Genomic DNA, 144,179 nt, shown 5'->3' on the forward strand with positions numbered 1-144,179 from the left:
TCTAAGCACGACTTCACAGCAACCAGCTCTCTAATTCCATTGTTTATAAGTCTCATATTGCTCATATGAACATGGAAGACCAGAACTAATGGGAAGAAAAGAAACCGGCGTTTTCTTTCAGTAAGATTAATGATCGGCGTAAGAGGAGAGCAGAAAATCTTGCAAAAGTTACGAATGCTGGATGCACCGTCGGCCTTCAACGAAATATGATGTCTCCACTGATCGTTTGTCTTCATACGACGCAGAGGCTTGAAGCGCTACTGCATTGCTTCGTCCGAAAGTCATTGTCGCATTGCACTGAAGTTCGAATAATATATTCGAGTTAGTACGCTGGAACAAACTAAGCATTCAAAAGATAAAATTTACGCAGCCTATCTATCTCATTTAAATGAGCTCTTTTTCCATCTACTGTCCTCTTGCTGCGACTTTCCTAAATTGAGCTCTTCCTGCAGTGAAGTCTTGTGACGTGGTAACGTAAGAGCGGAATCGATCGCTGCAAGCAGGACTGTTACCATCACATGAAAAGCCTTGGCGTCATATAGCAGCCAAACCTCATAAAGAAAAAGAGTTTGTACACTGCAATGGCTCAATGGCTTAACAGTATGAAAATATTTAAGCCAGGAAATTCACCGTAGGCGAAATGTGTCTAATTACACTTCTCTCTCAACATGAATCTTTTGAAAACCTACATGAAACAAAAGTAACGCAATTCTGTTTTTGCATAGTTCACACGTGTTTGCTCATTTGTTCTCTTTTTAAACTCTAACTCAGTGTAATTGTCAAAATGTGTTTTTGGCATGTCTTGCCCTTTCGCAACTTTCTTATTTCATTTAGGAATTACTTCTCCAAAAGTCAGTTTAACAAATATTTCTAAATAACAAACTAATATAGGTTCCCAGCTGTTTTTCTATGCTATCTATGCTAGAATGTTTCTGTTGCACCAACTTGATGTCCGGATGTAGGCTCATTTTCTAGGCCCATTCAACGAAGTCTTGCACTCTACAGCACTGGTGTAGCAGATAGGTACCACTCCCAATTAGCTCACACATCGGCGGTGGTGAAACGACGTCGCTTGAGCATGCAGCACCGCCGAGGCAAAATAGCCGTGCGGGAGACGCAGACATGTGCGCTTCAGTACCTGTGCAGAGTTAACAGATAAAATTATTCCCAATGCTTCTTGTGAATAGGAAGAACTGCGCGATGAAGAAGATGTTGTGCCTGAAGCGGGTTCAAATTCCGCTTCACTTATTATAATAATTTGACATTCCACAACCATAAATACTATATATGAAGCCGAGGCTGAAGGACATATTAACGAGTTGGATAAATTCGTGACACAGCAACGAGCTTCACCAGAGGCTTTCAGGTTCCTTATATTGATCAAATCGCATGATTACCTACCCTACTTAAAAGGGCTCTGCGTAAATCTAAGTCCTCGTTTTGTTTGCTAGGCACAAGAATTTTCAGAACCAACAGACAATATTATCAGAGAAAGTATAGAGGATGTTATTATAAGCAATTGGAATGTAAGTTAGAAGAAACAAAGTGAACGAAAAGATAACTTGCCACTGGCGGGATCCAAACCTACGACCTTCGAATAACGCGTTCAATGCTCTACCGCTGAATACGCTGAATACGGTGGCGGTTATGTCTCTGTCCACTTTATATATATATATATATATATATATATATATATATATATATACATATATATATATATATATATATATATATATATATATATATATATATATATATATATATATATATATATATATATATATATATATATATATATATATATATATATATATATATATATATATATATATATATATATATATATATATATATATATATATATATATATATATATATAAGCCTTCAAACGTGCGAGAATCAGTTAGTGCTACAAGTTTCCATAGCGGCAATTGTGGAATACTCTCGCCTTTGTGTTCTACACTCGCCGAACGTTGAACAAAGGGCACATGAAACTCTTTTACAAGTAGCCATGGAATGATCACTCGGAAGTATGGGGCTCTGAGCAAGATCGATCTATCGTGTTACTTCGATATGCCGTGACACATCAACAGGCAATATGAAACACGTTTACACAGCATCTGAATAAACGCCGCATATGCCGATTACTTTAGAAACAGAACTGGACGGTCAGACTAACCATTGTGTGCAATGTAACGTCCTAGAAGATAATAATCTCGTCCTGTGTGAACGCATGCTACACACCAGAAAGATGACTTCTCAAGGCCGTCTCAAATCTCCAATGAGAAGTTGGAGTTGGCCAATATTCTAGCCCCGTGGCAGAACAGCTCCAGTGCGTTGCGCCACAAAAGCGCTACCGACTTTCTTGCGGACCACAATCTTGAATGAAACTTCGTAAATAGATCGGTTGACGTGTTTGGCTGTATGTCTCATGCGTTTAACACTGTATATCTCATAATCAGCACCCAGCACCTGCAGCAGCATGTCATGCAAAAAGCAAGGCAAGTATATCCACATCTTTATAGAATCTCTCTCTCTCTTTCTCTCAAGTATTTGTCACACGTTGTGATCGCCTTCGAATTTCTCTCGTCCGTAGAAAGCGCCGGAAGCTCAGCAGGGAGGAACAGACGAAGAAAACGGTACGCCTCACACGCTTTTTGATTTTGAAAAGAAGTGTTTAAGATGGGGCGAGTTGGCTCGTCGTACATGAACTGATATAGGGCCTCGATGTAATAGAGAAACAGCCAAGATAACCGACACAAGAAGACACAGCGCTAATTTCTGCTCGGTCATTTCTTTTTTACCCTAATGCGCTATAGCACTTCAAGTTACCCTAACGTACAGCTTTCCATTGTGGTCACACGGGCTGGTGTGCCAGGTCGCGATCACCCGCGTCGACACCGGAGTTTTCCGTGTGCGTTATGCTCAAGTCAGCCAGTTGCGTGACAATGACCTGTTCGCAGCAACTTATTAGTCCTTAGCGTCATTTTTGGAGATAAGCAAAAGTGATTCTTAGCTAAATGATGATTTATATTAAATTCTACACCACGTGCTACACTATAATGGTTGGCTCGCGTGTTCTTGAGAGCTTCAACTACCAGTCGGCAGCGTTTTTCAACCATGCACAGAAATTGCTGCTGGGCCCTTTACACATGGTCTGGCTTCCTTCGACACTCGCTATGCAAGAATAACCAGCTTCTTTTAAACGCGTCGGACACACCTAGATTTGTGCGCGTGAAATGGCCTGCAAATATTTTAAAAAACGCTGACTGTAAATACTCTTTTCCTGGGTGGCACATTTCCATATAGCACATTTTAATAAAAACAAAGTTTAGGAGATGGAATGGCAGTTCCTTACAACGAATGCGGTTTGTGATTGATGGTGCTGTCTGAATAAGTATATCAGCCTTTCACTCCCACTGAATTGGCGTTAAGCAACTCCAGAACCTCCACGCCGCGTTAAAGCTGAGAAGCACTCACTTTTTAGTCAGCCATCTTCTCTCGGAATTATTAACTGGGTGACTTTTTTTTTCTTTCAGTATCAAGGGTAACGTAGGCTAAAAAAATGAAGAAAGCTTTGCAGTGGTAGTGTGATGCCTCAGGGCGGAGATGGGTTGGGTTTCTCTATAGTGTACGCTTTCTATCTTCATCTCTGCATTTTGTTTTTCTCTTCTCGCTACTTTGGGTTTTTTTTCTTTCTCCATCTATCGTATTTGTTTTCTTTTTGCTGTATATGGTGTTTTTTGTTATTTATATTCTTCTTTCTTATCTTCGTTGCACTTCTTGCTCTTTCCCAATTTCTCTTTGTTTCTCGCTTGCTTTTCTCTAGATCATTTTCTGTTTATCTTCACAATATGCTTTAACCTCTCCTCTCTGTATTGCCCCTCTCCCACTCATGTCTTTCATCCTCAGCGTCGGTAATTTTTCCACGCCCTTACTATGCTATATAATACAAGGATATGCTACGCTGTTTCAACGTTCCTCAGTAGCCGAATGCTTACGACGCTCTGTCATTCGCATCACAGGTACGCGGGTTCAAGTCCTCCATTGTCCTGGGGCATTTACGGCAAGATATTTTTATTATCATTTTTCTCTGTCTGTACTCGTTCGCTGGACAAGTTGTCATGCTGGACAAGTTGGTTCACGTGTTCTGAAAACAATGGCGAAGATGACGGAAAGAAACAGCAGGCTATGAAATTGCGCGTCGGTTCATAATCACGATTGCTTCAGTTTGCCCGTCACGCACTAATGCTTGGCCAGAGAAAAAAAATCAATGTAGGGTCTGTATATCTGCAATCACTATAAAACATACAATCACACGAACACTCACGCGAAATCGCTCGTGCTGCAACGCGGCAGCACGCGAATACGCATCGCGTAGGAGATCCAACTCGTTCACTGCCCATGCCACACAACGCTAAACCACACCTAACGCTTGCCTTCTCCAGCAAATTGATCGCAAAACACGAGGGTGGGGAGCGTGGTTCTGTTTTTCTGTTTGTTTATGATCTGCTTTCGAGCAGCCAACTGTCCGGCCTTCGGAATTATTCTGCGACTATCTGTGCTACGTTTCATAAGGGCGATTGAAGCAAAGAAGCATTGAACCCGTAACAAGCCTATTCGGGTGGGTCATCAATCAAATATGTTACGTTAGATTACTTTGGCTAAGACTACGCAGACAACATAGCTCTACGTTAAACGCAGGAACTAAACCAATCGCATCAGACACGCGTCAGGAGACCATCTAATTCTTATCTCTGCACAGTGCAGATATGTTTTAAAGAGATCACTGGATCGATCCGCTTGTACACCACCACGCCCTGCCTCCCAAGAGTGGGAAGCAGATAAATCTATAATAATTGCAGAACAAAGGGGTGGTATAAACTGCTTGCGCCTGCAGTACCAACCACGTCATGTTACTCAGTCACATCCAGCCTATTTCACGATTAACAGAAGAGAAAAATCTGAATGTTTTTTTTTGTTTATGAAGCACACAAGTGTAGACTTGTGTCCAACGAACAGGCGCTGGAATACCTTAAAAACTCATATGCCGAGTGAAAACATTCATGGAGTCTGTAGGAGGATGTAGCATACGTGGATATATATCAGTATACATAAACCGCCGACCCACACTGTCCTTGGTGTGCACATGAGTTGCTAAATTACCTCACGCTGCTGTCCACGAAAATGACGTGGCCGCCGAGCAATACCAGGTTTCTTTTCGCGTTTCTATTTAAGTTCCTCGAAGTCTTCATGATATTTTAGGGGCGAAGCACCTCTTTCTTGGGGCCAGTTCCTCGTCGCGCCATGTCCGCTAGTTTGTGAGGCGAGCGCTAGCGCGAACACTTTGGTACGCGTTCTTTCTCATCACTGAGAATTTAGTGAGCGCACCTCTCCACGCCGCCACATACTTTGAACACATTTTAAGCGAAGGGGGCGGCGCGCAAAGTAGCTTGAACATGGCTGCGATGCGGGCCCACCGCAAAGACCCCGCGGTGAGAGCTTGCGAGACGGAAGAAACCCGCCAGCGTCGGCAGCACTCGCAAACCATCATCTGCATCAATCGGGGGGTGGCTGCTGCAGCGAAGGCTGGCGTACCCAAAGGCTCGTCGACAAGCGGATCCTGAAGTGAGAGAGCCCGCGAAGCAGAGGCGGCACGGAATAGGCGGGAAGAGGACCTCGGTTTGGAGATATGGTCAAGCGCCGGAAGCACTAACTACGTGAGGTTGGAGGCACCAACATCCTCGATCGCTAGTTCGGTCGCAGTTGTAGGTATGGTATACACGACCGCCACCAGCAGAGCGACCTGTATTTTATTATGAACTTGAACTTTATTATGAATAAACAACATACAGTAAAGAAAAACATGTTAGCAACATCTGGATCCTTTGCAGAATGCTAGTATGGATCCATGCAATTATAACATACATTATTTGAGGCAGGAGAAAGAGTTGTATAATGAACGACATTTTAGTTTGAGATGCAGATTGTTTTGATAAACATATCACTTATACACAGATACCGAACACATTGAAGAGGAAAAATACAACTTATACACTACACTTTGAACACGTTTTTGGTTTGCATACTTAACGTAATACATCTAATATTTCTGTACATCAGGTAATAGCATTCCTGGTCAGCATACAAAACATTAGTTTAAAATCATGTCACTTTTCATCATTTCACAAAACTTATCAGTAGTCTAATAGAGCTCTTTGTAATGACGTTTGAGCATTAATGTGAAAGCATTATGTTGTTTCACTTCCACTGGTAGGTTATTCCACAATGACGTTCCAACACTATAAAGTCGTCTTTTGCCATAAACATTTTTAACCAGTGGTTTCAGAAAGTTACCACAATGACGGGCCCTTGTTTGCAATTGTGAGGGAATAAAAAGGGAGCGGTGAAGAGGGATATTGCATGTTAGAGATTTGTACACCATTATTGTTGTTTTTAATTTATTACTAGTTGTAGAGGCATTACCTGGTACTGTAGAGTGGTTTAGATGAGGCCATATAGTTTGCGTTTGATATAAATCGGATAGCACGTTTTGCAGGACTATAAGTGGCTTTAGGTATGAATCGTATGTATGGCCCCAAGACTCAATACAGTATGAGAGTTGGCTGTGAAATAGGGCAAAATATATTGTTCTTAAAATATATTGTTCTTAATATAATGTTCTTAATATATTGTTCTTAATATATTGTTCTTAAATATATTGTTCTTAATATATTGTTCTTGTATATATTGTATCGATATTGCCTTTTCCACATTTCACCTACGAACTCTCATCCAAGATCCCCTCTCTGCGTACTTTGGCGACCATAAAATTGTAATCTTTAATATAAAATGAGTCCCTAAGCTTTGTAATCAGTAATAAAATCCATGTATATAATTTTATCGACGTGTTAGTGATTACATCGTGTGTGTATATAAGTGCATATAGTTCAAACAATATGTAAAATATTAACATCGTGCATAGACGCGTCTATACACTGCTCTTTATAAGAACGTGTCTAGCCTTTATATGATGTGTGGGCGAACGTATCATGGTTTTACCGATAAGCATTGCAGCTTCGCCCCACTCACACTCATTCTCTCCGTAGAGATGAAGATTTTTTTTATTTTCCTATCCTCTTTTCTCTTTCTGTCCTCCTATCTTCTTTTCATTTATCTGATTTTACCTCCTGAAAGAGTAAGAAGCCAATCTGCCTTTCTATGTGAGAAATGCCTGCCTCCTGTCTTCCTATTTATTCTTCGTCCTGGTGTACGTTCTGTATTTTTCTGTATATATATAAAATAACAGTAACAAGCTCAGCTAAGGCAGCGTAGTTCCATCTTATTTCAAAAAAGCTTTCTCATGCGAAACAGACGCTGTCTTTTGTTCGTAAATGTTGACAAACTGTTCACGACGCAAATAAGCTCTCCGTCTCTCGGCAACTGATGAATTAAATTGCCTAAATCTCACTGGAGTGATCAACGAGAAACCATCGTGTCATCGCGTCGCCAACGATGAGCATCACCCTGAAACGTCTAGATCAGTACGATATTAAATAGAAGGATGAGGCAGTGACGCCAAGTAATCTATAGGGGATGTTATTAGCAGTAGTTGTAATGCAAATGTGAAGAAAGAAAAGTAGATGAAAAGGTAACTTGTCGTTGGCAGGGAAAAATAACCAGTCCAATGGCGAGTTTTTTGTTTTTTTTTTGTCGACAAGCTCTTAAAAATACAACTTTTTTATATGAATATAGTTACATAGCAGAAAAACATTTGTGGCAAGAGCTGGTGACACCTACCTTAGCCAAAATTCTTTATAATGATTAGTATCAGAATTTCTTTTGACATAAAAAGTACCCATATAATGCCATACCTCCATATTAAATCTTGTAAATTTACTTAGAATCTTGATGATAGCAAAGAACGCGATGAGATACGTGCACGCGGGCTGTGTGCTACGTGTTTAGAAAGGCTGTGTGCACTGTATAGGAGCATAAGTGAATATCGATATTTTAGTTTGCTCCAAACTAATATTCTAAAAAAACCTTTCGTGACATGCCACGTCAAATATTTCCTGACAAGCTGTATTAGCTTGTAAGTTTTTCACTCGCAAAAAATATTTTGTAAATGAACGCATCTATCGTTAAAAAAAGTGCAGTTCAGCTCAAATTGTCTTATAGACCGTTGATTTATCACAAGACGAGCGCGTATTAAACTTTTAATACAAAGTAGACCATCGACCCCCTTATCTGAATTGCTCGAAGAGGTGAAAGAGCATGCCAGATTTTTAACAGCTAGTGGTGTCAGATTAATCATCCATTTTTACCCACCTTGATAGCACTCTGCATATTTTTCATATTGTCATAAAATAAAGCGCGCAAGATCTAGTGTAAAAAATTAAACACGTACAGAAGAAGTTTTGCGAAAGGAAACTCGGTTTAGAGTTATCTAATTTTATAATTCAGCTTCACTGAGTTGGAACGCATTTTTCATTCGTGTCTGCATGTTTGCTTAGCTCTCAGCTAAAAGTTATGCAGCCTTTTTAAAGTGCATTTTGCTTGAGCGCAAGCACCTTTTTTTACTTTCACTTTGTTCCTTTTAATTGACTATTTCACCTTGTCCGCTGCCCGCTCTCGAGCGCACTGTCTTTCGAAGCTCTCAGCAGATGGCGGCAGCCACCGGAGCCAGATTTTGTTCCGCTTCCGATTGGCGGCTCAGCCGCGCCGGCGGTCATCAGTTCGGCCTGAAAGCTCAAGCAACTGCTGCCCTCCTCCTCCACCCCTTACCAAGATACCACCGCGCGACCCCCGTTGCCTACTTCCTTTCCCTTTTTGCCTTCAGCGGCGTTCCCTTACGCACCCTTTCCCGCCATCCATCGTTTTCATTCCTCTCGCCATCCCTAACCTCTCCCGCGCATCTTTCGGGCGCCGGCCTCGTTGGCGAGATGCTGGGGAGCTCGCCAGTCGGTCGCCGTCGCGCCTGCCTCCAGGATCTGCGGACTTTGCACTCTTCGCTTGTGTACAAGATCGGGAGCTTGTCAGTGCATACTGGACATTTGGAGACCGGCATCACGTTTTGACAGCCTGCGGTGTCCTTTCTACAAACTACGTCAAAATTAGCGAGCAGACTGTGAAAGGTAAGGGAATGAAGCTTGGTGTGGCATCGGAACTATAGGGGCCAATTCATCATGCCTTAATTATGTGCACTGGACACTTAAGGAACAGCCTTCTTGTTTCGTTTTGATGGTTCCTAATTAGATTTAGGAAGGTGGGGATGTCTTCGTCTGGTATGCATGTTAATTACTCGTAGGAGCTAATGGGCACAGTTTTGTTTGACTACGGCTGTTGCTTGGATCTCACTAATGCTTCAACCACTTTCAAACTATGTTTACGAGAAGACCTGGGAAAATAAAGCTAGCAAAAAGTCGCACGCACACAAATACTTATTACAGTTCTCTATGCAGTGACAACAAGCAATGAAATTTCAATGACAGCCACATTAACGTTCAATTAAGAGTCTGCGTTAGGACACTTAGAACTGCACTCTAAAATATAGCTCGTGAAATGTTTTCAAAAGTTGCTTGTAATAATTACCATCACCAACATTAAAAAATGTTTAACATTCGCATTCAGTCATTGCATGTGTACTTGTGACGTTGGGTATTCAATTTGTTATCGTTTTTTATGGCATTCACTTTACTGGAAACCATCTGAAAGGAGTATTTTTGTTTGAGCTTTATTTTCATGTTGTATTCAGCTGCCTGCAAAAAGAAAATAATGAATAACATGAGAAATATCTTTTAATGTTGCACCAAATAATTCTAATGATTTGAGTGGAAACTTAAGCACGTAGTTGTGAGTCATTAGCCTTCTCCGCTATTTAGGCGCATATGTGAAAGATTCCTGGAAATATTAATGCTCCTTAGCTACAATAATTGCTGTGGCCGGTGGGGGAATCGGTCCTAATTATCCTCGCTGTGGAACGTGGTACAAGCAATTATTTTGCTTTGGCGTACTGATTTTGCCTCGCCATAGGCAGCACCTTAGTAGGCTTGTATTTCATTGGACTAAGCCCAAGATGAAGAAGCACAGGCACATGCTAGTGTAATTGCGGGCACTTTTTCTGGCAAATGTGGCAGTGCCATTAGCTAATGAATATTGCGATGTCGAAGAAGTGCATTTTTTTGTTTGTTCTTGTTGTTGTTGCCGCGAGTTGCGATATCTACTATTAGGAGCTTCAAGAGTTCCGCGCGATATCTTTTATTAGCTGGCCTTCTCTGATTAACAAGCACAACGGTTAAGAGAATTGCGGGAGCACAGTTGCAGGGCTTAGTCCTTCTGGGCAGTCAGCTTTTTTTCGCTATATTTACTCGCTGTCTCTTTTCACTATTTCGTAAAAATTTTTATATATCTAAGGCCACAATGTGAGCCTGTACATTTTTACGTTGCCTTTAGAGCGGATCAGTTGGTAAGTCAAACCACAGAATAATTGTAGTCATTTCGAAAAGTAGAGACGCATTTCTAAGATACAACTATAATTTTTATTTTGCATACGTCGAGACAAACATCACACTGTTATGAACGTGTAAGTTTGTTTTTTTGAAGTAGTAGCACACCTGTAGTAAATCTGTGTTTCGCACAAAATGCATTATTCCGTATGCATAGAACATTCAAATTTATTATGCTCTGTTCGTACTTGAGAAGTCTTGCACTTTGGCAAATGCCAAGTAAAAACGACCTCGTATTTTATTGTTTAAGATATTTTTCAGAAAAAACTAACGCACACAAATTTTTCTTTGATTCAAATATTTTAACTATTCCAACAATGCCTACAGTGTTATTTCTACGACGTCATCTTTTAGGTGTACCTATTTTTTCATTACAAAAAAGAAAGAAAAGCACAGGGAAGTTTCAAGAGGATTGACATTTCTTTAAACGAATGTAATATAGCTATTCTTTGAACAATCATTCTACCTGAATACGGCCGAAGGTCAAGAGATTTGGAAAGTTCCTATACAAAAGTAGTTCACTCTCAGCCATTTAGTTGTGTTTTATAGAATACTTTCTCCTGATATGATCTGTCCATGTTTTTTCTTCACCGCCTACTTCTGCGAATTTTCTTGGGTTATAACTACTACGTTCACGTGAAAGTGTGGGTGGCAGGTTACTACAAAAACCTCACCAAACAGGCACGTATTGTTACCTTGAATCTAACAAAATTGTAACTGTGTGACTTACCTCAAAATCACTACTTCCTTCAAGCACCAATTAAATATATCCCCTAATTTTGGATGAAAATACAGTATCGTTCAGTGTTTTAATTTATAAGCACTGCGAATATTTGTTGTTAAGAGGTATTTTACAAGTGTATGCAATTTAAGGAGCGATTCTTCGTAATGTTGGTTATTCTGCAGGATCATGGCCTTACTCTCAACAAAATGTACACGGCAGCAAAATGCCAGGAGTTGAAAAGAAAGTCAAAGCGTGAGAAATAGAAACGTACATTCGAGCGTCTATTCGTGACATGCACGAAAGTGTAAAAGTACCGAGTGTGTGCGCGGAAAAAAAAGAAAAAAAAGTTGGAGTAATGGCATTTCAGAAAGGAAAGTTAGTGAGAAGGCAACGAATCAACGCAGCACGTTTTATATGAAGTGCCTACGTAGGAGCACTCCACATTCTTTTCGTTCCATGGCTTCACGTTGTTAATGATAGTGTTATGACGTTGTTTCTATTTCATTCGTTTGTCTACATTACGTCGAAAAAATTTGTCCATGAAGGCAAAAAGTTAAAAGAAATGACTGGCTGCAAGACTGCGTTGATAGTGTATACGTGTGCGACGCTGTGGCCACGTTTCGTGATGGAAAAAGGAGGAAGAAGAAATAGAATACAAGAAACAAAAAGTGATTCAGAAAGGCCACTGATGGATGGCTGTTTGGGCGGTTTGTGGTGAGTCGGGCCTCCCATACCGCCAAGACCTCAGACCCTGATTCCCCGTTGTAGGGAACGCATCAAGGCGCCAAAGAATAAAAAGGAATAACGAAGCCCGATGGAAGAGTGATGGCCGTGTTTGTGGCAAACAGACAGCGACTTTGGGGAACAGCCAAAGCCACGTTTGGATGCAGCCCAATCTGAGCGCTACGAGAGTTGCGGCTTTCGCTCTTTCTAGGGAGCACGAAGAAGCGGCCTGTCTGGGAATGCGGCGCAAATGGGGCTGCGTTCTTGCGCCTCGTGTCTCGGAACGAAACGCCAATGCTAGGCAAAACGTCACTTTCCGTTACCCGTAGATTCACGAGCTTATCTGTGAACACTACCAAGAAACAAAACCATTTTCGGAGGGTAGTCGATGCAAGCGTGGCGATGCATTTGCTGTTTTTACTGGCCGCGAAAAATGAATACTATTTCTAGTTGCTCCAGAATGCTTGTGTGAGAAGCCATTGCTGCATGAAAAAGAAACAACTCCATTGCTTCAAGCGTACACTTATGCTTCAACTATAATAAATGGAGCTCTGCAAGGTTTCTTCATTAAAGTTAGAAAATGCTGTCATTCACCACTGGAGTTTTCCAAAAACAGAGGTGCCGTACATTAATTGCAGCACACGACCTTGAATTTGCGAGTAATACTTAAAATCAACTTGAATTCGCCCTTTCTTCTCTGGAAAGAATCTCTGAAAAGAATGCCATAAAGCCAAGTTGAACCCACCATACATTGCTAACTGTACAATCATTAACATTGATTTGAGCAAATGGAGCTACTTGATTTTTGCGGCCGCCGCGGAGCGCCGCCACGTGCTCAAGCGCTCACTCATGATCCCGATACAGGGAGGCCACGTATTCAAAGGAAAGCGCTCAAGGTCCTGGCGCACCCTGTCGAGGGGCGTCCCCACTTGCTCCTTTGTTGTTCCCTCCCTGCCTAACTTTCAACGTGCTCACTGGTAGAAAAGGAGGGACAAAGTGCTCGAAGCGTGTAGAATATCTCTGAACTCTATTCACATTATATAGACGGGTTCTGAAAAATTCTGTGGCAGTCGAGTAGGCAATAAGCTCTTTAAATGAAGCCATTTGACGACTACTTAGAAAAAAGTTGTAAGGTTCCTTTAAAGTCTTGTGCCTCTATAGAGCAAAAGGGTAGGGCTTTCTGCGAACAAAAACAAGCAAAAATACAACAGTGAATGCGCTCTTTTTATTTCTCGCTAAAATGACCACAAATATAGAGAGTGGTCACCTGCATAACGAAACAGGGGAGTCCATAGCAACAATGTTGCTGAAACAGCCGCTTCACGCGCTGGCAGTACAGACGTCAATGATGATGCAAGCGCCACCTTGCATCTTTTATATGTGTAATGAAGAGCAATGGGTGCAGTAAGAACGAAAATAAACGTATCGCTTGCGTCCAATGCTATTTGTTTCCATTACGGCCTGCATAATGTGGAGGCCCGACGGAAAGGCCTCGTCGTGAAAGGCCTCGTGCCTCAAAAACGCATGAATGCAAGTGGAAGGAAAGCATTCAAAAGAAAATGCTCTTTGCAAAGTTACACGATCGGGTGTTGTGGTCGAGTACACACTCGCTTCAAAGTATACACAAACATTAAAGTGTGTTGCATTTTCTGATGCTGCAGCTACCAATATATACAAAGCAACATCAACACGTCTTTCTAAGAATAATTACCGGCTACAAAAAATATGTCTATTTAGTTGGCACTTATTCGGAAAACAACGTCCCTGTCAACAAAACAATTAGCGTGCGCTAACTGGTTGCGCCGAAAGGGCTGTTCGCTTGCCTCGCATTTCCCAAATGCAATTTGACGCCGTAGTTTAAAAGAAACATATTAATATGCTCCAGTATACTGAACAGTTGTAGAAATACAAAACACTTGTGCTATCATCCTAGTTAGGCATGATACAAAACAATTAGGGCACCTTTAAGCTTCGCGTTTCAGATTTGAACGCTATACCAATATTCTGTCCCAATTGCGTGCTTCGAACACTTAGTGAATGAAATGTTTTAGAACTTGCTATGAACCCATTACGGGGCCTTATGCCCAGTAAGGTGTGTGCCTCATGTTGTGGATGACTAGTTTAAATAATGAAGTCATTATGGTAATCGCATGTTTTTTCGCCCGATGGCGATGCACGCTTGCATCACGCATGATTACTCCAATAATTCATGTTGTATTGCGAATCATGAATACAGGACACGCATGTTTCTAAGGCATCAAGGTTGCTTTCACTGCATTTCCAAGCAGAGCAAGCAGAGGAAGCAGAACAGAGCACTGTGTTTATCAGCAGACGTGTGTGTGACCATGTCGTGAAACACACGCTTGCAAAACAAACTACCCGGATTTGATCCCCAGTGAGACCCGTAATTTTTATTAAGTATATTATTCGGACATTCTTGATTATTAGGTCACGCACAAGAGGATGATTTCCAACTCACAATCAATGATGCCAACAGCGATATTTCTGCGAAACGAGCTTCTTAAGTCTATCAGGTTAAGTTGTAATGGGGCATAAACGAACAAAGTACATGCATAATTATAACTCTACCTATGACGAGCAACGTTATCGCTTGGTTGTTTTGGCAAGAGGTTGTGATGATTATTTTTATCACTCGGTTGTATGCTTATGCGCAAGTTGACGTATATATTTGTAGAAAATAGACATAGGTAAATCATTTCTCACCTTACAGATTGCTTTAGCTTATTCTCGTTTTCTTGCCAAATTTACGATACACAGCATAACAGTTGCAAGAAAATCTTGCTATTGAGGGATGGCCCGTTGATAATTAGAAGTTTCAGCAGTTTGTTATATGACAAGTTACACTGATAACTACACTTAGTTACAATGTGCAGCAGACGGAACGTAGCCTAGATGATCCGCTGCTTCTGTTGAACTTGAAGGGCCGAAGATTACTGTATTAGCACCCCACAATACTCAACCCGTGTAGGAAGCTTAATCGTTCAGTTTCTTGCAGCTTACGAAGACAACTGCTATACTTATGGCTATGGCTGTATGTGGTAACTAACTAGCATTGATACATATTTACGTCAAGAGAAAAAATAAACAAGAATATGTGGAAGTTCTAAGGCGACTTACTATATATGAGGCTGTTTTAGCAAAAAAGCAAGAACGAAGCCTTCATAAAGTGGGCTGTGCCCCACTTAACAACTGTTTCTAATAGCGTTAATCTTAAAAACGAACTCGTTTATTTCTTTTAGCTTTTACAGTGAAGAAAAATGTAGGTATCCACGCTTGGCAACAAGGTATATGGGTTCAAGAAAGTTTTATTATTTTTTGTGCCTACTGTGTAGAGATGTGTTGACACACTCTCTCGAATGCACAGATCGGCACAGTTAAAATACCAGAATCTTACGTACGAGTGACATTTTACTTGTGAGATATATTCGATAAAATCCATAGAGAACATATTTAGTGACATCGGATGTCCCAGTGCGAGATCTAAGCGCTCCAGGCAAGAATCGACCCCAAAGAAATGAAAGACCGGAATAGTATTTCTGTTTGCCACCGTCGACGATCAAGGAAAATAAAAGAAGAACTTTCTAGTTTAGACACACCATTCGGCGTGGCAACAGCTCAGCGCGGCATGAGTCGCCTTTTACGAAGGGAAAGCCGAACAAAGAACCCTGCATCTGTGCCCGTAGTACCATCATCAGCGTTAAGGCGGAAAGATATGAACGACAACGCCTACTCTTGGGAACTGCCCCGGCTGCCAACGGGGGTGCAGGCGGGTATCATGTGGACGACATGTCTGTGAGGGGAAACTCATCTGTCAACATAAGTAACCCTGAAAGAGAGCACGTTCCCGCAGCACGAACAGAATAGAGAGAGTCGGTTTACGCAGTGCCCGGTCTACGCACCGAAGCCCTAAGCCATTCCTCGGGCGCTAGCATCGCGCACACCCGTACGTCAAAAAACATGTCGCGGTAATCGTCGGAGGGAAAAGGCGGGTCCGCTGTAGGGCAGCTATTCGTGACATAATAGACTGAGAGCGAGATAACACCGCGCACTATCACGATCTCTATCGTGCCGCTTCCTGCGATCGTACACGTATACTTTCCTTTCTGCGTGTACCATTAAATGGGACGGCCTTCTTACTGGTCCCGCAGTGTGTGACGCTTCTCCTTTCTCGATGGCTTTGTGTTCCGCTTCGGCTTTTACACTGTGCCCCGAGGCTGTGACCGAAAATCCTGAACTGGGTTTTCTATGCTCGACTTGCATTTATTTTACATTCCCTTTGTGCGGACTGTAACGAGGCGAATTCGTTCGTATTGCTGTATTTATTAGATTTCTATTTATTCTATGCCTATGTTTTTAATTACGCGATGTCCTATCAGATTTTTTTAGGTTCTTCGTTTGCTTTTCTATAATACATTGCTCACCTTGGTTAATGTCACGTTTGAAAGCCTGATGACAAACCTTCGATACGACCGGCCCACCCGCCAGCTTGACAATTATAGGTGTGCTCGCCATTAAAATTTAATTTATCAGCGTTTGATCTCGTAAATGTCGCACAGTTTAGAACTCTTGATTATAATACCAAAAGATTCCGCCCCGTGGCGCTTGTTCCAATTCCCTTTTGAAGTTTTCAACGTAATATTCACACGAAGACTGTTCTAATTTCGCCGTCATGCATTTGTAATATCATCGCTGCAGTGAGACTCATGAAAGTTTTGCGTAGCAATGGTCTCATTTATTATTCAGTGAGTAGGCGGAACAAATACGCTCCCCTATGCAAATTCAACGGGAAGGGTTTGTTCTGAAAAAGAATGTGACATACCAGAAAAATTTGGCAAACGCTCTCGTCTTCTTTTTTTATTCCTATGACACATTAAAATATGAGTATGCAACAAAGAATAAAAAATATACCAGCTGGTTTGACGAATATTTCTGCAAAGACAAAGCGTTCGGCAAAAACTAGTTTAAAATCGGTTCAAAAATCATTTTGAGACGCCACTGGGCGATAAATCTGCGCCTAATTTCTTCCCAAATGCTCCAGCTTCTACAATGAACAAAAACTATTTTCCAAACCTATTGCCATAATCCAAAGGTTGTTCCCCAGAGTGCATTGATGCCTACGCAAGATTTTAACGCCTAGGGAGAATCGTTCTCAGAAACTGCGTATAAGGAGTGACTTTAAAAAATCGTTTACAAGTGCACCTAATTTTCGCGCTCAGGAGGGTAGATATTAAATTATCCGAAAATAGACCGCATGATCATACCTGCAAAGTTTTGCTTGTAAGTTCGTGGTATGTTAGTGAAAAGCTTGTTTTTAGGGGCAAAAGTTTAAAGGCAATTTAGCCTGAGTATATATTCTCTAACTTTTATGAGTTTATCAGTGTACACTAATAATGAGAGCAGGCTTCAGGAAGCTGTATACCTCCTTTGGGAACAGTAACGTATGGGTGTTACTCTGCACCATAGAAAATCTTAAAATTTCTCTTCTTTTTAAGTAAAAGAAAGGTAAAAGAGCAGAAGCTTGGGATGCTTCAGCTTTGTATTACAGAGAGAAAAATCTACATTGTGAGCTTGTAACTAAAGTTCCTGCCTAGTGCTGGGTAAAATCAGAATTTTGTCTTCTAAGTGAGAGAAGTGTGTTACAACAACGTTGTTTTCGTATTATACAACACATATAAAAAATGAAATTGTTATAGAGCCAGCGAAAACCAGAACACGTGCTGGACAATATACCTGACGAGCTGGTATTAGGAAATACCATTCATTTATTGGTACATTTGCGCTGACGATTTATAATATCAATGAAAATTTTGTTTTCCAACTAGAGACAAATCACTTTTTCAACACTTTCTTGCTCTCGGTAGTCAGAATGTTTTAGGAAAGTACGTTTCCCTAAATAAACTATGGCATTTAGCGATTACCACAAATTGAGACGTAGTCTACTGGCGTAAAAAGGGGTTTCTGTTTCTTCATTACGATATATTAAAGGAGTGAGCTTTATTGTTTCACATTGTACGTTCTTTTTCTAAAAAGTCACAGCATATCCATAGAGTGAATGATGATGAGTGGGTCGAAGCGTCCGTCAGCCTGTCCGTGCTTCCGTTTGTTCTTACTTCCGTCCATCCACGCGGCCATCCGTGCATCCAATCATGCGTCCGTTCTTCTGTCCATGCGTCCGTCCGTGAGTCCGCTCATCCATCTGTCTGTCTGTCTGTTCATGCGTCCATCCGTCCCTACGTCCGCGAGTCTAGCCGTTCCTCAGTCCGTCTGCTAGCCTGTCTGTCTGTCCGTCCGTGCGTCCATCTCGTGAACACTTCAAGTACCGCCATCTCCCATCTCGCATTCCCTGTGGCACATGCCTGCTCTAGAGCGGTTATGAGCCACCGGTGGCTACGTACTAGTACATACATACATAGAAGGGATAGACAGACCCACGCTTAAGAAGCTTCGCCCCCCAAAATCTGGTATCATTTGAATGTGCTCTTACGATGTCTGGGGTCGGGAAGTAACGAATCAAGGGAAAGCGGAGAATTATCGGTCATATAGAAAAAGGAAGTGTGTACACAACATATTTCAATACTAGCTGTAAACGTCCAATAAAAAATAGATTACATTATACATTTACTGAGGCTGCTAATAGCTTTCACCACGGAATCCTAACAGTAGTTGTAATGGAGGCTGCATTCAAGGTAACGAGTGATATGTGTTCACCCCCGTATACAGAATATATTTCTCGCCGTGTTTTAGCGCCCTAATCGAAGACGCAGAATTTTTTCCTCCTTCAGACTTAATTCCTAGGAATAGCTACACCTGGAGCAATGTTTGAGAATCAAGCGGATAAAAATTGAAAAATACGATGCAATATCCGGGGTCAAAGTTCCAGTTGACACCACACGCATTTCTTTCTCCGCCCGAGAGTTCATCGCTCGCGTTTTTACAAGCTGGAATAGCTCTGTCGAGAAAAGCGCTTGCCTCAGCGAGAAAATGAAGAAATCACACCCATTGAATATGTCAAATGTAAGGCTATTCTTTGATTCACTTTAATTGTCTTATGTAACGAGGAACTGAAGTTACTAGATGACAAGCTTCTTAGTGTAGAGCTCAATCCGGTATGTGGCGTGACCACCCTTCCCTGGCATACGCGCCCTCCCTCAGACCGTCCTCTCCCACGCTTAAAAGGGAGTTTCAGTGCTGGGTACACAAGCAGCTTGCGTACCCAGGACGTTGGGGCGGCGGTATTGCGCATGCGCGAAACCCCAAACAGATGCGTCGCAAGATCGCTGGGGCGATGGGGTCATGCGTCCGCGCGGCCATAAACAATGCTGCCACCGCTGGCCTCCTAGCGGAGATAAGCTGCCCTGGCGCACATGCTGGCGCATCATGTTACATTCACAGCGAGCAAAGCCGTGGCTGGCCAGAGCCACCACTTTAACTTTTAAGTTTTCAGCGCAAATATTATAGTGGCTAGCCACTATACAAATATCATGGCACAAAGGTTCGAAATCTCGGACAGCATGGATCGGCTACCTTGTAAGGTCCACCTTCGCAAGAACTCACGGTATCCGCACTGCGGATACTCTAGCCGTCGAGTTAAAATAAGCCAAAGTGCGAGCACTTATAGCGATTACACGGTTTCAGCCAGATTTCCAAAGCTAGAATGGCCTGGAACATAGAAACTAAAAGGCATATGCCAGCCCCCGACCAGCTGAATAGGTGGCGCCATCTAGCGCGGCCATAGTGAAACAGACAACCACAACTATGTGTTTGCAGAAACATTGTGCATTGTACATCTGGTGCAAAAACTGCGCAGCGACAATATTACAAATGAGTAACCTTTTTTATTCATTTTCACCTCAAAAACATTACGCGTAAGCTAACATGTTCATGACTGTGGTTGCACGAAGTGTCACAAGATGTCAACACTGTCGTTACAGTAACCTTGTATTTTTCATTTTTTTGCGTATACCAGGTTACTGTACACAATAAAAAGTGTCCTGATCACTATGTATGTTTAATTTAACATTTTAAATAATAAAGATACTTCAATAATACTTACGCGACAAGGGGCTATGGCGCTGCGAGCGCGTGTGAACTTCGTGCGGCTTGCGTTTGCGTGCGTGTCACCGTGGCGCCAACTAAAAGGCATTCCGGTTGGGTATGTGTTGGGCACGCAACGCCGCGCGCTCCCAAGCCCGCAACGCCCCAAGAGAATGCGTACCCAGCACTAAAACTCCCTAAACTCTCTCTTCTCTATGCATCCCTCCCAGCGAAGTGTACATCACCATTTCGCTGAGCATCCTGTCTCCCTCTCTCCTCTTCTAAGCTCTTCCCTCTCTCGCCATGCAACGCCGACGCCGGCAGCGTCTGCCATCCTACGCTCACTCTCCCCAATCTCCCATCCAGTCATGCCTCCAAGTGGCGCTCACACACCCATTGCGCATGCGCGCTCCATCCCCCCTCTCTCTTTTTAGGTATTCCTCCAAGCGGTGTTTACACCTTCATTGCGCGTTCGCGTTCTCTTCCCGCTCTCTCGTTTCCTACGCTCCATCTTCTCTCTCCTCGCAACGCCGACGCAGGCACCGTCTGCTAGCAAGTTCTTTTGATTTAAAAAAAACCGACGGCTCACGCTGCATAACCGTTCACTGGCCATTCCGTATATATAAGTACTGCCTCTTGACCTCTAAGGTATTGCTGGTAGGAGATTTCGGCCATGCGTTGTTGAACAATAAAAATTCGCAGTGTGCGATATACCTAAAAGCGGACTCCGGGTTTCTGTGTCCACTCGGAGTCTTCTCTTATTGCCAATTAGCGGTGGCGGCATGTTTCAGCAGGACATACAAGCAAGTCTTTGCGTGCTTTGCACCTGCACTGGGGTTTCTCTCCTGCGCAACACCGCGGTGAGCTTCAACGCCACCGCCAGTGTAAGTGTTAGGGCCCGCTGCTTCGCATCTACACATGACTCTCTTTAGCGGGAGAGGTTGTAATTTTTTTTTCACATTTCAATGGTAACTTTAAAGCGGAAATTTACTTTTCTGCGGACCTTCTGTGACACCTGTGGCCGGGTTTCAAGTTTCACTTCCCTTACAAGAAAATGCGTTTGACTGTTGGAAAGTCTCCGGATATGTAATTTTGTTCTGCTCATGAAAAAAATAACGACGAGTAAGAAAGATGACGATGTAGAAGAACCTTCGTCCATACTTTTACGTTAGAATGGTGAAAATCAGCCAATGACCGCATACGAGGTCAATGCAAAAAGTTGCCTTCTCGGACGACTCAAAAGAAACAATGGAAGATAAAGACAGCCATGAACGTGCCACTAAGTCCTCCCGAGGTCAGTGGAAAACTATTCGGTGTAGGATATTAAGTGTGGCTTCCCCCTGTATTGCATTTTTTTTTCGGAGTATGCACTTTCAAACTATATTCGAACGCTGTCGGAAGTGCTAAAGTGAACAGAATAAGAAGTTGTAGACAATTTTTCGCTCTAAAAACACTGTTCACCTTAGTACCCCGTCACGCTCTAAGAAACTTCCTCAGATGTAAGGTCCGGCCAAAGGCCCATGTGTAAGTATATTCCGACCCAAAAATTTTCATTTTGCTTCACATTACGGCACTTCTGACATTGCCCAATTTGGTCGGCAGATAAACCATGTTTTTATCTAATCTAGCAATATTATATACAATAGATACTTTATAGGCGTTTAACAGTTGATAGTGAAAAGTCCCATAGCATATGCCACAGCAATAGAGAAGGTAACGTACAGGGCAAAACAGTGTACTTTTTGGAAAACACGGAGCAGCATTCAAGCTTAATGCAACTGACTATGCACTCTACATATCACCGATTGTTTTTTCAACTATTATTTGAATTAAGTAATATAAACGTAATCAAACATGCCATCACCGTATAAGTACTGAAGATATAATACATAGTTCTGTCACACCTTTACGTAACCCCTCTCTTCACACCCAAAGCCAATAATCAATATGCCGTAAATGCTGCGCTGCTGTATGCATGCGAACAAGTAGGCATAAATGTTTTACAAACCACCAGTGTATAGGAATCATACACAACGGCATTTCCCATGGTGACAGCTCCCTATACACATATCTCAAAGAGGCTTTGCTTGAGTAGTTACCGGTGTCATCGCTGCGTTGACAAGCATGCATCGCTGATGACACGCTCGGCAAGGAAACGTTGACGGACACACTTGAGACGATGCAAGGTGACAATCTTCAATACGCGATACTAAGTAGAAGCTACTTGCTTGACGGCACTATAAGGTGAAAACGATAGATCGGGGAAGGCACCATTTTTGCACGGATAATACCTCATATAGAACACGTCAGGACGTGTCCTAGAAGGAGATAACGGCCTCACTTCGTTCAGTGTCCGTGCTGACAGCATTGACGGTGGGGTGAAAAAAAAAACAGCGCACTGAGATGGCGCACTGACAGGGTCCTATAGCTACTGCTTTTCTTTATGTTTTGATATAATAGACTGTGCGTCGTCCTCACGATCATAGATGTCTTAACATAAATAGCACTGATATCAAGACCACGTTTAGAACAAAAAAGAAGACGCCTGATGCAGCACGTATCATCCCTGCCGTTGCGACGTGCCCGGGGCGAGCGAATCGAGAACGAACATGAAGCAGGTCAGCTTTGGCATTCGGGTCGCCGGCTGGCGCCATAGGGCAGGGCGTCTCTTCATCAGAGAAGACACCGTGGCTCCAGACAGAAGGCAGCGCTGCGCACCACGAAGGCCCCCGCTGACGGCAGCGCCCCTGCTTCTACATCCTTTTCTTGTTCTCTGACTCGGCCTTTAAAAAGAGCAGACCTTTTATAAAGCCATAGTTTGAGGATCGTCTTCGTTCGCGGCTTGGCGCCTTTGTGCCATCGTTTCGCTTTTGTCCACTTTCCGCCGCACCCGCGGGCCAGCCAAAGAGTTCCCTCCTTCCTCCTCCTCCTTTTATTTGGAATCTATTTCTTTGCTCTTTTCCTTCAATTCTTTTCCCGCAAGATTCTTTCTTCAGCGAGCCAAACTATGTATTCGTTCTTTTGTGCTCATCTTTTTTTTGTTCATACAATAAACCCGCATGAATGTTCTGTTAGCATTTTTTTTTTGCCCCCGGGGTATTTACTATGACATCGCCAGCGTTGTCGGTGGCCATTAGGCTACCGACAATGGAGCGCTTTTTGAGACTTCAGATAACGAAATCGCCTATTTCTTCGAAGCCTTCCCAAATGCATTATAACCCTAATCATGTGTTTTAACTATGGTTAATAAAATAGAAAATCTCTCCTAATGAGAGACATTATCACGCCTTCTAATGAAGAGTGAAATCTGTTTTATGGTTAACTTATATATGTAGCCTCTAACTAGGAATGTGGAATGTTTTCGTATCTTAGCATTATTATCACAGCATTTTTTAGCAAGTTTTGCCTCTTGCCTGCCAGTACACATTGCATCAAGATAAACTTTTCTCTTCAGTCATTCGCGCGGATGCATGACATACATAATACATGCTAATGGCTTCAATACTTAATAAAATATTTGAGAATTCATTGCTTGATATCTTGAAATCTATAGCTACTATTGACCCGCTAACAAATATAAAAAATTTAGTTTGTTCCTTAACGTCTGTGCGTTACTGCAACACCAGCTTGCATGAGCTGTAAACGTGAGAGGTCGGGTGGGCGGCACTATCTGATAAACCAGCTAAGCGCAGAGTTGTGTTTGAAGAAACAAGGTGGATTGTACTTTTCGGCTAGTGTAAATTCTCAGCAGCAGCAAAGTTTTGCATGTGTGACTTTTTTATTAATTTTTATACAGTGACACTCGCAGAGAACCGCCAAATTTATCTTGTCCCATTATTTGTACAAACTACTACCATATGCATGCACCAATGATCCATTGCGCGACATTCTTCAGACACCTCTGTGTATACGAAAATATCGTAAAGTCGAAGAGAGAGAGAGAGTCAAACATAAGATGTGGAAAGACAGGGATGTTAACCACGAAATCCTCGAATATTCTTAGAGCTACCTGAACGAAAACTGCGCGTCAGAAGGTGGATTGATAAACCTCTCGACAATGGAGTAAGTCAGAGGCGTAACCATACAGACAATGATTTTACACATCGTATAACAGTCGGGCATATTGTATTAATAAAGATGCAGCGGTTACAAAAAACACTCACAACTAGAGCTAGAAATGGGCCTTCTTGTTCTTTCAAAGTGCTATCCTAGAAACAAAGTACATGCAATAAAGGCTTCCAATAAAACAGTATAGAGCATACTCCTGACATTTCTCTCTCAAGGTTACATAATAAATATAGGATGAAGCGAAAATAGGAAAAAAAGAGGTCACCTCATATATAAAAAAAAGTTTCTCACTGCAATTTTCTCAGCAATCTCTCGCCCTCCATGCCAAGGAAGGCGATGTCAACTCATCGAGGGGCCTGTGACGTGCTGTCAGCGCTCCGCTGTCACCGAAGAGGGCACGCCTGACTGCTCATTCATTGGGCAATTAGCCGTGCTTTGATGCTTCGCGTGGTGCCTTACGCCATGAACCACGCATCATCTCGCGCGCTGTACGATTGTAGGTCCTACCCCGCACCTACTTATTTAAGTACTGATGGCGAGAAAGCGTATCGCATGGGTGTTATTAAACTTTTGAAAAACTCGAGCTGCAAGATACGGCAGTCTGATAACCGACCGCTCATTTTCGTTTTAAAAGCGTCCGCTTCTCCTCACAGCAATTCAATATGGTTTTAGCTGTGCCAGCAATTCTTATTTATATCTCATTTCTTTCACTTTTCACTCGGCTGCTCCTAGTATGCTCGACAGTCTGAAAGATTGCGGAGCAGGCTGCGGTGCATAAGAAGATTGTGGCATGAGAGGAAATGATTAAATAAATCGATGCATTCTGGAAACTCTGAGAAAAGACCATTAAGCCATTTACATAAATAAAAAAATGTTTGAAATTGCTAGTGTGTGGTCTGGTCACTTCATTATTTATTTCTCGGCAAGGGTTTGCTACAGTTATAATTTGATGGACGCATTGCCAGAAGCCTCGGCCCATGCTCTAATTCTGCCTCTAAAGTGCGCTTCTTAATCCGCACAGGAAAATAAATGACATTCTCACTTGTAAATAATGACCACATTTCTAGAACGAGTGGATGGTGTATCTTGAAAAAAAAAACTCAGAAGGTGCCCTTGATATCAAAATTAACACCACTCGCTTCTTCAAATTTGTACTTTGGCCTATGAAAATAATGTGTTCAGGAATAAAAGGAGTTTGCCACATTTTCTGTGCCACTTCTATCTGCATCATTCAGAGTGCCTATGCGCAAATAACTTCTTGCAGTAAGACAATGTACGCATAATGACGTTGTAAATATAAAATACGCAACAAGGGCTGATGTGCGCAGTCAGGTTGCGTCCTACCGTGACCATCTGCGCTAGTATGCAATCAGACATAATATGGTAAAGACAATGTTTTCTCCATCAGCTTTCTAGGTTTTTCTCTGCTATCACAGGCTGGCTGACCAATAGATACACAGAACCTCTTTCTAGGCTTTCATATCAATATCATGGTTGACAGGCTCGTGCAACATGCGATCAAGAAGTATAAATAAATGAATAAATAAGTAAGTAAATAAATAAATACATAAATTATTAAATGAATTCAGCAGATCTCACGTACTATGGAAATCAACGTTATGCAAAGAATGCATGTGGAGGGATAGGGACCACGTTGCAATTTTTTAATTGAGCGACACGTCATGAAATACCGCTAAATATATGTATAAGTGTTGCACGCACAATTATGTGTTGAAGAGTTTGCAGATGTTTATATAACCAGTTCTTTGTACTTGCGCAACGATGCAAACTGAAACATACGTATTAGCAACACCAGAAGCTGATGTGAAGCGCTGATGCTCGCGAGGATACTGGCCCCAACACTGCTACATAAATCAACTTCAGCGCATGGCAACTAACCAGAATTGACGTTAACACGACGTGACGGCTGTATCAAAGATGTATATATGTAATGTTTGTAAAATTGGGCAGGCAGCACTGCAACCGCTATTGGCCTTTCACGAAGATCAGCGTCTATTTGAGAAATACATCGGAGTCCTGACATAGCTCTGTGGTACAATGCTTCATTGCCACGCAGAGTGTTTTGGTGCGATTCCAGCTAGAACCCTGACATTTATTCTTTGTATTAGTTCGGTCGATTCTACCGATGTCGGCTATTTCTTAACGCTCGCGCATTAAAATTTCCCATGTGTGTTGTCACCGTTCCTGAGTAGATACTAAGTGTCAATCACTTGTGGCACGCACCTGCATACAAGCAGCACACCTGCCCGTGGGGATGTGCCACTGTGTGGCGGAAAGTGTTTGACGACGTATGTGACGGGATTGTGATGTTATTCATGTGTTGACCAGCGTGCCTTATTCGTCAAACCGTACCCTCCCATGTTAATTTTGGTTCACGTCAAGTTAAGGGGGTGACCGAAAGAGCACCCAAACGTAAGCGGATAGATAGATAGATAGATAGATAGATAGATAGATAGATAGATAGATAGATAGATAGATAGATAGATAGATAGATAGATAGATAGATAGATAGATAGATATGGTCAAACTCACCCAATTCACTAAGAAATGCTTCGCAATAAATAAATAAATAAAGAGTAACTTTCAGAACTGTTTGAGATTTCGCCCTCAATAATACTGAGAGATATGACCATATATATGCTCAAGGTTTGAGCATCTACGATTAGCCGAATGCTATGTCGCACCCCTTTAGGTTTTACTGAAGGGTACGTCCTGAGCAAACATAACTAGTGAATTCATCACATGGCAATTTTATTGCTACAGAAGAGGGACATATGTTTGTCTTTTGTATGGTTAACGTCACCATTCTAAGTAATCGTCAACTTTCCCAACCACAAGTCTTTTATAAATCGCCAGTGATACGTTTTTAGGCTCTCCGAATCTGCAAAAACAAACGCTAAAGTTTGGCTGCCTCTGCGATACAACATTGAGCCACTCAGCCACACATACATGCACACACGGACACAAACAAAGAAACTGACATACGCACGCACACACATACGCATATACACACGAATATTCACAAACACGCACGCTCCGAAACAATTAAGCGCAAAAAGACAAATGCACTCACACGCAAATACACAAGCACACACACTCCCAGAGTAAACAAGCACGTGCATGAGGCCCAACATGCCCCATGGCAAACTTTTTGGTCATGCAAGTACTCTTGACGAAAAAATGTGTCATGATTACAAAAACAAGTACCATGGAAAACTTCCAAAACTGCAATATCATTGAAAAGAGTTTTAGCGTAAAATGGGAGGAAAGAAAATGAATTGTTTTTCTCAAATACAGCCTTGATAAGTTAACCTAGTGCAAGGATGTTTTAGAGTGCGAGTCTCAGCTGTTTGAGTTTATTCGTTTTTTCTTTTGTGTATACGATTCGCTCTGAAAAAAGCCTATGCTTCTCTATTGGCGTATGCTTCTCTGCTGAGCACATGCTCAAAACTTTACGCTACCAACGACTCATATTCATCGCAGAAAAGCAACCTCACCACTCTTTTATGCTACCCTTAAGTGCTTTTTCAATCCTGGGCCCTAATCTTGTAACTATAAAAATGCCACAGCTTTGCCGCGAACGCGATAGCAAGAAATCAAAAGGCCATGCGCAGTATGGCAAGCAGATTGAAACGAGCCCTGCGTTTCTCACGCACAAATGAAGCACAAAACGTTCTCACAGGTACAGATGAACGCAACTAAGCGTTTCAGTTGTTACTTCACTGTGTCTAGAAAGCGTGCCCTTCTCGCGACGATTGCCCTTCTCGCGAAACTGTGCAACGATTGCAAATCGCAGTGGCCTTCGTCCACCCGGTAACTACCACAGAATCGTTCCGGTAAAAACTTAAGGCCAGCCAAGAGGTACGATCCTCCCCACCGCGAGATAAAGGCGCGTGAGTGAGCGCCCACCCCCTTCTCTCCGCGGGGCAAAGTACGCGTTAGAGATAAGAGCGCGCTCATCCGCGTCGTGATGATGTAGCGACACGCTCATTGCGCCATCTTGCTGGTAATGCTTAAAACATTATAGTTCCCTCGAAATGCCCGTCACCAGCGGTAAGTGGTAGATATAAATAGCTTGTCGTTTCAACGTTGGAGGAGGTGCTCCTCCGTAGATCACTGGTCAATGCCTCACACTCACACCTCAGAGGCCTCTCGTTCGATTCCACGTGCTGGAGCTTTTTCCTGGATTTTTTTTCTTTCTTGTGTTTTGATATAAATATATATAGATACGTATACATATACGGCTAGTGACGCCGATGTCGACGCTGACACTGGTGCAAGATCTAGCCGAGAGCGTCCATATAATAGCTGTCGCAATAGTACTGCAGCGCTTCTTGACCCTTATCATGAAGAAGTCATCAACAAGTGAACACACGACGGATACACGCGCGTTGTGTGACATGCCAGAATGACAGTAACGAAAGCCATTAAGGTACAGCATAGCTCGGCATACTCACTCATGAGTACACTCACTCACACTCATTCATACTCATTTGAACGTGGTGAGTGTGAGTATGAGTGAGTACTGATGAGTATGAGTAGAAGTGAGTAGAACGTGAGTGAGTACTAACGAGTATAAGTAAGAGTGAGTATGGACGTGAATGAGTACTTTCAGTGTGAGTAGAAGTGAGTATGAACGTGAGCGGGTGCTCATGAGTGTGAGTAGGAGTGAGTATGAACGTGAATGAGTATTCTGAGTGTGAATAGGAGTGAGTATGAACGTGAGTGACTACTCTGAGTGTCAGTAGATGTGAATTTGAACGTGAGTGAGTACTTATCAGTGTGAGTATCCGTAAGTATGAACGTGAGTGAGTATTCATCAGTGTGAGTAGGAATGAGTGAGAGCTTGTGAGTGTGAGTAGGAGTGAGTATGAACGTGAGTGAGTACTCTGAGTGTGAGAAGGAGAGTGTATGAACGTGAGCGAGTACTCATGAGTGTGAGTAGGAGTTTGAACATGAGTAGGTACTGATGAGAGTGAGTATTCGTTAGTATGAACGTGAGTGAGTATTCATGAGTGTGATTAGGAGTGAGAGCTCATGAATGTGAGTAGTAGTAAGTACGAACGTGGGTGAGTATTCATGAGTGTGAGTAGACTTGACTGCGAAGGTGAGTGAGTTGCTGTGAGTTTGAGTAGCTACGAGTAGCAACATGAGTGAGTTACTATGAGTGTGATAATTATTTGTAACCATCGCAACGGCGTCCTCAATACGTTGGAAATAACGGGCACTATGGCATGCAAGCTTCCTGTACGTAAAAGCCTTCAGTTAATTTGGAAACGGGGGGAACCATCCTACATCAGATGGGGGGGGGGGGGCAAGGTGATTACGCAAAACTCGAATTGAGGCTAGCCGTCCATTTTATTGTAATTTGAATCATCTGGGCTGAATAACTTTGAACTGCCTGTCCCTATAGCTACCGTTCTTGCTGCACTTACCTCTTGCGCTTCAGTCTACGCAACGCGCTGATTATACATGTGAAACAACAAGGTCTTGAGAAGCCCTTTAACGAAAATCGCCGCGCGAGCCGGTTCAGAAAAAAGAGATGCACTGCGTAAGCGACAAAAAAAAAGCGCTGAAATGGCCCGAGAGAGAAAGCACATTGTGTGCGCTACGCACATTGTGCGCAACGATTTTGCAGTTTCTATCTCTGCGTTGCCCCTCAAGTGAAGGTTGCCTTGAACCAAATTCCAAGTGATCTCATGACCTCTCAAGCGCGAAGCTGTGTGCAAACTTCGCCTTCTCAGTGCCCCATTAAGAAAAAAAAGGAAAGCTTGGAGGACGGTTGAGCTTCGCCGTCAATAGTATAGTATGCGATAGCGTAATCGGACCCTGTTCGCATCGCCGTTTCAATCTCTACCCTCGCTTCACTTTTCGGTGGCTTATTATGCCTTCAACAGTGCAGACACAATGTACAATAAGCGCCTAATCACCCTTGGTATTTTATCCTATCATTCACATAACGCGGGCTAGTACAAAAACACACATATCGCAACTCGTTAATTACCGTTTCATTCGGCTGTCCACGATAACCCTGCGTACGCACACTGCCAATGAACGTCAACCGCGTCCGCAGATCCATAAATAAGGCCCCCTGCAATCGTCAGTGCCGGCACGGAGCCAACGAAGTCTCCGCGTGAGCGCGACCCACAGAGGAAGGAAAACATCTCCGAAGATGCGCACAATTTCTCGAATGCAAAACTGCCGTACGCAAGGCATTCCATCTGAAGGCGAGGCAGAGAGGCGAGGCGCCGTCTCGACGGTCGCGCCGGGCCACAGAACACCTACCAGTGGCCGGGCGGCCGGGCGGCCGGGCTGGCCGTGGCGGTGCCGACGTGGCGGCGAGGCCCCGGCGCCCGCCTGTCCCGCTAGTGCAGTCAGAAGGGGCTAGGGGCACTGGAACGAACGAAGCGGCAGAGCAGGCTGGCATGGCAACGTCTTGGGTTCTGGCGGGTAATCATAGCGGCTGCCGTGTAGTATACTGAAGCTGTCGAGAGCGTCTCTATTTCACGCGCGTGCGTCGTAGCCTACGAAAGCACGTTTTGAGTGCTTGTAACACATTACTGAGATTCTAAACGATGTCTCAGCGTCTCCTACGCGTCATGGCACACAAATGAATGTGCAGGTGCTTCGTAATTGCGCTGAGTCATTGCCTGTTTGTGGAGCCTACCGACCCTAAAAGAGAGCGACAGTTGTTAAGCTCGATTGTTTCTTGAGTAACTTGAGTAGACGTAATGCAACCTCAATGTTAATATTCATCATCGGCCTGACAACGTCCACTGCAGGACAAAGGCCTCTCCCATGATCCGCAACTCAACTCGGTCCTATGCTTGCTGCTGCCATTACGTACCCGCGAACTTCCTAATCTCATCTGCCCACCTGACTTACTGTCTCCCCCTAACCCGTTTGCTGTCTCTGGAAATCCGGTCAGTTATGCTTAATGACCAGCTGTTATCCTGCCTACGCGCTACATGCCCGGCTCATGTCCATTTCTTCTTCTTGGTTTCAACTATGATAGCCTTAACCCCGGTTTGTTCCCTGATCCACTCTGCTCTCTTCTTGACTCTTAAGGTTACAACTACTGTTTTCCTTACCATCGCTCTTTGCGTCGCCCTCAATTTAAGCTGAACCCTTTTTGTAAGCCTCCATGTTTCTGCTCAGTAGGTAAGTACCGGCAAGATGCAGCTGTTATATACCTCCGTCTTGAAGAGATAGTGACAATCTACCAGCCATGAGCTGAGAATGCTTGCCGAATCTTCTCCACCCCACTCTTATTCTTCTAGTTATTTCAGTTTCGTGGCTCGGCTCCGCAGGTACTACCTGTCCTAAATAGGCATATATACCTTCTACAACTTAAAGTGCACTGCCACCTATCTCGAAGCGCTGTTTTCTTTCGAGGTTGTTGTTTATTACTTTCGTTTTCTGCCGGTTATTTTGTAGATTCCAAGAGAACGAAAGCGGGAAAAGGGGAGACAAAGTTTGGTGGGCAGATGAGATTAGGAAGTTTGCGGGTATGAAGTGGCAACAGCAAGCAAAGGACCGAGTTGACTGGCGGAACAGGGGAGAGGCCTTTGTCCTGCTGTGATGATGATGAGTATGTGAATGTAAAAGTACGTGGGTGAGTGCGCCTGAGCATGGGTAGGCGTATGTATGAAGGTGAATTCTTATGTGAGTGTGGAGGTGAGTGAGGGCTTATGATCTTGAGCAGGTGTGAGTATGAAGGTGAGTGAGTAACTATGAGTCTTAATTGAGGTGCACGAAAAATTGAAGTACAAAAAGGAGACACCTGGACACGGCGCGCTGTCTCGAGGTGTCTTCCTTTTGTGCTTCAATTTTTCGCGCACCTCAGTTAATATGAATTACCAACTCGCCCAGCAGTCCGTGTTTCTCTAAGAGTGTGAGTAGTCGTGAGTATGAACGTGAGCCATGAACAATGAGTGTGAGTAGGTGTAAGTATGAACGTGAGTGACTGTGAGTAGGCGTGAGTATGAACATGAGTGAGTACTCATCAGTGTGAGTAGTCGTGAGTATGAACGTGAGTGAGGACGTATGAGTGCTAGCTGGCGTGAGTGTGAACGTGAGTGAGTACTCACAAGTGTGAGTAGTCGTGAGTATGAAATGATTGAGTACTCATCAGTGTGAGTAGTCATGAGTATGAACGTGAGTGAGGGCCTAGAGTGTGAGTTGGCGTAAGTTTGAACGTGAGTGAGTACTCATGAGTATGAGTAAGAGTGAGTATGAACGTGAATGAGTACTTTCAGTGTGAGTAGAAGTGAGTCTGAACGTGAGTGAGTACTGATGAGTGTGAGTAGGAGTGAGTATGAACGTGAGTGAGTACTCTGAGTGTGACAAGGAGTGAGTATGAACGTGAGTGAGTACTTTGAGTGTGAGAAGGAGTTAGTATGAACGTGAGTGAGTAGGAGTGAGTGTGAGTAGGCGTGAGTATGAACGTGAGTAAGTTCTTTGAGTGTGAGAAGGAGTGAGTATGAACGTTAGTGAGTACTCATGAGTGCGAGTAGGCGTAAGTATGAACGTGAGTGAGGGCCCATGAATGGGAGTAGACGTGAGTATGAACGTGAGTGAGGGTGAAGGCTGAAAAAATTGTGGTGAGTGAGTATGAGTGAGTAGTCCCTCAAAGTGCCGACCTATGAGGTACAGTGCCGCGGCTGTAGTTCTGTCAAGAGGGTAGCAATAACGTGAGAGTGCAAGCGACGCCTAATCACCATTTACGGCCATTTGGATACAGTACCAAATAAAGAAAAAGGGGTAATGGGCTAGTGGCGACTTAGAATACGGCTTCTAGGGGGATGCACCTAACCTTGTCGACAGTAGAGAAGGGCGGTAAAGAATTGGGTAGAAAAGGAGAGCATTGATTTATGCAACAAGGAGCAGCATCGAGTGGCACAGTCTTGATATATAAGATAGGTTAGTGAAAGGCAGTGACGGATGCTCCTTTTTCTAAAGAATAATGCGGCGATCACCTCTATACGTTCCCGTTAGGTTCAGAAGTAAATAAAGGGAGTAGTACAATAGTCTACACATTGATTTTCGGCTATAGGAAGAGAAATCGAGCACGCGAGAGAAGAAGCAAAGTAAGAAGGAGCGGTGGTTAGTCCCTCGAAGGATTAATATAAAAAGAAACAACCGAGAAAGAGCGAAGGACTAAAGATTGATCGTGGCCTGAGATGACGGCTGAGGATAAGGTTCATTCTGCATGCTGCAGTCAGACAGTAAGTGACGCCTGCTGTGCCCGCGCTTCCAAGGGGTTTGGTCGGCTCGCGGAATAGCGTAGCACGGTACGACGACAGACAGGTGAGCAGAGAAAGAAGGCAAATAGAGCTGTGGCATTTCATTGAGCCAGTTCAGCTGACGTACTGGGATATGGTAGAGCCAATGGCATTCTTCGTAAGTTGGCAGTTTCACGACCAAGATGCACTGCTTGCCTGTAGGCGTTTATACGCACATGCGCGCATGAAGATAACCAGACAGTCTGTCTTTTTTTTCACAATGCAACGCATTTTCACTAATTGATGTCACAATTCTGCACACAGCCCTGAGGTGTTCTTTCATTTTATTCATTATTTCATTTATTTACAACATACTGCAGGCCCACATGGACCCGGTCAGTAGTCGCAAAATTACAGACTAAAACACAAGATTCGAAGAGTTGAAATATAAACTCATAAACACCTATATTCCCACTTGAGTGTTAGGTCATCAGAAACCAATCAGGTCAAACGACTCAACTGAATCAGTGATGTTGAAGAGAACAGCGTGTTTTCCGCTTCACAGTAGCTATCACACTCCCAAGATGTCGGCAATCTTCAGCAGGTCTTGCAAACGTTTTGGCTGCCCGTTACAAAATAGTAATGCATATTTCCAAAATGAAATACTTAGAGACAATCCTAGTCTTTGAAGGGCCGTAAACCGCGTGGAGGTCGAAATATAGTTAGAGAATTACAGTTGTTCGCGAGTATATAACGAGCAGGTAGCAGCGAGAATTTTTTGAAACGACCACCTAATAGAGAAGTTACACGCCTTTCATGATACAAAAAAAAATAATTTTGTTCTTTTCGTTCTTTCCTTCGTTCCGCGCTGCTAAACGGCTCATTTTTTTGTATACGAGTGTTCCTCGTCACCTTGCGATGAGAAAGAGCCGCAATTACACGTATTTGCAAACAGACAAACAGGTGTTTTAGATGGCTAGAGATGAAATGCTGACGTCCCAGCCGTCAGTAAGAATGATATCTGCTGAAGGCCCAGAGAGGAGGAGGTACTGTTTCCTGGAATTTGTGAAGCAACCGCGGCTCGGAACACTGTCGCTTATGGCAATGTATATAATGACGGCATTTTAAACTCGATGCGCACGTTTTGTTTTGTTTTTGGCATGACATTGTTTTACGCTGTGGTCAACCAAGACTTTAGTGACGTATTTCTGTCACGGAAATGATTTTGAAAGTATACGCACGTCCAGAAAACTTAAAAAAGAAATCACAGCATATCGACGAAATGATGATGAGTGTAGCGAAGCATCCGTCCGTCTGTCCGTGCATCCATCCATCCATCCATCCATGTGCCAGTCCATGCTCTTGTACGTCCGTACGTCTGTCCGTCCATTCGTCTGTATGTTTGCCTGCCTGTCTGTCTGTTCATTTGTCTGTCTGTGTTTCTGTTTGTTTCTGGCGACGAGCACAAGTTTCCACGGCCTTCCGCGCCCACCGCTCTAGTTCGTTCATGCCCCACCGACGATCCGACACGTAAGGCGCCGATCCAGGAGACTGAGAGGCGCTTGTTCCCCGCGCACGCAGGCACTGCCCGCGCAGCAGCTCATTGGATGGATGGATGGATGGATGCTATGAGCGTCCCCTTTATAACGGGGTGGTGACAAGTATGCCACCAGGCTCGACAAAAAAACAAAAAAAAAACCTTTTTTCTTTTTTTTTTATGTTGGCCTAATGCCTCTACTTCGATAAATTCTATCTTAATGGAAAAAAGGTAAATTTTCAGCTTAAGTTCTCTGCCATTTACGGCACACTGTCCATATTTTATTTTTCCAATATTTATTTTTGTCCTTTCTCTCTAATTTTCTGCCACCAATACTCTAACCGTCTCTTACTTATTTCAATCGCGGGTGTGTTCAGCTTTCCATTGTTGTCCCTAAAACCCAAGGCTTCCTGTAGGCTCGTGCCCAAACGTACACCGGGGTGGATATCTCCACATTCAATCAGAACATGCTCCGCCGTTTCCTTATCTTTCCCGCAGCATGTGCATTGTTCTTCTTCTTTACTGAATCTTGCTTTATAACTACGCGTTCTAAGGCAACCCGATCTCGCTTCAAACAGTAAAGCGCTTCCCCTTGAATTATCGTAAAATGCCTCCCTCCTTATTTCATTTTTGCCCTTTCGGTAGTTACTCAAAGCCGGTTTTTTCTCCATAGCTGCCATCCAGTAAATCCTCTCCGCCTCCCTGACTTTTCCCTTAACGCTCTTTGCTGACAAATGGCTTACAATACCAGCCGTATATTTACTAGTGAGTCTTCTAGTTCTTTTTCTCCACTGTGTGTCCACGCTCTTCCTATACAAATAACGGAACACCTTCTCTGCCCATCTACTCTCCTTCATATTTCTTAGCCTTTCTTCGAACCTTATTTTGCTCTGCGCTTCCCTCGCCTCAAAACCTGCCCACCCCATATCGCCCTTTACAGCCTCGTTTGTCGTCTTCCCGTGAGCACCCAACGCGAGGCGTCCCACAGTCCTTTGATTTACATCCATTCCCGATTGCACCTCTGCCCTCATGCACACCACTGAGTTCCCAAAAGTAAGCCCTGGAACCATTACACCCTTCCACAGACCTCGAAGCACCTCATACCTATTGTATCCCCACAACGCTCTGTGCTTCATTATTGCCGCATTCCTCTTTCCTTTTGCTGCCGAGGCTTTTTCCTGTACCTCCATGTATCTATCACTCTCATTTACCCATACTCCAAGGTACTTGTATTCACTTACCCTCGGTATTTCTTGGCCTTGTATGGACACCGTCTGATCACAGGGATCATTGAATACCATCAATCCACACTTCGTTACACTGAATCCTAGTCCAAGAGCTTCACCTTCCCTTCCGCATATATTCGCCAGCTGCTGTATATCATCTCGACTGTCCGCAAATAAGACGATATCGTCCGCATAAAATAAACCTGGAAGCTTCTGCTCAATCATCATGCCGCCCTGTTTGTGTGACAGATTAAAACCAATGTTGCTACCTTCTAGCGCTTTTTCCATGCTCACCATGTACAGCATGAATAACAGCGGGGACAAAGGACATCCCTGTCTCAGACCCCTGCTAACCTCAACGTTCTCTTTGCTACGCATTCCTTCCCACTCTATACAAACTGTATTTTCTCGGTATATCTCCCTCAAAAGCTGTATACAGTCGTCGCCCATGCCCATTCCTGTCAATATATCCCACAAAATTTCCTGATTAACGTTGTCGTATGCCCCAGTGATGTCTAGAAAAGCCACGTACAAGGGCCTATTCTCTATTTTAGATATTTCTATACACTGAGTGAGAAGAAACAGGTTATCGTCTAACCGCCTGTCGACTCGAAATCCGTTCTGAAGTTCTCCCAAAATATCGTTATGTTCGGCCCATGTTTCTATTTTCATTTTTACTGCTTGCGGTACAACGCAAGTGGCGGTACAGCGCCATCTATAGTACACTCACTCAACTGCAGTTTGTATGTACTTCTATGAGACAGCGATATCTAATATACTGTTCGGGAAATACTGCCGGTCACGCCTGACGTGGGACAAGGTTCGACTAAGAGTGGTTTCACTCCCAAAAGTTCTATCAACGGGAGCCGAACCCAACAACTCTGAGCGCGCGACAACATGTGCCGTTAATGCATAGGCTTTAAGTGTACGCCTTTTAAGTCTACCACTGTCCTCTCGCAGCGTTCCTGGTAACAGCCTGCATCGCATCGTGACCGTGACAGCCGGGATTAGTTCCTTCAACGTGTCGTTTTAAGCGTCCGAGCAATTCAGCGCGTTTTCAATAAGAGAATTGCAATTTTGTCGACGTCTGAACCATAGGTAACTATATTCTAAGCATACCACCCAGCGTCGTCGTCGCAGCGTCGGCGTCGCACTCTGACTTGTGAGTGCCCTCACAAGCCAGAGTGCGCTCCTCCTTTCCACTACCTTTCCGCTACTCCACCCGCGGGCGAGGATAAGAGTGAGCACCCACAGCTGTTGCAATGGGAGAGATAGTGAGAGCAAAGAAATAACACCTGCCAGCGCGCGGACGCTGCCGGACGCCTGACATAGCCCGACTAAGAAATGTATTCGCATGTAAAATAGCTTTACGATGCCCGCCAGCTTCAACCATTAAAGCCGCGTTCACCACTCAGGCTTACCCCACGAAAAATTGTGACCGGCTAAAGGGAAGTGAAGACACGACGTGCGTTGCATTTTCCTCTGGTCGGGCAAGGTTGTTCAATAACTATGCGACCTTAGCGCAAGCTCGGCTTCAAATGAGTCACGCTCTCTAGGCTGTCACATCCTCTTTCCAGGTTCCGCTTTCTTAGGAACTACATTATCTACCATAATCATCTAAGACTACAATGATTTGTTCAGTCCATAATGATGGATCTAGATCTCCTGCATGGATTCACAACGTGGAGGTCCCACTTTCCATTCTATGCGCCGGAGTATTTTTTTTTTCTTTCTTGTGTTTTCATATTTATAGATACGTGTACTTATACGGTGCACGACATCGACGCCAGTGGCGAAAGCCAGCCGACAGTGTCCATATAAGGTAAAAAGATAACTTGAGGTGCACCGCGAGGGCCTTCTAGCTTGCTTACATGGTATTGCGACTCGCTCGACAGCACTCATGCGCTGAATTTTTTCCGTCGGGTGTATGTTATTTCATGAGCGGGCGAAGTGGATCTTCGGAGCCTCGAAGAAAGAAGCCCGTGGATGAGGTCCGCTCTCTCAGGTGTCGTAACAGTGTCAGCTGTTCACAAGGCTCTTGCGACAAACGAATGGACTTTTGAGAAGTATCATGTCCACCACCGTGGTATAGTGTTTACGGTGCTTGGCTGCTGACCGAAAATTCGCGGGTTCAATCCCGGCTGCCGAAGTTGAACTTTGATAAAGGCATAATGTCAGATACCTGTGTGCTAAGCAATGCCAAGGTACGTTAAAGAACACCAGATGGTCCAAATTGCCAGAGTCCTCCCAATAGTATTACTTTAGTTTTCTGCAATCGACCCACAAGAAATAGCTTGCTGAACGATTTTGCTTTTAATAAGCGAAGCTTGCAAGCAAGCGCCTTAACCTGGCTGACGTATATCGCATTTATTCTCCCTCTGCCCAGAATCATTTGTTTGCACCGTAATATCCGGAGCGTAACGAATATCAAGATAAGTGGAATACTTCAACCAGAATGAGTCGCCTTATGCCGTGTTTCTGGTTGTTGTTCACTGCATGCTTAGTTGGTACTGCTCTTTATCGGCAGTTAGGTATAGATTGATTGATATGTGGAGTTCAACGTCCCCAAAACAACATATGATTATGAGAGACGCCATAGTGGAGGGTTCTGGAGATTTCGACCACCTGGGGTTCTTTAATGTGCACCCAAATCTGAGCACACAGGCCTACAATATTTCCGCCTCCATCAAAAATGCAGCCGCCGCAGCCGGGATTTGATCCCGCGACCTGCAGGTCAGCAGCCGAGTACATTAGCCACTAGACCACCGCGGCGGGGCCGGCAGTTAGGTATCGAACAACCAACCAAGAGTGACCCACAAGTGCGGCCACTTCTGGCGTTATTCTCAGAGACAGGCCCCAAAACTTATATTGTAGCTGCTTTTTAAATACCCTTCCTATAAGTAAGCAGTGATAACGGATCACGAATTGCTATTCGAGGCTTGAGATGCGAAAGAGAATAAAAAAATTTAGTCGATCTAACACGAACAAGTATAAGAAAAATTGCACAGTACCTGTCAAATGTACAGGAGAAGAAAAATGCTTCAAGATCAAAGAAAGAAAACAAGTAAGATGCTGCGATGCTGTGGAGTAGCGTGCTACTTTAGATCCGCATCAGAAAACATCTGAGTGGCTGCTCATATGGTGATAAACTTTGAATATTCTTTAGAGTCGGTAAGCTATTCTACGTTTTCGCAAAAAGCGAACGTGAGAACACAGTCTGCGGCGCGTACTTTCCAACGAAGAATTATTACGTAAACTGTGAAAGATAAGGAGGGACGTAAGTCTCTTTAGAAATAAAAGAAATGTGATGCCACTCGAGGTATGATACATCATAAAAGCTGGTTGAGAACACGAGCTCCGTTCGCCTCTTTAAAAAAAAATCGAGTACAAAACAGGGCGAGTGATCTGCTCATGCTTTCTGAGCACGTACGCCACCGATGTTGCTAAGCTGCTCATATCAGCCGTTCTTTTTTTCCCGCAAGCCTGGGTGCAGCAGCATCGCTTTTTATATTTTGCCTTTTTTCTTCCGAAGTGCCTTAACTTGAGATGACGTACACGATGTGGCTGCGTTCTCGTTTAGTGCTCTTGTGAGAGTCGGCAGCGAAGCATCGACCGTGTGTGCAGTGTAGGAATTAGAGTCATGCATTTTGGCAAGGGAAGAGAAAAAATAACATCAGCTTTCCAAGGAAAATTGAGAAAGGAAGAAGCAAAAAAGTTTGGAACTTTTCATACTTGAGGTGGAAAACACGCCACTGATGCAGATCTCTCGTCTTGCTCGAGCGTCTAAATCCAAGAAAATAAACAATAAAAATTCAGTTCTGTTGCAGTATAGAGAGCGTCACGGGATAACTTTTATTCATGGTTTAATTATAGTCATATGACTTGTTCACATGGAACTGATGTAGTAGTTCCCAGGAAAAGATTAGGACGCGTTGGTTCATAAAGAATCTGTAAGTTTATTTTTTCTTTCTTTGATCTATGCTTTCGTAACGGATGTAGGCAGAGGGCAAGTGAGAACCACAAAGGAATATTTTTAATACTTAAATATCAAACAATAAACTTCTTTTGCATCTAAGGCTACTATTGCAGATCATCCGTGCTCAAATTTTCTGAATAGCCCACAGAAATAGAATATCGCTGTGATGCTTCAGTCACCAGATGCGTTGTCCTAGTCGTAGGAGGCATAGCACTGCTTGACTCAAGAACAAGACTTAGACAACCAATCGAAAAACGCAGAAAACTGCCTGTGTGTTTGGATTTATGTAAACATCAGCGGTATAAATGTGTGCACCAAATTAAATTCTCAAGTATACCACAACAGCATACAACATATTCAAGTGATAGTATAACAACAATAATTCACTAGGATCGGCTCCCTTAGCAACTAGATTATACATCTGCTGGCAGAGAACTATATTGGTTACGATATTACCTGGCAAAATGAAATATGGTATCTGAAAGCTCTATGTGCAAAAAACGTTAGTCAGTAAGACTAAAGTTTTCTTCAAGTACAAGCCTCAATATACTTTATTTGCTTTTGGGGTGAGTGGGTCTGCACGCCTGTCTATTCACCATGTCACTGCTGGTTGGTAGGTAAGTGCAATGCATCTACGGCCCACTGAAAACAGTCAGCTCACTCAGCTCACCCATCATTATGAGGATCGGCCCACTGTAAACAGCCAGATCACTTATCTTTGCTATGATCGGCCTTCCTGACATGGCGTCGCTTTGACGTGAGACGGTTGCGGGACAGCGCTCCCAGAGATGAACCACAAGCGGCCACGACACGCAAGCCGTACTTGGAATTTTGCGGTGCAGCCATCACTCCTCGTAGAACCCTTTTGAACTTGCGCGACTGACCGGTGATCTATGAAAGGCTGTTTACACTCAAAATGGCTTGAAAAGGTGGTAATGACTATACGTCTCTGTTCGTCTGAGTGCCGCGGACAATAAGCCAAGCGACAGAGAACCGTCTACGGATGCCTTTTCTACATTCTCCATGGCACCTTGATGCCACTGTTTCTTCAATTTGTGGTCGGCCTGGCGCCGCAAACCCATCACTGCAGCAGGCTACGAAATTGATTTCCACGTAAGACTCGACGTCTTCGTGCTGTGCTGTGTCGTACGCGGCGTGCAATGTTTTCTCCCTCGCCATGGGCTGAACTGGGCGTGCCTATTCCCGCTTTCGTGGGTTAGAAAGGAGGGGGTGTTTCACCTTCCCCTTTCGGGGGCGGAGGTGAAGATGACAAACCTTATTGGACTCCCCTGGCTGCCATTGTTTTTTTTCTGCAGATAATCCTGGGAAGGCCACGACATAAAATGCTAACGCCGAGGCGCTCCCGACGAGCTCTCACAAGCTCCGAGAAGCTCACAGCAGCTCGAGGGCTTCCATGATGCTAACCCCATCATGTGGAAACATTCTACCTGTAAATAGTGTAAATAAAAGTTACTCTTAGCAGCTCCCGGCTCCTCTCCTCGAGATCTCCCCGAGACTCTGGCTGGCTCCGGTCCTCTGGGCACACCCCCGGTTACGTCATCGTGTGGACAGTTTCACAAGGAAGAAGTCCCATGCTGAAGAAAGCATAAATGGCATCAATTGGGTCGCGTGCTCCACATCAGCGCATTTTCAGTCATCTTTCTTAGCATGCAGACATGTATTTCGACTCTGCAATACATCTTCTAGAATATGCACGATACGAACTATCATTCAATAAAACAGTGAATAGTTCTCCTTTGATGACTGCTCTAGGAAGCTATATGTATCGAAAGCGGGACAATTGAACAGTTTGACACGCATTACGCAAGGATTTGTACCATATTCTACAAATGTTGTGGCCACTCTCGTGATCTTCAGTGTTGTGCGCTGAAGCGCACATTCGCCAGCCACCTTCTGAACAGAAGACTAATTAATGAAGATGCGCTCGTGAATTCTCACTGGGTTTCATTTACTAAATTTATCCATTTGTTACACGGCCAGCAGTCAGCTGATCATAGAAGTAGTTCAAGGATGAAAGCAACACCACTTCATTTGAAATCGTTGGTTACGTGCATCAAATACTAAAAAAAACATATTGCTCCGATTACTGGTCAGGTTGATTAGGTCGGAAACCTCACAAGCCCCACCAAAGACGACAACTGATTGTCGGCTTTGACGTGGTTAGCTTTAAAAAGAAGGACACGAAAAGAAAAATCATTTTTGTGTCGTGATTGTCCTTATGGCATTTTAGCTCGGTCCGTGGTGAGCGGCTGACGTAACCAGCGGAAGCCTGTTCTGGTTCACAAGGCTTGCGGTGCATCCACTCCTGGCGGCAATGCAAAGTTGCGTTACGTGCATAATGAATTCGGAAAGGAGGGGAGGGGGTGCGGTGATTGATACAACCAGTCGTAAAGGAAAAGCGTTTTTGTCTTTGAATCGTTTTATCGAAAATGTTCATGCTATAATGCACCCATCGTGCGCAACACCTTCCGTGATTGTGCTACAGCACTGAATCGGTCTTTTTTCAATTTTGTTCATGTGGTAGCTGCTCCGTCGTGAACCTCAATGCGTCGTTGTTGTTTCAAATTAGAATTAGGATAACGAGCATGATAAGCAATTGATTATTATCCAAGTGCATATCATAAGCAGGCTGCCTAGCACTCTCACGAGGGAGTCATACCCTAGTGGAAGAATAAATGTGTGGATACTAAGGACATGAAGAACGGCTGCTTTTCACCACACACACACACACACACACACACACACACACACACACACACACACACACACACACACACACACACACACACAACGTATACACATGTTTATACCACGACTCTCGTCTATAATGGTGTTTTCATGCGTATGAAATATTGCAATGAATGTAGCAGCCTCACAACAAGGATGTCTCTTTACACCGTTTATTAAGGGGCGAACTTGTGCGTAAAGTGAACGACGTACAACAATCAAGAAGATCCGAAGGTCGGTTGTCTTCGTGAACCTCTGCCCAGACACCCTCGTTCTCTTCTTCTTTTCGAGCGTTGGCTGTTCGGTGGAGTCCCGTGCGCATAGCGGCTGGCTTCATCGCTCGTAGTTGTGCCATTAGCGGCTGAAATACGTGACGCAAGGCTGACAAAGAGAAAAAAAAAGACTATTTTTTTCCTCTTTCTTTCTCTTTTTTTTTCTCTTTGTCAACCTTGCGCCTCGTATTTCAGCCTAATATGTACCAACTAGCCCAACATAACGTACTGTGCCATTAGCGTTTCTCTTCGTTAGCGTTGTGTGGAGCAATGGAAATTTTCTGTGGTAATGTAACCTGAATTTGGAACCACTTGTAGTGACGCGGATATAAGGTGGGTTTTAGCGCGGAAAATTTCGACAAAGGATGTAATTTTCTTGTTTAGGAAAGCGAAACAAGAATTAAAAAAAACGGCAGCATATCCACGGGGTGAATGATGGAGAGTGGGGCGAAGCATCCGTCCGTCCATTCGTTCTTGCTTCCATCCATGCGTCCGTCCATGTGATTATAGGTGCATCCATCCGCCCGTCCGTGCGTGCGTATGTTTGTGCGTCCGCACGTCCATCCGTGCGTTCATCCCTGCGTCCGTCCCTGCGTTCGTACATGCATCCGCCCCAGCGTCCGTCCATGCGCCTATCCGTCCGTGAAGCCATCCATGCATCCTTCCTTGCGCCTGTCTGTCTCTCCGTTCGTCCACCTAGTCAACAGTGCAAGTACCACCATCTCGCATCTTTTCATCATATATTCCGCATATAGAAGCACCCCAATCCAGCGGATATTCCATGGACTAAACGAGAGGTGGCACATGCACACTTTCTTACGGCTTGCGCTTCGTGTCTACTTCCCACCTTTAACCATCTCGAGTTCATGGTATACACTAGTTTACTGTATTCATGGCACTGCGGCTCGACACTCGCTAAACCTTTCTAAAACCAAGAAGGTTACGTCCAGTGAGTATAACGTAGCAACCCTTTCTTGTCAAGTAGTGCTCACTGTGCATACCAATTGCTGCTAATTGGGAAAAGAGATCGGAAAATTCGGCTTTTAGTGAACGCGCACGGTGCAAATTTTTTATTGTTCAACCACGCACAGGAGAAATCTCCCACCGGCACCACCTTGCAGGGCAAAGCGTAAGACGTGTTACGCACTATTACGAGGGACGAACGGGTGCCGCTTTAAGGAGCTTCACCCCTAGAAAAAAAAAAACGTTATTTGCGTCTGCCATAATAGTAACATATTTCGCTCGCCTTACGAAAGGGCGCTTTATTGAGCGCATGAATATCGTGCTCAAAAGATCTCATATAATGCTTTAAACCGCGTCATTTTTGTATGATTATTTACACTCATTCACAACAATTTAGTTCACAAATGAGCAATGAAATGCACTTGCTTTGAATAAGCTTATCAAAACACGCTTTTTCTCATTAGGCCTATGTCAACTCCTTATGTATACCTTCGCAGGTACGACCAAGCGGTTGGAAACACTGACGGAGGTCCCTCGCAGAGGAATGACGTCGACAGACGGCTGTGCTGCGGTGGCGGGCGGATCTTGAGTAGCGGCTGGCTCATGGTGTAGCATGTCCTTGCTGCGAGGCGCGCATCGACCTTATAGCCATTTGGACGACGAGGACGACCTCGTCCGGTACACGGACACACAGCAGGACACACGCAACTCGCCAACTTCGAGCGCCGCTCCCGCGTCTCGGCTTGTAGACCACGCCCAGCGTTCGCGTCGCCACTACTGGTCTACCACAGGAGGAGCAGGGTCTCATCAAGGCACGTGCAGCCCCAAGATGTGCGTGCTCGCAGCGGTCACCGCGCTCGTTACGCTCACGGTGCTGGTAACGGTGGCAGCGGCGGTGATTTCCACGACTGCCAGTCCGTCTAGCACCACTGCAAGTACCGCGTCAACTGGTGGCGCGCCCGGGACAACGTCTCTGTTGTTGTCAGCCGGCATCGGCAGGTCGCTGGAGGATGTGGTGCGTGCGCGGACGCCCGGCTGCGGAGAGATTACAGGAGTCATCGAGGACGGCGCCTTTGTTTTTAAGGTAAGCACGCAGCGATTTGTTGAGGTTTCAGTATGTACGTACAGGTCTCTCAACCATGCGGCCTGCGAACGTTTGACTTGTGGCCTTCCACTTAACAAAGATTGAAGTCTTTGGGACAACATGAAATTGTGCTAGCGTTACTTACTCGTCTCTTGCTATTAATAGCACTTTGTTCTAGTTAGGTACAAAGAGAGGACTGGTCTCACGCATTTTTTTTTCAAGCTACTGTATGTTGTCGCTATTTTCTTCAAACAGCCGTGAAAGAAAATCTATATGTTTCAGAATCGGCATCCACATTTGAGTAGTAATAGATAGAGGAGATGCTATATTAGACAGCATACTTGATATATGTCTGCAATAATGATGCCAAATTCCCTTCTGAAATTATCTATCAATGCACATTTGCAAATGCCAGCATTGGGTGTCATTTTGGTGAAATATGAGTCCTCTAGCCCATATCTTTATCCACATCTAGTGTTGAATTCCAACGGCAGATCCAGGTCAGGTTTTTCTGCTCTGAGCGGAGAAATCACATTCCCATGGCGCATCGGGAGCGTGAATTGTGTTTTCCAATGGCAGGTTGAGAGCCACCGCAAATCACGGATGTCTCCGCGGAGCAAGAATTCTCGCTCCTGCGAAGTCAGCGGATTTGACCGGAAATTCAAGTGACGTATTCTGTGCACCCGCCTTTCATGCAATCACTTATGGCTACACCTCCTAGGGCGTTGCTTATGGATGTCCAAAAAACGCCCTCGCTAGATTTCCGCTCACAAACAGCTCTCGTCGAGACACGTGCGTTCAAATTGCAGGTTTGGCGAGAGCAATCCCCGCTCGGTTCTGCGCGCCATTCGCAATCCAGCCCAGCACTCGCGATCGGCCATTGGAATTCCACATAGATTGAAGTTTTACTCCCGGACACCACGGCTTTCTTGCTAACGAAAAATTCCCCCCCTTCCCTGAAGCGAATAGTGAGGAAATTTGAATGCATCTCTTGGGCCAAGAATGCATGACGTAGTAAATTTAATGGCGTAAATTATTGACGAGACGAGCATTTGTACCATAATCATTTATTTACACATTCATCAGCACCTGTTTGTGCTGTCAATGTACCTGACGGCAATATCTGTACAGTTTAAGAGTACAATAAAAGTGTCTGTGAGAAGCATGCGCACGTCACAGTTTCGGGTAAAGACGAGATTATTGCAACTTTTGTAACTGGTAGTCGAGAACTTGAGGGACTCGGTGCAGGCACAATGCATAGAATATTTTGTCCGCATCTGCTCCACCAACCACTCGCCACTTTTCTTTCTCACGTCCACGTTAAGGTCAACAACCAAGACGATGGGGTCAGATACTTTGAAGCGCACACAAGCACTTTCCCTAGCCGCTCCTAGTTGCGTGGCAAATGAGCGAGGTTGGGCGCGAGGTACACGGTCACCACAACGACTCCGTCTGCGGTCTAGGCAAGAGTGTACAGGTGTTTGTACAGAGACGTGTCTTAAACGGGCGAGGCGGCAACGGCACCAGCGTCACTCCATCGAACGAAAGAGTGGGGCGCATGGAGGAGAGAGAGCGAATTGTGAGAAAAGGAGCGGCGAAGCACTGCACTTGTCATTGTACCTGATGGCCATAATGTCAGCGTCTTATCAACATAAACCCTACAAACTTGCAGCACAAACACTAAAAATGTGTTTCAAACGCAGTGCATTGAGGCGGTGGCAAGTCACGTTCAAGCCAAGAAGGTGGGAGCTTCGGTTGCTAGGGGCGAGGATAAATGCGTGCGCACGCAACTGTTGCTGATAGCTGCCGACGCTGAAGCATGAAAGGGCGAAGGCTCCGGTTGAATACGCGCCCGCAGCTGTTGCTATGGGAGAGGGTAGTGGACGGATATCGATGGACACCGGGCATAGCCCGACTAAGAAATGTATTCGCATTTAAAACACGCCGCCGATGAACCCGATACCGGAATTTCTACAATGCTATCATGCAAAAAAGAAACAGCTTTGGCAGCGAACAGCAGGAAGCAGAAAGCATGGCTTGTTTCGATGAAATGGTTCATGATTTGGGGGAGAAATACTCAGTCTTGATCATATTGCTACGTGCCAGTGCATAGAGATGAAGATGACAAAGCATATAGACTGGCACGAGCTATTCTGTGTGGCTGCAGCTGCTCGCTTAACCGGCTGATAATATATGTGTCTACTATTCCGAGTCGGTCTCCTTCTCGTAACATATTTGGTGGACTGGTGTGATCCCCGACCTCACCACGGAACTCCGAAGCAGACGCTCGCTCCCGGCTTTCAACATGACCACTCTAGGTTCACCTAGATCTCCTTAGGTCGCCCGGTCTCCTGTCCAGCCTGCCAACCCATCAAACGCAACAATTTTCGTGACGCTTCCCGCCCTCAAAGACCATGGCGTATTCTCGGGCCACGAGGGTTCGGACGTCGATTAATGGCTACGCCTCTACGAACGAGTCAGTGTCAATACGTACAGGTGGGATGCCACGCTCATCATCGCAAACGTGATTTTTTACCTCAATGGAACCCCTCGTATCTGGTTCGATACCATGAACATGACATTACAAACTAGGACAGCTTCAAAGAACAGATCCGTGTGCTTATTGGAAACCCGTGTGGTCGTTAACAAGCCGCGAAGAATAAGTTATCAACTCGCGCACAAACTTACACCGAGCCCTATAAAATGTTATATTCAAGATGTCCTCGTCCTAGATCGCACGACCGACGAGAACATTTCTGAGCCTGACAAAGTTGCGCATATACTCAAAGGTATCGCCGACGATGCGTTCAACTTGCTCTTATTCAACAATGTATCATCTGTTAATGCCATTATTCGAGAGTGCCGCCGGCTCCAACAAGCTGAAAGCAGGCGCATCTCTCATCAGTTCCAGCGCCTTCCAAATACCGCCAGACGTTCTCGTGTCTCGACACATACCATTTACCAGAGACCTGTGACAACTTGGTGCGACTCGTGAGGCGGGAACTTAAAGCGGCCGCTTAAAATAACATGAAACTAACATCCCCGGACCCCTCTCCTTCAATTACGTTGCCCCTCATTCAAGCAGTCATCCGGCAGGAAATTGCCAGCTTGGGAATTCGCTCTATTTACCCTCTTCCCCGCACCGACTTCCAGCCCCAACACGCGCCTGCACGTCCCTTACCGACCGGTTCTCCCTCAACGTTCCATAATCCGTCCACATGACGAACATACAATGACAAGGCGATCTGCTTCTTGTGTCACTGAACTGGGCACATTTCTCGCCATTGCAGAAGACACTGGGGTCCTCCTGCACAAGCTTCCTCTCGTACCTTCCATGCACGTCCCCCCTATCGCCATGAGACCAGCCGCGACCATTTTGCCTAGGAACCTGTTTACTAAACACCACTACTCCCGCTCTCCATCCACCCAACGTCGCCAGTCTTGTCCTCAACTGCCCCACCGACCATCTCCCCCCGCCTTCCAACGAGGTTCCCCGAGGAAAAACTAAGTGTTGCAGCCCCCGGAGGTGGCACTGCATCGCCCTAACTGACAGAAAATCCTCTCTTCACAATACAAACGAAACGGAACCTTATAGACGTTCAAGTAGACGGAGTGCATGTGACTGCTCTTGTCGACACCGGAGCTCGACTTTCCGTGATGACGAGTGATTTTCGCCGAAAGCTCAAGAAAGTTCTGACACCTGCGATCACTCTGTTCGTCTCTGTTGCGAATGGTGGAATAGCATCTATCGTTGGAATATGCTCCGCTCATGTAAGCGTCGTGGATCGACACACAGTTGTTCTCTTCACCGTCCTTGATGAAATATCCCTACGACGTAATCCTAGGTCTCGACTTCTTTTCCGTGCACTCTGTCCTCATAGTCTGTTCGACCAGTACACTCAGTCTACACTTGCCCGCAACAGAACCTCTTGCACAACGGCCGAGTCGTCTCTGCACAACGGAACATGCGCGCCTCCCTCCATAGACAATGACCTACGTAGAACTTGTTTCAATACCACCAGTTCTCTATGGTGACTGTGTTCTGATCCCTATCACTGATGTCGCCATCAACCACGGCATTACGTTACCGCACATCATTTTGTCCATCGCAGGGAATTCCATGTGCCTTCAGTTGTCAACTTTAGTTGAACACCTCAAGTGCTGCCACAAGGGGTCTTTTTGGAGTTGCTCTGCACCTGAGAAGACAACATGGTAGACCTCTTCATGATGGCCGACCCTTCTGACCCCCACGCTCAACGACACTTGCTCCGACAGCGCTATTAGGTCGGTGATCACATCCAACTTAACGCCACAGCAGACTGACAAGCTCCACCGGGTTCTGCAGTTCTACATCGAAATTTTTGACCTCAGTAGCCGTCCATTGGGGAAAGCTACTGGTATGACCCACCGCATTAACACTGGTAATAAGCATCCTATTCATAGGCGTCCGTATCGGTTGTTGGCGGCCGAGCGTCACATTATTCAAAGGGAGGTCGACAAAATTCTCGCCCAAGAAATCATTGAGCCATACTGCAGTCCTTGAGCTTTTCCTGTCCTGTAAGTCCGCAAAAAGACGGCGCATGGCGTTTTTGCATCGATTATCGACACCTAAACAAAAATTACCAAAAAAGACGTGTACCCTCTGCCACGAATAGTTGATGCCCTTGATTACCTCTATGGGTCCCACTATTTTTCCTCTACAGACCTTCCTTCCGGCAACTGGTAGGTTAAAGTAGATGAAATCAACCGTAAAAAACGGCTCCATCTCCCTCGATGGCCTTTATTAGCTCAAAGTCATGCCTCTTGGCTTCTGTAATGCACCAGCTACCTTCGAACGAATGATGGACTCCCTGCTCAGAAGATTCGAATGATCCACTCGTTTGTCCTACTTGGACAACGTCGTCATTTTTTCACCAACATGTGAAACTCATATAGAGCACGTCTCAGTCATCTTTGGCATTTCCCGTCACGTTGCCCTGAAGCTCAACTCATACAAATGTTACTTTGAACGCCACCAAATCACAGCACTTTGCCATTTAGTAGACGCCAACGGTGTACAACCAGACACGGCAAATCAGCGCCGCCAAAACTTTTCTGTACTATGATCTGCGAAGGATGTACGCAGCTTTATAGGACTATGTTCCTACTTCCAACGCTTTGTGACAAACTTTGCGCACATAGCGAGGCTGCTTATGCAGCTTCTGAAGAAAGACGTCCCGCTATTATGGGGCTCTAAAGAGGCTTCTGCATTCTCGACTCTCATCGCTCTTCTCACTACTCCTCCGATTCTCGCACACACCAACCCTGCTTCCCCTACGGGAATACGTACAGATGCATGTGGACATGGCATTGGCGCAGTGCTGGCTCAGAAACAACGTGGCCATGATTGCGTTAATGCTTACGCCAGCCACCTCCTGTCTGCTTCTGAACCCTTTCGTATGGACAGTGGCAAGATTTCGACCTTATTTATACGGACGCCCATTTTCAGTAGCTTCCGACCACCACGCGCTCTGCTGGCTGAACTGTCTGAAATATGCATCAGGCCGCCTTGGTCACTGGGCTTTGTGCCTGCTAGAGTCTCGGTGGTCCACAAATCTGGCCTCCTACACAATCTGGCCTCCTACACCATGATGATTGCCTCTCCCGGTATCCTCTCGACGATCCTGAGGACACTGACGCGCCCACGGAGCACTCTATCTTCTCAGTGTCCGACTTCCTTAACATTGGGAAAGAACATAAACGTGATCTAGTGCAGCTGGACATCATTAGCCGTACAGAATCGCGTCAAAAGGGTGAGCCATATCACCGCAATTTGCGACTTGACGGGCCTGACCTTCTCTTTGTTGTGCCTAAGCGTTTGCGGTGCTGCGTTCTCATTAAATTTCACGACGCTCCCATGGCTGCACACCTTGGCGTATCTCGCACGTACGAGCACGTACGACACCGTTTCTTCTGGCCAGGCTTTTCTTGATCAGCAAGCCGATACGTTACCACGTGTGAGTTATGCCAACGTCGTAAAACACCGTCGCTCCAACCCGCTGGCCATCTTCAACAAATTGATATAACCACGGAACCATTTTACCAAGATGGGTTAAACCTGATTGGTCCTTTTCCCACATCAACATTGAGAAACAAATGGATAGCCGTGATTACAGATTACACTACACGCTACCCTATTACGCGAGCTATTACGGACAAGCTGTGCAACCAACGTCGCTGACTTATTGTTACGGGATATAGGTTGGTTAACAGTGCTCCGAAACAACTCTTCAGAAACCGTGGCCGTACATTTCTATCCTAAATCATCGCCGACATTCTGCGGTCTTGTTGCGCACAACACACACTGAACACCGCTTACCGCCCTCGAAAGAACGGCCTGACGAAACTATTTATTCGCACTCTCACAAATACGCTGGCTAGGTACGTGCCACCCGACCACCGAGACTGGGACCTTGCCTTACCTTACGCAACTTTCGCGTATAATTCATCCCGTCATGACACAGCGGGCTTTTCGCCGTTCTACTTATTGTACGGAAAACAGCCGACTTTACCAATGGACACAGTCATCTCAGCTCATACCTCGTTCACCAGTGAGTATGCCCGTGACGCGATTGCGCGAGCCGATTATACCCCTCAGCTCACCCGCGCTCGGCTAATGGCGTCGCAGACCGACCCATGCCGTCGGTACGATGCGGAACATCGAGAAGTACATTTCATTCCCGGTGCCATGGTTTTACTCTGGTCCCCTGAACGTCGGCTGGGCCTATCAGAAAAATGTTTGTCTCTTTACACGGGACCTTACTGTGTATTGTGTCAAGTAACACCTGTCACCTCGCCCCATCTATCCATTATCATTTGCTGTGCTGTCCAGTGATATTGTGCACGTCTCGCGGATCAAGCCCTACGAGAGTGCGTCAGATAACGACCTTTAGAGCACCGGGATGATGCCTCCGCCGCCGGGGGTCATGCCACGTGCCAGTGCATGGAGATGAAGAGGACAAAGCATATAAACTGGCGCGGGCTACTCTATGTGGCTGGAGCTGCTCGCGTAACCGGCTGAAAATATATCTGTGTCTACTATTCCGAGTCAGTCTCCTTGTCGTAACAATATATTTGCTTAATCGGTTGTGTCTATATATTTGCTTAATCGGGCCAATAGTGTCAACCTTTCATTTCTGCAGGCAAATCATCGAAACGGGAGTATATTTGCAATGTAAAATTTCTGAGATGGAATACATGTATAAGGTTTGGCGTTGAGGACACAACCAAATATCAATAATTCTAGCATCTGTGCCAATTCGCTGGGTGTAGAACAGCGGGGTCTATAGGCTGAGCTTATTTTCATTCTCAGGTTGTAAATGACCACACTACAAACCACACAGAACGAAACATGACAAATGCTTAAGTGTACCTCAACTTTGATCAAGAATATTCATATTGACCGAGAGAAACCATATACATATATATATTTGATTGTGCTTACGATCATGCCAAGTTACTGGCAAATTCGTAAAAAAAGTATCCCCATCTATTTTCAACGCCCTCCTCCAAAAGGGTGCTGATCGACGTGTGACACGCACCGTGTATCTCAAACGCCTGTGCTATCTCGGATTCTCTCTCTCTCTTTTTCTTTGTTGCTCTTGCAAGTGCACGCACAGCCTCTAAAAGGGACAGTTTGCGTGTGCCCGCGCTGAATGAGTTGTCGGTGCAGTGAGGCGACACGGAATAATAATTCACTCTATGGTAATGCTGTGAATTTCTTATTATAACAGTGCCATATATTCTTTTTAATAGCCAGAGAGAGAGAGAATAAAACATTTACTTGCGACAGAGGAAGGAGTGTCCATGAGTGGGCTCCTTAGTCGGGGATCCCATTGGCCCGAGCCGCTGTCCTCACTCGTCACACAAGGTTCTCTTGGGTCTTCGGATCCGAGCTGGACAGAGCTGCCTCCCCCCCCTACAGCGTTGTGCTGTGCTGTGGGTTGTAGAAGTGGATTGTGTGGGCATTCCCATACTATGTGGTACAGGGTAGCTATTTTAGTGACGCAGAACCTGCACTGTGGTGCGTATGTGTCGGGATCTATCTTGGACAATATGTATGGATTGGGGTAAGACAAGGTCTGAAGGCGACGCCGTGCTACCTGAGATTCTTTACTGAGCTTTGGCCCCGGAGGCGGAAGTTTCCATCTTTCGAGTCCTTGATGTTCCAGAATATCTGTGTATGTTAGGACCAGGTCCATACGCATAGCCGAGGGTAGGTGCGATATGCCGGGGTTGGAGGTCCGGAAGAGTAATTCTCGGGCCGAGGCATGGGCGAGCTTATTGTCTCTAAACCCGCAGTCAACCAAGAAAAATCCACTAACGCCATCTAGTGATATTATTTTCAAGGACATACACAAACAGCAACATCTAGTGAGAAATTTATAAACTAGAGGCACCTACAAACATAAAATATACAAACGGGGGAGGGAACGACCCTCACCTTTGGAAAATTCGCCCCTAAAGTAGTAGCTATGGCTGGGCACCTTGCTATTTGACCCAACTCCCTGTTGCTTGTAGGAACATGGTCCTCGCACATTTCTTTTCCTGAACTATTTATACTATTTTTGGTTGAAGGCAGGTCAATTTACATCGCGTTCTGCAAGCAAGGCGATCAGAGAAATGTGGTATGCATTACATCGTCTCGTCACAATTGCAGGATTTTCTTCGAAACTGGTGTGGCCTTCCAATGCGAAATGTATACGGTTTTCTAAAAGTGACTCCAGGCTATCGATGTTTGTGTAAATAACGAAGGAGCTTCACTAAGAGCATATCACAATACACGTGTTGGCTACATATGTGCGTGCACCGGTGGCTCAGCATGCTGTCACAAGAAAGGGAGCTACGATAATCCAGCACAAATGACAGGCCGGAAAGCTACTGTGTGCAGCCGTGAAGAGGAAAAAAGTAACAGCCATAGAAAAGAAACTACGCGAAATGATAAAAAACAAAAATAGAAGCCCACACCAGTGGGATGTCTGGGGTGACAGCTCCAGAGTGGGCCGTGGAATCGGCGGCCAAAGCAAACAACACCGCGGGACAGGGATCCCACCCCGAGGGGATAACGCCACGCGTATAAGCTGCTATGTGGCAAGCAACCCTGACAGCGTCATCTCCACCGCCTTTTCCTGCGCCACCGGGAGCCGCTGCTACAGTCGCCAGTTCGCTACCCCTTAAGAGACAACGCCTTCCACCGTCGCTTCCTCCCTCTTTCCAATTTGTTCAAGGTCCGCGACAAGGAGGGTCCCCGCGTGGAAACGGGCTGAAGGAGGAACCGCGTTCTTCCTACTAGCTTATAGTAGCGTTCCGACTATCGATCGCCCACACCACAAGGATCCAGCGGCAACCTAAAACTTGGCAGCTAGCTCCCCCTTCCCCCCCCTCGTCTTGCGACGAGGCGAGGGGACTGTTGTTCCACGCTTGAGGATATATAAGAGTGAAACTCTCGCCAAAACAAATAGGAATAGAGGGACAAATCTCGGTGTCCGAGTCCCCCTCCCCTCCCCCTCTGCACGTCTCTGCGCCCTCACCAACGAGAAAAAGAAGAAAGGTAAACGGAGACACAACGTCACGGGTCTTCTTATTTGTGCTCTGTTTGCGAAGCAGATGAGAAGGAGCCCGGGAGTGTCGTCTCAAATTCGGGGTAGTGGTTTGCGAAGTACAGATGCGCGTGAAAAGAGAAAACAAAACGAAATATGGAGGTAATATTTTTTTGTTTGGGAAGAAGCCGCTATCCCCCGCGGATGTCTCTATGAGTACGATAACGAAGATCCTAAGAGGAAAGACAAACTCTAGAATAGGCTGTATATGCTTGTAAGCGTGTGTATTTTGGTTTCACGAACGGGATAGAACGGACTTGGCTCTCTTTGCTAACGGAGATATATTTTGCTTGGAAACGGAGTGCAGAAGAGGAAAAAAGACGAAGAAGGGAGGTTGGTGTTTTCGAAAGCGGTGCTTCCGTAAAGGCGCCGGAAGAAGTGAGTAATAACATTTTATTACTCGCTCAGTGACAACACTTGGCTATTGCGCTACTGTACACGAGGCTTTATTGTACGTACCGTTTTGAATCATGTATTTTCCAAATAATAATAAGCAAAATGGGAAAATAATAAACATCAAAAGTTCTTCTTGTGAACAGTGCGAGTAACTCACTGAAATGAGCTATCCATGAGTAAAGTACTTCTTTTGACGTGGCTGTCGCCCACAAAAGCAAACTAATTTTTTTTCCTGCAGCGCTCGCACGCATTCTTCTTGAAGAATTTTCTCACAACACAATTGTATGACAAGGCAGGCGATGATTTCCGACATATATGCCGTCCTTGATTGCAATATTTGTCTGGATATTTTACGAGTACCTATCTCGGATAAGTACTTTGATATATATATGTAAGTATGAGTGTCACAGACTTTCCTTCATTTGAATATGGAGAAATGAAAGTGAAGTTGCAAACACCCAATGACTGCTGTTGAGGATAAAATCATATAGGAAAGTGTGCGAAAGACTCTGAGCTACTCAATTGCATTGGTAAAATAATGACATCAACCCCTTATCTCAACAGCCGCAGTTTTGTCAACAGTTTTACATGTATGGGTTTAATTTTGCATTTTCTGCAAACTGCACTAAAAAAATAATATACACTTTGATGGCAGTATACTTCATCACCAATTTATATAGATAACTCCAACGTAAAACCAAGACAATTATAACTGTGGTTTGGCAATGACAAAAGGAGATAGTCTCATAGGTTGTGTCTACTCGTAAATTGGCGCGAGAAACCTAGTTGTTTTGTGCAACCTCTTCTTCATTTAAAATAAATTAAATTTTATTTAAGAATAAATAATTATATTTCATACTTTACATTGTGTCGGCTTCGCAATGCTTAATAAATACTTTAGAAATGCACTTCAAAAAATGAGGAACACTTCAGGTCAGCGAAGGTGTTGTGTGCAACAAAATTCTCACGAAGAATATCTAATTTTTTAGCCCGATGCATATTAGTACTGAGAAGGGCCAATGCTAGAATCCTTCTACATAATAATATCTCCCCAATGTTACCATTCTTAGGCCTGCTGTATTATTCATGTGGAGTCAGTAATTGGATGTTTGTGTCTTGGACACACCAAAAGCAGCCGAGTCGTGTGGTGGCTGTAGGATGTTTACGAAGAGGAGATATATACTCGAGCCAGTTCTTGTGTAATAATATTATATAGAGTGGTTTAAAAAACCCTTTGAGAAAATAGGGCTCAGGGTATAAATAGCATTAACTTGGGAAGGAATACACAATTACCCATCCTCAAAGAAGACTCAGCACGGGAGGGAAATACAAATCCCAATGTCAGTTCGATACCTGATGATCGGCGTAGATATGGAAGGTTTTTATGGGTTTAACTTTCCTAAATGTATATAGAGAGAATATATTGGGTGTATACATTATTTTCAGGTGCAGTACTTTACAGAGTGCTTACATATCTATAGCCCACCCAGGCATTGAGCACCTACCCTAAATATTGCCAGAGGTGCACCTACCATTTAGACACACGTGCATGTAAAACACAGGTCATCTATTTACTAGACAACATCCAGAAGAGAGTCGGTAACTTTAGATCAAGCAATTACAGTAATCAGTCAAATATAACACAAACAATGACGTCTCATTACGAATGTAATTACTTGCCCCGGGAATGTATTTATTTATTAAATTAGGGTTCCTTCACCCGGTGTATACTAGTCTAAGCTGAAAAGGTACAATATAGTCTTAATATAGAATGTAAAATAATTCAGCCACCCCCTATTTTATGGAGGTATCGTCGCGTCAAATAAATCTGCTTTGCCTCATGCTAACCGGTGAAGAAAGACTTTTATCGCGTACTTAATTTCCAGTCAAAGCAGCGTCCATTTCGTAATATTTACCCACAAATTGTGCCTTTTCAGCAGCTTACACTCTTTAACCCATATTAAAAAAAAGCTTTTCAGCATAACTCATCATCATTATTATAGTGTAATATAGAGTTGTTGAAATGACTATTGTCCAACTTTTGCGCATTCCATGTATTCTCAACATAATTATCAAGATCTGATGGGCGGCGATATGGTGGCTCCCTTGTATCGCGTCGTGCGAGTAATAACTTTATGACACTGATGTACATGCTGCTTTTATGAATGATTTGCATTGGTTGTATGACTACTTTCTTTTTCTTAAATGCCTTCTTCACACCTAAAGTTATCGGTAAGTAAACACAAGTGTATAGAAAAAGTGCTGAAACACCGGTTCAGAATGTTATGTGAAATCCTAAGACTCTGACCATAAATTGAGCAGTCACTTGAGCATTAAATCTCTTCCCTTTTCTGAAAAAAAAACAACTAGTATCTGTAACACTTTTAGAAAAAAAATTAGTACAGCATCACGTAAACAGTATCCTTCTTGTTTCGTTGTGTGGTTTTGACGTAGCACTGTGCGTCTTCATGAACATTGAAAATAGCTCCAGCGACGGCCATACTAAAGTTACGTATTCGCGAAGGAGCGTTGAAATACGCGTATATAAATAGCTACAATGTAAGCAAAAATCCTAAATATGAAGATGTACATTATGGAAGCAGAACCACGCGCAAGCATACCCAGGTGCTAGTAATAAATAGTACGGCCAATATATACGTACTAACCTGAGAGCGAAGTAGAATGACATGTTAAAACGCGTGCATCGCCAACAACGAACGTTGCGATGCATCTTGGAGGATAACTTAGACCAAAGCTAACAGGTACAAGATGAACGAATTTTCCAATTACTTTCTATAGTTGTCAGCCTCACACGCGCTTTTTTTACTTGTCTCTGCAAGGAGCAGCTTGCCTCTCTCATCAAGTTCAGAGGTTCCGCAACTAGTGTGTTGTGTCTGGAAATTTTCAAAGACGATTCTTTTTTAGGGATCTTTGACGCAAACATTTTGGTCTGTCTCTTTGTCTGTTTGTCCACTCTTAATGGTACCGGGCACTTTAAACGGCACCAGCGGATATCCCAAACGGCCGACCATATCCGCAGCGCCCACTGATGTTGCTCAAGGTTCAGCGTTTATACTTGTGCGATTGGCAATTAAAAAGCAATTTTCGCACATATCTGAAACACCATAACAACACTTATGTATTCTGTATGTGCGTCTTTTATTACAAAATGAATACATAAGTAATTCTAAGGACCGCAGCGTTTATCACGCGGCGCTGACCATGCTACGCTTGCACGAAAAGGGAAGTGTTTCCAACGCTTTGCTAAGACGGCACGGTGGTGGCACCTACCCACAGCTCTGAGACAGGCGCGCACGCCTGTCTCAGAGCCATGCGTTTTGTTTTCCAAGATAACTGCCAGATAGCGCTCGTGTCTTACGTGTGACGTGACTTTATGCGCTCGTTTGCCTCCACTGCACGCTCTCACTCTAACGCAGCGCCTCCAGAATATCATTTACCGATTTTCTTGCGCAGATTATCAAATAAACGTTTTGTTCAATCTCGCCAGACGCAAGGCTATCGTCTTTCAACAACATATGCAGATCACATTGAACTGACAGTTATAACATGCAGATACGGGGCCATTTTTTTCTTTTTTACTCCAGGCCACATTTCTGTAACCGGAGTGTCACTTGTGGCTGGAGGCATATTCTCAGAAAGAAAATTGCTGTTACACACTCGAAAATTTTGTGAGCACACTTGCACCCCGTTCAAATCTGGCATAACTCCGCCTAGATATTCGCATGCAGGAAACAATTTGTGAGAGTTGGCTGCGGAACAAGGGTACCTATTAAAAACAGTGTCTGTCATTATGCGTATGCGCTGCTGATAAGTAAGAGCTGTAGAAACGGGTTCAAATATAGGAAACGGGCAGATGAGCGCGAGCGTGCGCGAAATATCGTGCATAATATTTTGGGACCCTTTTTGAGTTCACATATTGAAGACGGCAACGCAGTCTAACCTTTCAAGGCAGCTTTTTGGGTCTTCCAGCGGCGGTCAGCAGAAAGGTGGCGGCTTTTTGGTTTGACGGGCGCCCCGCCACGGTGGTCTAGTGGCTAAGGTACTCGGCTGCTGACCCGCAGGTCGCGTGTTCAAATCCCGGCTGTGGCGGCTGCCTTTCCGATGGAGGCGGAAATGTTGTAGGCCCGTGTACTCAGATTTTGGTGCACGTTAAAGAACCCCAGGTGGTCAAAATTTCCGGAGCCCTACACTACGGCGTCTCTCATAATCAAATAGTGGTTTTGAGACGTTAAACTCCACAAATCAATCAATCAATCATTGGCTTGACGGAGCAGGAGTGGTGCAGGTGGCACAGGCGCTTTCATTGTCACCGTGGTCGACCTCAATGTCTTGGTCTTCCGATTATTGTCGGGTAAAAGGCCATACTCCGGGTGCAGACCTTGTAGCCTTCGGCTAACTTGCTGCTCGTAGCTGGCGTCGGTGTCTTCTTCACGGTTTGGGCTGGGTTCACGACTTGACGAGGGCGTCCGGTACATGGAAGAAGCAGCACCTCCACCATATGTCATGGGGTCGTCACGTGGACGAAGGAAGCAGACTGCAAATAGAATAATAAACCCTTTACTTGGGCCGCACTTTTGGCCACGTAAACGGAAAGCCAGATAACAACAATGCACTGGCACTGATAGCGGCGAAACGTATCGGCTTTCTACGTGTGGCGTTGACTATTCTAGCGTTATCGCTAGCAGCACGTAGGTTTCAGAATAATTTCTAATGTTCGCGAAGTGGGCGTAATCTTAACAAAACGATCTACTACAGCCTCGAAGGTTCTCGAACACCGAAGGCGTGGTTTCCGTTGAACAGGGTGTAACGGGGCGATAACAAAACTTGAGGAAAGGAACATGGCAATATTGAACCTACCGGGAAATATGTTGGGTTACGTATGCGAGTGTTCAGCTGTTAGCGTATTTGTATAGTTTTGTGCTTAAAAACCATCCTGTCCTTTCTTCTTTTTTCCTCCTGCGCCTATCTGCTTGATCACTAGATCTCGATAGTTACATATATGTGAAGGAATGGTAGTAGCCGGTGGAGACACTGGCAGCCCAACCTCTGCGCATACATGTTTATAGAAGAACTTCAGGCAGCCACAGAAGAAAGAAAAAGACGTAAAACATTTAGGAATGCTGCGTTTGTATTTTATGTCTTTTTGTATTTATCTTTGTATTGCAAATAAATAAATTTCTGACGTAAATACCAGTGTAGCAGTTATAAGCATGTGTTTTAGACATCATAGACACGTCATGTGAAAATCTTTGCCAATGTTTCACATGCATTGTATATGGGAAAATTATTTTTTTTGCAAAGGTACTTGTGAAAATGGGTTTGCTTATTCACCTAGGAAGACAATGATTTGATGAATATGTAGAGGGTTAGTGTCCCAAGACCAGCATACAATTATGCAAGACGTCGTAAGGGAGGTTTCCGGAAATTTCAACCACCTGGGGTTCAATAACGTGCACCTAAATATGAGCACATGGGTATACAGCATTTTCACCTCCATTGAACATGCAGCCGCCGCAACCGGGATTCGCTTCCGCGACCTCCGGGTGTGCAGCCGAGTATCTTAACCACTAGACCAATGCGGTGGGAACTAAAAATGCAATGAATTTATTTGCCGGATTTTACGTGCCGAAAGAGAGAGAGAATTAAATTAAGGAAGGGCAGAGAGGATAACGAGAAATTGGGGCATCCGGTTTGCTACTCTGTGCTAAGAAAAACGGGAATGGGGAAGAAATATGAAAAGAAAGCGAAGAGAAAAATAGACACACGAAAAAGGGAAAAAATTGCGGGGGTGCTTTGCCTATTCGATAGGCCACTACCACGCAATAAGTTCAATATGGTCTTGACTTATTTTCTATGCGAAGACAGATCATCTCGGCTTTCGAGCACTTACCGTTCTGACAAAGGTCTGTCGTCAAGGCGGGCTAACGCAGCAGCTAGCGGCCGTTTTTGCATGCTGTAGCGAGGGCAGTGACAGAGAACGAGCTCTATCGTTCCATCGCTGCCGCTATGATCACAAGTAGCACTGTTTTCCATGCCGATTCGGAAGGAGAAAACTAATGGAAGTGACACTAAGCCACACTCAACAGCACACCGTTGCGTCAAGTCGAGAGAGTACGGGCGAAGGTCAAAGTCGACGAGACGGGTCTAGCCTACGCAGTCGTGTGTGACGTAAGCACTCTGTGTTCCACAGGAATTTCACACCTTCATTAGCAATTTTTCGCATTTTCATTGAACCATTGGCACTTAGGAATGAAATAGATTCTTCTACACCATCTTCGTGGGCTGATTGAGCAGCTGCATTGGCAAGTTCGTTGCCCGATATGCCGTAGGGACTTCGAAGCCACTGAAACCTTATTTCTTGTCCTTCGTCGAAGAGGTGATGGATCAACTGTCTAATCTCCAGTACAAATTGTTCATGAGGTCCCCGGCGTAAGGCAAATGCCACACTGTAGTGGTGCCTTGGAGTCAGTGAACATGCTCCAATTCTTGGCTTGTTGATGTTGTATGACTTTAACTGCGCTATGTAGAGAAGAATGCTCCGCAGCTGTCGATGTCGTCTGGTGGGAGAACCGAATCTTCGTCGTTGTCGCTGTTGCAGGAAAAATCACTGACCCTGCAGTCCCATACACTGTAGTTGAAGCGTTCGTATACATAGATGATTATGCTCACTGTACTTCTCATACAACAAGAGGGAAGAAAGCTGCTTTAGCGCTGGAGACAAGAGCCGGGATTTTGCTCGTATGCCTTGAACCAAGAATTGTACCTGTGAATGAGTCATACACCATGGAGGAGTTGCAATTATGGATGGAGCTGTACATCCAGTGCACTCTGAATAAAATATTTCAGTTCACTGAAGACTTTGGTGCTAAATCGGTGCCGGGGGATTTCTCTAATGAAAAAAAAAAAAGAACGGGCTCCATTTCACGATACCTTTTAAATTAATTTTTCTTTCTGGCACACACAGCCCGCTTCAGTTATTACGCGCACGTCATCTGTCTATTCCTAAACATGGCAACTACGTTGCCCTAGCACAGCGTGACTCTGTAACTCGGAATACAGCATTTTCGTTATTTGAAAAACCAAAAACAGGAGTTTTCTTAGAATGGGCTACCCGTAAATTCTTCCCTTATTGAATGAAACCACAGGCTTTCAATGCTCCTGTTACCTTAAAGAAAGAATTTGAACACAATACGAAGTACAGGAAGAGAACAATATGACGCTCTTTTCCAGGGTTTCCTGCTACTTAAGCGGCTAAATTTTTCTTTAAGTGTTGTGGCAACTATTTCAGCAACAAGGTCTTTGAGGTACTCCTGTCAGATTTCCCATTTCTTTATACATTTTTTTTGTCGTGACTCAGAGTGGAAGACAGGTGTTTCCGTTGAATGGGCTTACATGTGCTTGACTGTGCTGTTTTGTTTTTTTCCTTATTTTGAAGGAAAGGTTACTGTTCCACAGACCACAAGGGGTACTTAGTTTTGGAGGTAACCTATTTCGCAAAAGTAAACGAATGCTTTTGTTCAATTGTGGGTAGGTTAGGAACACCTGTGCTGTTTAAGATGAATTTGTTAATCGGAATGCACTGAAAGTGATTCAGAATTTATATCAACAAACGAACAATGTAAACAGACATTGGTATTGTTTCGAGAACGTTCAGCAAAATCAGTCCATCTCCACCAAGTGAATGACGAAAGTTTGGTGAAGCTACAGGTACTAAGGTCCATAATGTATACGGTGACGTCGCCAACTTATATCAAGGACGAAAAGATGAATAGAGCAATGAATGGACGGGTGGGCGGACAGGTAAACTTATGCATGGATGGTAGGACGCACGGACATATGAATGAACGGATGGGCAGTGTTCGGCGCGTGTGGTTGTGTATTGAGCTGTCTTATATTCAAATACAAAGAAAGTTCGGCTGCTTACACATATGATTTCTTTCTTTTTATGTGGATGTGTTCCATTTCAGTTTTTGTTTTGTGGGGCTTGATGGGTGCCAACTAGGTGAGCCCTAAGGAGATTCGCCTTTAAAATCTGGCGCCGGCAGCAGGAATCTAACCACAGCGCTTCCTTGGCTATCAAGTATTCTACCACAGAGCCACGCCAGGTCTCAAAACTCCTTGTCAAGTAAACCGTAATGTTCGTGATATGTCAATTGTGGTTACAGCGCTGGCAATTCAATCCTAAAGACAGTACATACGTGCTTCTATCTCACAGCCGTCACGTCGAGACAACGGCAACTGTAGTGAAGTGCCATCCGCACAATCTCATTTGTCTAGCATTTTTTAGGGCTGCCGTTGACGCTAGCACAAGCGCTACATATTAGCTTACCGCTACTTATCGCTGGTAGTGGCTTTAACGTGGATGTTCTAATACGCAAACAGACATGGTACGCGCAATAGCTGGAACACGTATTCTGTGTAGACAGAGCATCCCAAGATATCGTGCCCTCGGTGAGTAATGGAGGTGTTTTTGACCACTTCTTTAAATAAATTTGATAGATTTGTGGGGTTTAACGTCCCCAAACCACCTTATGATTATAAGAGACGTCGTAGTGGAGGGCTCCGGAAACTTCGACTTCCTGGCGTTCTTTAACGTGCCCCAAATCTGAGCACACGGGCGTACAAAGTTTCTGCCTGCATCGGAAATGCAGCCGCCGCAGCCGGGATTTGATCCCGCAACCGGCGCGTCAGCAGCCGAGTACCTTAGCCACTAGACCACCGTGGCGGGGCACTTCTTTATAAGAAACACCAACACTTTCAAGTAACTTAACCGTTCGTCATACTTCAGTGTACATAGGCCCCTCATCAGCGCATTCACGTACGATAATAGGAAGAACTATACTTCTGCTGATGATACTGACATTTTGCGGGAATTTGGCCCAAGTTAAGGAGGTGTCGACAGCCCGCTGGACGAGTATTTATGACCCATATATATATGAACGTTACAGATACATCACATATGCACGCGTATTCGCGTTGTGTGCACACGTCAAAACCACCACAAGTTAATGAAACGTTTTAGCCTACCGCAGTTCATGCTAGTAGTGCGTATAGCGCGTGTAACTAGCATCCTTCCATCCGACTGCTTTGCATAACGTCTATTCTCAAGGTGCATGGGATTTTGCAATTCTCGTAATCAGTTGCGCCGAAACACAATTAACATTGCGAAGTAATCATTTGTCAATATTTACGCGATAGTATGAAAGAAAGACGGAGGAGTAGTTTTTGTCAACTACAAAACTTTGCTATAGAAATATCTGGAGATTTTTTTTATTTTAACTTTGTGGTTCAAAACGCATGAATGATAACTTTTTCCACTTTTGCTGTTGCAAGAGAAATAAACACAGGCTTGCAGATGTCATTTATGGCGACTGAAATCTGAGGAGGGCACATTGGTACCCTTTGTTTCCGGTTCGTTTCAGGCGCTGCGCTACGCCGAGGCGCCCGTGGGTGAACGTCGTTGGCGCAAACCACAGCCGAGCAGCGCCCAGTCGTGCGTGGCCGGCCGACGAGCCGAGCACTTCGGCTCGGCGTGCCTGCAGGCCAACCCAGTCACCAAGAAGTTCGAAGGGTCCGAGGACTGCCTCTTCCTCAACGTGTGGACGCCACGCATCGACCCGACGGTGAGTTGTGGAGAGACGCACAATGTAGGGCGTTCTAGATGTTCCTGGCGTTCTCGCCGCTCGATCACCTTTAGCGGGGCTGACCCTTTGTTCGCCTATTATTAGGGCGTATAAAAGCAGCGCACTTGTCCACGTCCAACTGCGGATGACGTAAACGAATTGCTTCCGCTCGTTTGTGCAGCACAACGAAGTAGCCCATTATTGGCACCTTGCCTGTCATTGGCAGTTCTAGCGGACACCCAGAAGTGTTACTGAAGAAATTCTACTGCCACAGCAGTCTTAAATAACCACTGTTACATTCAATCACAGATGTTGAATGGCCACTTCCCGTTAGAGTGCAGATGATTGATTTATACGTATAATGGGTTAGTAAACTTAGATTGGCAAGATTTCCAGTCAAAACGTGTATACAGTCGTGAAAATTCTCATTGTAAATTGCAAACACGAATTCCTCTCCACATACGCCTTTACATATGCAGAGACGAGAGATATCAGCACTTGGAAGGCCCTCTTCGTTACTATTTTTCATCTTAACCTTTTTTTGTGGTTAGAACGGTCCTTTATTAACCGATAACATGCGTGAACTGGAGGAAATTTCACAGTTCTCACCCTTCTAACGGAATCCTAATCGTTGTAGTTGACGCGTGTTTCTGCTAAACATACCTCGAGCGCACGACACTGCCTGTTCCTCTCAACATTGCATAAGTGAACACCGTATCTGATTCTGCACTATTCTCAATCTGATTCTGCACAGATGGTGATTCTGCGCCATGACAGTTGGGGGGAGGGCAGAATGAGAACTAGTGTGGCGATTCTATGGCAGTTTTGGGCCTTTTGAATTGCCAAACTATATAGGGGCCCTCTATTTGTGGCTAGAACGAAGTGTTTTGTTTCCACAATAATGGTGTTAAGTTATCCATAGGATCGACCAAAAGTCTTGCAGAAAGACGCTTCACTTGCAACACATTTAAAATAACTCTTCAAAAAACCATGAAATGTAGAGCCCACGACATTTATCGAGCAGTTAGTGAGGCTGATCAAGATGGTGCCTTATATCTTTACTCCACTTCTAATGCAGTTGCGTAGGGGCACGCTTAGAGTGAAATAGCAAGTACCGACACCTGGATTATGTGCATTTTGCCTATTGTTGTCGTACCTTGTACCCGCATCATTTTAATTACCACGCACACTGCTTGATTGCTTGATATACAGAATAGATATGAAGTGAATAATAATTTACTACATTAAAACTAAACGATGGCCAATTCTTGCCGAGAATCCTTTTTTCTCCTGTAGTATACAAGCCGATATTTTTTTATATGCACTTACCGCAAATTGATGGATTTTTCCTCCTCGTAGTGAGGTTTTACATACTGTTTACTTCTAAATGACATTAGGAGAACTTGAAAAAACTGAAAACCTGGCATGACAGCTCTTACGCTGAGCAAATTATGCCTTCTCTTTTACATCTGTGTGCATTTTAATATACTTGCACCAAAAAAAATTGCATATGAATATAAAACAGATATTTCGAAGCAGCCACGGTTTTAAAAGGAGGATTCACCATGGGCAGAACAAAAAATACTTTCCTCTTTATGAGTGTTCTTAAGCCACAAATCAGGCTGTTCTTGCCTACAATCTTAAGGGGCGATAAAAAAAAACTTGTATAAATGCCGAATTACTGAGCTTTCGATAACATTGCCTCCGCGTAAAGGTGGAGAAACAAGGACACGATACTAAGAAACGCAAAGAACAGTTTAACACGAATATGCAACCTCTACACTCTGCAAAAAGTAATAATGAACGCTCGTACAATTGCTGCGTAAACTACTTTGTTCGACTCGAAATCAAAGGAATTCGTCCAGAAGAATCACGTTCCAGAGAAAACGACTCTCACGACTGCGAAATTTTTTTTAAACTGTGATCTCCGTAGGGAGAAAGGTCATCTCGGCGACGAGACGCGCATTACACACGGGTCGATTTAGAAAATGGTCTAGTAAGAAAGGGGGACAGCTTGCGCAACGCCATCTTCGAAGACATCTGCGCTCAGAGCATTGGGTTTCAGCGCGCCATCGGTCGGTTGTCTCGTGGGAGATCAGCCCCATCGGTGTAGTGGTGCCGAGAAACTCGTCTGCAAATGCCCGCTTTATCTCCGTCGCCGACGGGGCGCATTAAAGAATGGCGGCCGCACGAGTCATTTGCAGCGGCTTTGCAGACAATGGTCGCCTTCGCTGCTCTTTTTCTTTCGAACCTACGGTGAACAGAGAATCGCAGATGCGCTCGTTCTTGCATTACGCAAACATTACTTTCAGGTGGGTAGGAGTGTACCCGTGCTGTGGTTTATTTTGTTCAATACTGAATCATTGACGATATCTCTTTGAAGATCCATTACTTAAAGTGCTAGCACTTTAACAGCGAGCGATCACCTTTCAGTGTGAGGCAGGTATCAAAATGCCGCTTAACAGCAATAAAGCAGACAAGACGGATATTTTTTTCTTTATTGCGAATAATGAAAAAGGAAGAGTCGAGAAAAAACAAAACAATAATAATTATTGACAATATTTGGCGTTGTTCTCAATCTTTTCTCAATTTTTTTTGTGTTTGATCATGCTCTGTTTTATACATTACGATCAATTTTAACGTACCGGTCATCATTATATCTTTGGTAGCCACGAAATGGAAGAAAGAGTGAAAAACATACGGGCCACTTAGCGGACGGGATGTACATATCTTTTTCGTGCGCACGTCTTTCTCTTTGCAGTTGGCCTTCATTGTGATGTTTGCGAAAATAAAATTGTTTAAGTTTTGTTCCAGCTGAGCGAGGGAACTTGAAAGATTACAGCCGAGGAAGCAATAATGTTAGCTCACGCTATGGTATTAGAATAAGTGTTTTGGTTCTCAGAAAGGAAGCAGGCGAGAGGCTTTGTTCGTGTGCCCTGCAATGCTGTGTCTTTACATTTTCTAGCTTGTGGTGGGTGCATCGTGCGCTGGTTATGTTTTTCTTGAAGTATAAATATAGCTTTACAGTCTATACGCTGCATAAGTGTTTCTAAAGTACCTCTTAAAAATTGTTTTTTTATTTTCCGCATTTGCGTTTGTCATGTAAAATAATCGATTGCGCACTCAATACACCCCCTCCAACATAACTGAAATAAAATGATTCATTAGAATAGTTTTCAAATGATTATTCAGCCTAATCCCTTTTTGTGTTTACGCTTGGGCAGCACCATCTATATAACACGTTCAAGCACTAGAAAACTTTCATTTCATGTTCTTATATAGTACGCTTACGTTTAGGGCAGTCTTGATGGCAGTCTAAACAGTCTTGCTCCGTCAAAATACTGCTCTACAGGGAATAATCAAGTTAGGTAGTAAACAGGTTACGAAGTGGACATGCTTGGCGGCATGATAATCGTTTCCACTTCGCAAGGTGAGCCCTACCTAACTTCTGTCTCTACAACTGTTTCGCTGTATTGAAATTGTGCGACGACAATTAGTCCAATACCTTACTTTGCCCTTGCTCCGTTTATCAGATTCATTGAATGCTACATTAGAAGTAGCCTCTATTGTGTGAACAATATTCAATGCCGTTTACATTTCTGAACATGACTACAGTTCAGCCTACTTGTCTCACTAAGTAATCTTATCTGATTGTTAAGATATTCTAATATCTTGAGTTCACAATCAAATGGTTTTCATTTTGTGGCCAGAATAGTTATCCTTTTTTGTTAGATGTTTCACGATGCTTATGATAAAAAAACTGCAACTTTGCAACACGCGTTACGTAGGTACACGTACCGTCCTAGTATTGTGAGAAAATATAATAGTGCAAGAGAATTCGACATCCTACCAGTAACGACCGGGGAAAGTAAGGAAAGCCCTAGAAAGAATGCTAAGAGGCAAAGCCGCTGGTGAGGATAAAGTAACAACGAACCTCCTGAAATAGGGTGGTGAAATTTCGCTAGAAAATTTCGCCACCTTATATACAAAGTGTCTTTTGACGGGAAGGGTACCAGAATTTGGGAAGGACGCCAAGAGCAGAGTAACCTATAGAAGGATTGTCTAAAGTGCCGCAGACCCTGTTTGAAACCTTTTCACTCCTGCTTGATCAAAGGCGTGCATACGCAAAGGGCTTCGGGACACCAAACCTTTAGAGCCCCTAAAGGACACCTCTCTAAGATATTATTCTAGAGCGTTTCGTTAATTTTAACCTTTATTTGAGCTTCGCTGGGCTTTTTACGGCCTTTATACAGTCATTTACTGTGAGCATGATTCCTTCGTAAGATATGAATTAGACCGACACAACATGCTTCAGATTATGCCTCCGCGCCTTTTTGATGAAAATATCGTTCCAAATGAACGTCATTATTATTCATTACAGCTTGAACCACATGTTAATCTTTCAAGTGCATTGTGACGCGTGATAAAACATTGTAGGCTTGTGAACTAGGAAACAAAAATGAAGTTATTACAACTGGAACACACTTGCCGTGTCCTTACTTTTCCTTAGTGCCAGTATTTGTACACCTACCTCCTCTTGTTATGAATTCCGACTAGCCATTCCCGCCTTTTCTGATCTGAGTGATGCTTACTTCCACAAGATTTTTTTCCCTTTACATGAATTCTGAATAATTCTAAGTGCTTGGATGTAGGAACAATAAGCGAAAAGTAGCTGCGCTGCATCTGCAATGTGCATGGAACATGCCAAACTGCGCACCTCATGACTTTGAAGTAAAGTCATGACCGATACAGTCGTGCTAGATGCGCTAGTCCACAATGATTCTGCCGCGTTTTTCTGTCCAAGTCCACTGACAGATACAAAGTGTCATGCGAGACCTGCTATCTCCAGGGAAGTAGCCTTCGGGCAAATCGGCAAATAGTCGACGTAAGTCACCTCGCCGGTTCTCGTTTGCGTCATTTTCTCCCGATCATGAGCCCGAGGAATGTGAAGAAGGTACACAAATGCTGATACGTCCTTGCGACACACGGGACAAGAAACCATGAAAAAAAACGGCTCTAACGCTAAACATCGCCTTTAAACAAACAAACTAAAAAGGAAACGAGCATCTAATTCAGCGAAAAGAACTCCCACGGAGTGTCGTTAAAGGTTGTGCTGCCACCACTGCGAAGATCGATGAGGCTGCTAGGCCACCGTGAACGGCCGGAGGGCTTTTCCTTCGGGGGTCAGCGACAGTGGACAGGACTCTGAGGGAAAGATGTGGCCGTGGACTTAGGTCGAGTTCCGTTTGCGTTGGGACAACGCAGCCGGCGGTCGATTTAAAGGAAGGGTCCCAGGAGCTATGTATAGAAAAGAACGCGAAAGGCGTCTTTGGTGCAGTGTAATGGTGAGCTCCTTTTCGGCGTGTATCTTCACCACAAAACTCTCTCTGGCCCAATTTGCTTCATAGTTTTTTTCTTGCTCGCACATTTTTTTACTGTGGCATTTATTTTCCTTAGTTTTTTTCCCTGATAGCTGTTTTTCTTCGGGGATTGGTGCGTTCGGTTTCGCCACGGGTGGCCAGCTCCGTTCGGCACTGTTGAACTGGAAATGGAGCGTCAATCTATTAGAGTTCGAGCGTAATTGGAATCTGGAAGTGCTACCTCTTCACTTGTGCAATGAGTGAGCTCGATTGACACTGCCGTCTACGCACACTCTCATGTGACCGGAATATGAGGGAGGGTGTCTTGTTGTGGGTGGACTCTGTTTTTTCTGCTTTGCTGCTTCACTGAAATCTTCATGACAGAAAAAGAAGCCTGGGTCAAGGGATTGTGCAGTTTCCAGTAGAATGGAAACGTACTTGACTAATGCCTATTGACGTAACATTGTTATCATAAACGTTTCTAAGACATCGCAATTCCTACAATATTTTTTGCTGAAACTGAGCCACGTGTCTGTAATTTTTTTCTAAAATAAATGAGTTTTTTGAAGTTTGGTGATGAAGAAATTATGGCAGCATATGCACGGAGTGAATGATGAAGAGTGGGGCGACGCATCCGTTCGTCCATTCGTTCTTGCTTCCGTCCGTCCATACGTCCGTCTGTGTGACCGTCCGTGCGTCCATCCGCCCATCCATGCGTGCGTCTGTTCGTGAGTCCGTACGTCCATATGTGCGTCCGTCTCTGCGTTCGTCCATGCGATCATCCGTCCGTGAAGCCATCCGTGCATCCGTCCATGCTTCTGTCTGTTTGTCCGTTCGTCCATCTATTTAACACTCCAAGTACCACCATCTCGCATCTTTTCATCATATATTCTCCATATAGAAGCACCACCATCCAGCGGACATTCCAAGAACTAAGCGAGCAGTGGCACGCGCACACTTTCTTTCGGCTTGCACTTCGTGTCTACTTCCCGCCTTTAACCACCTAGAGTTCATTGTATATACTAGTTCACTGTATTCATGGCACTACGGCCCAACGCTCGCTAAACCTTTCTGAAACCAAGGGTGTTACGCCCTGCGAGTATAACGTAGCAACCCTTTCTTGTCAGATAGTGCTCAATGTACATGCCAATGGCTGCTAATGGGGAATCAGATACATGAGAATTCGGCTTTTAGTTAACGCGCACGCTGCGAATTTTTCATTGTTCAATAGTGCGCAGGAGAAATATCCCAACGGCACCATCTTGCAGGTCAAAACGTAAGACTGGTTACACACTATGACTACTACTACTACGAAGGACGAACGGGTGCCGCTTTAAGGGGCTTCGCCCCTAAAATGCTAGCGTACGGGTACTTTTCACCTCCACTTGAGGTTTCTAGAAACTGTGCGAAGGCTGTTATGGTGAAAGAGCAATAGCGGTACTCGAGTAAAGACTCTTCTCGAAGATCATTTTTACATTATTTCACTTGACACCATCAAAACCTGTTTAGGCAAACATGGTCACGTTCACGTAGCCTAGCGGTCACCAAGCAAATAGAGCATTCTACTTTTTCACAAAGTTTTCATTTCCGATAAAGCAGAATTTTATTTACTAATAGCGGGCCGCCATTCTTGACGTGGGTTGCTGATACAGTTGAATGGACGATCACGACAATGCCCGGCATGTCTTTAGACAGAATTAGGTGCACGTCTGAATGGCTGGCAGGCTGCGTCCGTGCGGCTGCTGTGGACGCGCAAATAATTGTGTCTTTATTTATTTATTTATTTATACAATACTGCAGACCAATTTAATGGTCCAAGCAGGACGGGCAGAAAAAAAGAATGTTCACGCACATTAAATGCAATGCAATGTAACAAAAACAATGAAGCAACAAAACGCAGAATTCACTTGGAACTACAAAATAAACAAGCCACGGTAAAACCGACTTTTCGCACAAACATAGCAGGGTTTCCAATCCAAATAAAACTAGAAAATTACGCACAACTTCAAGAAACATTGCTAAAAACCCGAACGTCAGTAATTAAAAGTTATTTATTTATACAATACTGCAGACCAATGCAAGTTGTGGCTCGGCTTCAGTTAATGACGAAACGAACCTCGCAGCCCCTAGCCGACTGATTTTAATTGGGTAAAGATTATGTACGCTTGCTCAAAACATGGGTTGCGAGAGTATCACTAGTGTGGTGTATAGGGGATTTCGCGAAAGGCCAATGGTCGCAGCCACCAAAGGTTGCTGAATGAATGTTTTCTTTTAATCTTTATCGTCACGTGAATGAACGTGATACGATACAAAACGGCAAAGGTACAGCTATATATGGCTGCGCCACAACCCAATAATAAAAGACTATAGATTATTATAAGGGAGAAAACAGTTCGTTGCTGTTAATGCGTTCAGGAAGTCTAACAGTAATCGATGTACCCGGTTATAAATCAGCCGATGGTAGTTTCGGGGAGATTTGGCTGTAGCCCGGCTGTGGCGAGTTGCTTGAACTCACAAAAGGGTTTTTTTTTCCTCTCTAACGCCTCGTTCAGTGAAATGTTCGGCAAAAATAAGGCATGCGCTCGTACAGAAACTCTTGATCGAATATTGCATTTCATAAAAGTACAAGAAACAGTAGCAAAAAAAAACCTAACTGTGGTCTAGAGCATGAAGAGAGTGAGAATGAATTGAGAGAAAGGCAGGGAGGTTAACTGGAATTGTATTATCTGATTTGCTACCCTGTACAAAGGGAAGGAGGAATGGGGAAATATGGTGAGGAGGCACGAAAAAAGAAAAGTAGACGCGCAAAAAAAAACTAAAGCAGGGGAAGGAGGCTATAGCCTATAAAATGGGCCACTACAACGCAAGAAGTTCAGTAAGGCCTTTTCTGGTTTTTTGGATGAATGCAGACCAAATGGGTCACAAGAAAATCGGTAATATTGTAGAGCGAAGCCTGGTGGTTGTGTATGCGGCAGGAAAGATCGCAGCAGGACACTGCTACCTTTCATATCGAACAAACTCTCTTAGCAGCCGTCACAAGGCCTGTTCAATTGTTTTTTATGACATATTTTTAAACAAATCGTAATAGTCGCGACAAAATCAAGCACGTGCCGCGCCGTCAGTATGCATGTCAGAAAGGCATTTTGCAATTTTTGGTATTTATTCTGTGGCCTGTTTTGCATTCCCTATTTATAGCGTGCCCCTCTGTCATATTCCTCCTTCTTTTTATCTTCATAATGCGTTGATCACTGCCCTTCAGGTATCAGTCACTCAAGATTGATAGTTGCATGTCGCTAACCAGTTAATAGCTCCCTGTTCCTTACGTTCTGTATACTACATATTTGCGCAAATGCACAACCCCTTTCTACAGATGGTTTTACTAGTATACACAACTGCCACTGTTCACTAATGTCTGCGTATTCCTTTATTTCTTTTTATATATTTTAGGCCAGTATGGATGTTCTAGTCTGGATTCATGGCGGGTTCCTGCAGCTGGGTTCCGGGCACCAGCCGGGACTGAGTCCTTCGGGGCGGCTGGCTAAACTTACCAACGCCGTACTCGTCAGCTTCAATTACCGCCTCGGGCCATTGGGCTTCCTCGCTCTGACAGCGCTGGGAAACGAAGTCAACCACGGCCTGTGGGACGCAGCGCTGGCTCTCACGTGGGTTCGCGACAACATTCGTTCCCTCGGAGGGGACCCTGAGAAGGTGAACCGTTCTGTCGCCTAATTAACACACGTCCCGGCTAAGCTTGTTTGCCGAAGTGTGGATGTATGCGGTGGGCGAAAAGTTCGGATGCTGTTTAACACTGTTGTAGTGAATATATAAATGTAAAAACGCTTCTGCACATAATTCGCAATTTACAACTCGTTATCCAACCCTTAAATCTTCATTCTTCTGAAAGAAAAAGAAAAGCCACAGAGAGCTCCTACTCAGCGTAGCTTGGTGAAATGGTTACCACCATGAAATGAGAGAAATGTACACTTAGCAGGAAATAAGTGCAATTAATGATTTACTAATGTCCTGTGTTGTTTAGACGTGAGAACACGTACTAATAAATGCAAAGCTGCGCAAAGCGAGCGACATATGTAGCCGTTTTTTTTTCTGAAGGTTAGAGAGGGATGATGGAATGTGATCTTTTTGGTCAATAAAAGTGCGCAAAAGACTAAGTGCAAGACGTAGCGAAGGTATGTTTATTTACTACATCGTGACAAAATTTGGATATTGTGTTATAGGTGATCCTTTTTTGAACCAGCACTTACACAAGTATTTTTTGTCTGTTTTCACACCAAGGTGTTTATTTACCGTATAGACTTCGCTTCGGCGCATTAAACATGCCTAGAAAGCCTGTATATATATATGCATAACTATACACATTTTGTCAGAAAAAAAAAAGTTGTGAGTTTGAATTCAGTATGCTCATTTGTTAACTAGATTCACCACTTCCACGCTTCATTGCACTGTACACTAGTGTATTTGCAATACTTACGCATTAACTGGTACATTTATATACAATATGAATTGAAGTAAGAGACAAACTGGTGCAGTTTCCATGAGGCTCTGGAGAGTTTAAAACAAATGCTCAAGGTGGCAGCCAAAGTTACAATAAGTGGGATGCTTGTGACATTTTCCTAAACAACTCAACGTTGCATAATAACACGTTAAAAAATATTGAAACGTAAAATCCCTCACAATAACATGACACTATGCCCAAAAGATATTCGTAAGTTTTAGTTAAGTGGCAGTCTTCTGACTGCAGGGTTGGTCCGTTTGCATTGTGGGGGCTCTTCGATGTTTACACTTACACAATCGGTCAAACATTGTCACATCGCACGCGACTGGAAAGTCTAAAAGCTTATTTGCATACTTCAGGTGACCGTGGTGGGCGCCGATGCTGGTGCCTCACTGGCGTTAGCGATTTTGGCAGCGGGACCCCAAGCTGGCTGGGAGCACCTCTTCAGGGCAGCCTGGCTTGATGGTCCATCGTCAGTACTCAACAGAACGTACGCGCAGGTAAAAAGCAGCTCATTGCTTGGCAGTGTTTATGGAATGTGTCACCGGAAAAAAGTAGTCGATCCGTAATATTATTTTGTGGTGCCTGTAGTAGTGAGAGTGCGAGCTGGAACAACTGTATACAAATGAAGTCAAACAAGTGTTTCTTCAAGTCTGTGTCCTTTTGTTCTATTTTTCTCGGGAACCGATTTCGGCAGAAGTACACATTCAGGCACGCGAATTGTGCCTGAATGTGTCGAGACTCTGAGTGGCATTTTTGATCGAACAACTTCAAATTTCCCCACAATATTCGAAGCTGTTGGCACGAGTGATAATAGTTTACGTGATAATATTTTACGTAATGGCTGCTGTCCTAATCTGCGCTGCGTAATGGCCACGAAGTACTTTTTTTATGACGAACAGAACACCCTGTCTCGTTCTATTTAGTTTCGGGAAAGAAAAAGAATTCTTCAAGCCCATTCGGCGTAACTTAACAGAAACCTTGGTCCGTCGCTATTTCGTCGTCACTATTACATGTGGTTCATGGTTGTAGCCTGATGGAAAAACAGGAAGGCCAGACGAAAATTCCTACCCATCCGACTTATCATGGGAGCGAGGCATGTTACTAATGACTGATTCAAAGTAAAGCAAAGTAAAACAGCAAAAAAACTAAATGTGCAGTTATGTACATTACACCATCCCTGCTTCAAGGCGATAGCATTTGGCGTGTTCTATGGCATAAATTCCAGTGTCTGTGTCGGTGTCCACAGTAGCGTCGACGTCATTGTTTCACGTTTGCCTTAATGCATGGACACGTAGTAGGTCTTTCACTGCCTATCAAAGGGAATCATTACAGCATGTAGGCCACTTATGAAGTGTTCTTGTAGTCTAAAGGGCATCAAGTATCGTTAGAAACCACCTATGTTTCCCCCGTATTTATTCGTTTCCTTACGCAGAGTTAAGTCTTGAAGCGAGAACAAAGCTACGCTAGCAGTTAAGAAAGCGCTGCGCCCGGAGCTCGCTTACTCTAACACATTCTGGAAGGTGGCTCTAAGCTGTCCTACCACCCGCCTCGGTCTAACAATGGCTACGCTGCTCGATCGCTGACCGAAAGGTCACTGGTACAATCCCGGCCATAGTGATCGAATTTCGATGGAGGCGAAAAGCTATAGGCCGATGTATTGTGCGAAGCTAGTGCACGTTGAAGAACAGCAGATGGTAAAAAATTTCTAAAGCACTACAGCGCGGCGTTTCTCATAATCATATTTAAAACCACAAGTATTGTTATTAAAGTGTCCCCCAGCAAGTTTTCATTTTTTTTCTTACTCTGCACAACACTAACAAAACTATTTCATCAATAAACGTTGACTTCAAACCTACGACCTTCGAAGGTTGGTTCGATTCCTGTTTACGGCAAGTTATTTTGTCACCCACTTTTCTCTCTTCTTATTTACATTACATTGGTTCTAGTACCTTCCCCTGTACATTCCTTGGCGTTTTTGTCTGTTAGATGTCATATATATATATATATATATATATATATATATATATATATATATATATATATATATATATATATATATATATATAGTACAAACTGATGCGTCACTACGCAACTTCATCCGACGTTATCCCACCCAGGTTGCCAAGCACAACAAGGCATTTTTCCAGCAGCGTTCTGGCTGTTCTAATGCCACGTGCCTGCGAGGACTGAGCGGTCACGACGTCATCAAAGCCCATTTGGGTAAAGACGACCCATCCTTCAGGATCAGAGACCAGAACGACCTGCCTATTCAGGGGATATTTCCAGAGCAGTTTCTCGTCGTGGATGGTGAGCAAGCAAATACGAATGTTTCTTCGATGTCGCCCGCGCTGCATTGGCTCATTTCCTTCACTGCAATAGCACGAAAATGCAATGGCTGGACAGACTTCGTGAGTCGGGCACGCCGCATTTACTAAACGACTGGCCACTGCCAGGGATCTCGGGTCATTTCACCGCAAACTGTATGCACCCATTTTTCAGAGTATACAGTGCAAGCCCATCACGTATTGCTTGCATTGCTTGTATCACTGTTATATGTCAGTTAGAAGACATAAGATTGGCGCATTTAGGACATCATCATACGCGCAAGAATATGGGAATGTGCCAGCAATAGGAGTGATTTTATGGTTACATTTCGTGTCCCAGTTACCATACTTCACTATTGTTTTTTAACGTTTATTTTAATTTGAGCCCATAGTACTGAAATATATATCTGAGGCACAGACTGAGTAGGTAACACCTAAAATTGCGGAAAATCGACTCATGAAATAGTGCCAGGACTTGGCACTGGCTACAAACTTGAGCGCTGGTTTTGTTGGTACAAATATATGTCCTTCTTGGGAAAAGGATATAAAAAGTGGGGGGGGGGGTGAGATGAAGGAGCCTGTTTATATACTCATCGCAAAATACGTTCCGCCATTTGATCACACCAACGTGAGTTCATCAAACGAGCTATCAGTATTTGTGTTATGAAGAATGCTTTAAGTAGGTCGTGTCAGCAATAAATCGCTTTCTGCTTCACTTATTAAGTTGGTGTAATGAAGAAGGCTGGCTTCGCTCAACAATTTCTGCTTCTGCACGAGAACCGTAAGGTTGCGAGAACTGTTGCTACAGGTGACATGACGAAGATGGTGGTCATTCCATACCTGCACGGTGTTTCGCACTTGATTAATGATTAAGACAGTAGTTGCACGTGTCAGCGTAAGGTTGGTGTTCTCGGCTTCAGTCCAGCTGGGTTCATAGTTCAAGGAAGTTGATTCGCCTCACCCATATGCAACCGCTTGCAGACTGGTCGCTACGTCAACGACCACCTGCGAGAGTTCAAGGACAATGCAAAGGCGAAAACTGGAAGGAATTACACATTTATTCGAACTGAGAGCAGCTGCAAGCCGTGCACCTTGCGCACATATCTTGATGACCACGCCCGAGAAATGTACGCAGCGTTCGTATTGAGCCATCACGTGTTGGCGCACTACCGTTCGTACTATAGACGACAAGAACAATATGTATGCACGCGAGCACTGTATTTTCATAGACTGGTCAGAACTCATGCGCTGAGTTGTGAAGCTTTACACGAACAGAACGCAAGGAAATAAGCCAGAAGAAGAAGTTTCGGAAATTTGGGTGACATTGAACCTGAAAGGAAGCCGAACCCAAAACCTCCCGGCCCGCGGCGATAGATACCGGGCGCTTAACTGACTATGCCATCGGCGCATATGGAGGGAGTATTTCAGATGCGCCTTAATTATATATGACATTCCTTATCGTCGTAGATGAGCTCTTGGTTTATCGATGTGGTACCGCACCTAGGAGTGGAGAAGTGCCATGTTTCGACATTAACAACAACCATTTTGTGAGTTCACAAAAGGATTTTGTAAAATCCCACTTGGTTTCTCACGCATGATTTGCGCGATGCTGCCGTGCATGCATGCATCGTCTCCGTAAAATGAATCACAGGCACGAGTCATTGCTTGTCGTCATGATGAAGTGTCACCAGGCGTCAAAATTCGCGCGTAAAGATTAAAGAGCTCTGTAGCCTCTTCACGCTAACATACATGATATCTCAATCTGCGAGAAACATTCAACTACTACTCTGCAGGCGTGTTTCACTTTCGTGTGTTGTACTGATTTCCGAACGAGAGTGATCAACGATGGGTTTTTTTTTTGTTACTTCCATTTCCGAAGAGGCGTATCTATGTGCCTACGAAATAAATACTCATGTAGTTAGCCAGCGCTATGTGCTGTCGGTTTATGAAGCCAAGCAAGCAAGCTCAAGTTTGTACACTTCAGGGAGAGACCTTGTTTCATTATTTGTATCAGTAAAAATAAACGGGAAAACGATGCACGCAAACCTAAAGGTGAGATTTTACCGTTTTGTAAGGTACAGTGTTGGTCGAAAATTCGCAGGCCACGCTTCCATAGTAATATAATGGATAGTGGTGTGGCAACTTTTGTCTGATCCTGTACATTCTACATCTCATAATAAATAGCATTCAAGTGAATATAACATTCTTTTTGAGAAGGAAAAAAAAAGCTGACAGTAAAGCCGATGCGCTCGCTCTATGTCTTGTAGTTTGTCGCTAGCTTACGTAAATAATTTTGAACGCAAGCATTGAGAACATTACAAAAGAGGTGCTACGACATGCCAAAACACCACACTGCCTTACCATTACAATTTAGGAAATACATGCTAAAGTAATCATTCAACCCACCTAACCTTTCTTTTGTAGAGACTGATTATGATTTCTTTGTAATCGTCGAAGTACTTCTATGCCATACTGTGTCCCATGCCTACAAAGCCACGGCAGAAATGCCTACTCCACGAGTGCTGCACTGTACTATCATGTTACTATAAAGCCAGAGTTCGCTCTTTTTGCTTTGATATTCGCGTGTGGTGGACATCGGTTCGGGCCCTAGAAAATTCAACAGTGTAAGATTCTGGTTAACCAGGTGTGATGAACACTAGCTTTTAGCAATATTACTCAAACGATAAAATGTCTACTTGTGGTTCTACTATGTTTTCTCGAAATGTTAGCTAACCATACGTATCGTAATAATAAGAAAGACAACCATCATGTGTGTCTTTTCTCCTTTTATAGGAACACTACTGACGAAGCCACCACTGGAAATGCTCGAAGGAAATACTAAGTGCGACATTCCGATCTTGATTGGTAAGACTTTCCATGGTTTACAAAGTGTACCTTCAACAAGAAGATACCGGAAACCAGATTTCTAAACTTTGTACCGTAAAAAGGACGTTTTAGCTTAGTACGTCTGTAAAATGAACAAACAAAATCTTTTGGTGATCAACAAGAGATATATTATACGTAATTTGTTACGGTTTTACGAGTGAAGGAAAATTTACTAAGGGGTCATCGTAGTTGCTACGCACCTAACGTGTGCAAAGTTGTTCTTCCATTTATAGCGTCACCGCGGTGGTCTATAGTGGCTAAGGTACTCGGCTGCTGATCCGCAAGTCGCAGGATTGAATCCCAGCTGCGGTGGATGTATATTTCAAAGAGGCGGAAATGGTGTAGGCACGTTTGCTCAAATTTGGGAACACGTTAAAAACCCCAGGTGGTAAAAATTTTCAGAGCCCTTCACTAAGCCATCTCTCATAATCATATGGTAATTTTGCGACATTACACCCTACATATCAATTATACAAATAAAAATCACTCTTGCATTTATCGAACTGTCGAAAACAATACACAGTTACTGCGTGAAATAGCACATGTTGCGGTAGATAAAAAAAGTGAATATTTACCGAAGTGGCAGAGTAAGATAAGTGCAAGCAGTTCCTTCAATCCAGAATTATTATTTTTCTGACAACTTCGGCGGGCCATTTTATTACGTTTCAGGGTCGTCATCTCAAGCAGTCGATATTTGGCCGGGACCAGACGACTTAAGCCACTGGTCTTGGAATCAATACAAGAAATACGTCACTACAAGCCTCGACAGCTTCGGCTCCGGTATCACACAGATGGCCCTTCAGCTGTATAACCTGACAAATGCCACAGGTAACCATTACAGATGGCACAACTGAACCGGAAGCACATTTTACGCACTCCTGATTGAGCCAGAAATTCAGAGGAGACTTAATCAGTGATACATCCCGTGAGATGATATAAGGCTATATATCATAAACATCCCTCCCATGCAAGCTTGTCTTTTTTTCTTCCTTACCTTACCCACAAAGAATGGATTGCTGTAAGCAAAGGAGACGCCACTATGAGGAAGTCCCTTTGCCATAACGTCAGACAGGGTCGCATTTTGTTGGCAGAACTTTTATCACGGTGTGTACTGAAGAACGTTTAAGCCTAGCCTTCGAACACAGAAGGCAATATCGTAATCGGGGTTCGTTTACTTTGCATAAATTTTCCGATGCATCCTCTAACCATACGAAGAAAAAAAATGAAGATCTGTGAGCGTAACATCGGCAAATCTGCCCTAAGTTGCGCCCATCAATCGGATAAATATCAAACACAGCAATAATATTATATGTTACACTGCACAGGTATTACACTAAACGACACATGGACGCACAAAACCCAATGCTGTTTGATCACCTAATCAGAATGGCTGATACCGCGCTTCTCCTGCCGGGACCCTTGGACCAGCGTCAGTTGTAAACAACTATGTTGGTAAAGATTTATTCACATCACTTAGTGTTGCGTGCAATATATGCAGAGATAAAACGGGTGGCGGAACTCGGTGACACTCAAAATGTAATAAATGTGTTACTCTTTGGTTCTCACCCCTGTAGTTAAAAGAGGTAAAGTCACTGGTTATTTATGCGACGAGCGTATGGGTTCAATTTCAGAAGTTGCCTATCATTCACTGTTAAGAGCCAGAAAAACAATGTATTTAACGCATAAACGTCAGAACATATTAGACAATACGTTTATTATGCCTTGAAATAACAAAGATACTCTTATGCATCTCTGTCTAATTCCCAATGCGGCGATGGTTTTTTCTGCAGGTGTCGTTGACGTTGCCCTGAGAAGGAGCTTGGTCAGTTAGTAATACAGTAAAAACAGTTTTACAATACATGACGTTACATGGCATTACATTACATTTATGTTACTAAAATATATTTTTAGAGAGAACAAAAGCTTATTTCCGAGTCAATAACTTCAAATACCATAGCTGTGAGGGGTTTATGATGCTTTTCCAATTGCTGCATCTTCTCGTACCGCTTTCCTATTGGCACAATTAGCAACCTGCAGGATTTATTTCGAATACGTTTGTCCCAGAAAATTTAACTGCGGTGACGTAGCATTTGCATGAGAAAGTGGGTGTAACCGCGTGTTGTGTGTCGCAAGGAGGAAAAAGTGAAACAGCTGAATCGCAAGTCTTGTTTTTGCAACGGCTACACACACACACACACACACACACACACACACACACACACAAAAACATTGCGGCAAACATGCCTGAAATAGCAAAACGCGACACACAGTAAAATCTCATTATAAGACTCGAGAAAAATCAACAAATTCATGTCAACAAAGGAACGATGTGAATCTAGTGAGCAACTTGAGTAGTTATCGAACCAGGAGCTTTGATAAACGACGTGAAACAAACGATGCGAGGAATAAGCAAAGCTCAGTAAGAGACACAATAATTTCACGCGAAATTAAGCGCGGCGCTACGCGAGCTTAATAATCCGAATGTTCTCGTCTAGCCAGTGAAGCGGAAGCAGACTCTCTTGCGTGCACTTCATTTACGGTGTTATGTAACCGAAAAAAAATAATGTAGAGAAGGCTTACGCCAGTACGGGTTTCAAACGAAAGCAAGAAATTTTGCGTAGCACCATAACGGCGTGGTGGAGAGCATTAAGCTCGCTGTAATTACCGCTGCCACTCCCAGGAAAAGGGCGCCAGGAAAAGGGCGCGCTTGGTGAACCTTATTCGTGGTAACAAAAGGGGCTGACGAATGCCCGAAATTCCGCCACGACGAAGCCCTCAGAGGCGACGAGCAGTAACACACTTGACGCTCGGATTCGCAAAACAAGTTCCTCTTGATTGCGGCCGGACGACGGTCCGCAGAGCGCATTACAGTCCGCGATAATGCGCTCGCTCTGGATCCTTTTTTTACCCAGCCAGCGCTCTGCGCTGCTGCACTTGCGCCCCACTGAGCGAGGCTCGCATGCGAGGAAAAGTTTGCGCCTGTTTCCGGTTCGTTCCTCTTGTTGTTTGCGTACAGTTTTTCTTTGGGGAGGGGGGGGGGGGGTCTCTGCGTGTGCTTAGAGGGCGGCTTTTGGGATTTCTCTTTGGGAATGTGGGAAGTGCGGAGATCAAAAACAGAGAAAAATGAGAGAGATGGCGGCAAATTTCAGAGCGGCGAAAGCCGCTCGCCGTATGATGAAAGCTGCTTTGCCTTGATGATTATAGAAACGAGAAGCCCAAAGAAAGAAACAAAGAAATAAAGAAAGAAAGAAAGAAAGAAAAAAAGAAAAAAGAAAGAAAGAGAGAGAGAGAGAGAAAGAAAAAGAAGAAAGAAAGAAGCAGAAGCAAAATAAGTAAACACATTTTTTTTTTTCGTTCGTATCACGTTATAAAAAAATTGACTGCGTATCTGTGTGCTTCGCTGCAAATGTCGCAAAAAGACAATAGTCTTCTGTTGGCCTTCTTTTGTGCAAAGCGTCGCATTTTCAGTGCAGCCTACAAAAAATCTAGCTTCTTTAGAAATACGTGTCTGTATTTCACGGTAAAGGAACACGCCACCTATAATGCTTACTTGTTGATTGTACGACTCAGATATGCGTAATATTTGGTTTTTCATCGACAACGTTTCTAAGTTTGAACGCATCTACCAGTTCATGATGGCAGGGTGTTCAGCAAGTGCCTAAAGTTTGGCCGGGTGATCGAATCATGTGACGTACAGGCAGAGAGACCCATATTTCGGAGTTTGGACAATGACTATCCCTATCGTAGCTCACTTTTCTAGTGGGCCAGAACTATTCGAGCCACATTTATGTCGGAAAGGTACTGGGGACCACAAGCCTTTCATAAAGCATCAGTGGGCCTCAAGCATTCAGTCGACGGCGACGCCATCAAAGACTGCTTTGGAAAGATCGCAACCGTACGATTTAACGAAACTTTGATCGGTTGATAAATTACCGACGAGGAGGAACAGAAATGAGGCCCAAAAAGTGGAAGAAATGGCTGAACAAGCACGTGCCGGAAGTCGCTCAAGAAGTTTTTGGCTGTGACCTTGGGATGCATTGCCCACTTGTCAAAGACTGTGACAGTGAGGCGTAGTTCCCAATGATTGCTGCCTCAACTGTGGCAAAAGAGAAAGAGTCCGTTATACTATGTTTCAATGCGTAGCAGTCGTTGGCGTGTGGCACAATTTGCGGCGTCCATTCAGAGTCCCGCCATTCGGCCGGGCATTTCGTGAGGGGTATCTTTTGGACAACTCGTATTTTCTGTCACGGTGTTCGTTTTGCGGCGTCGACGCTGTTTAGGCAAAGCACGCTGACAATCACAACGGGCTGCATACCGAGCAATACAGAAGCCTAGAATTATCATGGCTTGGCACCTTACCAAACAAATAGAAACGCATGTGAAAGAAGCCTTCCTTACAAGGTTGCATACAGAAAGTTTGGGGGTAAGTAATGGGTATATTGAATTCCCGCTACTCGCGTTTAAAAGTCGCAGACAGGAGGGAAACGGTTGCTTTTCTTCACAAATAATATGAGATTCCCTTAAAGCTTACTGACCCTTTGTGTTCTCTTTTTTCGTTAATTCATTCAGTGATCCGAGAGCTGTGATAGTATTGCAGTGCTGTAAGTTCCATTGTGCGTATGCTCTCATGTTTGTAGGCCCCACTGAAATCATTTTGTAACGTGGTGATGCTGCACTAACCTGAACTGCTGTCACTATTATTCAATAAACTTCCCTCTTTGAAGTATCCCAAGATAAGTTGTTGTCTTTAAAAAAAAGGGATGCTCTTTATTTTATTAAAGTTTACAAAAGCGAGAGATATCTACACAGGAGCTGTTGCATCGATGATGAATGTTAGGCAATAGATTTAGCCTATTGCGTATTGTTATATTGGGCTGGTTTCAGTATACGGACTTGGACCACGAGGCGTAGCATAGGGGTAATCCTTGTCAGGCGTGCATGGGCCATTTTGATGAGACTGCATACTGTCTTTGGCAGGAATGTATGTTACGATCTGCTCAAATTCATAAATGTGGCATACATAATGTCCAGGCTCACAATGCCTGAAAGAGTTGTGCTTTTCACTTCCGCGTTTCTTGCGGGTCCAACGCTGTCATAACTGTGCCAAGTTTTTCGCGATGACAGCTGTTTGTGCCGTAGTTGGCGGACTTGCCAGGCTTTTTTGTTCTAAGGTCGTGAAATTGGAAGTTTGATTCTCCCCTTAGCTAAACTCACTGAAACTTCTTTCTGCCCAATGGCCCCGTCCTTTGGTAAACATCGATTCTGTCACCAAAATAACGTGCGTCAATTCTGAGGGGACAGCAGCACGAAACGGTGGCGTGTTAAAAATTTGAGAGAATTAGTTCTGTACGTACGATGTGTCTCGGTGTTCCTCATAAATGTACCACTAGTTTGTCAGCCTCAACAACCGTATTCATTCAAGCAATCAAAAAAACAAGCCGAAGAAAGCGTGAAGCAGTAAATAGATTTGAATAATCAGTGAAATAGACTTGAATAGACTTGAAAAACGTCTTTACGGATGTGAACCCAGATAATGCTTTCTCGAGCGGAACTTACTTTGTGTAGGAGAGCTTGGTTGAACACACGTGGTCAGACAAAATATCCTTCCGCGATAAAAGATATTTTCGTAGTTATGCGATCTCATGTTTCCCTGTTATTATTTTTCTTATTTAGCACTTGTGAATACGCTCCTATTATTGGTCTACAAAATTTCGTTCCTACACTTTGGTAGTTCTGTTTTGCCTACTGGACTGTAAAGAAAAGACGGGATGTGCACAATAAATACCGCAGTTTGGCCGGGTAATGCAATCTTGTGTTAAGCGCGCAGCTTACAATGATGATAAGCGGCCCAGTTAAGAAGTCGATGTTCACCAAACTGGTGGCTTACCTAAAAAATTTCAGTGTGTATATTAATCCAAATGCACAGGTGTAATCGGCCAGTCAATATATTGGAGGCGCTTCTTAGTAGCGTCGTATACTTATAATAATGAGCTGTTGCATTCCATAACTCTGCCCCGTGTTGTGCTAAGGTTTACAGCAGCTTTTTAATAATGTACATGAAAAAGTTGTGCGGAGACGCTTGGAAACATAGGTTCTCACTATGTGTTTTTACGCTTGGTTTGATACCATAGATCAGTCTGCACATCTTTGCAAAACCTCAACGTGACTTTTACTGCCGCGTACTCCTGAATATGTAGAGTCCCGTACTGAGGAACCATAGCTTAGTTAAACATGATTTCCTGATTTTAGTATCGACATCGTAGCTTTGGAGTCACTAATTTTCCTACTCTGATCCCTGTAAAAAGCTCTTGAGCCAAAAAAGCCGATAAGCGTGCAGGTGGCGATCGTCTTTTCAATCGAACTTGATGGTAATTGTGTATTCACAGATGCAGGAAATACGCCAGAGTTGGTGTACACGACGATGGTGACCGACCTTCGTGTAGCCTGTCCAGTGGCGAACATGGCTTCCAACTTGGCGATGGCGTTCCAGTCGCCTGTCTACCGATACGTGTCGGAAATCCGCCCGTCCAAGCCGGTAAGACGGCGATCGCTTCAATTTCCTCATGTTGTAAAAATAGCAAAGACGCAATTGCAAAGAATGAAGACAGCATTACTGGAGAAGTTGCGGTTAGGTGCCTCTTCACAGGCGTTTACTGATCACATGTTTTCAATGGTGTAAAAGACTCATCATGCCATTTATTGTGGCAAAGTTATGGACGTCGAAGCGAACTCATTACTTTTAGGAAATGAAGTCATGCACACATGGCCAAGCATTTAAAAGTTCATGTCAAGGTGCCCAAAGGCCTTCTCAAAACGCTTAGAATCTTGCTCTGAATTCAAGCAACGTCGCGGCTTTGATCATAATCACAATTTACAAGAGGGGGTTAAAAGAGCGGAAATGGACATGTGTGTGGCTCTAGTGTGTTTTTCGTAAATATTCCTGGTGCTTCAAGAATCACCTTAAATAAACTTTGAAGTTTGAATTGAGAAATAACACGAAATATATTTCGGAAGTACTAGATAATCATATCGCCAAACCCTCTATCTAATAACAGCATCTGACTTCAGTAACTACACATACAAAATTATGTTCAAAACCTAAGATCGAGACACGCTTCTTGCATTTTTTGAGAGAACACGAAAATTTACAATAGTCTTCATTATTTACCTATTTTCGAATGCAGGTGAAGATATTAGGCCACGAGGCGCCATACAGCCTGCACCCGTGGACGCTCGTGGCGTTCTTTGGCCTTCAGGGCCACTTTTTGGGAGAAGGTGATGGTGATGGCACTCTGCAAGAACCCGACCTGGCTGTTCGCGACGTTGTCCGAGAAATGGCACTGCAGTTTGTGCGCTCTGGTGGCCGGTCAGTGCCCGTGGCAGACTGGATGAGGTATCCGAAGACGGTTTCGCTGCTTCGAGGTGCCAACGCCACGTGGGAGGTAGTGCCGACCACCTCATATAAGAAGACCGAGTGCAAATTCTGGACCTCGGAGGGACTGACCCAGTATGCGTGGATAAGCTAAGCGTTCCGAGCTCGAGCCCTGTACTATAATACACCGTCCGGATTTGTTAGACGACGGGTGAGAAAAGTTGGTGCCGATGATTTTCTGTGCAGTATAATTCGTGTGCTTGTTTCCCCATCCGAACGACTTCGGGCTCAAGAATGTGGCGTTGTACGACTTCTGAAACAACTGCCATGTACATGCAGGTGTGGAGAATACGCCACAACAGAAATACGTCTAGATGGTTTTATTCAGCCGTGTTCAAAGAATGCAGTGCAAATTACAAACTGCTCAACAGGAAACCTCAGTTGAATGCTGAACAGTAAAAGCCATCTTTGATTTCTATCCCAATTAATACGACAACGCTACAGTTAAGGCGTCCTCATACATACATGTGTAGAAAAATCACTGCTTTCGTAGCACCGCTTTATGGCATTTCGAAGGGCTTGTTTTCCTCCCTTTAAAAAATGTAGCGTTATATTATGTCCTAATAGTCGATCACCGAATCAGCAGGCGAAGAATTGCCTTGCTGATACAGTTAGAATTTCCAACAGTTAGACAATATTGTTTATAGCATGCATGATGCCGAGTGCAAAGGTTCAGAGATACATGCCATGAAACAGAAAGCAAGTGACAAAAATCACCCTTCCTCAAGGAAGCAATAGCGTGGTGAGTACTATATATATGTGTGCTCTATGGAGTGTAAACAGTACAGACAAAAAAGTATGTTCCCTAAGAAGGTACAGAATGGCGAGCACTCTCTAAAAGATAAATCAGATGAAAAAATTGGCCCCGTATCTGCATGTTTCTGCAAATGTCGTCGAAAAACGATAGTCTTGCGTGTGGAGAGAGTGAACAAGAAATTTATTTAATGTTCTGCGCAAGAAAATCGGTGAGTGGTATTCCGTAGGAGCTGTTTTAGAGTGCCTCGAGCGTACAGCGGAAGCGAACGAGCGCATCAAGCCATGTCACACGTGAGACATGAGCGCTATCTAGCAGTCATCTTGAGAAGCGAAGCGCGCAAGTCCTGCGCGCCTGTCTCGGAGGTAATAAGGTGTAGGACGCAAGGCGACGGGTAGGGGCCACCACCATCTCATCTTAGCAAAGCGTTGGAAACATTCCCTGCTCCGTGCAAGCGTTGCATAGTCAGCGCAGCGTGATAAGCGCTGTGGTCCTTAAAATTACTTTTGTATGCCTTTTCTAGTAAAAGGCGCACATGCAGAACGCATACGTGTTTTTATGGTGCTCCAGACATGCGCAATAATTGCTTTTCAATTTACAATTGCACCATCATGAAAGCTGAACCTTGAGCAACATTGGTGGGCGCTGCGCAGGGGGTCGGCCGTTTCGAGTACCCGAAGCCGTTAACAGTGGATAAACATACAAATCTACAGGCAGACAGACCAAAATTTTTGCGTCGAAGCTCTCCAAGAAAGACTATCGTCTTTAAGAAGCCACGTCTCAGAAATGAATGCACAGGCCATAGCTCCTGGTACCTTCACTCTTCCAGTAATGGATGTAAAACGTGTCTGTTAGGGCGAAGAGGCTTTCCCTCATGTTTGCCTTTCTTCCTGATCAGCAAATATTGCTGTTCCTGCTGGATTATGAACACCATGTTTGTTGCGCCATCTCGTAAGCAAAATGGATAGGAAAGCAATTTAAGGTATTCCTAATTTTCACTAATGTGCCAAATTGATTGTAGTTCTAGCAGAACATCAACAGCATTTGTAGTTAACCAATAAGCACAAAGAGTTCTGAGAAAATTGAGCCAGGCCTAGATTTTTGTGGTACAGTATTAGATTCTGTGAAAATCTAACATATTCCTCCGAGTTATTCATTAGCGGTAAGGCAGCCAAAGAAGCCCAAATGAATCGTCACTATAAAAACCAAAGCGAAAATAGGCAAACTACACCCGAGTCTATGCACAATGTGTGTATAATACACGCACTATTGAAGTGCAGCCGATGACATGGACGCCACTATAACCTAGTAAAACATTCTGCGCGTAAAAATATTTGCCTGTGAGTGTGTGAGTGTGTGAGGACAGCGTGATCTGTGCCTTAGGCAGACTCTTCCTGGGAACTTCGCCGTCTGTGCGCATTCCTTTACAGTGTAAAGCAGTGCTTCGTCTACTTGCACCGCATATTGTTTGCATCAGTCAAACAGCCTGTTTTGTCATACATTTGTCGTGCTTAAAGGGTGTGCTTTCTGCCACGTCATTGCATGTGTGTGGTGGTGTGTGCCTGTTTACATGCTTTAGAAATTGCGTCCCTTTGTTCTTGTTTATGAGTAGACTTAAATCCATTATAAATATTCCACTGTTCAGAGTGTACAGTTTCCGCACTTTAAAGTACATACATAGCTGTCTGCTGTACTTGCTTTAATTCAAATACCTCATTTGATGTAAATATAATCAGAAACATCATCCTAGAGCATGCACCATATTTGTAAACTAAATATAGACCAGCTTCAGACAAGAGTGACGGTTTTATTTTGGATCTACATTCAGGACTAGTTGGTACACAGGGCAAAGCATTTCGCTTTACCAAAAATATGTTATCATCAAATCTTTAAATCTGCTTTAAGGAGTACAACATCAGTCGAACGTTTCCTTTAACAGAGAATTCTTAGTAGCTGTAAAAGCAAACATTTCGATGGTATATTTCATGGAGTTTTAATAAATAAAATGCTTCCGTGATGCTGTAAAAACAGTGTTGAATGAGGACTTGAATTGGAAGTGAATTTTCAGTATATTTCACACAGTGACCCTGTCACGCTATTTAGGTTGACGTCAAACACATTATTTCTATAAGCTTAAGCTTACAGGCTTGTACACTACAATTTACCTAGTCCTTCCACATGGTTTTCATGCAGGTTCAGAGCATTGCCGATATATTGGACATGGTTTGTTTATATTCCTATTACAATGCTGGAACAGCATTTTAACCAGTGGGAATTGTAGTAGATCCAGTAATTCAGGTAGTATATCTACTGAAGTTTCAACTTCCGGATAAACTATACATTTTTACATTGTGTATACCTTACAGTAGCTAACCAAAAAATCAGGATAAAACTTAGAAGGCAGGCTGTTAATTGACTAATAACTTTCAATAAGCCTATCTTAATGCAAATTTTGGGCGTAAGATATACTTAAGGGTATATGTTTGGACGCTTTAAATTAAACACACAGTATTTCCTACCTGCTGGTTCTGTGTCCATGCCTAAATTCCGTCGCTGCATGTGTAGACATGTGATTAAAGTGTAGATACAAATCCATGTGTGATGGGAGTTACTCAAATGCTAAGTGATAGATCATTCTGTGTGCTTGCTTGGGTATTTTTCTCGTGGAGAATTTTTCCGGACTACTTTTGTATCAATGGCCTTCTTTTGCGGAAAATTGAAACGTTCATCGCGGTAACATATGCTCACATGAAATGAATAACGCTTGCTGTTCCGCGGCTAAAAAGTGTGTCACGTGCTTGAATGAGTTTCAATAAAGTAACTTTGCTTATTTGTAACCACCATAGCATTTTTCTTGTCTTTGTAAGATTCTAAGATTATTTAGGCAGTCGTACAATTGCTGAAAACTGTGCTACAGATCACTCTGCAGTGCTATTACATATTACATACCATGCACGAAGTCTAGAATAAAATGGAATACAGAGTGTTTCAAAAGAATTGACTGTGTAAATACAGAGACATAAGAAAGAGATATGCTTCCGGCAAAGAAACATGCAAGGGTTCCAGAGGTGCCGCGTTTTTGCGAAGTTGAAAGGTTCGAAGTGTATTTGTGCTTTGCACAAAGTGACCTTAAAGGCCAGTTCAGTCGATGCTTGGAACTCATGATTGTACCTAAGGCCGAGTTCACTACAACGTCTAAATTTCGCATTTTTCTAAAGGTTGGTCACCACATTTTAAAAAAAACGCACAAAAAGATCATCACAATTGTCAATCAAAAGTTATCTTATAAACGTTTGGCTTCTGGTTCTTCAGTAAAGTTAAATCGATAAAGTCACTGAAACACTTAACAATACCATTTATAAAAATCAAAATGCACCGCAATCGGTCTGTAGTGACTACGAAATGGTTGTTGTGATTCAAACACGACTCGGTAGGTGTGTAACAAGGACAACATCCTGTGCATCTGACTGCCACAATGACCACATATTCAAGATAAAGCGCGTTATTAAAAAAAAAGAGTGTCACAGTTTATATTTGGTAGGGTTGCTTTCCGCAGACAGGCCATACTACATGAAGTTCCAGCTGATTTTTAATTATTCTGGCTGAGTGCGCATTTACCCATATAAAGATCGCATGCAAATTCTTATAACAACATATTCTGTGAAACGAAAGTTATCACTGTTTGCGTCACTGTAGGATGCAAGATAAAAGGTTTGATAAATATAGCTATAAACATTTGAAATGATACTGTATGTAATATTAAACATCCCGTATATCTAAAATTCACTAGGTTCATAGCTTAGTAGCTCTTTTGTCGCCGCAGAATTTTTATTTGAGGGAGCTTATTACTGCATTTTTAGCTTGTTTTCTGTCTCCGGCTCACCGATCTACGTGTGCTGACGCTTGTGTGGACGCTTTTTCCTCCTCTTATATTTCAACATAATTCAAAGAGCAGTATAACTTGCTGATTGAAAAGCAATCTAGCTACTCCAAGTGGCACACTAAAGAGCGACAGCTGAGCCGAAACCCATGCAACCTAAACAACACCGTTTTATGTCATTGAAATTATGCCATGTCATTGAATTTTAATTTCAAAAACTTATATGTTACATGATTTAGATCAAGCCAAACTACTTACTCATGTAATATATGTAGGCTGGAAATCATTCATGGTGGTTGCGCAGGTGCTGGGGTACCAGAGGCTTTGTTTCGGTTGCGGATGCATTTAGAAGGTGTTGGAAAAATTGTCATAACTTTCGAGTGGGTGAAGATAAGTGCATAACACATTTCGCTAAATATCCCTAAATAGATAGGGAGTTTGAAACTAGAAAATATTGAAGCACATAAACCATTGTTTTAAATATTTTGTTTTTGATGGTGGTGACATACCTAAATTTTTCGTAGGCCAAGTGAGGTGTTCGTGGCATCCTTGTTCTTAATTGGGTGCTTTACGACTTCATCTTGTAAATAAAATTAGAAGAGTATCAATTTTATTTTGCTGCATTCACAAGCAAACTTTTTTTATCATTTGCAGATATGTGAAGCAAGCCTAAAAACGTTTTTTTTCGGCGCTCTTCCCGTCATCCCTCACCAGCGGGCTGGTGCGCATCGTGGCCGCCAAGCGTAGTGCGGCTGCAAAGAATTGATGTAGTTGTTTGTTCGTACGGTCGGCCTCGATGATTAAGTGGCAAAGGTGCTCGGCCGGTAACACATCAAAGGCCATGAGTTCAATCTCAGTCGCGGTGGTCGCATTTTGATGAAAGTGAAATGGTTGTGGCTCGTGTTCTGTGCGGTGTCACCACACGTTGAGGAACACCAAACGATCAGAATTTTCGGAGCCCTCCACTGCGGCAACTCTTATAGAGATATTGTAGTTCTGACACGTGAAATTGCAAAATAATTATTGATATATTGTTCGTACGTAAGGATGCAAAGAATGGGCTAACACGAAACTGACGCTACTGAGCTGTTCTTAGTAGTGAAGAACAGCTCGTGTGATTGTATGTTTGTGACAAGAACATGTACCCACAGCAAAATGAACTGTGAAAGGGTTAGTATTCATTGATTCTACATTGTTCATTGTTCTTCTTCAGCAGCTGGACCAAAGTTTCTTTGGCATGAACTTTCGAGAAATCGCTTGCGCGTGCCTTCAGCTCAATATACAGTTTCAATTCGCAACACAGCGGTAGCCTGAAGACTAAGCAAGAAGTTGTTAAACAAGATAAGATCGATTACAACATTGTATTGGTGAGTACTGGCCTACTTTCTTTATGAAGCACACAAAAACACAACTATGTCACGGGAAGAACAACTTAAGCAAAAAAGTTGACTGGTGAACATAGGCTACAGTTCATGTTTTTTTTATGTGTTCGCAAGAGCTGAACACTTTATCCATCGGTTGAAACAAACTATGGCTTGTTTGAATACACCAAAGTTTAAAATGAATATCACTATTACCAAAACAATAAAAAAGTATTTTGGTGATATCCCTGGCTTTTGCATACTCTACAACGACCACATCAGATTCGGAAATCTGGCAGCAGCATCTTTTCAGAAACGCTCTCATTTTGCAACCTTACATGCCGGCACATATTAATGAGGCGTATTAAAAAGCAGCGCCTTTTCTTTAGGCTTCTCATTAAACTTTTTTCCGGTGCCAATAGGATTGCACTAAACCCTGCTGCACTCTTTCCGTCTAAATCCTTTGAAACACTCCCAAGACGCCAATATTATCTGTCATACTACGTATTATTAAAACTCACTAGAATTATACCCACTACTGATGTCTAGGGTACATGGTATATATGGTAAACCCCTAAAAAACTCATTTCAAGGTAAATCACGCACGTATGAAAATTTTCAGTGGTAAGAAAAGGTGCAAATTTGATCACCCTGGAACTAAGTAGAAGCAAAGGGAGGGTGCCCACTGGGCCGACCATGGCCTTGAAAAAAAAAAAGGCAGATCCCTCGTACAGTGGAAGTCGATCAAATGCGAAGCACGAATGGGAAAGCTTGATATGTCACTTTAAAATCTGCACAACATTACGAGGTTAAGGTAACTGATGCCGTATATGACTTTAGTGTCATAATTATCATGTTTAGATGTGTCGCTTAGCTTTGTCAAATATTCACGTCACGTGATAACAAATTTATTATATGTGGAGCTAGCAAAACGGCCTCAAGCACGCTATGAGCGTGGTTAATTGTCATGTTCTTACATGACACGCGTGTCTGGATTATTGTGTTTGCACCACTCATATATTTCGTCATCCATTGACGTCACGTAACATCGAATTTGGAATACGTATAGCTAGCAAAATGACCGCTAGCACATCATGAGTGTGGCATGTAGTCATGTTGTTACTTGACATGCATGTCGTGATTATGATCTTTGGATGTGTTCTTTACCTATGTCGTCCATTCGCGTGGCGCAATACCGAGTTTGGTACATGTGAAGATATCAAAACGACCGCGAGTGCATCATGAGCGTAGCATGTAGTCATGTGTTTACATGACAAGCATCTTATGTTTATCATGTTCGCAACAGTTATACCGCGGTAATCAATTCATGTCCCGTATTAACAATTTTCGCATAAGTGAAGCTAGCGGAACGGCCGCCAGAGCATGATGAGCGTGGCATGTAGTCATGCTGTCACATGACATGGCATCTCATGAATATCATGTTTTCACCAGTCACATACCTTCGTCAGTCATTCACGTACGGTACTACCAAATTTCGTATATGAGACGCTAGCAAAACAGCCGCAAGCGCATCATGAGCGTGGCTTGTAGTCATGTTCCGTGACACGCATACCATGATTTTCATATTAGGGTCTGTCGCTTGTGTTCGCCATGCAATCATGTCATACCATACCAGTTTTGCAACATGCCATGTCAATGAAACCACCACAAAAGCTGCAGAACCATGAAATGTAAATAATGACATTCAGACATACATATCATGATTTTCTTGGTATGACTACTCAAATATGTTTTTCGTGCAGTCATATTATGCCATACCAAGTTTGGTATCCATACCATTATTGAAACGGTCAGGAGAGCTAAAAGTCGTCGGCGACTAGATAGATAGATAGATAGATAGATAGATAGATAGATAGATAGATAGATAGATAGATAGATAGATAGATAGATAGATAGATAGATAGATAGATAGATAGATAGATAGATAGATAGATAGATAGATAGATAGATAGATAGATAGATAGATAGATAGATTTGCTCAATGTCGCCGAAGTTCGCTAAGAAATGCTTCGCCTTTAAACACATGCGTTAACTTTTTGTTCCCCTAGATGCTTTATATTGTTACGGGAAAGATTTATTCACCAAGAGCTGGTCTTGCTAACGGCTTAAAGAGCGCACAGTCATGCAGGCCAACGGGAGAAGCTCGAGAGTCCAACCCACTACAACCACGTTGTCGTCTTCTTCATTTGGGTGCCAATTCAGCTGTGTCGGGGTGACAGTTTCATACACGTATCAATATTTATAAGAAATAGCTCACATGACCACATATTATAGACCTTTTTTCACGGAGAGAAGGATTTCTTTCTTTCTGGGCTGTTGCACGATAGTACAAAATTCGATGTCACCGCCTCAGCAGTGCATTTTTTGTGGGGATCACGCGCACAAACTACAGCTCAGAGAGGACTATGGCGGCACCCAGGGAGCCTTGAGGGAAAAGGTCCATATACAATGCGTGCTGAGGTGCGCCCCATCATGCTAAATTGTTTTAACCCACGGTCACTGAACGAAGTGCTCAGTTTCTCACTCTTATTTTCCCTTTCACTTTTTTTCTATCAGCCTGCGTTCCTCTAGAAACCTTGTGCACAACAGGTGTATTCTCAAGCCTGTAATGCGGCTTTATTTTTCACTCTGAATCATGATTCTAAAGCTTCCTCGCAGAAGTGACTAAAACATCGAAAAGTCTTCACAGGCCCAAGCCTCTCTTATTGTATGGAGCAGATTTCAGTGTCTTTCAGTGAGTTCATTTTTACAGATCCAGCAGCATCTATAGTGAAAAAGAGGATGTCGTAAGACAAACTACTGCGTGATTGTGCGGCACCAAAGCACTAGCGTCAGGTTAGTTATCAGGTGCAATAAATAATTTTTTTGAGTATTTGTGTCGTAAGGAGTATACAGTGGCTCCGTACGTCTCAACTTACTATTAACATTGTATGTATTCAGGCAAGAACGGCAATTCGTCAATGAAGGGCATCTCACTTGGCCGCGTAACGAATGAATATCTCATACCGTGTATTAGTATACATGAAAATGAGATTACGTTCGCGCTCGAGACGGCGCACTGGCCTTCTAATTAGTGAAAAAATGCCCCGCTTTGTTAGGCAAGCTTGGCCCTAATTGTCTCCTGCCACAGGAGACGACTATCATTACGCAGACAAGTGAGATCAGCGAAGCGGCACCGCCTACTCGTCGGTGGTAGTACCTGGGAGTCCAATGACCATCATCCGATACGGACGATTCGAGAAAGCTGGCGGGAATCTAGGTGGAGAGGAGATCGTTAATTGCGTGCTCTGTCGGATGTGACCCTACAGATAATGGGCAGTGCGATGTAGTGGGTTGTTGTGTAGGCGCTTGCGACTGCCAGTCATGAGTCCGCTTCTCGCCGGAGTGGGGAAACCGTGAAATAAAATTCAATGAACAAACCAATAGAATCGAACCGGAGACTTTCTTTATCAATTGTTGTTTTCGTCGTTGCACATATACAGGGAGCAGGGATACAGTTATGCGCAAAAAGCAACTAAACGATAACAGTAAGAAACTCCACAATGGAAGTGCCTCATCCCAAAAACAAGGGTACTTACGAGCAGCCCCATGTAAATTAAATGCTCAATTTCCGCAGTTATTTCTTCCTGTATGCTATTGTAAAAAATTATTTGACTCTCTTTGGAGTGTGGACACATGGTACGCATTGTTTGAATTAGCAAGATGCAGGTGAGTTCATTGAAGAGAAATTTCTGTTTGCTCAACACTGCATGCCATGATTTCACGAAATGAACTTAAACTCACCAATTCAATGTGCATGCAAAGTACATTTGGCAGCCGTTTAATGATTCCAGTTCACTGCCCGTTCTTCTTATTTAATTTTGATGTTTCTGAACCGGCCTGTAGTTCCTGTCTTGTTTTACCACTAAGTTATTGCTCGCCGTTTCACATTTCGCCGCTTTCCACCGTACTTTAGCAGTCGCTACTGTGCTTAGCTGCTGTACCGAAGGTCTACGGTTCGATATCAGCCGTGGTGATCTCAATTTGATGGAGTCCAAATGCTAGAGGCTCATGCGCTGTTCGATGTCAGTGCACGTTTAGGAACACCGAAGGACCAAAATTTCCGAAACCCTTCACTACAGCGCCTCTCATACTCGTATTGCAGTTTGGAGGCGTCAAACTTCAGGTAATATTATTTTTACATTTCACCGCTTCTAAGGTCAGTACACATAAGACTTGAACACCACGACGTGCGCAGTGCTTCAATGCCCGTGATTATTTCTTTCCATGTATGGGTTGTCTTCACTAGCTCTGGAATGCAAAACAGTGAGCAGTACCAAATGCTACAAGTTGTGAATTGTGGGCTTTGTTAATAGGCTGAAAGTTCACATTGCTTCATTAGTAAACTTCTCAGCGCAAGCCATTACAACGCTCATAGCTCGCGTATACTACATACGAGCTATGCATTTCCTGACAAGCATGTCACTTTAGTAATTTATGTATTATTACTCAATACACTCGCTAACGCTAGCATGCATTCTTGTTGCAGGTAGCGGCTGACCCTGGAAAGCTTCTTTCGAGCTGAATCGGCATGGTGTCTTTCATGTCATCCTCTCCAGGGGCGCTATGCACGATCGCCCGAGTTCGGCGAAAGTCGGGATAAGCTCGGGATACTTCCGAGGTCCGGCGACAACCCCTTTTGAAGGAGCATACAGTACGAAAAAGTCAAATTCACCACTCAGCGTACTGCGTTTCATTGGTTGCCGTAAAAACAGGCCTCGCGTCAAGGACGGTACAAAGCAGGGCGATGTTTTCAAACCGGAGTTATCTCCATTCAATTGTTAGTCGTGCCATTGAAAGCAGAAGTGCACCCATGCAATAAACATGTTAGAACATTTTCGTGATCATAATATTTGCAGGCACGGGGGTGCCTAAGTATATTTTCAAGCTTTTAATGCCTGCACTAAGCCTGTTTTGAAATAATCAGCACGGTGGCCTCTGAGATTAGTTCCGGCCGAACGTCTTACGGCATTGCGACCACAGCTAAACCCGAGGCAACGCATTATTCATTATAGTCGGCGCGCACAATTTAGTGCGCTGCTCAGCCGGTACGCGCCCTCTTCGTAGACGTCATCGCCTACTAGCACCCGAGCACGTGCACCCGTCTAATTAGCTCTCTTGTTGGGCAGTATACTTAGTTAGGTCAGGAAATGCTATGGCCAGGCTAATTCAGCCAAGTCGTCGTAAGGCCGACGTAATTACGCGACACCATAAGAAGACCATTTTAATAAAACTATGCAAAGATACGACCGGTAAAATGCATGGTAGTTATAAGAGAACTAAACCATGCTAATTAATGTGACGGTAGATTATAAGCACTTCATGTAAAGTTATGCTAATTAGCCCTTACAGAAATGATGTTATTAGGATTGTGATAATCAAAATTACGTTTAATAGCTATATCTTGATCATGGCATTCCTAATTGCTTTCGAAATACTTCCCTTTTACTCGAAACCTTATCAATAGAGCAAAACAGATCAGCGTAATGATCACTAAGGCTTAGTCAATTAGTATAATCAAAATCAAGACAGAACTGGTCCTGTCTTCACTTCGAAGTTGACCAAGCAGAAGAGTAGGCGGCCGACTTAATAGGCTAGAGAAAGCTAGCTCCTCGATGGCTCCAGCCTCGCACAAGTAGTCATCATCATCATCATCATCATCAGCCCGACTACGTCCACTGCAGGACAAAGCCCTCTCCCATGTTCCGCCAGTTAACTCGGTCCTGTGCTTGCAGCTGCCAATTTATACCCGCTGTTAAGGCGTTTACTAGCCGGCAAACTTCTTAATCTCATCTGCCCACCTAACCTTCTGTCACCCCCTAAACCGCTCTCCTTCTCTGTTCTCTGGGAATCCAGTCAGTTACCCTTAATGACCAGCGGTTATAATGTCTACGCGCTACATGCCTGGCTCATGTCCATTTCCTCTTCTTGATTTCAACTATGATATCCCTAACCCCTGTTTGTTCCTTAATCCACTCTGCTCTCTTCTTGTCTCTTAAGGTTACACCTACCATTTTTCTTTCTAATGCTCGCTGCGTCATCCTCAATTCAAGCTGAACCCTCTTTGTACGTCTCCAGGTTTTTGCTCCGTAGCTAGGTACCGGCAAGATGCAGCTGTTATATACCTTCTTCTTGAGAGATAGTGGCAATTTACCTGTCATAATTTGAGAGTGCTTGCCAAATGTGCTCCACCTCGTTCATATTCTTCTGCTTACTTCAATCTCGTGGTTCGGCTCCGCGGTTATTATCTGCCCCGGGTAGACATATTCTATTACAACTTGAAGTGCATTATTACCTATTTCGAAGCGCTGCTCTCTTTCGACGTTGTTGTACATTAGTTTCGTTTTCTGCAAATTATTTTAAGACCCACCTTTCTGCTCTACTTGTCTAACTCCGTAATCACGAGTTGCAATTCGTCTCCTGAGTTACTTAGGGACGAATTAGTGATACCTGACCAAAAATTCTTTCACACAAATGAAGCTGCCGCTTGGCGTTCACTGCGTCAAACGCTTGACAGTCACAAGTTGAGCTCAGCCCTTTTCAGAATCAACAAGCTTGTATCTGAGTTTACGCATCAGTCAGTTTGATTGAAAAACGCCCGCGGCAAAGATTGGGTACGCCCGCCACGTTTCCTCTTGCCGATGATCAGTGCTCACGCCGAGCGGCATGATTAACTTATTGGCTTTATCGTGCAGGCTATACACATACGCACGCAGAAGTAAAAGTGATATCAATATGTGGCTATGATCTCTGGCATTGAATAGAGAGTAATGGCCGAGCAGCTGAGTAATCTGGCGGGCTGAGCGGTGCAGCGGAATGGTGAGCGGAGCGCAAGACAAAAGAATGAATAATAGCCGAGCGAATAATCTGCTTGTTTCAGTAGAGACAGTGGAGTGAATTGCTGTGCCAGTGGTAGAACACCGTTGAAACTACTGCCAGTACAGCAGAGGCTGTGCCTGGACAGCACTCGTAGGGAGCCTTCATGTGTGCGCCGTAGTGGCGCCGCTGCACACGCTCCTCTGAGAGGACGAAACGAGTGGGCGAGTTTCTCGCTCACTCAGCGTGCCCCGCAGATTGCGTTGCGCTCGTTCGCTGGGCCCACTGGCCCGCTCAGCCGCCATAGCTGTTCCTCTTTAATTTCACCGCGCTCACGACGTATACACTCACAGCCGCGCTGCCGCCTAGAAATCCTTCATGTGTGCGCGTACACGCGCACAAGAAGGCTTTTTCTGGCCGCCATAATGCGAGTGCCCGGGGTGACCACCTGTTTTTAGATTAACCTGCAATGTTTGATAGAAGGGAAACAAGCACTGTGACGGTGCTGCGTGTGCACCCTTACAGGCTTCATGAGTGAAAATTTTTCGTGCTGCAGGTGGAATGGAAGAACCTGCCCGAAAGATAAAAAAATACCCACGAACACGACTATAGGAGGCACGTGTTTAGTTGGCGAAAAGATAGTCTGACAATCACGCTGACGCCACTGCACTGCTAAAATGTTCATTGACAGGTGGCGCTGACGTTTCCGCACGCGGTCCTTTCTTAATAACTGCCGCAAAAGTTTCACTTGCGTTTCAAACGCAACGCGCACTCTTGTAGCCATTTTTATCAGCGCTGCTATCACGTGCTCCACACTGTCTTAATGCTTTGGCAGCCAAAGAGCAAGCTCGTAGTAAGCTCGTGTGCCCGAGATGCTCGCATCATCCTGCATAGCACCCAAGGATTCGACGTATACAGAAAAGGCCCAACGAAATTACTCTCAGGTGAACTCGAAGACTCTGAGTCGGAATTCAATTTTCTCAAAAGCAGAAGTTTCCTGAAATATGGAATTTACGATATCGACCTCGCGCGTTGTCCAGTGGATTGCTAAGTGTCCACTGACAAGAAATATTTCAATGAATACTTATAGCAAGGGTGCATTTTACCAATACTTATTGTGCATATTTGGTGGAATGGATTCACATGCGTTCATACAACTCAAATTTTGGTATTGTGGGGAAGTAGAAAAGAAATTTCTTCTTTTTATCTATAGTTCTTAGATGGGCGCCAACTGTTGTGGGAAGGTCTTTGGTGTTTTTTATTGAAAAAAAAACAAGCTTGAAAGGTTAGTTTATTAAGTTTATCTTGAACAGCCACTTTTAAGTCTGTTATTCGATGATGTCATTGCTGACGGCACGAGCTTATAGACGTTCACTTTAAGTCGTTTCCGAATGTTCCTTTCTTTTCACGTGTTGGTCATTCTACGCTAAACGTCCGAGCCATTATGGCGACCATCTCAATGGTATTCAAAAAAACTTCTCCCTATTTACAGTATTGAGAACAGTGAATTGCTACAACATTTGTAACAGAAAAAACTTTGCGTTGCGTGAGTGCCTTCTGACCTTTCTAGAAGGTCATGTGCGTGTTGATTGGGAAAATTTTATTTTAAAAGTACCGCTTTTTATTTGTATACCAAATTTGGTCTACTTGTTAGGTACAGGAGCTTCCGAAAAGAGCTCGAATCTGTGTAGTATTCATGAATTTTTTCTGCTACACGCCTATAAAAATTTAGCCGAAATGTGTCATGTTTGCATGTTTTCTATTGTAATACTGTTTAAAAAATGTTAGTTTACACTATATACAGAAACGAAATGTTTCCTAACATCCCAGTAATAAGGGCACGTACACTTCGGCACATCTATGAGCCACGACAAACAATAAAGTGAATTTATCATAGCTCTCATTTACAAAATTTCTGTCAGGCATACATATTTATGATGATCAAGATAGCTTCCGTAACATATCTGATTGTTCACATAAGTATGACCTTCTTCCTTTTTATAGGAACGATGGCGGGTTTTACGCAATTTCTGAGACGCGTTTAGTTTAACAGTAATGACAAGTTTTAACATTGGCTTCACAAGGAATGATTTTCTGAACAGCTTCGTGCCATAGTTTTAGTCAATGTTCGTCTCTAGAGACATTTGTTGTGATAGCATTCGTACGAACTTTCTAGGATGGATCTCACCATCAGCGTTAGTGTCGCCATCATTCCTAGTATATTTGTATGTATGCGTACATCATTATGAAAGCTGCAACAACGATAACTTACGGCACGTGGCGAAGAAGGCCCGACGATAGGGCATATGTCCTTCAGAACAATAAGGGCAACCTTTTTTTATGCGTAATATAAATACATAGAGCTTTAGAGAGCTCGGTACATCGTGCACGAGAGAATTTGAGCTTGTTCTCTTCAATAATTGTGACATAGTGTGGGGCGCGCTTTAAAGGTGTACACCCTGCTCGTTGCGTTGCACCATGATGCTCCACTCACCTTGCCCTGTAAGGCGTGGTCGCCCTTGTCTGTTCACGTGTCTCGTGACGGGGGCGCTTTGTACGCATTGCGTTATACCGGAAAACTTGAACTGAAGTTACGGAGCACACTAATTTTACTATACTCGCCTCACTGGCCGCGTTTGTGCAAGAAGCGGACCGCTAAAACACTGAGAAATAACAACTGCGACATTTGTTAGTTCACGCCAATCATGTCTACACCTTTGTGTTCGTTTTGTTCGTCCTTCGTTGTGTTCGTGCAGTGCGCTAGTGTCGAGCTGTGAACGTTATAGGTTCGCGCTTATCGTGGCTGTGTTAGTTTCGCGCGTCCTTTGTGCGTTAGCAGTGGGCTGTATGTTTAGAGCTGCGTGGCGTTTTTCGCTTGACATTCGAATTTTATTCTGTCGCACTCTTTGGTTTGTCCTTGCGGGGAAAATGTGAGGTTTGTTCATCACAAAATGAGGTACTTTTTACCGCTCTGTATGTTAGAGATTGAAATGAACCCCATAAATATCCCTTATCTTCGTCACTGCACTGCGCACACAAGTTTGATATTTAAAGTGCATTAGTAGAGATGTAGGCAGGCTATTTTATTCACGCTTTACTGTGGAGGTGTGGGTGAAAGAGTATAATTTGTTCACAAAAATTAATTTTCAATCACTTCTTCGAGTGGTATTTCGAAATACGAGTACATCGATGGCATTCTCTCTACTGTGAAAATATTGGAGCCAAATTCTCCGCTAATCGAATTCCGCAAAACAAGAAATTCTTTCGCAAACGTTTTTTTAAACAACGCTGTCAAGACTCCGTCTTGATTTATAGGCAGCTTCATCAGACATACAGGCTTTGTAGAGTTCTTGCAAGATAATAAAGTGAGGTAGACTAGTACACAGAAAGTAAAGACTTAGACCATGACAGTTGGCATGAGACATAGTGTGCTCTTAATTATCTGTAGAGTTCTGTGCTTGTGCGATTAGGTATGTTCTTAACCAAATTTATAACCGGCGCAGAACAACCGTGGGAAAGAAAGGGGCTGGCATGTTTCACTAGGCATCTGCATCAACTCCATTGTGCGCATGCTGAAATTGAGATCCACCTGCACTGGCAAAACTCAAGAGTTTCTGTTGTTTCTCTGGGTGCAGCGACCTCTTCAAACCTTCTGAAACTCAATAGAGACAGCACTTGCATCCTGCTTGTGAGCTGATAGCAATTAAATGCGAATAAAAATAATTGTGAGGTTACAAAAAAACAGAACACGGCTTTCTTGATTCTTTTTCTCTTGTCAGAATGATCTCAAGAGTTCAACTTGGGAAATGTACGAAAGTGCTCCTCCGTGTTCTTCTCAGTAGATACAACTGACAGCTTCACACGGCTTGTTTTTATGGAATACGTTTTTTTTTTCGGCAATCTTCAGTTGCCTGCAAGAAACAAAGAAAATATCGGCAGTGGGGCTTTGGTTTAAATGCGAGAATCCGATTTTGTTTCGTGTTCTTCATGTTTGTGACAAAAAGAGTTGGCGTTGCAAAACTTCTCCACTTCTTCCCACCCGCCTTTTTTCCACTTCAGCCTTTTTTGTTTTGTTCTTTTCTTCATTCCTTTTTTCTCGAAAGTTTTCTCGACTGTAAGCAGCGCGCGTATTAGGTTTCAGTATATTCAAATCCTTTTTGATTTTGCTGCATTCTTTTCTCGATGTCAGGCTTTCTCCTGGGATAAAAACATGGCTCTCGAATGGCAGTGGGTATTCCTCGCCACGTATTGTACGCGTGCAGCTTCTATACATTGTGGGAACTTCCATAAAAAGAGTGACACAAGCCGTGCGGAAAGTCGCATAATGCTAAGCCTCAGATGTTCCTTTCCAATAGATTTATTCATTATTACTTTTGTACTTGAAGGCATGCGGAAGCGTCGTTGAGCTCGAAACGCGACCCTCGTTGATCGGGGACCCATGCGTATTTTATTCAAGTCGAGTGTCGCGAGGCGCAAATACTTTGCGAGAGTGATCCGACAGGGGGTGCTACCATGCGAGAGCTCTTCGCTCCCTTCGTACAATGGCTTCCGCTTGAGCGATTCGTACTGGTGAACAGCGACATGTACTGCGTATTTTTGTCATTTTCTTTCTATACAGTAAGTCTTCTGTTTTACGAACTTCGTTTCAGTTTAGACGCCATCAATATTTTATGAAATGTATAGAATGCCTTATTTTGAAGGAGGTGTCAGCAAAAAAAAAAACGCCAACAAATGCTGCTGATGAACTAAAATGGCTTAAAGCTATAGCGCGTGAATATAACGAATGCATTATCTGCTCACAATAACACGAATTCAACAATGGCATGGGCGCAAGAATCAGGTTTTTCTTTTTCCTTTTTCTTGTATCACGTCAACTACAACTATTTGTGTTAATGCAGATTGAAACTTCATTACAATTCTTGTGAGATGACATAGGTATAGGCATTTTTTGTGCACACTCTTATATGTATTGTTCATAAACAATACATATCAAATAAAAATATTGCATATACGATAGTGTAATACTTAGGAATGAGACGTTTTATCATGTGGTAGTAGACAGGGAGCACGGAGCATATTTTCAACTTTGTCAACCGTTTTGTAACTGACGCGATGCAACGGGAAATATGACTTCCGAGAGCAAGCTTTATCGGAAGCTGCAACACTTGCTCGGGTCGGTGTCGAAGTGGTAGAAGTCAGTTTATATGTGTAATCTGATGTCAAACTCTGCCCACCAACCACATCCTTAAATAATTGGAACGCACAGGTTTGGGACAACAAGGAACCAGTGTCTCGTTGTCTTCATAGAAAACTCGCATTCAAGGAGACTTCGCCGAGGCTAGATAGTGCGCTTCCGCTAGCCAGGACGCGATGGGGTCGATAACCTGCGCAGAACTCGCAGAAAATCTTCCAGACATGAACTCATCGCTGGAAAACTGAAGGCTGCCCGTCCGTTCACTTGTGCTTAAGACCACTATTCATTACTACATATCTCGTTTTTTTAGGGGTGAATCTCCTTAAAGTGGCAACTGTTTGTCCTTCGTAGTCGGAGTCGTAGTGTGTAACAAGTGTCACATTTGGACCTGCAAGGCGGTGCCGGTGGGAGATTTCTGCTGAGCTTTGTTGAACAATAAAAAGTTCGCGGCATGCGTGTTACCTAAAAGCCGAATGCTCCTGTCTCTCATTCCCCATTAGCAGCCATTGGCATGTACATTGAGCACAATCTGACAAGAATGGGTTACTACGTTATACTCGCTGGGTGTAACCTCCTTAGTTTTAGAAAGGTTTAGTGAGCGTTGAGCCGCAGTGCCATGAATTCAACGAACTAGTATATACCATGAGCTCGAGGTGGTTAAAGGTGGGAAGTACATACGAAGCGCGGGCCGTAAGAAGGTAAAAGCCGAATTCTCCTGTCTCTTATTTCCCATTAGCAGCCATTGGCATGTACATACAGCACTATCTGACAGGAAAAGGTTGCTACGTTATACTCGCTGGGCGTAACCTTCTTGGTTTTAGAAAGGTTTAGAGAGCGTTGGGCCGCAGTGCCAAGAATACAGTGACCTAGTACATACCATGAACTCGAGGTGGTTAAGGTGGGAAGTAGACCTGAAGCGCAAGCCGTAAGAAAGTGTGCGTGTGCCACCTCTCGCTTCGTCGTTGGAATGTCCGCTCGATGGCGGTGCTTCTATATGGGAAATATATGATGAAAAGTTGCGAGATGGTGGTACTTGGAGTGTTGAATAGATGGACCAACGGACACACAGACATGCATGAATGGACGCATGAACGGACGCAGGGGCGGATGCATGAACGAACGCAGCGACGGACGCACCAACAGACGCACGCACGGACGGGCGGATGGACGCATAGACGGTCACACAGATGGACGCATGGACGGACGGAAGCAAGAACGAATTGACGGATGAATACTTCGCCCCACCCTCCATCATTCACTCCGTGGTTATGGTGCCAATTTTTTTACACTGTTAGCAAGGTTGCGGTAGAGCCTGCCCTGTATCAACCACCGAGATTTCATTAGACGCGCTTTGATGGCCTGAACTGTCTTAGTCGCTGTACAGCCTTTTATATTATAGCCTTTTCTTTCCGCTTTTTATGTAAGTGTTCATGCGTCTATAGCGACCGAAGCTTCAAAGACAGAAGGAAGGAAAGTGGGAGAGGTAGAAAAAGACGGATGTTTCCCATCTTATGATCGGTGTGCTATTGACAACCTTCGGATAACCACCTCCTCGGGATAACTTGTTCGTGTTATTTGAAGGGTATAGGTTGAGTCGCTACCAGAAATATGTGTCTTTTCATCAACACGCAGAACATTTCTAACAGACGCCATGGGACATAACTCCAAGTGCATGAGCAGTTCTGCCGACAGATTATGAGTGCTTTTGCAATTACTCTTTCAGAAAATAGGTGACTAAGGAAATTGATACCCCAGAGAAAACTCAGCATCTTGCAGCTATGAACACGCTTTCACTACCTATCGTTGTTGCGCGTGCACTTTCTGAAGTACCTTCACCAGCATCCATACAAATAAACATTGCACTCTTCATTGTATTTCCGGGAATGCATGGAAGTTGTCATATCTTCTGTATTCAATAAACGAATAGAAAGTTGTTGATTTTATGTGCACACAGGACGCTGCAGAATTGCCACGAGACGCTGAAAAAGGTTTTGTTTTTTAGGTGTTTTTTGTTATTCTGTCATTAAATAGACATTTTCTGTGAACAATTTAACTTTGTTCTGTACAGCGACAAGCAAGCAAGATTCAAACACTGATGGGAGAGAGAGAGAATCTTTTTAGAGGACAGCTGGAGAAGTTTGCTTGGTTTTTCACCTGACATGCTACTTCAGGTAACGGTTGATGACTATGATAAATGCAGTAATAAACGCATAAACCATACAGGTGTGCACACACACTAAACTATTTAGAAGTTTCTTTCAGGTCTATGCTTCGCAGGAATGTCAATAGTGTCGACTGGAGTATATGTGGGAAGTGTATATATTTATATTCAGCAATCGCGCAAACTTGCTCTAAGCACGTGCGAAGAAAAACCAACTAAACACGTTTTACCTTTTCGTCGTTGTTATCACCTCTTGGTTATTCGCAAAATACTGAAGCTCTACGTCCAATTATATGATAAATCCTGCTGCTTTTACTAACATGGTAGCTAGAACACGCAGCGTTCAAACGGGTCCACATATGTGGCATTGGTAGTGTTTACTCTGCTATGTACTAGGGTGTTGTATAATGATTAGCGTACGTGGCTACAGATTCAATCAGTGGTCACTAGTTTGAATCCTGTGTTATAGTAGTGGATTTTTTTCTGGTTTTCTTTGTTGTATTGATTGTATTGCCGTCAACTTCATTTGTCAAACTCCTAGTTTTCGGTAATTTAGCTTCAAATAATATCGAGAAGGAGCGACTGTTAGTCTCATCAGGGCAGAAAGTTCATTCCTGCATAGTTACAACGCAAAAAGAGGAGTAAATCAGTTCTCTTTTACACTCCGACATTTCGTTTCTCTAAACTGCTGAGGGCGAACAGCTTTTTTCCGGAAAGTTACTCTCTAAGAGACAAACAGTTCAATCTTTGCGGAATATTGAGAATGGCAGTGCAGTTACTCCCTAAAAGGACGTACCACAGATCCCCTTTTTTTCCCTCTGTGGCTTAGAGCCGGGTGAGCGCTGAAGAAGTGTTTTGAAATTGGTGTCGTTGAGCGGAGACGTATGACCACCCACTGGAGAGCGCCATAGCCTACCTGGAAGGACTCGTCCACCAGGTGAATCTCAATTGGCCGCAAACGTTTTGGCTATTTCTATGTTTCTGTTTTAGTTTAAGGCTGTTTGCCCATTAGGAACAAACAAAACTAATTTTCATTGTGATGTAACTAGCCCTGTTCACATGTGTATGACATGTTTGTGTACCTCAGTTGAAAATACAATATTCTACGTTCTCCACTAATGGCTCTGGTTCATTCTTTCGACTACAACTGTTCCTCACAAATGCGCAAAAGTACGTTTCCTTATGTTATAAATAAATTAATGAAGCGTTTATGAGTGCCAGTACGTTTGCTCTTAGAAACGTTTGCCCAGTGACTGCCTCTTTCGCATTAGGGGTATTGAATTATGAAATGGTAGAATCGAATTCCAGAAGACTGTAACGTTTTGTTATAAAGATCCGATAAGGCTGGACAATCAAGAAATGGATGATTTTTGTCCGCATAATTTTAAATTGCAAGGTAGGTGGCACGCTTATCTTTCGGTATAACGTGGTTAAATTATTCGGAATACACAAACCTAGGGGGAAGGCCAGGCCCTCAGAACTATTTGTTTTAAGGAATGTTCCCTTACGAATCCCGCAATCTGTAGACACACCGATGGCATGTAGTGAAAAGCTTATACATAAGCTACATATATTATTGGAAGTGTGTACTATCTGCATTAGAAGTGCAACCTTAGCAATGACTAGAAATAAGGGATGCTGAAAAAGTTTATATTGTTTTCTTAAATTGACCCAATAGAAAATACAGCAAGTGGAATGTTTTAGCTATTAAATTAGAAACCATTATGTAATAAAACAGCACTTAACAATCACATCACAATGAAGGCGTCATGTGAATCACTGGGCAAACCTAACATTTTGACACAACACCAGCTGCGTCGTGAAGTTAATTACTGAGCAAGAAAGTTTTAAAAAAGATGGCAGAAAAGGAAGATAGAAGCTTGCAACGAAAAAAATCCTTAACAGGCATTAGTGCACAAAACCTTTTTTACGGATATTTTTCATCTACCTAACAAAGAGACACATCTTTCAGGTTACATAGAGCTAAAATAGGCAGACTGTTGTTTCTTTCAGTAAGTGTTATGCATTGAAAACATTTGATCCAGATACCTGCTGCCGCATGTTTTTTCATAAAGCCAATCACGTAATTACTACTACTCATCATTTTCAAACTGAGGTGTTTCAGTCCCAAGACCGACGTTTCGTAATTTGACCCAGTGAAGGGGACAACAAAATGCGCCATAGCTTACAGCAGAACCTGAAGTTCAGCGAAACTGTTCCACAGGAAGCGCCAAGTTTCGATCCGGAAATAACCACCAGCATCCGTTGGACGTTGCGTTAGCCCGTGTTACTGCCAAGGTATTACCACTCATCACGGCGGCCAAAGTAATTGCAGGCCAGCCGGCTGCACATTCTTCGCATTCTTGGTCGTGGCGTCCCGGTGACCGATAATTCGACAGGGCAGGAAGGCTGGGAGATCCAGTGTTATTGTAATCTCAAGAGCGTCCACAAAGGGCTACTTGTTTGGGAGCGAGCGTTGACCACCAAGCCGTGAACGGCTTGATTACAAGCTGTAATTAATTAGCTGCCCACGTAAATGGACACGATGCATTCTTTCCGCTTGTGATAATGTCGACCCCTTGCCCTGCGTGCCCATTGAGCGCACTTTAACTTCTTCTGCATGGTCGATAGCGTGAAAAGCTACAAAACATTGTAACGGAACCACGAACAATCAAACTATTTGTCCCCGGCCAAACGGACGTTCAATTTTGGGGTCCATTGCTAGGCATGTTAAAAAACTATGTAATGGTTTCATGAAAAGTTTTAAATAACTTACACGGAGGTTAACGAAGACACATGCGTGTCAATCGCAAACGAATCTATTAAAGTATACTTGATTTGAAAAGATGTAATCACACCATGTTGGCTTAATAATGTCTTTCACGCCCTACTTCACCCAATCTGGTTCACATTATAACTTGTTTTTTAGATGTTGAAGGGCTAGCTACATTTACATACGGCTCTAAATTAGCTTGTGCACTTAAGAGTCATATATACTGTATTACCTTGTTATCTTCATTTCTCGTTGCCCCGCCGCGGTGATCTAGTGGCTAAAGTACTCGGCTGCTGACCCGCAAGTCGCGGGCTCAATTGCCGGCTGCGGCGGCTGCATTTTCGATGGAGGCGGAAATGTTGTAGGCCCGTGTACTCAGATTTGGGTGCACGTTAAAGAACCACAGGTGGTCGAAATTTCCGGAGCCCTCCACTACGGCGTCTCTCATAATCATATGGTGGTTTTGGGACGCTAAACCCCACATATCAATCAATCAATCAATCAATCAATCAATCAATCAATCAATCAATCAATCAATCAATTATTTCTCGTTGAAATTTCTTATCATTACTTTTAAATGCATAAAGGTTTTTTCTTTATAGAATGTACAGCACTTAACAGCGGCAACGTCCAATGACTTGTGTTTACGAGTTTTTTTTTCTGTACTTGTAGCCGTCATGGTACCTCAGGGGATGCATTGGGGGAAAGATAAAAAAAACGTGAGTCCAACAAGCAGCGTTTTGAATCTCGCATTCTTGCAAAATAATATCTGTGAAAGCATTGCAATTAAGTGAGATATAGCACTTTGCATGCTCGTCAAAATAACAGCCACCGATGTTCCTCCTATTACCAGTAACAGTTGAAATGTACCAGGCAGTTCATTCATCTCAGGCAAATAGACTCCTCTTCTACAAAACAGAGTCAAATTAATATGCGTTTGCAAGTGCTACAGGGCTCGTTAATGACCGCTGCTTTAGCGTTTTTTTTTCAGTATGTTGTACTGCTCGAAATAAGTTCGCAGCTGTGAAAAACAGAGCCGAGGGCTTGCACTGAATACATGAAGCGATAATCTATCATGCTAGGGATGAAAGCGTAATGCATTAGCTCTACTTAAGATGCTACCTTCAGTTATACTTAATTGAAAAGTCTCATACAGAGACAGTAAATGTCGTAAGCTGTTTAGCAGCACCCTAGAATATCGAACTCGTTTGGTATAGAGTGTCCTCTAGCCCAATAAGGAATGTCTCTAGATATGTTTGTTGAAAATTCCTGCAGAAAACATTGTTCCGTAGTTACTTGAATAAAAAGCCCTTTGTGAAAGCGCTGGCTCTATAGACCAACGTGGAATTACCCGCTCCATGGGTTTAGCGACCACTGTGCACAAATTCTGACCTGGAGGCCGTAGCATCGAATCCCGACCGCGGTAGCTGCTTCTTTTGTGAGGCGAAAATACTTGAGGTCCGTGTTTTTAGATTTCCATGCGCGTCGAAAAAATCCAGAGTGTAAAAATATCTGTAGCTCGTCACCACGGTCTTCTTCATAATCACATTGTGGTTTTAGGACAATAAACCACAGATACTTTTACAGACAAGGCACGTTAGCTTTTACGGGAACTTTCCTGCGGAGCAGAAACGCGTAGGCTTACAAAGACGATTGTAAATATATTGAGGACGATGCAGCAAGCGACGTAAAGGAACATGATAGGTGTAACCTCAGCAGAGCAGGGGGAGTCAGGGAACAAACGGGGGTTAGGAATACCAGATCTAGAATCAACGAGAAGAAATGGACGTGGGTTAGGCACGTGGCGCGTAGGCAAGAGAACCACTGGTATTTAAGGGCAACTGACTGAATTCCAAGAGAAGGCAAACACGTGAGACGGAGACGGAAAATTAGGTCCATAGATGAGATTAATAAGTTGGCATGTATAACACGGCAAGAGCAAGCGGAAGACCGGCTTTTTTTGGCGGAACATGGGAGACGCCATTGCCCTGTAGTGTGTATTGTCAGGCTGAGAAGGATGATGACAATGATGAGGTTAGTTGACCCGAGATCCTTTTAACTAAAATTCTTCCATTGTACTTTCCGTGCTGCTAGACACGTGTTATTTAAGCTAGTTAATATAGGTGCGTAATACACTTTGAGTGCCTCTGTTTAGCAATTTCTCACTTCATTTTCTAAGGTTAACTAAAGAATTAAATAATAATATTTGTCCAGTGTGTGAACGAATGTTGAAAACGCCAACCTAAATAAACTAAATAGCGTACCGGTGAAGGCATCCAGAATCAAGTCGCAGAGGAAAGGATTATTATCAAATAAAATATGCAAGGAGTCGAGTTTAAACAAGTTTCAAATTAGGGGACATGCACAAAATGATGGCCTGTCCCCTTGATGATATGATTAATATGTATGGTTTACCATCCAAAAACCACTATGTGATAATGAGATTGATTGATTGATATGTGGGGTTTAACGTCCCAAAGCCACTATATGATTATGAGAGACGCCGTAGTGGAGGGCTCCGGAAATTTTGACCACCTGGGGTTCTTTAACGTGCACCCAAATCTGAGCACACGGGCCTACAACATTTCCGCCTCCATCGGAAATGCAGCCGCCGCAGCCGGGATTTGAACCCGCGACCTGCGGGTCAGCAGCCGAGTACCTTAGCCACTAGACCACCGCGGCGGGGCATGTGATAATGAGAGACGCCGTATGGAAGAGCTCCGGAAATTTGGACCACCTGGACTTCTTTAACGTCCACCAAAGTCTGAGCACACGGGCCTACACCATTTTCCATTCCATCGAAAACGCAGCCACCACCGCCGGAATCCCTCCCGCAACGTGTGGGTCAGCAGCCAAGTAGCTTAGCCACTAAGACCAGCACGGCGGGAAGGAGAGTCCTTCGACGAAAAGCCGTCGTGTCGCAAAATCAGAGGCATGACCACGCAGACGCGCAAACAAGGCGCACGCCTCGGATATGCGCTGCACGCTTTAATAAAAAAAGTTTAAAAACTAGACGTTTGCCTGAAACACGAGACCGGTAAAATAGCCACAACAGATACCCAAGTTTAGAGGAAACTGCGAGAAGACAGACTTTTTCCGCCAGCGCGTCTTCAAAACGATCGATGTCTACCACGTGGAGCAGCGATTACTCCGCTTGGTTGCTCATCTGAAGGTCGTGGTTTGATGGCGGCCGCGGCAATCGCATTTCAGTGGAGCCGAGATGGAAGAGGCCCCTCTACTGTGCGATGTCACTGCACGTTAAAAAACAACATGTGGTCGAAAGTTTCGTAGTTCGCTACCGAAGGTTTCTCATATTCCAATCATGGTTTTCGGAGGTGAAGCCTAAAATATGACTAAAAAGACATGACAACTATTCACAATGCCGACTCTCGTTGGTTTGGCTTCTCTTATTGAACTTCATGCTTAATTCAAGCGCACTGAAAAACGCCGGCGTGAAACCATACACTGCGCTGGAATGAAAGGTCGTTTTTCTTTCAGGATAGTGTATGGCTTCTAAGAGCAACAAAGCATGGCCCGCCTGTTAATCTAGCCGTCACTGGCTGCCACTCCTGTTCACATGCGCGTCGCGGCCTCCAAAAAGTTCGAAAGACCTCGTTATTCCTCAGATGGCGGTATTGATTTTCTGTATGTTGTGTTATATTTATTCTGACATTGAGTTACTGGTGCGTTTCTGCGTATGTAGTCATTCGTTTTCGCTAGTTCGAGTTAAGTGCCAATAATACGAAGCTTAACATACGTCGGTTGATTGAATAACCCTCGCTTCAAGATGAAAAAGGAGTTTAAAAAAGCGCTATACACTCTTTATGCGGTAAAGCATGAATACTTGAACGACTTCGTTTAATGTTGTTTTGTCAATTGAAGATTTTCGATAGCCCGGTTAGAACACGTGGTCGCCAAAAAAAAAAAAACAGAGTTGAAGGCGTATTTCATTTTACGCGGAGAAAGTGCATTCTTACGAAGAAAGAGGAAAAAGCTGCGACGAAACGACCAGAATAAATACACGAAAATATACATATATAATCCAGAATCATTCCCGTTCCTGCTTATTGTACTTAAAAACTTTATGCCCCTTGTTTATTGCACGCAGACACCAGTTTTGCCTGCATCCGATAGGACAAAACTTCCGAACGTAATATATAAACACGGCGGTTGGCAGAAAAAGTTGGGGGGGGAGGGGTGTACTGCTCTTATTCATTGAATGGTTTGTATTATTTCTGTTTTTTGCGCTAGTTGTCAAAACGGGCGTAGCGCGATATCGGAGCTGGGGCTCTCTGCTCCCGGGGCAGTGTTTCCGCTTCGCCGAGCGCAAGGAGCCCAGCGCTGTGACGGCTCGGACATGTTTCGGTTCGACCCAGTGGCTGGCACAAACATCGTTTCGTGGCCGGCCGCAGTTTCGCTACTGGTCGATAGGACGGGTAGCCTGGCCTCGGTTATGGTCTTGCTCAATGAAAAGCAGACGCGACAGGCCTACGGGAAAAGAACTCGAGGTTCGCTATAGCTTCCGCTTCGGGGGTACACTGCAGTGTGCGCAGCGACTTCAATATAGGATCACGGCTGCTTTTTGTGCTACCCATTGCTTTGCTCAGCCTCCTTTATAAATGAGGAGTAGTCTCCTAGACAGATATTGTAGAAAGAAAAGACTAGTCGGGAGGAAGCCAACCCTTTCCTTCCTGTCTGTTATCGGTGGGCATTCTGAAAAAAAGTCTCCATTTACACCGTGATTTGGTTTTTGTGTGGTTTTCTTTTTATCCTTTCCTTACATTTAACCAATACTGCGCAATAGTAAATAGGTGTTCAGTGCATAGCAGTTTTACCGCAGCATGAGAGTATTTTTTATTCGCAATTCTCAGTGTGCTATAGCTTTCATTCACATTTGAAATTATAATTAGGAATGATGATATGCTCTGCATAGACACCGGAATCAATAGGGAAAGAAAAGCACAAGAAAACATCACCGAACGAAGTTGTATATCGAGTAGTGCTACCGTGATGAGAACCTTCTTAATTTTTAAAAAGAGTTTGCACTTTCCGAGCACCGCTTTGAAATATGCAGAAAAGCATATTTCTGCATTTTTTTATAGAAAAGTCCTCCTCACATGAGAGTAATTGACTTTGTTTTGTCACATTATTTTCTTAAAAGAATTGACAACACATGTGCACTTAACGGCGTACGCTTCACACAAGGCCAAGCCTGTCAGCCACTTCATGGGCCTGCTCGATGGCTCAAAGTTGGTTGGCCAGGAGGGCGCTACGGAGGGCTGCCTCTCACCTGGCCAAAGTAATTTCAGGGTTGGTCGGCATTCTCGCACATGAACCCCACGTCGGTAATCACACGAGGTGGGACTAGCCCACTGCGTTTCAACGTGACTCTTCCGCGTCTTGGAAAAAAATCACACCATATACGCGGAGTGAATGATGATGAGTGGGGCAAAGCCTCCGTTAGTCCATTCGTGCATGCGTCTGTCCGTTCTTCCGTCTGTGCTAGCGTGCGTTCATCCATGTGCCCGTCGGTTTTTATGTCTTTTTTGTCTGGTGACGAGCACGAGCCGCCGCGGCCCTCCACTCCACTTTGTCTATGCCCCGCCATCAAGGCGATGAGAACGAGCCGCCAGGGCACTCAGCGACCGCCGCTCTGCTTCGTCAATGCCCCACCAACAATCCACCACATACAGAAACGATCGAGGAGAGTGAGATAGGCACTCGTTTCCTACGCACCCTAGCTATAGTGTTCTAGAATAATGGGTAGTGAGCCCACTCTACGGGGAGAGGGTACGTTGCCGTGGCGCAAAAAATGTCAACGAGTTTTCGTTTTCCTGAGTGCCCGCGTGGCGGCGCTACCATCATCAGCAATGGGAGTTTTCACCTTTTCACTCCACTTCTGTGTTGGCTGTGTGTCGTCGTCGCTGGAGGTTTACGGTCGAGCAGTGCTTTGTCAATACGTTCCATTTTTCAGTTCTTATAGTTGTGAATAATGTAGATTGGTAGTGAACACCTCGCGGTCATCGACACTTAGTGCGCAAGGGCACCACGTCGCCAGAACCATTGTTGTGCGCCCGGATGCCAGACGGGCTACGTTCACGTGAAAGGTGCTCCAAAACCGTCACTGTTCGTCGTTACCAGGGATGAGAGCCTCAGAAGACTGTGGGAGAATAATTTACACCGTGCGGACAAGCCACTTGAAGACACAAGTGCGGTTTGTGAACTCCACTTGGAGCCTCGGTACGTAATTCGCGATTATGTACACACCATCGGCGATAAAAGTTCATCCAATCCAATCGGCGGTAAAGAAGTGCGGATCCCACGCGGGAGGCCTATGTTGAGCAGTGACGCTGTTCCCACTATTTTGCCAATTTTGCCATCGTATCTCACCAAAAAAGCAGTGAAAGAAAGGCTGCCTCGAAAAAGGAAGTCTGAGAGTCATGCTTCGCCAGTGAAGCGCCGGCTGTGCACGAGTGGCAACTCGACGGTGTTGCACACAAACGCCGTAAATACTCCGGATCCAGACGCTGCAGCATCGAGGCCAGAAGACGAACAGCTGGCCATCGATGTAAAAGTTTCTTCTTCAGAAAATCCGCAAGAAGACCGCAAGTCTATGTCGTTATTTAGCTGTCTTGAGGTACCATCGCCGCACTGGACTAAGCACATCTTTACAGATCACAAAGGCATTGTGTACTGCACGTCCGTGTTGACACCAAAGAATGAAGTACGATCGGAAAAAGTGGTCATGTTTTTTGAGTCACGCATTGCGAGCTACTGCAAAGTGTTCATCAGAGGTACCCTGTTAAAAGAAGGCACCATTCAAACAGAGGCAGCAGCAGAAGAAGTGCTGAAAACAAGTGATCGTATGTGCATTAGCGTTGGAGCAATATCTCATGAAGACTATGAAGAACAATTTTTTACGAAGAACCTAAAGGACCATGTGGTTACATGCAACGAAATTTACTTCAGCATTAAGTGTCTTGGCCAGGTTGATAAAAAAGGTATTTATAATGTGCATTTTTACTAGTATGACAGCAATAACTCTTGTCGCTACGAAAGATTTCTTGCCAGTTATTGCAACCTAATTCACTGCACCTTTCTTTCAGGTGCACAATGTGTGTCTTGCCGCTATTTGAAACGAGCACTGCAAATCCGACGAGCCCGGGTGAAGCGAACAGCAACAAGGAATTGCCAATATGCAGCGCTGAAGTTGCGTGTTGTGGCCAGAAGAAACACTAGATTGTTTTCTCGCTTGAAATGCTGCTATAAAAACAGAAACTTTAGAAGCACAGATTGCAAGGCTTCCACCAAGACAACAGGAAGCGTTACGACAGTGCTTTGCAGCTTCAAGAGTAAAACCCAATGAGTTGCGCTATACGAAAAGCTGGGTTTTAGATTGTTTAATCATAGAGATGAAGAGCCCTCGCCTGTATGAACACCTTCGTCGCAATAGCATCCTAGCCCTTCCATGTAAATCAACCCTGAAGCGCTATGTACATCCATACCGCACTGTGTTTGGCTTTAGTGAGAGAGTTCTAAAGCAGCTAAAGGAAAAGACAGCGGAGCTTGATGTTTGGAAGAAACACGGCGAATTGGTCATCGACGAACTGAAACTGTCAGAAAATTTTTCAGTGAAGAAGTCGGGTGCAATTGAGGGTTTTGTGGATTTAGGTCCATTTACAACTTCCAAGAACAAAGGTGTACCATGTGACCACGGTATGGTTATCCTTTTCGTCCAGTTTCAAGGCAAATGGAGTCAAGTTATTGGTTACTTTGCTACACATGCAAACATGAAAGGTGACACACTCGCCAAAGTTGTCATTGAAGCAACCATACTAGCTGAAAAGAGTGGGCTCTTTGTGGATTTTATTACTTGCGATGGTTGCAAGTTGGAATAGAAATATGTGGAAAGTACTTGGGATCCAAGCGACAGCTGACTCTACTACTTCGAAAATTGAACACCCCAGTGATGCATCACGGCACCTATATTTTATATCTGACTTCCCACATCTCATCAAATGCCTACGGAACTCGCTGCTGAAGTCTGGATTCAACACCCCTGCAGGTCATGTAGGTCTGATGTTTTTTACGCATATCACACATTGGATTTCATATATGCTTACTTTATCTCCAAGCTTAACCAGGTGCATTTCAATATGGTCCACTTAATTTCATTGCAGGTTGATATGCAACATGTAAGGGAAGCTCACAAAATAGACTCCTCCAACGTGACCCTTAAAGTGATGCCGGGCATAACACGGTGTCACCTGGATCCTAATGGATTTGAGAAGATGAGGGTCAGCTATGGCTTCCAGTTTTTTGGGACAAAAGTCCTCCAAGCTTTCCACCTATACAAAGACAAGTTGGAAGCAACACTTGGAAGGATGGATGTAACACAAGAGTTCTTCAGGTGAGTCGTCTCTTGTCATATGCTGGTTAAAATTAGGTAGTGAAATGTCTGATATAACCAACTTGTAAATGAAAATTATATCTTAATAGAATGCATGATTAGTACCGACATTTGGGCGAGTTGGTTTTGGTTCATAGTTATGAACGGCGCAAAACACACGAGACACAATTGATTGATTGATTGATTGATATGTGGGGTTTAACGTCCCAAAACCACACACGAGACACAAAATGACGTCCTTGTGTTTTTCGTCATTTTGTGTCTCGTGTGTTTTGCGCCGTTCATAACTATGAAGGATGCATCATGCAATGTAAACTACAAAACTATGAAAACAGCTGTTTTGCATATTTCAGCAAAATTGACCAGCTCATAAGAGTGATGACATCGTGGTTCCCTGCTGAAGCCCTCAGACCGTGTTCATCAGGAACAGCAGTGCTGCAGGATTTTCTGTCCTACCTCAAAGCATGGGAGCAGCATACGAAAGGTGGAGGAGGCTTTCCGAGCAATTCCACTGCTGCTGGCCTACGTGTGACCATTTCGAGTACACTAGAGTTGCTTGACTATCTCACTGAAAATGTTGGCTTTAAATACCTAATGACTGCAAAAACTAGCCAGGATCCTTTGGAAAACCTTTTCGGTATTATCAGGCAATCTTCTGGCAGTAATGATCATCCAACACCAACTCAGTTTTTGATTACAGTAAACTGCATGTCATTCTATGGTTTAGTTAAAGGTGTCAGTCAAGGAAACTGCGAAGAGGGCTTCCTAGGTTCCCTTTTAGAAGTTAGTAGCCCACGAGACACATCGCAAAATGCAGCAGGCATGGATTTGGCACCAAGCTCTTCTCCGAATGCACCGGCGTTGGTTATACCTTCCCAGGACCACAGCCAGCATGTTGCGAGGAGCGACTCGAGAATTATATTTTACATTGCTGGCTACATGGCACGAAAGTGCATTTTGAAAAGCAATTGTAAAGATTGTTTGATACTACTTACCGCGCCTGTCCCAGACGAAAGCTTTCAGTTTGCAAGGTAGACACTATTTCGTGACAACGGTGGACTCCTCTACCCAAGTGCTTGCCTATTTCGGTTCATAAAGAAGCTTGAAGACTTGTTCACGGGCTGCTTTTCTTGTGAACAACTTCATGCAGACAGCATTTTAGATGTGCTGACCATTGTGAAAGCAAGGCTTTGGCAAGAGGTTGGGTGCCCAAGCCATGTCTCAATGCTCTCTCAAAAATATTACAATTCTATGTTGTTACACGACTTCATTTTTACATTAAGGGGCTAAATACAGACAGAGCAGGCAAACGCCAGAAAGCAAAGCACTTAAATATAAGCCGCTGCTGTTAAATATTTTTTCCTTGCTTTAGAAGATTTTTAAAAATGTAATATTGTTCCTGCGTGGATTTTACAAGTGTAGGTAAAACTTGATGTATGAATCCTTTCTGAATATTCTTTTTCTGTTTCACTGACCCAAATACAAGAGAATGCCAGATTTGAAAAACAAGCAAAATAGTATGTTGCCACTCGCCACGCATACTATAGCAATAAACCCTTGACTAAGTGGCAACTCTGCTTAATTCAATTGTGAATGGTGACTTTGGTCCTTGGCGTACCATCAACAGTGCGATTAATATGATCTACGAGAACATCTGTAGATCTCTATAAAGATGCATGTTATTTGAATGGAAATGTGTCTATTATTTGTCATTTTCAGTATTTCTTCTGATTCAGTGTCTTTACTTATTGTGCGAACAATATGTGTTGAGTGTTCGTGTGTTTTTGTGAACTTTTTTATGCCAAGTGTGCTATTGAAAATATTTAGCATCTGTTTGTGATTATTTGTAGTTGTGAATATTTTTCTAGCATCTATTGGGCTGTTTTAGGAGACATGCTCTTTGTCGCACACGCTGATAAGTACATAATGGGGCAAGGCCTTCTTCAAGCTATTTCAGTTTTTTTCCATCTGCTTTCACTTTGAGAAAAAAAAAGAAAATGATTGATATGCATGGCTTTTGTGGAGTACGGTCGTTGTGCTGCCCCACCAAATAAACGTTTAACTTATTCCCGTGAACAATTGTTGTCTATATTTTTTTCCACACCTTCATTACAAATTCACTTTTATTTCTTGGGCATGATTAGGATAGGTCTTTCCTTCTGTGCACTACCACACATTTTCTTGCACTTTTTAGGAGAATATATCAGCTGAGAGCGCGTAAGGTACTGAAGTTTGTAGTAATATTGTTTTATTTAGTGAGAGTACGACTTCACTAAAGTTACTATTGAGTACAAACGCTAGCATATTGGTGGAGAAATCTCTTTTATCTAAAGGCAATCGGTGTCAGTGCACGTTAAAATTTCCGGAGTCCTCCACTACGGCGTGCTTCATAAGCAAAAAGTGGTTTCATAAATCAATTATCTAAAGGCAATAAAACTGCGAGAGCGCAATACAAAACTGGCTGTTTACAGCGTATATTGCATCCCGCTGATGACGCGCTCATGTTTACCGATACTTCATGCGCCAGAACGACGGCCAAAGCAAGAATATGCTCAGAAAAAAAAAGAAAAGCAACGAAAATGGCTATGAACAGGGGTTGCACAAGACTAGTTTGTGCTTGAAGCGCTGGCAAACTAACCTTCGCGCTGCGTTGGCCGAGAACAGCAACGCGTCGCTTCCATTGCAGGTGGTGGTGGCGCCATCTACCAGGTGAGACATAAAGTGCGTCAGTGCACGGCCTCCAGTCAGCCCACTACCCTTTTCTAGAACACTTAACCCTAGCACAGCCCGCGTAGCCGCCAATCAAAGAGTAGCGGTACAGCGCCATCTAGTATTTCCTCTCTCAACTGCAGCTCTTGAGTATTTTCATAAGACAGCGCCATCTATTATAGTGTTCGGGAGATACTACCTTCCTTTTTTCTTGTTTTTTACTTCTGCTGGCAATGCCTGACGCCAGACAAGGTTAGAGTAAAAAAGCCTCACCCCTAAAAAATCACAGCAAATGCACGGAGTGAATGATGAGTGGGGCGAAGCATTCGTCCATCCGTCTGTGTGTCCATCCATTTGTTTGACCGGATGGATGCACAGGGACACGGACAGAGAGACGCCTGGATGGACGCATGGACGGAAAGAAGCATGAACGCAGGGGAAGATGGATGAGGGCACGGATGAACGCATGGATGGACTCACGAACAGATGAATGGATGAAAAAAAAACAGAAGCATGAAGCCCAAACTCCATAAGCGCGAAAATGCACGCGACAGCGACGAGCGACGCGACGAGCGACGCGACGTAGATCGGCGTCGCGCGATCAGTCGCTAGCGCAGGCAAACCTCATTCACGCGACGGCTTCGGTAGCCACCATAGCTTCGGCGAGCGAATTCCACTGTTGCTGGCATGAGGCCGTCAACTCGCACCAAGAAAACCGCGTAGCGAGCGGTATGCAATTTAAAAATAAGATATAGTGTTGTGTAATGAAACGGAAAGTGTTTATTATTGCCCTGCAGCACTTTTTTATATGCCCATACGTAATAAACATTGCGTTATTTTTTGTTGCGCATACGTGTCTCGGGCAGGGTCACGTGCACCTATGTAGTCTTTGTCTTTTCCGGTTTTTGGCTATTGGCTGCTTGAGCTCAGCACTTCCGGGCTATGAGCGACGGTTTCCAAATCGGGAGAACCGAGCGATCGCGCGAAAACGAGCACGCGACACGTCGCGCGAACGCCCTGTTTCGTCGCTCATAGCGTCGCTCGTCGCTGTCGCGTGCATTTTCGCGCTTATGAAGTTTGGGCTTCAATGAACGGGTGCGTGGATGGACGGAAACGTGGACTAACAGACACAAGAATGGACAGATAGGCGGATGGATGCACGGAGGGACAAAAGAACACATTGCGTGGATAGACGAATGGACGGGTAGACAAACGCACGGACGGAAAGAAGCATGGACGCACAGACCAATGGACGGAAGCACGAACCAACAGACGGAAGCATGGGCGCATGGACGGACGGATGAACACACAGATATACGAACGGACGCTTCGCACCACTCATCATTATTTACTCCCTGGATATGCTGTGAAAAGCAGTAATGCCATCCAATTATAAAATTCCCAAGGAGATATACAAACAATGCCATCTATTGAGCAACTCATACACTAGATGTGGTTGATTGATTGATATGTGGGGTTTAACGTCCCAAAACCACCATATGATTATGAGAGACACTGTAGTGGAGGGCTCCGGAAATTTCAACCACCTGGGATTTTTTAACGTGCACCCAAATCTGAGCACACGGGCCTACAACATTTCCGCCTCCATCGGAAATGCAGCCGCCGCAGCCGAGATGTGAACCCACGACCGGCAGGTCAGCAGCCAAGTACCTTAGCCACTAGACCACCGTGGCGGGACCACTTGAGGTGGCTACATGCTCCTACTACTAATGAGGCGGGAACGACCCACGCCCTAACATTGTTCACTCCGAAAATGTTTCGCACCTACCCACCTACCACCCACTTCACACCACGGATGCACAACACCGTGGCAAGTGCCAAATCCCTAACATCGCAGTCCTCTAACAACTAGTGGCAGAGGTGAGCGTTGTGAACATGAGGTGTTTAGGTTATGTGCCGCTCAACTGCGAGAACAAATATGCAGTTAATGTTTGAAACTGACACGAACGATGAAAAAAAAATTGGCAGATCCCACGTACAGAGGGAATCGATGATACGCGAAGCGCGAATGAGAAATGGTGATATCTCCCTTTAAAACCAGCACAATTTTACGAGGTGGGGGTAAATATGTCGTACATAACTTCCGTCCCGTGATTATCATGTTTAGATGTGTCGTTTACTTTCGTCATCTATTCACGTCACGTGATACCAAATTTCGTATATGTGAAGCTATCGGAACGGCCGCGAACACGCTATGAGCGTGGTATGTTGTCATGTTCTGCGACATGCTGCATTTCGCGACGATGCGTTACCCAGACAACACTGCGTCTGTCTTTTTTCGTTACGGAGGGACGCCGGACGCGCTGAAACACGCATGCGTCAAAGCAACGGAGCACAGCACGCGCCTGCGAGTATATGGCAGGACCGGCATCTGGGGTCGCGACGCCGGCGTGACGTGACGAAAGAAACACCGGGAGCACGTGCACCGCGTCATGTCGAAATGTATTGGCGCCTTGACTGTGCCATGCATACCTGTTCTCACATGACACGCATAACATTATTATCATGTTTGCGCTAGTCACATACCTTTGTCATCCATAGGCGTCACGTAATACCAAATTTGGCCTGTGTAAAGCTAGCAAAAAGGCCGCGAGTGCATCATCAGTGTGGCATGCAGTCATGTTGTTACATGACACGCATGTCGTGATTATCATGTTGGGATGTGTCATTTACCTATGTTGTCCGTTCACATACACCGATATTGGTACATGTGAAGCTGTCGATACAGCCACGAGTGCATGATAAGCGTAGCATGTAGTCATGTTGCTACATAATATGCATCTCATGTTTATCATGTTTGCACCAGTGTCATACTTGTGCTATCCATTCAAGTCCAGTAATAGCAAATTTGGTATAAGTAAAGCTAGTGAGACGGCCGCCAGCGCATCATGAGCGTGGGATGTAGTCATGTTGTTACACGACACGCATCTCATGATTATCTTGTTCGCACCAGTCAGATACCTTCGTAATCCATTCACGTACCATAATACGAAATTTGGTATATGTGATGCTAGCGAAACGGCCACCAGCGCATAATGAGTGTGGCATTTAGTAAAGTTGTTACATGACACGAATCTCAAGATTATCATGTTTGCACCAGTCACATACCTTCGTGATCCATTCACGTATCATAATATTAAATTCAGTGTATCTGACACTAGTGAAACGCCCACGAGTGCATCATAAGCTTGGCATGTAGTTATGTTGTTACATGACACACATGTCATGATTTTCATGTTAGGGTCAGTCGCTTGTATTTCCCACGCAATCATGCCATACTACACCAGTTTTGCAACATGTCATGTGAACAAAATCACCGCAAGAGATGCAGGATTATAAAATGTCAGTCATGACATTTATGGCATATATGTCATGCTTTTCATGTTGTTACTAATCAAATGTCTTCTTCGTGCAGTCATGTTAAGACATACCAAGTTTGGTATGGTACAGTATGGCATAGCAAGTTTGGTAAGGCCCGGTATCCCGATGCATTTCTTGTCTCTTCCACATTTTGCGCTAGAGGTTTTCAAGATGCCGGTTATTATAAATTATTATTTCTTCGACCTTGGCTTACATATTTGGAGAATTCTTTATAAATTGAGACACTTATTAGGAAACTGGACTGAGGCTACAAATTTATAAAAGGAAATGAAGGTGGCCGCGAAGATAAAGAAGTTGTCAGCCGCCTCTGACGTGATGCCCTGATGTATCAAGGCCAGTTTTATTCTCAATTTTATATACGTTCACTTTTCATCTGATAAAAAGGGGTGTCTGAACGCACTTTTTCATTAGGGTGAGAATAGGGTGAGAAAAGAAAGCAGGGAGATTAACCATGGCTGAGCCTGACAGGATAACTTGCACTGGGGAGGGGGTAAGGGGAATAAAAAATTTATATAGAAAAGGAGAGAAATGTCACTCGGCCATTAAGTGCTTAACGTTGGAGGTGGTTAGTTACACCCGTGTTTTTTTCAGATAAACAGATTCGTTGCACATACGTGGTCCCATGCAACCCAAAGTCTTGCCGATAGTGAAGTCAACATGGTGTTGCTTGCGTTCTCAAGCAGCAGGCTTCTGAAGGCTTGTGAGAACTGGAGTGATGGTGTCAAGCAGTTGCCACACGCTTCGAGCTGTCGGTGTCTGGATCTTGCTCAGCAGCACGCGCATAGCATTTATTAAAGCGCTGACCATGCCGATAACTTGTACCTCGTCCGTCAAGTTATGACGCATTGATGAAGTGTCCCTCACTATCGAAGTCTGATGCCTCTCATCAAGTGCATGTACCTTTGGGAGTTCGGGCCATGCGTCACCTGCTTTGTCTGTAGAAGTGCCACTGTCATTTGAGACGGCTGTGTTTCGACTTGGTAGAAGTGCCTTTGTTCATAGAAGCGACAGCACTTGGCCCGATGGGTGGAGGTGGAGGTGGTTTTGGACATGCTTCGCGATATGACGAAATTCTGGACGTTTTGGCGCCCCACCGGCGACGGGACCGTTGTTTCCTAACTAATGCGGCTGCTTCTGGGTGTGAGATGTCATATCTGGGCGTTTCCTTCAGTATTGTTAGCTCCCTTCAAATAAAAGTACAGCCCTTCAAAAAGACATCTTGTGGTTCATAGCAATTCGAGCACTTCAGTATTGTGGCCTGGCACGTGTCCTTGTTGTGGTGCGCAGTGCATCGGGAACAGACGGTAGTGTTTGTGCACACACCACTAACGTGACCTAACTTTCATCCTATTAAGTTCTTTCTCCTATTAAGTTCCGTAACTTCACGCAATCTGTCGAGCGCAGTCGCATGACTGACGTCCACCACTAGAGTGTTCTTGCCACTATTCACTCTGACTTTTTTTACTTGGTTCAGCACCATTGACTCTAGCTGTGCAAACACGGCGTCTGATTTTGTCACTAGCGAGGACTGGCATCAAGAGGATAGTTAATATCTCGATATTGTGCGAAGTTCGCTGGTGGGCTCACTCGAATCAGGTGACATTCTGGGAAATTGTCTCTATCCCATGTGGTTCCTCACAAGCTTGAAAGCATCGTCGTCTGTTTTTTCACTGCTGACGTGGAGTTTTATCGCTTCCTGGAAGCAACACCCATAGTCAGTGTCCGGTAGTCTTGCGTCGAGCTCTACCTTCATCACACACCAGCAGAAGACCTTGCTTGACAGGTGAAATGAAAATTATTCACAAAACGCATGTGACTGAAACAATCGGCATTCTGCCACACGGGCATTTTGTGGTTTTTCATTTTCATTAGAATTTCAACATTCACCACTGGATACCCAAAAATGTGAACCATCTCCTCGAAAAGAACCCTGATGTGATGCGAAGCAGCAGTGGTGCGCACGGCGTTGGCCTGTTTGAAACGGGCATCGACGCAGGTGCTGGAAGAATGGTTGAGCTCGGGAAGTTCCTGCGGGTGAGGCGGGCAACAGTAACCGTCCGTGACGCTCATCATTGGAACCTTGCTCGACGTCAGCGACTCCTTGCAAGTGGCGCAGGCCACGAAGTCAGACAGGTCCGCACCGAACTAACATCGAATCACTTCGCACGCAGCCTCAAGCTGCTTGTCGTTGGACAAGTGGCTGTCGAAACACAGGAGGTCGCACGCGCGGCATCCATGACAAAATATACGTCACAGACACTCTCGATGGAAGCGGGTGTCGGCCCCGGCGCCGTAGGCGCCGTCGCGGACTGCTCTCGCCACGCGTCACACGCAGACGCGATCGGGGTTCCGGCAGCGAGACGCCTCCGGATCGACTGGCGGAACCCTGCACTTGGGCGGTCACTTCGGCGAAGGGCGCGCGGCGCTTTCGAGACGTTGCTGACGGCGTTGCCAACGACGGTGACGCTGAGGATTCGCTGCTGTTGACTTTCCGCTGTCCGCGTTTCGGTTGAGCTTCCTTAACTTGCGCCTCGTCAGTGTTGTCTACGCGTTGATCACGCTTGTGCTCGATTTCCTTGGCTCGCGTCTCATCAGTGTTCCGTGTGTGGTCTCCATTCTCTCATGCGATCGGCGTGCTTGACTCGCACTATATTGCCTGGAATATTCTAGGCACTATACTCACACCTCACCCGTGTCGTTGGTCTTCTACTGCCGACGCTTGCATTCGGTTTTCCTGGCTCAGCATCGTCTGTATTGCAGGCACAACGTCGCCACTCGCGGATGCGATCTGCTCTGCTAACCCTAGCAACGCTGGTGACAACCCGGATCGGACAAATCTCTTCGGCGCACGTATCGCTGGGCAAAGGAGCTTCGATGTCCGGCTTCTCTTCATCGCATATAAGTGAGCTGCAGTAGTATTCACTCGATGTGCTCTCGAACGTTTAAAGTAGTGGAGAAGGTGAAGCGACAGAGAGGTGACACGCGGCAAGTGCGCGGCAGACGAGAGAGAGAGTGACGTCACTGCACACTGTGAGGGAAGGCGTGACTTACTTCGCACCGCCTTTACAACTGTGGTGAGGGGAACGCGGTGCAGCGCGTCGGCACGGAGACACGAATGGGCAGTGATACACAGGCTAGTTGAAGTATAGAGTTTTCTGAAATTAACTAGAGGGGACCCCATCGCTGCGATCGCTCAGTGACTATGGGAATGATGGCTAGTGCACATATTTGCCTAGTCTTCGCGGGCGGCAAAATGTATTTCCGGCTTATTTTATTTCTGTGTTTCCGTTTTCTTTTGAAAGAAAGATTCCACCCTTTTGAACTTCGGGACCCGATTTAAAAAGGTAAGTCTAGAAGAATAAGGTGGTAAAGCGCAACCGCTGAACATTTGCTGATTTTTGTTTCGTGAGAAAACAGCACAAAGCCCCACGAACACACATGGAGTCAAAAGCAGGCCAAAAGTACGAAGATTAGACATATGTGCGTAGTACCCATCATTCCAACGCTCGCTGAATCACCGTGCGTTGCAGCTCCCATAGACACTAGCGCCAGAGTTCCCTCTAGTGTGTATTAGGAAACTCTATAAGTCGAAGGTTTGCTTCGCATAAGACTGATGAACCATTTTCCCGAAGGGAACAATGATGGAGCGGAGCGCACGCAGTTTACCTGGCTGAAACGGGAGTCGACGCGGGTGCTGGAACATAGGTTTAACGCTGACACATCTTTTAAACGCTGACACATAGTAGCAGGGTATAGTTTTCTGTAGCTTCAATCGCATATACACATGCCGAAAGAGTGTATGCACTCGACCTGTGGTCGAGCTTTGCGGGCGGTGCAGAGAGGGAAGCGACATAGAAGTGTGTTGCGAGCGGGCGGAGGAGCAACGCCACTTAGGTGTGTTGGGAGGAGCCGGCAGCTGCAGCCTATGAGGGAGAGAGTGACGTCAACGCACAGCTGCGACTTGACCTATTTGGCATTGTTCCAACAATTGCGACAGGGGTATCACGATGTGGCCCGTTGGCATGGAGATATGGACAGACAGCGTTACACAAGCTACTCAAAGACTGCTGCACATATTGCCACCTGGCCATTAACTGCAGTGAGCGCGAGCCCGCATCAAGCAGAAGCAAAACAAGGAAGTAGTTTTAGAGACAGCGCGTACTCTCGCCGAGGCTTTTTGGTTGTGTCGCGTCACTGACCTGCGTCTCCACGATTACTCCACGACTACGTGGTATTCCTTACCCGAAGTCTCTCTTTTTCACGCGCGAAAAGTGGTGGAGTCACTGGGTAATTCCAGCGAATGATACAAACGCCTCCTGGTGGCCCTGTACCTGCAGTCACACCTGTCCACCGGGCCAGTCGGAGAACTCGAGGATTGTTCCCGAGAGTGAACCTCTGCTGGAGATTCAACCAGTCAGTTTAACCAGTCCAGGATTTCAAGAATCGGCAGCTCCTCCCGCAAAAATCGGACGTATGGTGCACACTGGACAGGCGGCCGCTGTGCTATACCACTGTTGCGAAGCCGGACATGTATACCGAGAATGCCAGTACCAGCGCCCCGGACTTCAGGGTTTTGCTGTTGACTCGCACAGGTCAAGAATTGTCGGAAGACCCAGAGAGGTCGAGGAATACCTGTCTGAGCAGCGCATGCCACTGCTCCCGCGGTGCCAGTCACGGTCACCATCTCCAAGAAAGTCTTCGTCGAGTGTCTCGAACTACCCAGAGGCGGCGCCAGTGCGGTCGCCTAGCCCTAAGTGGGAAAACTAATGACATGACCTTCGGGGGTGGGGCCGCTAATAAATGACACGAGCAAGGGCCCCCTAAACGCGAGTACGTACCAGCAGCGATTCGACGATGTCAGTTCCTGAATTAGAAAGCCGACTTTCCCAAGCCATACCTCTAGTGCTCGATGGCCGCCACAACTCCACTGCTTTATTCAACACAGAGGCTGACTGCTCCATCATGAGCAGAAAACTGACGACGCATCACGAAAAAGTTGGTACGCCGTGGTACGGAACCTAAATCCGTGCAGCCGGCGGGCACGTCGTCACCCCTCTCGGTATGTGCACGACTAGAGTCGGCATTCGCTGGCACAGATTTCTCTGCAGCTGCCTTATGCTTCCTGAATGCTCGCGAGACCTCATCCTAGGCATCGACTTCTTACCAAATATGGTGCTATAATTGACCTCCGACAGTGCGCCGTGACCTTCTCTACAGACAATGCAGCAGCAAAACATGATGACAGCCATCTCGACACGTTTCATGTTTTGGCTGACATAATCACGTTGCTCCCACGTTCAAGCGTCCTGGTTGGTGTGTGTGCCGACCTACGTGACGGTGAGGCAGTCGCCGAAGGCAACTGGACACCTTAGTTCAGTACAGGTGTCTGCGCGGCCCACAGCCTCATTACGCTTCACGACAGACGTGCCACTTTGCTTCTGACAAATTTTATTAATGAGCAGCGACACCTTTTTTGTCCCACCGCTATCAGTTTCGCCTACACCTTCAAAAACGTTGCTGAATGGTTTTCCATCACGTCAATGAACAGCGGGCTACAATCGACATTGACGGGCATTTCCGCAGCTCTTGCAAAGGTGGACATCAATGCGAGGCTCACGCAGCAAGAACGCGCAGCGCTGCAGTACCTGTTGCTTGAATTTCATGAATGTTTCGTTTCGTCCTCGAAGGTGCGTCAAACGCCCTTTATGAAACACTAGATTATTAAGCACACCGATGTCCCGCCCTTAAAGCAACAATCCTACGAAGTTTCGGCCAAAGAGCGTGGCGTGGTCAATGCTCAAGTTAAAGAAATGCTTTAGGATGATGTTATGCAGCTGTCCAATAGTCCGTGGTTATCGCCAGTCGTTCTTGTAAAGATAAAAGACGGAACGTTGCGTTTGTGTGGGAACTTCTGAAAGCTGAACGGCGGCACTAAAAAGACGTGTATCCTGTGCCACGTATCGATGATTCACTAGACAGACTATGACGGGCAAGGTAGTTTTTCATTCATATACTTGAAAAGCGGATGCTGGCAGATTGATGTTGATGAAAGATACCAAAAAAAACTGCTTTTGTTACACTGTGTTTTGTGGGTTCCTTTTCCTTTTTTGTGTGTGTTTTCTTCCTTTTCCGGGTTTTCTCTTTGGCACAAGCTATTTTTGTTAAGTTGCACGGAAAGCGTGTCTGTTGTACGAGCTCGAGTGTTTTAGGAAATAAGCAAGTTTCATCAGGTAGTATGTGTTGAATTGTAATTAGATATACTTTTTTATGCACAATGCTATAGACCAGTAGTGATGTAATTGTCTCTTGTTTGAAGTAAATAAAACTTTTCTCAATCTGTTACACTGGATGGCCTGTATGAATTCAAGGTGCTCCCCTTCGGCCTGTCTTCTGCACCAGCGACGTTCCAAAGAATAATGGACACTTACAGGTCTGAAGGGAAACACGTGCTTAGTTTATGTTGATGATGTTGTCGTGTTTTTGGTCACCTTCGAGAAACACTTGAAGCATCTGCAGGCTGTTTTGGAAGTGCTCCGCTCAGCGAACCTCACGCTGAAGCCAGAAAAAATACCTCAGCCCCGTTTCAATAGAAAGGCTGATAGACAAGTCACCAAATGAACAAACTAGCAAGAGCGGGGAACGGGAAGGGGAAGTGGGAGAATTATTGATGAGATGACAGAAACAAACAGTTCAAACCCATACAATAAAAACAACAATGAAATGTCTATGGATATTTTAAGATGTACCTGATCCAAAACTTGAGGGAACAAGACAGGCGGATACTGTGTGCAATAGATAACTTCACTCTGCCTAAATTGTGTGGTGAATGTCGCATGCATTTCGAGTGTATAAGGTCAAGCACCCTTTAGGATGGAAAACTTTTTTTGTCCCTCTCCAGAGCGAATGTTATTAGGCCGCCGTCGTTACTCTGGTTCGCATAGCCAAGCGAGATTTCAGACTGCCGAGGCGATTTCGAATGGATGAGCAATGACCCGCGGCTACACACAGAAGAGCAAGTGTAGCACACGGAGCGGAAAACACTACAGGACACAGATAATGTCAGATTATGATGGCGTGGACGGGACATTGTATCCCATGTTGCTTTGAGGACAGGGAAAGACGGTTGAAAAAAATAGAATAGAGCCGGATCTAGTGAAGCAATAAACATTCAAATCAAAAAAGACTTCGTTTCGATTTCGATTCAGTAACGAAGCACGGCTCAGAGAATAGGCGAATCATGCGGGTATCGAATAACATAAGTAACGATAATTGTGAAAGAGACGAAGAAAAAATAACAAGTTCATTTCTTCGGGAGTCGGATTCAGGGGAGGAGGTGGCTGAGATAAAAGAAACGTACTTGTGGTGCAGGAAGGCGCATCTTTAAAAAAGGAGATTCATCTGGGAAGCTAAATTATTGCAGACATGAACTGAAATAATTTAGAGCAGCGATCTTCGTAATATATATGCCTGTTTTTAACACTTCTAAGCGTGTACCAGCACTGAGCTGTCTACGAATGCTCGCGGTGGTCGAATTTCCACAGTATAACAACGTGGAAAGTTAATGAACATAATTGCTGCAGATAATTATAAATATGTTTTGTGTTGCACCTCCCAGAACTAATAAATGATTATGAGAGACACCGTATTAGAGTGCTTGGTAAATTTCAGTTAACAGGCGTTTCCTTTTTTTTAGCTGCGACAAATAGTTCCCTTTAAAGCATAATATTTTTGCGAGTATGTTTGTTAAATGTGCACCGTTAGGCCGGTGTTGTGTAAGAAGTGAAGTAGCGTCTTGTGGAATGTGTTGTGATGTATCTAGCAGTTGTAACTGGCGGTGCCGTTGTATTGAAGGCCGGTTTCAAAGAGGTGACGGTAGCGTTCTGGCTGCAACTCTTTATATGTCCACATGATTTGGTAAGCATCTGCTTGCATCGCTGGAGTGGGACAATATGGACACGTATCACTAACTCGTAAATGTGACCAGTTTCATGATAATATAACAGCCGGTGTAAGGGGCACCCCTGCCCGAAGCCTCCTAAGCACAACTTCCTCCGCCCTATTTAGGTGAGGGGGGAGAGAGCAGACACACGGTGGAATGAGAGCACGTGTATCCTGCCAGAGAACGTTTTTACGGGTATGGAGTAAGTTAAGGGGCTGAGGTGTAAAGGGAATGGCTGCAAAATTCATGTCTGGAAGGCAGTACGCCTGCTGGTCAGCAGCAATCTTGTGTGAGTTCGCAGCATGGACTTCAATTCAATGAACTTTTACGCAAGTAGCCGTATTATGGTTGATCTTATGAATCACCTCGCAGATCCCCATCACCTTGTGTACTTTCTTGAGCTCCTTGTTAGCTCCTGAGGAATCAGTGTACACGTCAATCTGCTTAATTGTAGGCAGCTTAGAAGTGGCATCCTAAATCGCGTAATCTATGGCTTCAAGTTCCATCACAAAAAAAGTGGCTTCCGTTGATAGTTGGTAGATAACGCTGGTGACCACTGACAAACTTATGCGCAGCATTCAGAAAAGAGGTCCTTCCGCTGTTTGTAGGATAGCAGCATATGTATATAGTTTATGGGGCCTTGATGATGGAGCGTTCGTCAATCGTACATGATGTATCGGAGCGCCGTAACTTTCTCGTGTTATTAGATGTGATGCTGGTGAATTCCCAGGGAGCATAGCCTCGGGCTGGTTGTCAATGCGACAGCCTCGTTGAAAGGGAGCATTCACACCAACAAACATCAGCACAAGTTGCCTTTTGATTTCACGATCGTTTTAAATGCGAAGCATTTCTAAGCGAGCTTCAGCAACATTGAGCGTATCTATCTATCTAGCCGCTTACGTTTGGATGCCCTCGTGCTCACCTCCTTAACTTGGTGTGAACCAAAACTAGCATGTGAGGGTAATTAGGTTTGACTAATCAGACGCGATGGTCAAGAAATGAATAATGTCACAATACCACCGCGTACGTTGTCAAACACTTCCCGCCAGATAGTGCGCATACCCATGGGTGAGTATGTGCCGCTGAGAAGCGGGTATGTGTCACAGGTGATCGACACTTAGTATATACCCAGGAACGGCGAGAACACACATGGACAACTTTGACGCGTGAGCGTTAAACAATGCCCGACATCGGTATGGGGTAGACCAAACAAAAGCTTAGAATAAATGTCAGTGTTAAGAAAAATCTCCCATAGTAGCGTTGGCCACCCGACGAATGCAAATAATAAATTTCAGGGTTCCAGCAGGAATCAAACCCAAGCATTCTGCATGCCAGTGAAGCATTCTACCACAGAGCTTCACTACCTCTCAGAACTACTTTGCGAATACGCGCTAATCTTCGTGAAACGTAGTTGCAGTGCTGCCTACCCAATTTTATAAACATTGCATATGCGCTCTTTTTATATGGCCGTCACGTCGGGTTAACGTCAATTGCGGTGAGGTGCAATGCGCTGCAACTCATTTTTGTAGCAGTGCCAAGGGCCAGCATCTTCGCGAGCATCAGCGCTTCATATCAGCCTATGGTGTTGCTAAAACACACTTGCAGCTGATATCATTGTGTAAGTGGAAAACTTGTTATATAAACATCTGCAACTCTTCAACATATGTCTCTGCGTTCAAGATTTGTCCATATATTTAGCGTCATTTCATGACGTGTCGTTCAATAAAAAATGCAACACGGCCAACTTCCCTCCGCGTGCTTCGCATAAAGTTGATTCCCAGATACGTGGGATGTGCCGAACTTTTTCTGATTGCGAAATTAGCTCTGCGATCGTGTTAGGCTGGGCGTTCTTCTGTAAACATGGCATAGGAGTGATGCGAGCTAACGCTGTTTTTACACATTACATGACTAATAGTCTTTAACTGTGTCAACTGCGCAAAAGTTAACCGCTGAAATTGCGTCTGGTATGAAATTTTTGGCTGCAGAACTGTGCAGATGAGCTGTCGAGCTACACGTGTACTAGCCCCAGTTGCATTCGTTGCAATGCGCCGAATCAGATGCTGTGTTTTTTGTAGAACTCTGTCTGACTTTCCGAAGCCAGTGCACTCCACTGCCGGACTGGTGAATATCAGAGACCTACTATGCGGACTTCCGAAACCTAGGAATGGTCACTGCACCTAGTGTAAATGTAAAGGGGCACTGATTGATTTGTCTGCATCCTGCCTTGTTAGCCACCTGAACATAGCTTCATTTATGGGTGGACATGATTTGATTGATATGTCGGGTTTAACATCCCAGAACCACCATATGATTATAAGAGATGCCATAGTGGAGGGCTCCAGAAATTTTGACCACCTGGGGTTCTTTAACGTGCACCCTTATGGGCGGACATGTCTAGCTCTGCGTTTCGAGTGTAGTTCTGAAGAACATCGAGGCTTTAAATGCGAAGCATTTCTAAGCAAAATTCAGCGATTTCGAACGTATCCATCCATCCATCCATCCATCCATCCATCCATCCATCCATCCATCCATCCATCCATCCATCCATCCATCCATCCATCCATCCATCCATCCATCCATCCATCCATCCATCCATCCATCCATCCATCCATCCATCCATCCATCCATCCATCCATCCATCCATCCATCCATCCATCCATCCATCCATCCATCCATCCATCCATCCATCCATCCATCCATCCATCCATCCATCCATCCATCCATCCATCCATCCATCCATCCATCCATCCATCCATCCATCCATCCATCCATCCATCCATCCATCCATCCATCCATCCATCCATCCATCCATCCATCCATCCATCCATCTATCTATCTATCTATCTATCTATCTATCTATCTATCTATCTATCTATCTATCTATCTATCTATCTATCTATCTATCTATCTATCTATCTATCTATCTATCTATCTATCTATCTATCTATCTATCTATCTATCTATCTATCTATCTTGTCGTCCACGACTCCTCTCCTGGCCGTTTCGATAATGGTATCGATACCAAGCTTCAAATGGCATAACATGACTGTATGAAGAGCATACTTGACTATTCATAACATCGAAATCATGACATGTGTGTCATGAATGTGATATTTGCCATTTCAAGGTCCTGCAGCTATTCTGGTGGTTTCGTTCACAAGGCATGCTGCAAAACTGGTATAGTATGGCGTGTTTGCATGGCGAATGCAAGCGACAGAACCTAAAATCAAAATCATGGCATACGTGTCATGTAACAACAGGACTACGTTCCACGCTCATGATGCGCACACGGCCGTTTCGCTAGCTTCACTTATACCAAATTTAGTATTACGAGACGTGAGTGGTTTATGAAGATATGATACTGGTATAAGCATAATAAACATGAGATGCGTGTCATGTAACAAAATGGCTACATGCTACACTTATGATGCGCTCCCAGCCGCTTAGCTAGCGTCACATACACCAAATTTGGTATTACGGGACGTGATTGAATGACGGAGGGATGATACTAGTGAACATGATCATCGTGAGATGCGTGTTATGTAACAACATGACTATATGCTACGCTCATGATGCGCTCGCGGCCGTTTCGGTGGCTTCACATCTCGGTATTACGCAACGTTAACAGACGACATAGGTAAATAACACATCCAATTATGATATTGACACATGCGTGTCATGTAACAACATGACTACACGCCACACTGATGATGTGCTCGCAGCCATTTTGCTAGCTTCACATATCCCAAATTTGGTATTACGTGATGCATATAGATGACTAAGGTATGTGACTGGTGCAAACATGATGATCATGCGATGCGTGTCATGTGAGAACATGACTGCATGTTGCATGCCACAGTCAAGGTGCCAATACCATTCGACGTGATGCAATGCGCGTTCCCGCAGGCGTTTATTTCGACGTGTGATGCCGCGTTGCCAGGCCAGGCGCTGGTCCTGCCTTGTACTCGCAGAAGCGCGCCGTGCTGCGTTGCTTTGTCGCATGCGCGCTTCGGCGTCTTCACCGTTCGTCCGTCACAAAAAGAGGGAGACAGAGTGTTGTCTGCGTAACGTATCGGTGCGAAATGCAGCATGTCGCAATTCGCACCGGTTGCCATCGGGCCGCGCCGACGGACGCTGGTCGCACCAGTATCGCTTAAGTGCCAACCACTGGCACGCGTATGCACGCCCCTACGCGTCAAAAGCGTCTAGTCGCGCCTGTGGAGGAAAAGGGTGCGCAACTACTGGCACGCGTCGCCCGCGTTGACGCCCACGCGTCCAAGGTGGATGCACATTGTTGCTTGATCTTTTGGCTTAGAACTGTCCAAGTTCAGCACAGAACGGCACGTTCTCAACTGGAGCGGGTTTGTATGTTTTAGAGGATATGATAACACGTTAAAAGTTGATAGTGCTTCAACCACCACAGTTTAGACTATTTTAGAAGTAATTGACATCCCAGTGCCCAAAGTAACTACAGCGGTATGCATCAGAAATCAACATCGGTGCGTGCGCCGCTCCCGCGAATGAAAATTCGCGTTTAAGATACTGTACGTCTCTCATAGACGTGTGCAGGGTTCTCCTCAAAATGGAGGGGGGGGGGCAAAAGTTTGTCGCAGTGCCCCCTCCCTCTTTTTATAACAGGGAGGGGCTGACTTAGCGCCCCCTCCCTACTATATTATTACATGAAGTGGACATTAAGCCCCCCCCCCCCCCCCCTTCCCGTCCTCTCTTCGGTGAATGAGGCGGCGGCTGCCCTCCTAATCAGGTTAATAAAATACGGGGTTTCTATACCTGCTCTACCAAATTTATTAATAATATCGTGAATGTGCTGGTGCCTTCAGTACATTTACACTCGTATTTTATAGCCCTCAGCTTAATAATCACGCCAGAAACTTGATGATATGACAGATTTAAGTCGTAGGACTGCAATTGAGGCCATTGTAGCAGGCTTTCAGTTGATGTGTGTGTTAGAAATATCCTCTAATGCAACAAATCACACCTGATTCTTATTGGTACAACAGATATTGGTCATAAGATAGGAACCAAATACTGTGTAGAATGCATTCGGGCATTTTCTATAGTCGAAATATGCTCTAATGCAACTAACTGGGCCTGACACTTCATGATGTGACAGATATCGTTCATAATATTGCAACTTAACCCTGTATGGAAGACTTCTAAACGTTGTGTTTAGTCAAAGCATTCTCTGTTCACACACAACTGTTCATGAAGTCACAGATATCGGTCATAATATTGGAACTGAATCCTGTAGGGAAGGCAGCCAAAATATTCTCCAATGCAATAAAACACACCCGACACGTCATGATGCAACAGACATTAGTGATAAGATTGGAAGCAAGCGCAGCATGAAACGCCTTCGGATGGTATATTTATTTATTTTCAAATACGGCAGCCCAATCTGAGGCTACTGCAGGAGTGGTGTACATACACTCTAAGCCAAAACGGAGCAACAGGGGTATAGGGGTTGCTCCTTTTAGGGAGCAATTGCATTGCCACTCCCATTACTCTCCTAAAAAGAGTAACTGCAGAGGGAGGAACGGTTGCTCTCCTTTCAGTTCCTCCTTCGGGGGATGAACAGTTACTCTCTCCAGTTCCTCCCTGCAGACCAACAGTTACTCCCACCAGTTGCTCCCTGCCGACCAACCATTACTCCCACCAGTTGCTCTTCTAAGAGCAACAGATACTCTTTACCGTTCCTCCCACGTGTTCGCAGTTACTCTCTGAAAACCAACAGCACATGCTTCCAGTTACTCCTTGGGGAAATTACTATTTATCTCGAGTATGCTTGTCACACGCTTAACACATGGCGAGAGCTCCATGGAAGAGCACTGCTTGGGTGCTTCTAACACAAATAGTGGACAATATTGAAAGGAAAATAAATGCTTTATTGTTCTTTTTATGAGGCGACGTGTGAGCACACGTAAAAGTAGACTTCGCCACACCACAGCAAGCACTAAACAAGCACCATAATACATCAAAGGTTTTTTTCGTCATCCGTGGAAAACAATCTTGAATTTCCAGCATAGGGCAGTCTGTGTCATCATTGGTGAGAGAAGGGCAGCTTCTCCAATTCTGAAGAACTCAAGTTTCGCAGCTGGTGTTTCCATCAGGCTAGCGCAGCAGAACGTCACCGCAGGCATATGTGAAGCATCTCATTGCTGCAAGAAAAAAAATAGAAGTGTGAGGTTAAACATGCCAGAATCAATTCATAACAATGAGTCACACACACTGCAGCAGCGCTTACATTCTAGGATGTCTACTGCAAAACGAAATGTGAAAAAAAGGAAGGTTCGGCCAAACGTTACTTGGCAAGCCATACAAATGCTGATGTGGTAGACGCTCTTCACATGATGTCTCAGACAGCAATATTCTGGAAGAAAATGTGCAGCACCTCAGCAAGGCATATTTGTAGCAGTTAAAGATACCCTTAGGTTCAGTTAACTTGTTTCCTATACACAGCTGAGTGACATTTCTATGAGCCCATTCACCAATGGGCATTCTAAATGAGGTCATGTGTGTGGCAAATAACACGTACTGTCCGCTCATGTTAAAATACTTATTTAGCTCGTGCACATAGTTGCTCTCGATTCTACTGTTCTATCATACGCTGCTGCGTCTTGAATTGTGCAATACCTGTAGGCACAAGCCAAGCATGCAAAGCCTGCTTGAAAGCAACCATTTGCAGAGGCTACATGATAATCTTCAGTATATTTCTTTGTATCTGACGCAAACGCCTGGACAAAACTATAGACAAATAAATGTAGACCGTGCTACCTTCAAAAAATACTTTAAATTTAGAAAACTAGGGTGCATTTGTTCACTCGGTTGACGAGTCACAGCCACGAGATATGTATACGAAGCAATATATCTTAAGGCATGCACAGATATTCTGATTCTTTGTTTGACAGTGTCACAGATAGCTTGCCAATACATATATATTTGAGAGCAACAAGATGTGAAGCTTTTATTAGTTCAACGTCTTGTTGGTTCACAGCCAAACAGGTTACTGCTTGTTAGACAAATTGGAATAAGCACACCATGGTTTCCAAAAAAAAACCATTATTAGAAGTTAGCTCCCGGTGTGAATGTCTGCCTATTTATTTTGTACTGCCTTCTACATGTGCCACAAAGACATTTGTTGAGGATGTGCTACCAGTCAAGCCAAGATCGCATACTTGGTGAATGTGATGGAAATACAAACATTAGAAACACTGCCACCTCTAGTAAGAGCATAACACTTCAGTATCTTAGACTAGCAAAGAGGTGCACAAGAAAGTTAAGCCCACTCTTGCGGAACTTTGAACGCGAATATTTAACAGTGGGGGAGGTCAACATGCTGTGGCACTTTTAAACCCACGAAACATCTGCAGAAAACAGGGTAAAGGCAAGTCAAGAAACGCTGTTATGAAGGCCTGCGCATGGACAGCTTTGTGAATCTAGGCCCAAGTGTTATGCTTTGTGCAAGCCAAAATCCATGTAAATAAGGAAAGCATACTTTTAGGAGTACCAGCGTAAACAAATCTTGGCAGTTGGCTTTTTAGTACAAACAGCAATCCCTGCAATGAAAACATAAACATTTTATCTTAACAGTAACAGTGTGAGCACACACACGGGCCAGCGGAGCCATGTCGAATTGTCAGTGCCAGTGTAACCATGTGGCATAATGAACTATTCTCTGGCCAACACATGCACAGTTTGCCCTAAAAAGCGATGCTTTCATATACGTAGTACAAAAAGTCTGCACTTACCAAAATTCACTTGCTTTCTGTACTTTAGCATCGTTGGGAGCATCTTTATCTGCAGTATAACCAAATTTGTGTCATATCCCTGAAAAAAAAGTAAAAGACATGCATCAAATATTGTTTCATTTGGTAGCAGTGAAGTCAGGTTAAGAACAGCCAAGTGGGAATCAGCCTAATTATGTGCATGCGGCAAATCCCAAACGGCGTTATTGAGGTTGTCGAAATTTTCGTCGATTGGTATTAACGTCGATATGTGACTTCAACGGCATGCCAAGTTTTCACAGCGCATAAAGATTTCATGATGCAGAATAATGACAGCGCTAACGAGAACATACCGCATTTATGATTGTCTTTTACAATATTCAGTTTTGCTAAGGTTTTGCATCACTAAAGAAATCTGAAAGATTTGGGTCATTCATTCCTCCTCCAATTGTTCTTTCTATATGTAAACTGCTCGCTTGATGGTGCGCTTATAAAATAGTACGTTCAGCGCAGAGGTGAAGCAAGTGACGCAGTGAAGTGGGCAGATTTTTTTTTTTAGGCGTGCGGGGAGGGGGGGGGGGGGGGGTCCACTTATCTGAATAGGCCGGGCAAGCGAAATTTGGGCTCCCTACGCCCGGCCTAAAAAAATTCTGTGCGCAACCGCCTGGCCATGCCAGTGAAGTGATGCGACAATGATTTGTTCACTTACTGATTTACATACACTTTACATCTCTAAAAAATGCGGCCCAAGGCCCCAACACTCAGCCGTTAACATTACATAAAGCCAATGGTAGAAAAGTGCCAGTATGAATGCAGCTACAACCCCGCCCCAATGTTTTTTCAAGCGAGGTAGTGTTGCGGAAATGAACTTTTAACTGCAAAAGTACACTGGCACTGGAGTGGTGACAGGGGAAGCAAGAGGGTATGCAGGTGGTAATAGAGGTAATTTAGTCCGATACGGCTAGCAAGGGATACGGTGAATAAGAGCAAATCATTTCTCTTTCAATAGCGCAACCACTCAACAATGTATTGTAAGAGCATTAAATGTTGCTTGAAATGCCACTCACCTTCACGCTGATGCATGCACAGTCCTTTGTCCGACGAGCGAACAGGCTTGCAGATAGCTGAAGACGTGTTTACGATGTGTTTGTTCCACCCAGCAGCAAAATCCACAACTACTTCGCGCTCCATAAAGATAAATATACACTAACCTTCATCACGAATAAGTAGAAACGCAAATCTGCGACACACACACACGATCAAAACATAGCTCACAAGCCGCACGTCCATGTGCTCGCCAACCACAGACCATATGAAAATGAGTAAGTAGTGCGAACGCGAACCTAGTTGCGCCGAAAAAAAAAAAAACGTCGAGCAGTGGCAGTACAGGCGTCAGCGCAATAATTTCAGTGTGTTCTCCTAATACAATTATAAAAAAAAACTGAGGTACACTAAAACTCATAAATAGATATAAAAAGTTGAGTGTAATTTTTATTTAGTGCTAGTCAACATAAACACTGAATAAAAATTACTTTGTAACTTACATCGTTAGCTACACTAGCGCCACACTTGTCGTGCGGGCGCAGATGGCGCAGATTTGTCATTCTGCCCTCCAACTACACGGTGAAGCGTGCTACTAAGTGAATGGCTGATGAGAAGCGCGTCTGGGTCCGCTTTTTTTTTTCTTCTCCGATATATTTGGGCGGGAGGGGGGGGGGCTCTTTATGCACGTGTTTCGGTGCTTGATCGACTTTGACGCCCTTACTTCGCGGACGAACGGCGTGTCTAGGCTTTTTTTATCGTTGTTTTGCACGTGTTTCGGCGTTCGGTCCGCTTTGACGTGCCAACTATCCATTCTGCTGCTGCGTGTGTTAGGTATTTGCCGTACTGTATTCTCAGGCCTTCTGTGTTCAGCCAGCGCTGCTATCTTATTATCTACAGATGCTAAAATAAATCACTGTTTTGGTTTGGTGAAGTTTGGCACACAGAACAAACAATAATCTGGCCCATGAATATCAATGTGGGCGGCATGCATATTTGTGTGCGGTGTCCTGCCGGGGAGTAACCGTTGCGTGACGAGAGCATTTACAGCGGTTCCTCCTTCCGTTGCTCCCTTACAAATTTAAGATGAATACAGTTGCTCCCCCGTTCTCGAACAAGTCGGCCATCTTGTTCCGCTTGGTCTTTTCGGAGAGTAACAGTCGGTCTGAAGGAGTAAAAACAGCCGTTGCTCCCATTTTCGCCATTTTTGGCTTAGAGTGTATATACAAAATAAAAGCATTTAAACAGTAATATCACAGTAAGTGTGCCAACATAAACAAATATCACTACCCCCTGAGTGTACCCCGGTAAAAAATGAGAGAAATAGAACATTATTATGATACAAGTGCCTTCAAAAAGGCAGACACACTGGTATCACGAAGCAAACCAAGTAGGTCATTCCAGTGATTGATTAGTTTACTTGAACGTGTTAGAGAGCGCTACAAATGGATTCTAAGCTGCATTGTGATTGCAGATCAGTGCTGCGTTGAAAGTTTCTGCACATTGTGGCTTGCTTGAATATCCTTTAACATCTACAAAATGCATCTGACACTTCTTGATGAGACAGATAGCGGTTTCGAGATTGCAGCCAAGCACTGTGTAGAAGGCTTTCACACGTCATCAGTAGTCAAAATACCCTATGATGCAATACAGCATGCGCTATATTCTTGATGGGACAGATAATGGTCATAGGATTGTACCATACCCTATCGGAAAAATTTCCATGGTGGATACTGGAAAACATGGTGGGCGTAGTGGAAATGATAGTGGGCATGGTGGAAATTATGATGGCTATGGTGGGACGTAGTTGAAAATATGGTGGTTATGCCGGGACATACTGGGTGGTATGGTGTACAGATGATGGGTAAAGTGGAAATGATGGTGGAAAGAAGAGGCTAGATAGTGGGCAATAATGGGACAATTTGCCCACCATTACGATAATGCTGGGAAGTTCTAAGCATATGGTGGGTTGTGCTTATTATGGTGGGCTAGATGGTGTACCAAGCTGAGAAACTCTTCCCACCATTGCGATAATGCTGGGAAGCACTAAGCAGATGATGTGTGCTGCTTGTTATGGTGGGCCACATGGTGTACCAAGCTGAGAAGCTCTGCCCACCACCGCGATAATGCTGGGAGGCAGTAAGCAGATGATGGGTGGGCTTATAATGGCGGGCAATTTATATAGTGTACCAAGCTGGGATCTGTACACTACATGTTCTACCACCATGATTTCCACCAAAGGTTAGGCCTACCGACCGAGCCCGTACAATTGTGTTATCCGTGCTTCCGAGTTTCAGAATACACGATTTCGACGATTAAGTATGACTATACAGCACAGCCATGGCATCAATTAACCTAAATGAAGCATTTTTCGCTGTGTATGGTGTCCGCTCAAGAAGCAACAAACATCGATGTGACGCAATTAAAGCACTCCCAGAGAACGTAATTAAGTGTCTTCTCACCGACAGTCGCCGGTCGCACTCGCCGGCACTTTTCTAGCTTTTGTACGAGAACTCAGACGTGGCAATTCGTATGCTTGGTGAACCAATATGATAGCGTAATGTTTCCGGCACATCGCATTCGTTTTGGCCAAGCCGTTATGTAGTCGTTGC

The 144,179-nt window shown here is 44.2% G+C and overlaps 1 protein-coding gene across 1 annotated transcript; it reads left to right on the forward strand.

Moving 5' to 3' along the window:
- Positions 1 to 8,929: 8,929 nt before the first annotated feature.
- LOC119185615 (para-nitrobenzyl esterase) lies at positions 8,930 to 87,894 on the forward strand. The gene is made up of 10 exons (XM_075887096.1): positions 8,930 to 9,137; positions 44,543 to 45,129; positions 64,607 to 64,807; positions 73,615 to 73,875; positions 75,040 to 75,180; positions 76,801 to 76,990; positions 79,801 to 79,872; positions 80,563 to 80,721; positions 86,280 to 86,428; positions 87,078 to 87,894. The coding sequence occupies exons 2-10, from the start codon at positions 44,659 to 44,661 to the stop codon at positions 87,417 to 87,419; spliced, it is 1,986 nt and encodes a 661-aa protein (XP_075743211.1). The 5' UTR covers positions 8,930 to 9,137; positions 44,543 to 44,658; the 3' UTR covers positions 87,420 to 87,894.
- Positions 87,895 to 144,179: the final 56,285 nt, after the last annotated feature.

The sequence above is a fragment of the Rhipicephalus microplus genome, chromosome 2 (assembly GCF_043290135.1).
Source record: "Rhipicephalus microplus isolate Deutch F79 chromosome 2, USDA_Rmic, whole genome shotgun sequence".
Taxonomy (NCBI): Eukaryota; Metazoa; Arthropoda; class Arachnida; order Ixodida; family Ixodidae; genus Rhipicephalus; species Rhipicephalus microplus.

Coding starts and splice junctions, on each gene's coding strand:
- LOC119185615 (XM_075887096.1), top strand. CDS start 44,659: ATGTCCTTGCTGCGAGGCGCGCATCGACCTTATAGCCATTTGGACGAC. Junction 64,808..73,614: donor CGCCACGCATCGACCCGACG/GTGAGTTGTGGA, acceptor TATATATTTTAG/GCCAGTATGGATGTTCTAGT. Junction 79,873..80,562: donor CGACATTCCGATCTTGATTG/GTAAGACTTTCC, acceptor ATTACGTTTCAG/GGTCGTCATCTCAAGCAGTC.